The following is a 110108-nucleotide window of genomic DNA, read 5'->3' on the forward strand; positions in this document are numbered from 1 at the left end:
TGTTCATCTTCATCGAACCAACCAACCTCATTCCTCAGGATAGCTAATAATCAAGAAACCAAAATAATAATCAGAAATGGAAAGACATTTACAGCAAATTTACAGGAGAATAGCTCAGAGTTGGACACATACCTGACAGCATCATTCTTCTTACTCTTGTTGTGAGGTTTTCTCCCATGATGCTAAAGAAGTAATGTTGGATCAAATAAGCACCCACAGCGTATAGTCCAGCACCGATGTAGATGAAAACATACTCTTTTGTTTTTCTCTCCATTGAATCATAGTCTGTGTAGTAGAAGACTTCGATCATATTACTCATCACAATAGCAAATGTAGGACCAATGAAACCAGAAAGAATTGAGCCAACTGCTCCCATGAGTGAGTAAGGCCATTCCGGTGAGTTGAGCTTGAGAAGCCTGTAGAAGTAATTTTCAGGAGCACGAGTCTTTCGATCAGTCTCTGCGTTTGAAATCATCTCTATCCGACCATCAGCTCCAGTGCTGTATGAATAGCTCAGATTCCTCAAACTTCCTGATCTTAAACTGAGTGATTTCGTTGAAAGAGAATGGCTCAAACGGGTTGAACGAGTGCGACGAGTTGACGGGTTTGAGAAATCCCGAGTACCAACCATCTCTTGAAACCTGATAAGAGATGCGTAAGCACCAGATTTGGCAATGAGTTCTTCATGTGTTCCGGTTTCAACAACTTGCCCTTGCTGTATTACGGCAATCGAATCAACATTTCTGATGGTGCAGAGACGATGAGCAACAACCACGGTGGTCCTCCCTACCATAACTCTGTCTAAAGCTTCCTGAACAATGCTCTCAGAGCTAGCATCAAGAGCACTTGTAGCTTCATCTAGTAACAGAATCTTCGGGTCTTTCAACATCGCCCTAGCAATTGCAATCCTCTGTTTCTGTCCACCCGATAGTTGAACACCACGTTCTCCAACCTAAGTGTATTGACATTCAGCAAAAAAACCAGAAAGTAAGCAAAAGGCCATGAAATTATCTTAGCTATATAATCAAATATCATCAATAGATAGTGACTGATACCTGTGTGTCGTAACCTTTAGGAAGCAATGTAATGAAGCTATGTGCGTTTGCAGCAGAAGCAGCAGCTTCGACTTCAACCATTGTTGCATCAGGCTTCCCGTAGAGTATGTTCTCAAGTATAGTGGTGGCAAAGAGGGCAGGTTCTTGATTCACAAGCCCGATTTGTTCACGCAAAAACTTCAACTGAAGCGTCTTGATCTCAACACCATCCAACAAAATTTGCCCTGCTCATCAAAGAAACACACAGAGTTATGATCCAGTCACTAGCCAAAGACTCAGATTAAAAAAAAAAAAGAGAAACATTTCAATCAAATTACCGTTGTTTGGATCGTAAAATCTCTCAATGAGGGAAACAACAGTACTCTTTCCAGAGCCACTGCCACCAACAACCGCCACAGTTTTCCCAGAAGGGAAGAAAATATTGAAGTTTCTGAAGATCATAACATCAGGCCGTGAAGGGTAGCTAAACGTCACATCTTTAAACTCAATGTTCCCATGAACTTGCTCCAAGCATTTCCCATCCAACGGGTCTTGAATTATCGTCGGTCTCTGGTTAATTATCTCCAACAACTTGTAACCAGCCGCTTTACCTTTGCTAAACGCCCCAAGATTTGAGAAAGATTGTCCCAAGCTCCTAAAAACAACAACACACATAAAAAATGTCATATCCAAGTAGTACATAACAAAAACACATTTATATATTACTATGTTGTTGTTTCTTACATTCCACCAACAATGGCAGAGAATATAGCAGTAAATGCCTTTCCTCCATCGGTTTGTCCATTCCGAATAAAAACTCCGGCATACCAGAAAACCAAAGCCCATGACATACAAGCTATTCCATAAGTACATCCTAAACCCAATCCTTTAGCCATCCCAGCTTTATAACCGAGCTTAAGCGTATACTGAATAGCATCTGAATACGAACTAAGTGCCTTACTCTCTCCAACATAAGAGTAAACAGTTCGAACTTGAGCAATAGCCTGCAAAAAAAAAAACACATCATTCTCAATAAAGTTAAATGATTAAACTTAAGATTTGACCAAAGAAAAGGTTAATCAATGAAAACACTGTTTATGTCTTTAGATTGTAAAAAAAAAAAAAAAAAAAAAAAAAAAACATAATCATTCGAGAGATCAAGTACAAAGAAGCAAGCCTAAGAACAGTAGAAAAGCATTACGTCGAACAGTTGGTGGGCATTATTATTAGAGAAATGATTTTTTTTTTTAAATTTACCTGCTCGGCGATAACACCGGCGTTAGCGTAAGACTCACGGCTCTTTGAAGTGATTCCGGTGAGAGTATAAGCATATAAACCGCCGGCGAAAGCAATTCCGGGAATCACAGCAACACTCAACAAAGCTAGTTTCCATGCGGATACAAACCCAACGACTAGTCCAGCCAAAAATGTTGAGAGGTAATGTATAAAGTTTCCAACCTGACATATTCAATTAAAAAAAAAAAAAAAAAGATTTTTTCAACTACTCTGTTATTTAATCACTTCATCAACCAAAAAAACAAAAAGTGATGACAATAATAATGAAACTTGGTGACCCCAGTGCACGCTATCTCGTACTTGCTAACGTGCACCACAGAGACGGGAGAAAAAAATTAGAAACAAAATTAGATAATTACAGTAAAAAAAACATTTTCAGATTAGAAAAAGTACTATTAATATCTGAAAGTACTTACATATTAAACATGTTTATAATAATATGATAGTAAAAAAAAACTTAACTGCATAGTAATTTTTGAAAATTTCCACTATGAAAAAATTGTTTTTTATTATTTTTTAAACTATAAAACAATTAAAAATGCCTATTTCTGAAATCAAATTTTTAATGTATATATTCACAAAACTCTTGCACAAAAAAGTACTTATGTTTTGTAAAAATCTCAACAAAAAAAAAAAAAAACACATTCGTCCTTCTTATTTCCCTACCACCTGAAGGGCGCAAGATAAAACGACGGTTGCTAACATAAACCGTACCAAAGCTAGCTTTGATAAAGACTTATCAGAAAAACAAAAGGACTTGCCGGTAAAAAAAAAAACCCCCAAATACTAGATTTTGATGGCCCTCCCTCATTAGTAAAAAAAAAAACACAAAAATTGTACAAACATGTCTAGTACAATTACAGAACATCAAAATCAAAACCCAATTCAAGCAAAAAAAAAAAAAAAAACATATCTTTACCTTCTCACTAATGGCATCTTGAACAAGAAGAGTATCAGTAGAAACACTAAAGACAATGTCACCAGTTCTTGCATCAGTATCAAAGAACCCAACGTCTTGTTTCAAAACTGCTTCAAGATACTTCTTCCTTAACGCAGCTACTTGTCTTTCTCCAGAATACATCCAACATGCAATTTCTGTAAAAAAAAATTAATGGTTATTTAAAAGAATTTTTATGAAGTTGTAATAAATATGAGAGAGATGTTCATATTCTTGATCGATACAGACAAAGTAGTAGTCCATGAATCACGTGGACTTGGCTTATCCTTTAACATTTTAAAATTTTTAAAACTCCAAACATTTTTTTTATATATAATTTGATTCTCTCTAGATTGTGATTTCTATTGGGTTTTCATCGAGGCACACCAAAAAAATGTTGAGTAAAAATATGTTTACTTTCACACAGTAAATTTGGTAAAAAATATGAGAAAAAAACTCACAAATTCAACCTTTTTCATTTATTGATCTTGCTGTAATCTGACTCTGTTTCTGTGTTTATTTGAAATTTCATAAGTAAAAAAAAAAATACAACTTTATTTAAAAAATGCCTAGTTTCATACTGTTTTACAAGAATCTAAATAAATTAATTTCTTGATCTTGTCTATAATGTGATTAAATTTATGTTTTCTGGGTTTGGTAAGTGAATATGAAGCTTCAAAAAAAACAAAAAAAAGGATTGAAGTTTTATGGAACAAACCTGCGTATGAAGAGAAGCAAACGACCAAACCCAAGTAGATAAAATACAGAGAATACTGCAAAAAGATTTACCAACAAGACAGATCAGATCTTGGATCTAAATTGATAAAAACAAGAAAAAAAAAAAAAAAAAAGGTAAAAAAGATTTGTTACTTACTCTCGAGACTTCATGAACCATTTGATGTAAATCCATTTGGTTTTTACCAAATCCATTAACCATTTGACCAAAGAGTAAGAAGAAGACAGGCATGGAAGAGCCATGAACAATGGCACCAAGAGAGCCAACGAACATCAAGAGGTAATCGAATCTATCAGCGAAAGAGAAGAGTTTAAAGAATGGTAAACTCTGTTCTTTCTTCTTCTCTGCTTCCGCAGGAACAGTCTTTGCATCCGCCGTGTTATTATTAGCTTCCGACATGGTTTCAAGATCCGAGTTCTTTAAAGTATTAAGAAGGAAGAAACGAGTTGGCTCAGTGAGAAAACGAGATCATTGAGTAAGAGAAAGAGAGAAATAGAATAATGTTCTTGTTTAGAAAAGTTTCTTGAAAATCTGACAATTTTGATTTTGTGAGTTCAAGAACTCTTTTACGAGTGTCTTGTTTAGAAGTGATGAGAGAGAGAGAGAGAATGAGAGTGTGGATGGAGAAGGATGTGATTTGGTATATATAGGAAGAGAGAGAGAGAGAGAGAGAGAGAGAGAGAAGACTAGTGGTCAAAGACTTATTATAAGAAGAACATCGAGAAATGAGAGAGATTCGTATGAGCTAGCTGAGTGAGACGGTAGTTTTGATGTGTAATAATAATGTGAAATAAAATAAGATTATTGCAAGGTTTCAATAAGTTTACTTTGATTTGTTCGGTTGTGTCTTGTGTGTGGTGTATTCGTTTGTCTGTTTGGATTTTGATTTAAAGTTGTGTTCATTTAATTCCCTTTAAAAAGAGAATACAAATCAGAATCTGGTGTAATTTAAGTATTTTGCATTTTTGGAGATCTTAGGGCATTCTTAATGGGACAACTTTTTTTTGTGTTCTTAGATTAAAATAGATAGTGAAAATAATGTAAAATCAGTTGTTAAGATCATAGGTAAAAAAAATGGGGGAACTAATTTTGGTGTTCTTAGAATAAAGATTTCATAAATTTCTTTTATTTGCATGATCCAAAACAAGCCTTAAAACCACAACGACAGAGTAACAATAGTGATGATATCGATTGAACAAGGATATGATTTGAAACATTGAGTATCACAACAGCAGGCACAAGTCCAATATATAGCATTACACATCATACATACTTATGTATAAAACTATGCATCAAACAACAAACACAGTAGCACCACGGAGACATATCAACAATATTGATTAATATATAAAAGTTAAGAAGGCCGTGTGATACTTACAACTTGCAGTGCTAAGCTTGAGTGTACGGAAGCAAATGTCATACAAGGCTTCATTGTCAAGAACCATACACTCATCAGCGTTTTCAACAAGCTGGTGCACAGAGAGTGTTGCGTTGTATGGCTCCACAAAAGTGTCAACAGATATAAAGAGAGAAGCTTTAGTACCAGTTAGAACAAAAACGTGATCCAAGCTCCATCTCAACACTCAACGTAGCAAAGAAGGGCACGAACACTACATCAGCGTCAGAGCAACAATGTTACTTGCTGTGTCCTGTGATATTTGCCACTCTAGTGGATCCACTGGTACCCTGGAGAAGAGTTATAGAGTTGTAAATCATGTGGCTGAAAAAGCAAGGGTCTTGAAACCGATTATGTATATACTAGAGGACGATCATGAAACCATTGCCAATTCTGAGATTATTAAAAGTGATATGATGATGAAATATGTAAAAAGTAAAGTCGACGCACCACTGATTCACCCAAAAACAAGTAAAGAGAATCTAGCAAAATTTGTGTGTGTGCAAAACCAAAATCCACAGGGAGAAGACATGAAAATCCAAAGCAAATCAATTTCAAAATCAAATTAACATCACTGATTGCAAAAACCCTAATTCGACAAACATATGCAAAGAGCAATCACACTTTCTCACAGATCAAACGAGCCAAATAATATTCCTCAGTTACTAAACAGCAAATCACTAAAATCAGAGACCGAAGAACAGAATCCAACACAGTAAACAGAGAGAATCGATAAATATAGTCTGAGAGAACTTACGAGACATTGAGTTGGCGAAAAAGGAGACCGAGAATGGCGAGAGAGCATAAGGAATTGGAGAAGAAGAAGAGAAGCGAGAAGACGAAGAGGACAGAGAAAGAGAGGAACAAGTAAGGAATTGAGCAGAGAGGTTTAGTGGACGCCATTGATGTGTTTTAATGGCCGGAATACAAACCTTCGTCGGAGAAGATGGTGACCACGATGAGTTACCAGAAACGATTTTGATCAGAACGAGAGAAATAAAATTTTTTCTTTCTCTCCAAAACATCTCGACCAATCACAATACAGGAAACAAAGGAGAACTGGGCTTTAGATCAGTTCTATCTCAAGACCAAAATTTTTGATCTTAGCCCACTATTCTCTTTTTTATTAATAAATTTGGGTAAGAACACACCAATAGTTATGCCATTAAGGATGGCCTTAATGATTATGCAATTTTTTTATTCTGGTCAAAATAAAAAGAAGAGACATATAATTGTTGTTGAACTTGTCATTTTAAAAATATTCAAGTTAAAATTATACTCTAAATTTATTATATTAAATGTATAGTTTAATAACAATGTATTACCAATAGTTACTTAAACCACAATAGATATATTTTGCATCATCATGTTTAGACAGATTGTTAAAATTATATATATTAATTATATTAAAGTTCAATACTACTAAATAGTCACTCTAAATTTAAAATATATATTTATATGGAGGAAAAATCATAAATAAATAGGTATATCTTATCACTTTTTCTTCTAAATGACATGGATTTTGAGCTATGTTTGAACTGATATCATGTAAAAATGATCTAGATTTGGGGTTAGAATAATTTTGATGTGCTATACTGTGTATTAACTTCTATGGTTGATATAAAATGTGAACAAAAATTTCTTAATATTCTGTTGTTTTCAATTAATCTTATTATATAAAGCTTGATGTCAAAATTACTAATTAACAAGATCGTGACATGTATTAGTTATATTATTCAGATGTTGACACATGTCAATTATATAATTATTAAATTTTTTAAAAATAAAAATGTAAAAATTCAAAACCTTCCATAGAAAGGAAAGATCATTATAAGGAAATTATATATATATATATATATATATATATCTATCATAAAATTTGAAATTATAATATTGTTTACTTATTTTAATTTTAAGTTGCTAATTTTACAAGAAAAAGACTACTTTTTATATAAGATAGAAAATATGATTGTAAAAATTACACAATTAATTACTGTTTCTAAAAAATGTAAATACTCACTTTTACATAAAGAAAGAGACTGTTGAAGTAAAAGAAAATAAAATAAAAGTAGATAATCTCATATTTTTTTTACCAATCAAATAATTTATTTAAAAAGACTGATATTGTAACATATAAGATAGGAGTATGTAAGATTAATGTATTCGTTTTTGTAACTATAAAAATGTTAAAGTGAAGAGACATATAATATGTTATTTAATTTATTCATAAAGACAATTTGTTGGTAGTAGTAAAGACTAATGAGTATATTTTAACAGTAAAATATATTTGTGTGTACAAATACACTTTTAGTGGTAATATAGATAGTAGATTTGTAAATGGATATACATTACTGTATTATAGCAAAAACAAAACAACTATTTTCTATAACTAAAAGTTTATCTCTTTATTTTTATACATTGTTTTAACCTTACAAAAATAATTAAATAAATATATACATTCTTTGTTAAATATAATTTAATTTTAATAAATTTGAACTCATCTACAACTATTTTCTTTATCTGTTTACTTTTTTTTTCTATGCAAACAATAAATTAAAAGTAAATTCCTTGGTTAGTTGTCCAAGCCGGAGTGAAGGGGTTTACAAAACAAACTTCAGAGATAAGAGAACAAGAAGCACGGAGAAGACAATTCACCTTTGTATTTGATGCACACGGGATCCAAGAGATGGAAAATAGTTGGAAGGACTCCAGCGAGTTGAACTCATAGAGCAGGTTGGAGAAGGATGGCCAATCTTTAGGAGACTGCACCACAGTGAGTAACTCAACACAATCAGTATCAAAATGTTGACAAACGATCCCTACAGCACGTATCCGCTCTGTGGCCCACAACAATGCTTCTAACTCTGAATGCAGGGGGAGGGGCTCCGTCTTAGAGACTTGGCCCCCAACAACAAGGTTCGCTCCTCACCAACACAACACCACCAGTCCAATCCTGAATGCACATTGGTTGTTTTCCAAAAACCATTAATCTAACAACCAGGTGAGGAAATTTGGACCTCTGAAGACGGAGATGGAGCTGAAATGACCGCCGTAAAAGAGAGCGCCTCTTCCCAGGCTAACTTCCCAAAGCCTGAGCAATTATATCATTCGTCTCGATCTCTAAATTTTGATTTTTTTTTATGGCCTTCCAGATTGCCCATAAATTCTATGATAATTGAAGAAGTTGATCAGAATCACCCTGTTGAGAGGCAACCTTCCAGAAAACAAAATCCAAATTCGAGTACACTGACTCATATGGAAAACCCTCTGACGAGACCAGAGTCGGAGATAAATCTCAAACTTCACACGAGCGAGGACATTCCAAGAAAACATGATTGATAGTCAACCGCATAGTCGCACCATTTACACCAAAATCACATTGGACAACTCAGTGTATCAATTTATTTTTATAGATAGTTTTTACTTACTAAAAATATTTATTTTATATTCTTTGTTAAATTTAATTTTATTTTAAAAACTCTAAATCCGCACATCGGGTGGGTCCTAAAATGATTTTAGTTCTAAACCTATTGTAAAATGATTGTAAAATTGTACATGGGTTCTAATTTTAGTGAAGAGACATATAATAGGTTATTTAAGGTATTCATAAAGATAATTTGTTGGTAGTAGTAAAGACTAAAGAGTATATTTTAACAGTAAAATATATTTGTGTGTACAAATACATTTTTAGTGGTAATGTATATAGTAGATTTGTAAATGGATATACATTAGTGTATTACAGAAAAAAATAACTATTTTCTATACCTAAAAGTTTATTTCTTTACTTTTATAAATTGTTTTTACTTATGAAAAGAATTAAATATATATTCTTTTTAATTTAATTTTATTTTAATAACATTGAACTCATCTACAACTATTTTCTTTAACTAAAAGTGTATCTATTTACTTTTTTTTTAACCAAATAATAAATTAAAAAGAAATGTCTCAGTTAGTTGTCCAAACTGGAGGGAAGGAGTTTACAAAAGAAACTTCAGAGATAAGAGAATGTGAAGCACGGGCAAGACAATATGCTTCCGTATTTGATGCATGGGAAATCCAAGATATATAGAATAGTGGGAAGGACTCCAGCGAGTTAAACACTTAAACTCATCGAACATGTTGGAGAAGGACGGCCAATCTTCATAAACTGCACAATAGTGAGTAACTCAACACAATCAGTCTTGAAATGTTGACAAGCGATCACTGCAGCACATATCCACTCCATGACCGACAACAACGCTTCTAACTCCGAATGTAGGGGGAGGAGCTCCGTCTTAGACACTTGGCCCCCCAACAACAAGGTTCACTCCTCACCAACGCAACACCACCAGCCCAATCCTGAATGCACATTGGTTGTTTTCCAAGAACCATTATTCTGACAATCAGGTGAAGAAACTTGGACATCCGAAGACGGAGATGGAGCTGACATGACCGCCGTAAAAGAGATTGCCTCTTTCCAGGCTAGCTTATCGCCCAAAACCTGAGTATTATATCATTTGCCTCGATCTCTAAATCTTGATTTTTTTTATTTATTTATGACCTTCCAGATTGCCTATAAATTCTATGGTAATTGAAGAAGTTGATCAGAATCACCCTGTTGATAGACACCCTTCCAGAAAACAAAATCCAAATTTGAGTATATTGACTCATATGGAAAACCCTCTGACGAGACCGGATTTGGAGATAAATCCCAAACTTCACACGAGCGACGGCATTCAAAGAAAACATGGTTAATAGTCTTAACCACAGAATCACACATTTTATACCAAATATCACATTAGACACTTCAATGTATCTATTTACTTTTATAGATAGTTCTTTGTTAAATATAATTTTATTTTAAAAACTCTAAACATGCACATCGGACGGGTCCTAATATAATAATTTTGCCCGTCCTAATATAATAATTTTATAAATTTCAGTAATAATGATATTATCGGCAAACAAAACCTAATTTCATACGACACTCTCAAAGACATACTTTCACAGACATACAAGTATACAACTAGTCCACAACAAATAATTATACATGTATCACAAGAATCCACGTCCTAGGCTTTGACCTTATAATGGATAGATAGGTAGATTTATTCTTGATTTCTTTTATATAAGTTTATCTCCATTAATATTCATTATTCGCATTCTCTAGTAATCAAACTATATACATGTTGTGGAAACATTAAATCATGTTTGGTACGCTCCTGGATTTAATAAGTTTGGTGAGTTCAGTTAAATATTGATATAATAGAGATTTAAAAATTATGTAAGTGATTTTCTCTAGTCAAAATATTAACAATACAAATTTTAATTAGATTTGCCATTTCCAAAAAAAAAATATCATGTTATAACTTTGAATTGTATAAATCCAAGAAAGTCTTCATCAAAATGATGACTAACTTTGGTTTTGTCTAATAATTTTTAAACAACATCATGTATTTTGTATCACCACATTTAGACAACATCATATATTTTCGAATAATATTTTTAGAAAATCAAGTTAATTTTTTGATATATATATATATATATATATATATATATATATATATAACAATTTAAGAATCCAGTAAAACTTTTATCACTACTCATAATTTCTAAATAATCAAATATACATTGTATAATCACACTTATTCAATTAATAGAAATTTATCAAATCAAATAAAGAGTAAGCTAATATGTTACTTTAACACAATTTTTATTAATTAATTTTGAAATTTCTATATTATCAATTTTTTTTTTAAGGTTCAAAGAAAAAAATCTTCAAACACGTTTAATAAAATGCGTCTTAAATTCTGGCAACTTTATAAGCCTCGTGTCACATATTCTGCTGAGTAAAAAATACATTTCCATTGATTATAAAAAAAAACCTCTAAAAGGTAAAAAAAAAAATTGTTGGTGGTATAGTAATTACAAATTTACAACCAACTAAAAAGTGACTTACTGACTTAGATTCGGTTATGAATGTAAGAGCAAACCATGTGAAGTGGTTGTCTTTTTGTGTTGCTTTTGGTGTAGACCAATGCCACTTCACGGCTTCAACGATGTTTCGTTTATCCCATTATAATTATCTAATTTTATATACAGAAAAAATCTAGGGATATACACTGCAACAAACTCAAAAAAAGGAAAAAAAATATATGAACCTAGATAGAACGGTCTTGTAAGTTGTAATTATTATATAGTGTACGACGATGTGATTTAATAATCGTCAGAAGTGTGGTATTGTTGAATCTGATCGTAGAGTTTTAATTATGTATTTATTAAGATGTTGGACTGAAGATAGGGATCTATCAATATAAGTATCATGTACATAGCGATCTATCAAATACTAATATTTATAAGAAATCACAAAAGAATTCTCAATGATAAACGAATTTTTAATGTGTGGGTACAATTAGTTTTGTAATTTATATCCGTTTGATTATACAAAGTTAATGTTAATAGAAATCTCTTATAACTAATTATATATGTTATACTACTGTATAAGGAAAAATAATTGTCCACGCATGTGCTACAATATTCAATTCTTGTATGATGAGGGTATATATGTTTATAGGAATCATAGCTTAGCATGTAAGGTGATAATTGTAACTAAATCTGCCATGTTAGTGGTTGGTGCGGATGCACAATCAAACTTTGATTTATCTTGTTTTGTTTTTCTCTTGATATTATTATATACGTTTGTTTTGTCGTGTTTTGTTTGTTTCTCTTCGCATATCATTGTTTATAGGTAAAATGCTTATAGGTAAAATGCTTAACAATATTTATAAACAACGGCTAATTAAGACCAACCTCTCTTGAATTAATAAAAATAAATACTTCTTACTAAGAATTAAATTTATTTGTAGAGATCTCTTAAGAAATTTCTTTTAACCATTAAAATTATATCTTTTTTTCTATGATTGCGTCTTATATATCTACTAATATTAGGAAAAATTCAAATGCTATGCTAGCTAATATTTTCTGTACTCTAACACAATCATGCATATAAGCAGGTAATACAATTGAGTAAATTATTTTGTTATGGGTTTTAAAATGATTGGGCATAACTGAAAGCCCATTATACATAGAAGGCTTGCTTGAATAATCCAGAATAAACAAATTAAATAAGTATAGCAATGTACGTACTACGTATGCAAGTCGCTACAATGAGGAAAAAATATATACATTGGTGAATATGATCACTGTTGCTGGAAATGACCACTGGTGACGTTGTATGTTAGGTTTTGTCGTTGCTGTTGTTTTATTTGACGTCAAAGAATTATGTCTTTCACGTCACCATATCATGCAATGCAAGCAACACTTTCTCCTCATATTTAAGCAACGTTCATTGATAGTGTTTTTTTGGTCATTCAATTCCCCTGTGTCACTACGACTTACAGAAGAACATGATTTATGTATCCATAATCCTTTCTTTACACTATACTTTTTATCAAGAAGTATAGTGTAAATTTGCTTCTTCTTTGTTTCTTGGGTGAATTAATCGTAAATTTTTAACAAAAAAAAACAATCGTAAATTTGCTTCTTTAAATATACCGTTTCATGTAACCATTGATTATGTCGTTTTTTTTGTTTGTTTATGGATGACTTTTAATAATTTCTTTGCAAACTCGCTTTTAAAGTAATTAATGAAAGAGACGTTATGAACACATCATACGTATCACACCCTTCTTTCTCTATACTTCAAATATTTGAGCGTAAAGCTCTCTAACGAACCCAACTTATTTAGTAAATGATTTGATAGGTTTAATGGTTAAATATAGTTATGATATAAATTACCATTATAATAATTATTCTTAATCGTAGGTCAAACTATATGTTATTCATTTAATGATTTGTTTTTGGATTTCAAAATCCACATTATGTTTTAAAGGATTTGAATGTATTTGAAAATGTAAAATAGAAAGATTCAAATCCAAAGATAAAACATGTTATTTCAAAATCAATATGTTTTTAATTTACATTATTTATAATTCTATATGGATTTAGAAATCACAACTCTAATAACAGCCCCTTATTAGATAACCATAAATAACTAAAGTTAACCAAATATAGCAAAAAAATACAAAAAGTAACAATATTAAAACGGAAAATAGAAAGAAAAATAAAATTGGTTTGATTTTGCAAAAGAGTATTTAATATTTACAAACAAAAATCATTTGGATATATTAATTATTTAAAGTATTTGATTTTTTTGAGTGATAATTAATATTATTGAGTTATAATTTATAGTTTTAAATATTATGGAAATAAATATATACTTTGACGCGAAATAAAATAATGTGGCTAATAGTAACTATTTATATAATATATTTTAAAAATATATTATATTTATACAATTACAATTTTGATTCGTACAATATATTTTTAAAACTGAAAATTACCCGTTTTAAAAAATATATATTTCTAAGCTTTAAAATTATTTTAGTTCTAATTAAAATATAAAATATTTTGCTTTACTAAAACGAATCCAACGCCTTGTCCTTTTAAACATACAGTCAAGGTTGTTATGCCATTTCAGACAAAGCAAATGACATACATGTTAACCTACACTAGAGGCCCTCACAATTATTTATCCTAAATTCTAGGGTTGTCGAGGAAGAATATAGATGTAAATTTTTATGAGATTTGGGGAACCGTAAGTGATTTCAGTTTATGCTTCTTTCACCTCTCATCCTCTTCATTGATTTGGGTATAATCTTAAGAGAGTTTTCGAAATGAACTGAATTGAACCTCTAACCCTCGTCGTTGCATTCACTTTGAATTGAATTGTAAGAGTTTGATGCTTAGTCGAGTCTTGGATTAATTGATTTCTCAACCTGCTTCACTTATTTTATTATGATTATTAATTATCAGAACTGGACTCTTCTTTAAAAGACTCTTCATATCATTACACAAAATTGAAAGTTCTTGTAGTAATATTCGGCATTTTGAGTTTGATTTCGATGTTTAAAATATTCACTGAGCATTCAATTCATTTAGATGATTATCCATTTAATTATATTCTCAAACAATGTATAATCTGGAAAAAACTAAATTTAATTATATAGTTGTGTGTACATACTATTTGTTTTCTTCCGCTATCACTCGATTTGTTTATTTGATAACATACATCCAAAATATACATGATAAATTCAAAAAGATGTATGTCCATTGACCAACCAATTATAATATAAAAAACACTGTCTCAAATAAAATATTTTTTTAAAATAAACTCAAGCACAATTTGTATACTATATTATAATTTTTAGAAAAAATGTTAAACCATGTAGTAGCTTTCATTTTATTCGTTAAAGATATGAAGTCATTTTTTTGTTGTGTTATTAACTTCACAAGTTATGACGACAAGTCCCACCTATTTGATCAAGCAACAACCATGATGATTCTAAAATATTCCCTGGTAAGACATTCTGAGAAAATAGATCACATAATCTTTTCAGAATTGTTTTCAATCCTCATGCTAATCAATGATTAAGATAGTGTAAGTAATTGAATTTGAATGTCGAGCATATTTAACTTATGAACTGCGGTTAAATAATTATGAAGAAAATGTATTTTCAGAATTAATTGCGCTTAATAATGAAGAGAAACCATAAGCATGTGCAAGAGCTGTCCAAAATTGTTTGATGCCTAAAGCAAATAAACAATATATATATATATATATATATATATATATATATATATTTTCAAATACATGTTATAAAAACCCTATAGAATTGGAACTTATTTACAAAGAATGCTATTAACATTAAATATTTTTAAATAATAAAATAAAAAACAAAATTTTGCTTCCATATATATTTCGATTATGGCTACCTAAATCTATTTTTGGTAAGATTTCTCAACAAACAAAAAACAAATATTAAGATTAAATGCTAACAATAATCATTATATCAAAATCAAATCTTCGATTATACATCTAAACGAAAATTTGAGATAATATATAAATCGAGATAATTACTTTCCCACACTCATAGTTATTAGCATATTTCATAACAAAATCCTAAATCTTACTAATTATTCCAAAATTGTGATATTTTGAAGATATTGTATATTTCCTCACAAAGATTTTCCCTCTCACCCACCAAAAACCCTAACATTTTGTAGATGATATATATATTTTTTCTTTTTAAATAGTACCGTCAAATCACCAGTTTTTTTTCCTCTAGCTAGGTGACTTATAGCCAAGTGAATGTTGAAAAGTAGAACAAATGTCTTTTTTTTTTTTATGGGTAGGAGTCTATAGTCTATTAATTTATTTACACTATGTTTGTTCTATGTACATATTATTAAATTCATGATCACAGTCATTGATTTATATTTCTCATATATCAAAACCACATTGTTTTGTCTGAATTATTTCATCATGCTCAAAACTAAATTGTTAAACGTAGACATAAGTAAACAACTTTTATAAACGAATTTTTCTACTAACCTTTGTCTCCATATCTTACGAATATGATTATGCATTAATGAGCATTTTCTAACTTAACTCATCATCGAAAATTTTAATACTCCCGTTTCACAGACTTGCGTAGAGATTTTAAAAAATTGATCTGGCTACCTATGTCACCAAAGTACACTTATCTTTTCGGTTAATAGTCCTGAGAGAACTCCAAAGTTAAGTGTGCTTGAGCTAGAATAGTTTCAGTATGAGTGACCTTCTGAGAAATGATTGTCGGAATTGTGCGAGTGAAGACAAAACACAAAGAAAGATCATGTGGTGAATTATAGAGACGGTAAACAAGTCTTTAAAGTCTTTTCGGACATAATAAACCGACAGTCGGATATAGATGGGCTCACGGGCCTAGTAAGAGGACCTGAGGCCCACTAACCTCAATAATCCATGTACAAGGGAAACTTCCGTCTTTCTTCTTCATAAAAAACATCGGCGCTCACCACAATGAAGTGTTAGGATGAATGAATCCATTTCCCAACATGTCCTCCAACTGGTTCTTCAGCTCTGCCATCTCTACGGGATCTACCATGTAGGGTGCCTTAGACAATAGTGTAGTCCCTAGTTCCAACTAAATCCTGAAAGGATCAGGCAGAGATGGTGGTAACCCCCTGTGCTCTCAAGTCATTGGAGGACTGAGCACCACCTCATGTGCTCTCAAGTCATCCTCTATCCCTGTTGTTGTCTCCATTAGCTCCGCTCTCGTAGCGTAACTCCTCACTCTACACCAAGTCCTCATGTCATCACAAAGAGCTAACAAGAATCTCCGCACCTGAGCCGATTCCGGCTCCATCACCTTGCCTGCATACCCCACAAGCCGACTGAACTGTGCGTCCAACTCCCACTCAGTATGGTTTCACTAGTTTATCCCCAAGAATCGCCCTGCAATCTCTAGGCCTTCACCGATCTCCACCACACACCTGCATCACCCGATAGATAATGCGCTGCCAAGTCCATCCGATACTGGTCCAGACACCAAAGTGATTGGAAAATGTCCTCCATTTGCTCCCTCCACTCATCTGCCACAGTACGTTCCGTACCACCAAAAATGTATCATGTACCCACATGTCGTACCTGCACCATCATCGGAACATAATGTGCATGTAACGCCCGCGAACCAATTTGTGTATTTTTGGTGTGGGTGTCGATCGACACCCTTGGTGGCATCGATCGACACCAGGTTTTCCGGTTTGGTCGGGTTTGATTTAATTGCCGAATTGGTTCGGTTTGGTTTGATTTAAAACCCTAATCGTGTGTTAAGTGTCTGGGGACGAAAGAAGGGTTTCAGAAAGTTTCATTTGTCGCCGTTGAGTGAAAAGAAAGAGAGAAAAGAGAGAAAAACTTTTTCTGGGATTTCTGGGCTTGTTCTTGGTGATTTTGGAGAGATCTGAGGCTGTAGGAGTGTTAGCTGTTGCTGGAATCGAAGGGGAAGCTTCTGGAGGTGTTGTTTTCCACGTTTCTCAATCCAATCTTCCTGTTCTTGAGGTGAGTGCTTGACCATGGTTGATCTAAGCATGAGATCTCTCTTGTTCGAGTGTTTTCCTTGTTGTTTTGTGTTGTTTTGTGCTTGGGTTCGTTGTTTGTGTGATTTCTAGTGAATTCCGAGATGGATAGACTTGATTGGAGTCGATTTTGGGTTGATTGGAGTCGGAGTTCGTCGCTGGGTTTCGCGCAGATCGTGTCTGCAGAGGAGGCATCGATCGACACTCAGGAGCATCGGTCGACACCAATTTGATGGGCATCGGTCGACACTGTTTGGCATCGGTCGACACCTGGTTGTAGCATCGATCGACACCGTTTGGCATCGGTCGACACTAGTCTTATCCGAGACTTGTTTTTCTGGTTTGATGTATTGTTGTGTGTTGTTTGTTTTGCTTGAACTTGAGGGTCTCATCTGCTTGTGTGTATAACCCAGTAGATGGGAGGATGGCCTCACTAAGTATTTATGATAATACTTACGCATCTCAATTGTTGTTTGTGGTGTGCAGGTAAAGGAAAAGTGTGATCGTGGAATCAAGGGCTATGAGGAGGAGGATGTTCTAGAGGCTTGATTGATTGTGGTCTAGCTGTTGTTAGGTTGCTAGATTGAGTCAATGGAACATTATAGGATGTTAGCCTTTGGTTAATTCTTTATTTGGATTATGCTGTTATTGAGTTTTGGTTTATGGTTGTTGGAATTCTTTGGTTTAATGGAATTTGTTTTATTTGATTATCCGCGGTTATTGATTGATGTTAGGATGTTAGTGGGTATGGGACCACTAGTAAATTAAGGTATTAAAAAAAAAAAAAAAAAAACGGGAAGGGTTGTTTCAATTTGGTATCAGAGCCCTTACGGTTCTAGGTCTAGGGTTTATTGTGCTTTTTCTGTTGATGTTTAGGATTACATGCTATAATTGATTGTGTGATTGGCAATTGTGTGTGGCATGAAGTCCTAGATCATCCTCTTCGAGCCTGATTGTGATTCCACGGTGAGTTGTGTTTCTTGTGTATTAGAATTATTGTTTGCTTAGCCTTCTGTTCTTGGATGATACAGATGGTTAGGGGTGAGGATGCTGTTGGTCGCGGTCGTGGTCGTGGGCGTGGTCGTGGTCGGGGTCGGGGACGAGGTCAGGTTCCTGAGGCCAGTGTGAGTGTGATCCAGAGCATGGCCAGTGAGGAGGTGGCGGAGTCACAGGTTCATCCTAGTGTGTCTGGAGACCAGGCTGGTTTGGGTGACGGCAGGGCGGATGGGCCCGGTGTCGGTCACGGTGTTGCCCCGGGTGTGGGGGTTGCAGCGGGAGGTGCTCCAGGCAGGGAGGATGTCTTGATAGACTTGCTAGCTCAGGTAGCTCAGGCTTTGCAGCGACTTCCAGCAGTTGTGCCGCCAGTGGTTGGTGGGCAGGATCCAGTAGTGCCGCAAGTGGGTGGTGGACAGGTTCCAGTGGTGCAGCCTGCAGCGGGTTTGCAGGCAGGTGTGCAGCCGGGGGCCGAGGTAGTGGATGCTCAGTATGTTCGGATGATGGAGCAGCTGCGGCATGTGGGAGCAGGGTATTTCTCAGGAAGTACCGATCCGAGTGTAGCGGATGAGTGGAGAGAGCGGATGGAGGATATTTTCCTTTCGCTTAGGTGTCCCGACCGGTACAGGGTGGATCTGGCAGTGTTTTACTTGTCAGGAGATGCACGTGTGTGGTGGAGGTCGGTGACAGCACGGAGAGTGCAGAGGGGTATGTCTTGGGGAGATTTTGTGGGGGAGTTTAACTCCAAGTATTTTCCTCAGGAGGCTCTTGATCGTATGGAGGCACGGTTCTTGGGTCTGACTCAGGGGAACCGTACAGTGCGGGAGCTGGATGCAGAGTTCAGTCGGCTTGTAGGGTATGCAGGCAGGGCATGGGAGCCAGAGGCGGCTCAGGTGCGGAGGTTTTTGTTGGCTCTGCGGGATGATTTGAGGACTCGGTGTAGAGTGAGGAGTTATGCTACGAGAGCGGAGTTGGTTGAGGTTGCAGCTGGGATAGAGGATGACTTGAGGTCACAGGTGGTTGTGGTCGGTTCTTCAGTGCAGCCACAGCAGTCTCAGCCGTCTTCTGTTCCTAGCAAGGGCGGCAAGCCTGCGCAAGGGCAGAAGCGGAAGTTTGATGCTATGCAGAGGTCGAGGCACGGGGGTGCGAGATGCTTTGGGTGTGGTAGTAGGGACCACAAGGTGACTAGCTGTCCACAGAGAGGTGAGCAGCGGGCAGTGACAGAGCAGCGGGCGGTGACGGAGCCGCGGACCGATACTCGAGTGTGTTACTACTGCAGAGAGACGGGGCATATCAAGCCTCGTTGTCCCAAGTTGCAGCAGAGGGCAGTAGCAGTGTTGCAGGCTGGAGCTCAGCCAGGGGTGCAGCAGGGTGTGCAGCACGGTGTGCAGCCGGTGGGTTGGATTGAGCCGACGACTCAGGTGTACTCGACCCAGGAGCCCGGTGGCACTAGTGCAGGAGCGATCACAGGTATAACTTCTGAGATTCGAACTTAGTCAATTCAATAGTTCAGATTATATTTGTTTTTGCTTGTGGTCAAGTGTTAGGTTCTCAACACATGAGATTTGTGTAGGGACCTTGTTGGTGGGCGGGTTTAAGTCCCATGTTATGTTTGATTCTGGAGCTTCTCATAGCTTCATTACTCCGGAGTGTGCCGTGAGTGCGGGGATCAGAGGGGATTCTGGAGAGCGTTCAGGAGTTGTCAGAGTTGCTGGAGGCAAGTTTCTGAGGGTTATTGGACGAGCTGGAGGAGTTGATATTCAGATCGCAGGAGAGTCGTGGCCAGCAGATTTGCTTATCAGTCCAGTGGAGTTGTATGACGTCATTCTTGGTATGGATTGGTTGCATCGGTATAAGGTGCATTTGGATTGCTATCGGGGTAGAGTGGAGTTTGAGCGTCCAGGAGGGAAGTTGGTTTTTCAGGGTATTAGACCGACTTCAGGGAGTCTCGTGATCTCAGCCGTTCAGGCAGGGAAGATGATCGAGAAGGGCCGTGAGGCCTATCTGGTTACTATATCTATGCCAGAGTCAGTGGGGAAGTCTACGGTTAGCGGTATTCCGGTTGTGGAGGACTTTGAGGATGTGTTCCAGTCATTGCAGGGATTACCACCATCTCGGTCGGATCCTTTTACTATTGAGCTGGAACAGAGGACGATGCCGTTATCCAAGGCTCCTTACAGGATGGCTCCAGCAGAGATGGCAGAGCTGAAGAAGCAGCTGGAGGATTTGCTGGGCAAGGGTTTTATCCGTCCTAGTTGTTCACCGTGGGGAGCTCCGGTGTTGTTTGTTAAGAAGAAGGATGGGAGTTTTCGGTTGTGTATTGACTACCGGGGTTTGAACCGAGTTACTTTGAAGAACAAGTACCCTCTCCCGAGGATTGATGAGTTGTTGGATCAGTTGAGGGGTGCTACTTGGTTCTCCAAGATCGACTTGGCTTCAGGTTATCATCAGATCCCTATTCATGAGGCAGATGTGAGGAAGACAGCCTTCAGGACGAGATATGGGCACTATGAGTTTGTGGTGATGCCGTTTGGGTTGACAAACGCGCCAGCTGCGTTTATGAGATTGATGAACAGCGTGTTCCAGGAGTTTCTGGACGTGTCAGTCATCATTTTCATCGACGACATCCTAGTATATTCTAAGAGTCCTGAGGAGCATGCAGTACATCTGAGAGCAGTGTTGGAGAAGCTGCGGGAGCAGAAGTTGTTTGCTAAGCTGAGTAAGTGCAGTTTCTGGCAGCGTGAGATGGGGTTCTTGGGTCATATTGTTTCAGCTGAGGGAGTTTCAGTGGATCCAGAGAAGATTCAGTCCATCAGGGAGTGGCCGAGGCCGCAGAGTGCCACTGAGATTCGGAGTTTCCTGGGGTTAGCAGGTTACTACAGGAGGTTTGTTCGGGGTTTTGCGAGTATGGCTCAGCCGATGACTAAGCTTACAGGGAAGGATGTCCCGTTTGTGTGGTCACCAGAGTGTGAGGCAAGTTTTGCAAGTCTTAAGCAGATGTTGACTACCACGCCGGTGTTAGCATTGCCTGAGCAGGACGAGCCTTATGTTGTGTATACAGATGCTTCTAGAGTGGGGTTGGGTTGTGTACTTATGCAGCAGGGGAAGGTTATAGCTTATGCTTCGCGGCAGTTGCGGAAGCATGAAGCTAATTACCCTACTCATGATTTGGAGATGGCAGCAGTGATCTTTGCTCTTAAGATTTGGAGATCCTATCTGTATGGTGGGAAGGTACAGGTATTTACAGATCACAAGAGTCTGAAGTATATTTTTACTCAGCCTGAGCTGAATTTGAGGCAGAGGCGTTGGATGGAGTTAGTAGCAGATTATGATTTGGACATAGCTTACCATCCTGGTAAAGCTAATCTGGTTGCAGATGCCTTGAGTCGGAAGCGGGTGGCTTCGGCTCAGGAGCAGGATATGGAGGTGTTGGTAGGTGAGATCAGTGCATTGAGTTTGTGTGCTATCTCACAAGAACCTTTGGGTTTGGAGGCAGTTGATAGAGCAGATTTGTTGAGCAGAGTGAGGTTAGCTCAGGAGAGTGATGAGGGGCTGGTGAATGCCTCTAAGGCTGCGGGTGCAGAGTATCAGGTTTCTGCTAATGGTACTATCCTTGTGCATGGTCGGATCTGTGTGCCCAAGGGTGAGGATTTGAGGCAGGAGATACTGAGAGAGGCTCATTCGAGCAAGTTCTCTATTCATCCAGGGGCGACCAAGATGTACCGTGATCTCAAGCGGTATTATCACTTGGTTGGGATGAAGAAGGACGTAGCTGACTGGGTGGCGAAGTGTGATACTTGCCAGCTGGTGAAGGCGGAGCATCAGGTTCCTGGTGGTTTGTTACAGAGTATACCCATTCCAGAGTGGAAGTGGGATTTGATCACGATGGACTTCGTGGTAGGTTTACCTGTGTCGAGGACGTTTGATGCTATTTGGGTCATTGTGGACCGTTTGACTAAGTCTGCACATTTTCTGGCCATCAAGAAAACTGATGGAGCAGCGGTTTTGGCCAAGAAGTATGTGAGGGAGATAGTCAGATTGCATGGTGTGCCTGTTAGTATTGTGTCTGATAGAGATTCCAAGTTCACTTCGGTGTTCTGGAGGGCGTTTCAGGCAGAGTTGGGCACGAAGGTGCATATGAGTACAGCCTATCATCCTCAGACGGACGGTCAGTCAGAGAGGACGATCCAGATTTTGGAGGATTTATTGAGGATGTGTGTGCTGGATTGGGGTGGTCATTGGGCAGATCACTTGAGCTTGGTGGAGTTTGCTTATAACAACAGCTACCAGGCTAGTATTGGGATGGCTCCTTATGAGGCCCTGTATGGGAGGCCGTGTCGTACACCTTTATGTTGGACTCAGGTGGGGGAGAGGAGCATATTTGGTGCGGATTTTGTTCAGGAGACCTCGGAGAAGATTCGGGTTTTGAGGCTGAACATGAAGGAGGCTCAGGATCGGCAGAAGAGCTATGCTGATAAGAGGAGGAAGGATCTTGAGTTTCAGGTTGGTGATAGAGTGTACCTCAAGATGGCCATGTTGCGGGGTCCGAACAGGTTATTGACAGAGACTAAGTTGAGTCTGAGGTACATGGGACCGTTCAGAGTGGTTGAGCGGGTGGGACCAGTGGCATACCGGCTGGAGTTGCCTGAGGTTATGCGTGCGTTCCACAAGGTATTTCATGTGTCGATGCTGAGGAAGTGTCTTCACGAGGGTGATCAGTTGTTGGCTAAGATTCCTGAGGATCTTCAGCCTAACATGACTTTGGAGGCGAGACCACTGAGGGTGCTCGAGAGGAGAGTCAAGGAACTTCGGAAGAAGAAGATTCCTTTGATGAGAGTCCTGTGGGACTGTGACGGAGTAGAGGAGCAGACTTGGGAGCCCGAGGCGAGGATGAAGGCAAGGTTTAAGAAGTGGTTTGAGAAGCAGACCGCTTGAGCTTGTCTAGCCGGGTCCGAGTTGTAGTCCGTGGCTGGAGCGGGTACGGAGTATTCCAGCCCATCTCTCTTGATATTTGGTCGCTTAGGGGTGGTTGGTTGTGCGACTAAGTATCAAGATGAGGTGGTGCTCGGGATGCGGGTTGTTGGCTCCGGTTGTTGTATTTTTGGTTTTTCTGATGTAATTTCGTTGAGATTGTAACGATTATGACATTTTGAGATTAATAAGATGAGTATTTTTCTTTATGTTTGACTGTTGTTGTCATGGGAAAAGAGAAATAGCTCGGGTTTCTATTTTTGGAAAGTTTCCATAAATAGAAAGTTTCCACAAAAGGAAGGTTTCCATAAATAGGAAGTTTCTAAAATGGGAATGTTTTGTGGAAAAGTGAGGTAGATCTAGCCGGGAGATACTCGTTGGCATCAGTGTTTGTTTTTGCTCTAGGCCGTGTGGGCCCAACTCACGTGATACCGATAGCTCGATGGACTTTGTGGCCAGAGAGTGGGAGTGGTATGTTGCTTCGGATGACGATCCGAGAGCGCGCTTGAGGGTGACGACCCAAGAGCGGGATATGTGAGGCTCCCTGGATACCGTAGCTGTGAGCCGAGGCTCGGCAGTGAGCCGGTATGTCTCGAGGGTTGCGACCCGAGAGCGGGGGGAGTGTGTGTGTGTGACTTCCTGGATGCCGTAGCTTAAGGCGGTTGGCCTGATAGCGAGCCGGCATGATTCGTTGGTTGCGACCACGGACGGGGGAAGCACTGAGTTGTGAGCAGATAGTGTTATGATGCGAGTATATTGGCTAGAGGGAGACCTCGAGGGTCAGTCGGAGGTGTGCGGGCTGTTGCGACAGTGGCACGGGAAACCTTGACTGATGGTGTTTAGTCCGGTCTAGGGACGTGCGGGCCGTGATGACGGTGGCACGGAGGTCCTTGGCGGATGGACGGTATTGCGGGATTCGGGGACGAATCCATATTGGTGGGGGAGAATTGTAACGCCCGCGAACCAATTTGTGTATTTTTGGTGTGGGTGTCGATCGACACCCTTGGTGGCATCGATCGACACCAGGTTTTCCGGTTTGGTCGGGTTTGATTTAATTGCCGAATTGGTTCGGTTTGGTTTGATTTAAAACCCTAATCGTGTGTTAAGTGTCTGGGGACGAAAGAAGGGTTTCAGAAAGTTTCATTTGTCGCCGTTGAGTGAAAAGAAAGAGAGAAAAGAGAGAAAAACTTTTTCTGGGATTTCTGGGCTTGTTCTTGGTGATTTTGGAGAGATCTGAGGCTGTAGGAGTGTTAGCTGTTGCTGGAATCGAAGGGGAAGCTTCTGGAGGTGTTGTTTTCCACGTTTCTCAATCCAATCTTCTTGTTCTTGAGGTGAGTGCTTGACCATGGTTGATCTAAGCATGAGATCTCTCTTGTTTGAGTGTTTTCCTTGTTGTTTTGTGTTGTTTTGTGCTTGGGTTCGTTGTTTGTGTGATTTCTAGTGAATTCCGAGATGGATAGACTTGATTGGAGTCGATTTTGGGTTGATTGGAGTCGGAGTTCGTCGCTGGGTTTCGCGCAGATCGTGTCTGCAGAGGAGGCATCGATCGACACTCAGGAGCATCGGTCGACACCAATTTGATGGGCATCGGTCGACACTGTTTGGCATCGGTCGACACCTGGTTGTAGCATCGATCGACACCGTTTGGCATCGGTCGACACTAGTCTTATCCGAGACTTGTTTTTCTGGTTTGATGTATTGTTGTGTGTTGTTTGTTTTGCTTGAACTTGAGGGTCTCATCTGCTTGTGTGTATAACCCAGTAGATGGGAGGATGGCCTCACTAAGTATTTATGATAATACTTACGCATCTCAATTGTTGTTTGTGGTGTGCAGGTAAAGGAAAAGTGTGATCGTGGAATCAAGGGCTATGAGGAGGAGGATGTTCTAGAGGCTTGATTGATTGTGGTCTAGCTGTTGTTAGGTTGCTAGATTGAGTCAATGGAACATTATAGGATGTTAGCCTTTGGTTAATTCTTTATTTGGATTATGCTGTTATTGAGTTTTGGTTTATGGTTGTTGGAATTCTTTGGTTTAATGGAATTTGTTTTATTTGATTATCCGCGGTTATTGATTGATGTTAGGATGTTAGTGGGTATGGGACCAATAGTAAATTAAGGTATTAAAAAAAAAAAAACGGGAAGGGTTGTTTCAGTGCATCAACTACCTCAGCCCCCGGCTGCACACCTACCTACAAACCAACTACAGGCTGCACACCTGGAGCTTGCCCACCAACCACTGGTAACACTAAAGGAGCCTGTCCACCAACCATTGGCGGCACAAAAGGAGCCATCCTACCAACCGTTGGCGGTACCACAGGACCCTGCACACCAACCGCTGGCGGCCCTGCACCTGGGGCGACACCAGCATGGATGCTGAGCCCATCAGCCCCATCGATACCACCAGCAGCCAAGCTCTCAAGCCCTCTATGATGATTCTGCGACTTTGCCACCTCCTCACTTACTATACTCTCAGCTACACTCTTGCTGGCATTTTGAACCTATCCTTGACCCCGACCATGATCACACCCACGACTATAACCAACATATCTAACACCTCTAACCATCTGCACTACAAATAACAGAAGGCTAAGTTAAACAAAAATGTACTAGAACCACACAAGGAACAAAACTTACCGTGGAATCACACTAACTTGTTTCACGGGTGTTACAATACCGATCGACACCCACTGTAACATCTGCAAACCGGATTCCCAGTTTGGGATGTTCATCGATCGATGCAAGTGTGTTGTCAATCGATGCAAGGTCAGTTTTCGCGAACAAGTTTAACTTAAACATTGCATTTTGGGATTAGAAAATCCTGAAATCGTGTATATAAGGAGGAACTCGAGGGTTTGGCCGAGTTTGGCCGTTTTTAGAAAAAAAGAAATAGAGAAAGAAGTTCTTGAGTGTTCTTGAGTGTTCTTGAGAGTTTTGAGAGATTTGTGGCTGTTCTTGGGGAGATCTCTAGTTGGGATCGTTGTAGAAGCTTGCTAGGAGTGTAAATATGCTTGTTTGGGTGTCAGAATCTTCTCTGCAAAGGTGAGTGTATGACCATGGCTTATCTAAGCTTGAGATTTTCTGATTTTCTTGTTTATGTGTTATGTGGCTGATTTCTTGGCTTGTTAGAGTGTTTAACTTTCTTTACACAAAAAAAGTCTATGACCAATCAATCAAGATTGAGAAATTATAAGAAATTAATTTGACATAATTAAAGAAAGTTAAAAAAAAATTTAAGCACGACAAATAATTCAAAGATGAAAATAGAAATTGAACAAAACAATATCTAAAAATACTACAATTAAATTTAAAATACATTATTAGAAAAATAAGATGAGTTTATTAATCTTACATTTTTTGGTTTTTTGGTCAATATATTAATCTTACATATTCAAAACTGAAAATGAGAAGGTAGGAAAAAATTTTAGTTAGAAAAAATAAGGAAGGATATGTATTCTCACAACAAGTTTACTAACAGAACAATGTTGAAAGTAGTAGTTTTGAATAAATTATTTCGTTAGGTGAAAATATGAGACGATTTATGTTTATATATAAGTGAATATTTACATTTTTATAGGATTAATAACTTCAAATTAAAAATAAGTAAGATATGCTATAATTTTGCATTTTATGATATATATATATATATATATATAATTTTTTATAATTATTAAAAAATTGTTTAATTTTTATATTTTCATATTTATCTTTTTATATTATTAATATTATTTTTAGAAAATGTTTTTATTTTTTCGTAATCTTAAATCTATCCTATTAAATATTAAGTTTAACTGGATATTGTGTTATGATGATTTCTGAAACCAGCGACGAACACAATACTTAGATTAATACAACTCTACGTAGCTGTGTTACTAATCTTACTATAAAAGTATTCTAAACTTAAAAAATACCACATTGTTATTGTTGAATTTAGGCTTATCTTGGGCTTCCAACAAAAAACCAATTGGTAATTAGTGGAGTGACTATAACCTTTTATATATTAATGACAATTCTTTCATACTTCCGATGTGAGACTTGGATTGTATTCCAACAATCTCCCCTTCAAACCAAGTACCACATGTGGGATTTTAGCATGCCTCCCAAGATGATAACTCCATCTCGAACCGATCCCACTTGGACCCATAATAAACCGCTTCTTAGATACCTTACTTGGATTAACAAGAGACATGGTCATATTCACTTTTGTAGGTACACCAGAACTTTAACCTTGGGCTCTAATACCATGTTGAATTTGGGTTTATCGTGGGCTTCCAACTAAAAACCAATTGGCTGTACTGACCCTAACCTTTTATATATTAATGATAATTCTTTCAAACTTCCGATGTGAGACTTGGATTGTATTTTAACAGTTATCAAAAACTAAAACTTGTATAACATATGAAAATAATACAAAAAAATAATAAATAAAGAAGATAAAATTTTTTATTTAATTTTTAGTTATAAAAATATAGTTATGTATTGTATCACGTATTAAAACCTAGTTATTTACACATAACAAAACAATATAATATTTTTGTGACTAAATTGTTAACACGGGTTGAAGAAAGGAAAAATAGTGTGAAGATAGAGATAAACTATTTTCGGAGATTAAGATGGAGAAAAGACTGCCATATTTCGATAGAGTTTTGGTTGTCATTGACAATGAAGAAGGATACAAATCGTCACTTAGAAAATGTATATCACAAATGATGGAATGTTCGTCACTAATTGTCTCCCTACTAAGAAATACAAAGACATGATTATAAGTATTACTAAGGATCAAAACCAAATGATTTTACATGATTATGTCATTTTTTTTGGTTTGTTTATGGATGACTTTTAATAATTTCTTTGCAAACTCGCTGTAAAAGTAATTAATTACTGAAATAGATGTTATATCTTAAAATTGTGGTATATTTGGAAAGCGAGAAATGCTCACGTCTTTGAAGATGTAATGGAAAATCCACTAGATGTAATTTGGTTGGTGGAGGGAGAGGCGAACACCTGGTTATAGGCCCAGATGGAGGTTGAAGATGAGGATCATCCCAACCTTCCCCTCGTCTCTAGTTCTAGACTAAGGGGGCCCATAAGCTCACTTTCTACTTTCTTTGCAGGTTATCGGTGTTTCGTTGATGGCTCTCTGAAAACGACTGACGCTTTTGCAGGTGCAGGATGGGTATGTTCTTCCTTTTAAGATACGGTGTTAGATATGGGAGCAACCAACTTCCGACGAAGTCTGTCCCCCTTACATGCTGAAGTAGAAGCTTTCATTTGGGCTATGCAGTGCATAATCGAACACGACTACCTGGACGTGGCTTTCTATACGGACTGTTCAGACTTGGTGAAGATGGTGTCTTCTCCTCACGACTGGCCGGCTTTCACACCCTATCTTGACGATATCAAGATAGATCAAGCGGAGTTCACTTCCTTTTCCCTATCTCTAGTTCCCAAAATACGAATATAAAGGCGGATTCTTTGGCACGCCAAGCGCGACTGTCTCTGCAGCATGTTTTGTTTGTAAACACTTTACCCTCTAATTGACTCTTTTGAGCTGATTCTTTTGTTGTAAAAAAAAAAAAAAAAAAACTTACAATTGTGACAAAAAAAGAAAACGTTATAAAAACATTGTACGAATCACACCCTTCTTTCTCTTTCTGATCCTACTTCAAATCTTGGTGTAAAGTTCAGTAACGAACCCACCTTATTTAGTAATGATTTGATGGGTTTTATGGTTAAATATAGATTCGCTATATATGTTTAAGGGTTATTCTTAATTTTAATCGTAGGTCAAGCTATATAGGGCAAGCCGGTGGAGAGAGTGAGAAACTAACAGAAAACTAAAGAAAAATAATGGTTTGTATACAATTGACACGGTCGATTTAAAGGATTTAAAGAATGGTTTGTTTACAATTGACTTGGATTGTATCACAAAAGATGTATCTGTCGATTTAAAGAGTTTTTTTTTTTAAAGTGAAGAACAGTAAAAAGAAGTGTTTAGGATTGAAATGATCTAGACATGTGACTAGAAAAGGGTAAGTGTAGCTGAAGTATTAAGTTGACAGAGTCTAGATAGCGAAAGAGAGAATAAAATGTTTAGAGTTGGATGAAAAATCGATTTAAATGTTTATGCTTTTTATACATTTTGCAACATATGTTTTTCCAATTCGATATTAGCGTTAAATTACGTCACCGTCGTTTTGTTTTGTGTTTGGCTACCGTCACTGTCATTTTGTGCTCTCGCATACACAGTCACGACGACAGGTAAAAAACAATCCCGTACAAAATGGAAAACCTTTTTTTTATGAAACCTAACTTTTAGAATATAGATTATTAAACCAAAGAAGACTACTGCATTTTTTATTATAAAATCTAGATCTCAGTTCGTAATCTCGAGTGATTTTGATTTTTTGGTCGGTATTAAGAATTTTTTCTTTAGTTTCCGTTATCATGATTAACTATTATAAACAAGTACTCAAGACTACTAAATAGTGAATACTGATAGGCCAAGGGGCCAAGAGACAATAGATAAATAGTAGAATAGGTGGATTTGGTTGTTTGCAGTTTTTGCACCCCTTTTCTTGAGAAAAGCATCTCATTTTAAGTATTTTAATATCGTATAAATATTCCTATAATTATTGTTTTAACAAAAGATTCAAGATCTGGGTTGTGGCAAAAATCGGGGCATGTGATATGTGCTGAAAAAGTTGTGGTCTACTGTTTACTCGTATTATAATCATTTTTTTATTTACTTTCTAATTCGATCCATTGATATAATGCTGTGTTTTTGAAATATTTTAGAAAACTTTGTTCCAAACATAATGTTGATATCGTGGTATATACTATACGAATCTCTTCTATTCTTTTTTTAGGAAGCATGATGTTTGGTAGGGGACACAAACAATAACAACAAACAACCCTCAAACAAGTTTTACATTATTAGTAATATGTTTCTTGCAAAAAGTATTTGAAGACTTAGAATTTCTCAAAATTTGGTCTAAACTTTATGTTACCATTATTTTCGGAAGAAAATAAAACTACTTATTATAATAATCGGTTAGTATCATATGATTTTGAGATTATAATGTTTTAATAGAATTACTTTTAAGCATGTTTTGACAAAATGATTTATGCTTATGAATAATTAAAACTGATGGAGAAGTAGTTCTAAAAGTTCACATTGACTCATGGACCTACCCCTAACTACAAAAAGTTAAATTGTATGCAAACTTTTTTTAAATTCCACATAATTTAAATTATTAGGAAGATAATTTTAGTATGCTGTAAAAATATTATTTATATATATATATCTATCCATACAATAATATATATGCAAGTAAACCTTATATTTTAAGTTTGGGTTTCAGAACTGTTTTAGTTTTGTTTTTCGTCAAAAAAGAAAAAAGAAAAAAAAAGAACCTTTTTAGTTAATTATGAAAAAACCTTTCTTTACGCCGAACCTAACATGAGATTTTTAACAATCTAACAATAATTTTTTTGAAGGCATTGCCTAGTTTGATGACTTTTGAGAGTTTGTATCTTTATCGTAGACACCACTTTATTTGTTGTTAAAGGTATTAAAAACTCAGCAAAATAACTTTTGACCATATAATTCTTCTATATATACACCTCATTAGAGACCGATAATTATCACATTTCACAAATAAAACTGATTAGAATGGGAGTGAGTACATGAATTATAAAAGTTAATTCAACCAACTCATAAAACATGTTTGCAAATTATCATTGTTTGCCTTTAAATGGGTGTTGTAGGGTCCAAGATTAGTTACTTTTGCTTTGAAACAATTATAGTTAATTAGTTTGTCTTGGTGCCCTTGTCACCTTTGAAATACACTCTTTCTAATATCCAAAATTTTTAAAACTTTAATCAAACATATCTTCATTATGCAAAAAAAAAATCTTATCTTATGCTATATTTTATTCGACACTTTTCTGTAATATTAGGACCGACGACCATAATTCTTTCTTAATTAGATAGATATACTTCAAATTATATTTAACTAGATAAGGGCCCGCACATTATGCGGATTTAAAAATTGTTGAAAAAAATAAATCCTAAACCTTAAACAATTTTTAAAAAATATATAAAGAAATTTTATTTTTTAAAGTAAATATATATATAATTTAAGTTACAAATTATTTGTATTTACCTTCATACATTTATTTATATTTTTATATTTTTTATAAATTATAACAATTATTACAATAATTTAAAACTAAACTATATCCCACTAAACTTTTGCCAAATACTCATTATTACAAATATTATTATTGTCAAATTTCAAAAACGTTTTACAACTTATTCACAAAATATTTTACACGCAACAAATTCATCAAAGCAACATCTAATAAGTAACCACATACAATTTTACTCTATGTTTTACCATTAAAAATATGTTCTTACACCCAGAATTATTTTATTGTTAAAGTATGCTATTTATCACCACCTATAAAATGTCTTCTAAACAAATTAAACAAATTTTATGTTGTTTTATTTTCATTTTGGCAAAATTATAGTTCTTATAATTACTAACATTATTTTGTGACATAGTTTTTTTAACCATGAAGTTTTTTTTACTCCAAATATATTGGATGAACAACTGCTGAAAATTATCTACTCGATTACAATGATTTTATGACTAACCCAATAAAAGTTGAGAATTTGAAATTTTTTTACTATAATAGAATAAAAATAAAATTTGAGAATAATAATCATGATGGATATATAAGTCTTAGATAATTCAGATATACAAAATAAAAACTTTATATACAATCCAAAACATGACATATGGCATAATCACGTTAAGGATCAATGACCTATTTACTCTTCAGAAGTATCTAATTGTACAAAACAACTTAAAGTTATGATCTTCTCTCAAATATTCTCGAATCATAAATTCTCAACTTATTTTTATCCGAATCAAAAGTTCTCATATATTTCTCCATTTACCTGGTTTAAACTGTTTACAAACCTAATACAATAGAAAACCACATAAATCCGGTTAGAAACCAATTTTAAAATGGTTTACCGGTCCAACTTCCCAAATTTGAAACCGCTTCTCAATAATTTGATCAAGCAGCTCTTGTTTCAATACCGGAATCATCAACATTATTTAGCAAAAAAAAACTCTAAATTGTGACCAGAAACATCAACCACCGACTTATCTTCCAAACTTATAATGCTACTAACTGTAGAATAACTTTTGGAACCTCCATCAATGTCTCCATCCTCGATTAAATTAGCGGGCATTATATACTTCGATTTCATTTTATTGCATCTGATCGCTTCCATCAAAAACCCCACACGAATCAAAGACCCACGCAATAGATCGACAAAACTATATCAGAAAAAAAAATTCAAAGATCAAAGTTTTTGATATAAACATGTAATGTTATGTAGATATAATGTTATTTTCTTAATCAGCTGTCTTATTATGTTTCAAAAACAATAATTCTTTTAACATAACTTATGTTATTCTTTTTAAATTTGTTATTCACTATTTATTTATTAATAATAATATACATGCTTAGTAAATTACTCTTTTGTTTATACATGTCAAAATCATATTGAGAAAACACGTATAATATAAGTAGCGTACAATGGAAATATATTAGTTTTGCTAATTTTCCGTTTTGATTTAGAAATTTTCTTTAGATATAAACATGTAAATTTTATTTATAATTTAATGTTATTTTCTTAATTAGCTGTTTTGAAAAACAATAACTTTTGACAAGTGTTAACATCTCATTAGTATACTTGACATGTGGCTAATTTGTAAACCCAACTTTATATAATAAGATTTTTAATATCATAAAAAGATTAGTTCACACTTCAGTTCAAGTTTTTTTCCTAAGACTGCCAATCAGTTCTTCATGAACTTCGTTTTCTTCGCATGTGCATTCACAAATCTCGTTGAAGTACAATGTCTAAAATTGGCTAACCATAGAGAAGTAATTTTTTTTTTTGGGTGCAAACAAAGACATAAAATTTAATGTGTTAGGTTATATAGTATAATTATACAACCAAATATGGATGACACATTGTATATTTATTTTACCATATAGTGGTTGAGAATTTTTGTAACAGTGAAACTTTGATATGGATGGCATATAATATATTTATTTTAGTTGTTTTTTTAATATAATAAGATTACAATTATATTATGTTTTGTTTTACCAAGCTTGAAAACTGTGATTTCTGATCGTTAAAATTGACATGTGTCACGATCTGATGAATTTCTAACTTTGATATTTAATAAAATTGACACATGTCATGATCTGGTAAGTTTTTAACTTTGATCTATGATCGTTAAAATTAACACCTATCACAATCTGGTGAGTTACTAACTTTGAGAACCAAAGTTTATATAATAAGATATGTGAGATAACATATACATCATAGATCATGATAATAATTTATTGAGTTAACAATATATGTATGATCTCATTGTTTAGATGGTAATGTGCTAATTTTATTGTACTAGACAAAGTAGAACACTAAGTTATTAACAACAAAAAGGGTTTATTATTTTTAATATAAAACTTATAAGTTTGGATGATTATGATCCAATGTACATTCATATGTTGCCTTGTGAGTTGTGTGAAGCATCTTACGGATTTGTTCTTACTCGAAAACGAATGGGAAAAAAAAGAGTAGCCAAGATTGCGTTGTGCCTACTATGTTAAGTTGGAAGTCACATGCAACTTTTCCTTCTCACCCTCTAGCTAGCCTCTCTTTTTCTCGAGTCACCTCTCTTCAATCCCCTTTGTCAACTTCTTATCAGTTTATGGTTTGTTTCTATTTGAACATTACACTGATTGATTTCTGCATTACTTTTGTCGATATCCTAAACATGAGCAACATAAATTAGGACACACTTAGCTGTGAGATCACTAACAGCAGCAGGCTAAGAGAGAAAAAGCAAACTTAAGAGTATGAAACTTCTCAACCTTCGCCTTTCGAAAGTAAAAATGTTTTGAATTCTTACAGATATTTTTGTAGGTATAACTTTTTTTTTGTAGCCAAAATTTTGTTGTTACAAATTTGTGAAAATTATTAATTAATAAATATTTGGTCATAGCAAATTTTTTGCTCATAGCTAATTGTCGCAATTTGCTACAACTTAAATACTAATTGAAAAGAATTGCGACTATTTGTTACACAACACATTTGACATATGCGTAACAATTATCTTCAAGAAACCACAAAATGGTCGTCATTAATTTGTGACAGTTATTTGTCATTAACTTGTTACAAATTGAAAAAATATGTCTAATTTAGTGTGTATAGTGTTGTAGCTAATTGTTATTAAAAAGTGACAAAATAATATAAACAAAATCTTTATAATTTTAAATAAAATTTTTATTTTTCAATGTATACAAAAACATCAAGTACTCTTCTCTAATCTCTTCAGCTCTCTCTTTTAGGTTCTTGCTCAACGATCACTTCATCATCTTTGCTTGAGGTTGAATGCCTTAGTTCTTCAAGACCTTTTGTAACTTCTGCATACAGAGTAAAAAATAGAAGTTTAGTATGGTTTGCACTTTGGAGAAGATATCTAATTACTCCAAGGAAAATAACTCTGTCCACATTGTCACTGCATATACGGATCAAACCGTTTAAGTAAACAGTTTTTATTCTTTTTTTGTTTTTTTGGACAAACTGTAAACAGTTTTTATTCAATTATCAAAACTCAAGTAACAAAAAAAGAAGTGAGAATTCACTCACACGTTACGGTGATGGTGCCGTAACCACAACTCATATTGGAAACTCAAAAGAAATAAAAATCCAAAAGTAGCATCAGGGGACATCTCATGTGTTATATTAATCAATTTTAATTAGAGGAAAGTTAGACCCAACATAGAGAAGTAGAATATACAAGTTGAGTCTTATAACAAGGTTTATAGTTTACCTGAAAACAACCAACTTGTGCGTTCTCCTTGTGTTCTTCAGATGCTAAGTGAGGGTTGTGATTTGCCTTGAAGCCGCAAGACAACTTCTCTTTTTACAACATCCTCTTTTCTTGTAGTTTCTTAAAGAACTAACTGATATAGCCACAGCAAAAGCGAGCTTTATTAAACAAAATGCAGAAGTAAACATGATACTTGTAGTGAATCCAGTCTTTTCAGCAGCTCATTTTGCTCCTAATCCCCGATTAAGTTACTCCAATCAGTAACTAACTATAGAAACCAAAATCAAGAACAGAACGATGCAGAGCTTTGGTTGTGGTAATTGATTGATCACAATGGGGAGATAGATTCTCAACCATAACAAACAAAACGAATACCAAACTCACCTGCAGTGTAGGATTAGGACCATGATGTCCCTTGTTGCATCCTTAAAGTTGAGAGAAAAGAAGACCCATAGAAACCAAAAAAAAAAAAAACTTAACGACAACCATAAGAAGCTATACCATAAGACACAGTCAATCTACTTAAAACTAAGGTTATGAAAGTGTTTTTATTTTCCAGTCACTCACCAATCTCCTCTCCGGCCGGTGTGGAAATCACATAGTGTAACCCACATATCTTCTCCACCAGCAACGAATTTGTTGTCAGATTTGGGCTCAATCGATGTATTGGAGGCATGTCGTAACTCTTCACTAGTCAAAAACTGGATTTGTTAAAGATATAGAACCTTTGAGCAGAATGCAAAATAATTATTTTTTCAAGAGGAAGAGGAAGACATTATAAAAAAATCCAATTTCCTGAAACGAGAGAAGCTTACTGATTTGCATCCCAAAACTTAACAGTTGACCCATGGGCAGTTGTTATATACCGTCCATCTTGACTCACTTGAGAACTTGTGACAGGAGACTTGGTTTCTCATGTCTGCACAATTTCACCACTCCTCACTTCCCACAACCTGTTCAAGAGAAGAAACAATGAGTGTTTTTTTTTTTTTTTTTTTTTTTTCTCTAGGTAAGCAACAGTGAATGTTGTTTGATCACCGTGAAAGCCATGTTATTGTTCTAATAGAACATAGTTAGTACGACAAGAAAAATAAGCTTGAACAAAATCATTCATTTCTTAGATTAGGGAATAAATTTATTAGCTTAACTTGATTTTCTGCCTTTAGCGAAACTGGAAAGAGAAGTGAGAAAAAGAGTACCAAAGTAGAAAGTGGGAGAAGAGTGATTGGGCATGAAAATTGAGTCGGAAGAGATCTTCCAAGGACTAGTCTTCGCTTCCTCCGACGAAAGAGTCCGCGCTCTGACTGAGATATGGATTCTCTCCATCCTCCGGTAAGCTTCTCCGGCGAACAAAGAAAGACCTAGAAAAATATTCTCATAAACTATATCCCCTTTCATAACCTTACTTGTGTTATTCAACGTAAAATCATTTAAAATAATCTAAAATCTCTTGCTATTCAATTATGGATTTATAAAACTTGATTGAAATCAGTTGTTATTTAAAATATCACCTTTTGAGATAGAATTTTAAAGGATTTCATAAATTAAAAAAAAAAAATAGTTGATAAAAGATCAACTTCGGCGACGGCTCTAATCTCCGTCGATCAGCTAACTTCCTTGTTGATTTCTTCCTTCTTCTCCCATGTGTCGTTGACCTTATTCTTCCTTTTGCTCATCTTATTTTCTTAGCTTCTTCCCTCCATCTCGTAAAAGATAATCTTGGACCATTCTTCAGCCGTGGATATTTCACGGCAGCGAAGACGTTTAATTGGCGAAGGTGAGGTCTTTTCTTTGATCTCTTCGCTTCCTCTCTTCACTGTGTCTCTGTTCGGTTTGTCCCACATTGTTATCTGAGTTGTTGAACGCTGGTGTAGCAGATAAGAGCTCGACGAGTGGATAATCGAACAAAAAAAGAAGTGCGAGCAGTGTATTAGGGTGTGACACTACAAATATGAGGCAAGTGAGAAGGAGGACATAGGATCAATCCAAATGCTCGTGGTAAGCTTTCCTCGCGCCCTGTTTTTACCATTTCATATGAACGCTGATGCTAGTACTTTACTGATCTGGAAGCAAAGCATAAACCAAGTTTGGTTTGCTCAACCTCGTTATTGTAATGAATGATTTGTTCGTAGTATGTCAACAGTAGTGTAAAGCTTTTAGGCAATCGACATCTGATTACTTTTTGAAGCTGGTCGGGATCCAGTTGATTATGGCCGTCCTGCTAATGAGGTACTAATTAAATTGGTATAGATTTTGTGCTTGAAAATCTTGGTTATGAATATGTACGTTTCTTGAAAATCATGAATGTGCACTTTTGGTTTCCCTTTGATGTGTTGATCCTGAAGCTTTGGCTGCAGCTTCACAAATATTTTGGCATAGAATTTTCCTATTTTTGTGTGGTAAAATATTTTAAAATCACCCAAAGTTTACAAATAAAATAAAATCACATTTCATTTTATTTAATTTTTAAATAAAAAATTCTAAAAGACAATCTAATCTTTTAAAACTCTTCTAAATCTTTCAAAATTCTAAAATATTAAAATCCTACTAAATCCTTAAAATAGCAAGTTGAATACCCCCTCTTAATGACTTTATAAGACTCTTAATCCAATAACACTAAATTTATCAAGATTTTAGATAACTTTTACAAATCCACAACCAATAACACCAAATTTTTAAAGAGTTTTAAAAAGTCTTGATTGAATAACAATATATTTTACATAACTTTTAAAGTCATTAAAATTTTTTCTAAATCTTAAACCAATAACCCTCCCCCCCTTAAGACCATAACGACACGGCAATAGCTTAATTGAATTAAACAATAAACCTTCTCACTAAGGTAGAGGTTCTCTCACACTTGGCTACATCTCTCTTCTTTTGGCTTGAGAGCCTTCCTTACCTTTGTTCTTAGCTTCCTCTTCATCAGACAAGCTCAAACTACGAAGAGAAAATGAGAAAATAAATTAAGAATTAGGTTTTCGTTTTTTTTAACTCTTCAGTTTCTAAGTTTTTCATTATTTTAGTAAATTAAGAAAAGAAATTAATTTTTTCTTTAGTATTTTTTACTACAATCTGCTACGTTTTTTCCTGTGTGCATTTGTGCTACAACAATTTGTGTCTTTAAATTTGTAGCAAATTTGCTTCAATTTCAATTTTTCTCGGTTATTATTTATAATTTTATAGCTACCTTTAGTAAAAAATTAGCTACAAAATTTATTACTTAAACTTTTGTCAATAATTTGTAATTATTTGTTGTTAATATTTGTTATTATTTGTTTTGTAGCAAAAAGATGGAACTATATGATAAATTTAGTGTTTGTGCTTTAAATTTTTCTCCACCAACGTTCTCTATGTTGGTTTAAAGCTCCGAAGCCTAACATAAGAAACCTCATCAATTTATATGCACCAGTTCTATATTACATGGTAAAAATAAAAAATAAAAACAAAGGAACAACACTAAACATGGCTGGTTAGACCAAAAACATATTGCCACATTTAAAAAAAAAACATAATTACTGATGCTACGCATATTATTGTAACGCCGACGTTCTGGAAAATATTATTATAAAAAATAGTTTACACTCTCAATCACTTATTAATCCATTTTTTAAGTAAAAATATTTCAAAAATGTAGTTTAAATTATCTACGCATTTTTTACTAGTAGATGATGATAAATTGCAAATTCATAAAATAATATTTTTTAATGGTTTAGAGTTATAAAAAATTGTAAATCGTAAAAATGATATATTTAAAATCAAAATTTAATATGCTTTTTAACATGTGTAAAAATTCAAGAATCTCTCCAGGAATGATGGAATGTTCAGTAATTGTCTCTCTACTAAGAAAGACAAAAACATGTTTATTATTAAGGATAAAAACCAAATAATATTTTCGGATGTATATGATGTTTTCAGTACTAGATTCTCTTTGGAGCCATTGAAAAAAAATAAAGTTCAAGACCCAAAATCCAATCTACAATGCGATAATGTCGCGCTTGACAAATCAAGATCAAGACCAGGTCTATGGCATGAATCCCCTTTGTTTAGTCTTCTTTATAAAATCCATGCTTTTTGGGGGTAATGGAGTTAATAATCTTTTTTTTTTTAACTCTTTCAATTTGTCATTACGATGGTAATGAATTATAGAATTGGAAAATGCAAGAAGATTGATGTGTTTGTGGGGAAAATGCAAGCAGGTGGATGCTGAGGCAGTAAGAGTTTGTGGGGAACTTGTCAGAGTAGTACAATGCGGTGAGTATCTCATTACATTGAGGTGTTTCACTTTCTGATTTGTTATATTTCTCTTGTTTGTCTTATGTACAAAATTGAACCGTATATTTATTTTACCCATCCAAAACTCATAGATATATTTTCGTCTGTGGTTTAGAGAACTACTATGTGACAACAAAATTTTTATGGTTAAAGAACTATATCAAAGTGAAAGCAAATTAACATAAAATTGGTTTAATTTGTTCAAAGAGATATTTTATAGGTACTGATACCAAAAATTATTTTAAGGTATCAGTACCTATAAAATATCCCTTTGAACAAATTAAACCAATTTTATGTTAATTTGCTTTCACTTTGATATAGTTCTTTTAACCATTAAAATTTTGTTGTCACATAGTAGTTTTTTTAACCAATTTACATAAGAAAATTAATAGTATTTCTTTTTAAAATTTTCTTGTTATTTTTTTTTCTAAAACTAAAATCAACTAACTAAAACAAACAATATTTATCGAAAAATATTCATAAATAGAGTTAAACAAATGTGGTGAGTTAATCATAGAGTGACAAAAGCATATATACAAAACATTATGAGCGATCTACTAAATGAGGATCAACGGTCATGAAAGTACTAGTCATGATCTGAACGATGATGAAAAGACAAATGTGTTTTCCGATTTAATTGCGCTTAATAATAAAGAGGAACGGTAAGATGTGCATGACCTATCCAAAGTTATTTGACGCATAGAGTAAATAAACGATTGTTTAGGCATAACGAATTGATATATTATTTTTGTGATGGTCTGTCAAGAATTCAAATATACTTATAAAATTTAGAATAACTAATATATGGAATCGTAAAAATGTTTTTGAAAATGCATTTTTCATATATAATTTTTATGAGTTGGAGGTTGTATTTTTCATAAGCGAATGAAAAGAGACAATATACCTAGCAAAAAAAAAAGACGATTAGTTTCTAGATTTTACTAGACGACATAGTATAGTTTAAGTTGGAAGATTTTAATAATCACTACGACAATCTAAAATCATCGGATATTGCCATACGAGGGATAAAAAAATTACAATCCAAATAGAAGGAATTGTGAATCTGTGATGAAAAAAAAATCATTAAAAGAAAACGAGAACAAATGTAAATCTTTTTAATTTAATAAAATAAAAACCGTTCCAATAATAAAAGGAATACAATTTCAGAGACATACTTCCTAAAACTGATATTGAATAAAATTAATAAATAATTACTAAATAATATATTATTAAAAAATTTTGTTTATTAAAATGAGTTCCTCTAAGAAGTTGCGGAGCCTCAATACGATTTAATGGCAAAAACTTAGAGAGAATAGGTTTTTGTTTCTCTGAAATAGTGTTGACGCCTAAATTACATATTCAATAACTGTTACTAATTAACCTTTTGTCATCTCTTCAATTTTAAACTTTTTTGAAAATGCATTTGTCATATATATTTTTTTTTTTATAATGGTTAAGAATGGTCTAACGTGACTGTTCAATTCTATTCAAAAGAACATTTTTGGTCAATGCTGAAACTCTGATGTGCTCATTTGATAGATCAAACTCGAATTCTCCTATCGTAGTACAAAGTTAAACTCGGATTTACAAGTCAAACAAATATTGATAATTCACATAACAATATTAATCACAGTAACAACGAGAAATATGTTGAAAGCATTTATGTTGGTTTGTTGAGTTATGATTTGGTGTTTTATTAGTTCGTGTTTTAGGGAGCTGTGTGATATATATGGTGGTTTGGAAGATTGTAGGAACGGTTATCTGTGTGTGTGTGTAGAGTGGCTTTTTGAGTGATGGGTTTGCCAAAAGTGGGATACTTGGTTGATAGAGTTGAAGAGTGCGCAGTTTCGGTGGGTTAGGATGTTGTTCTCGGGGTTAATGGCATTGTCTTAGAGACTGAAGCTTGTGATTTATCCGAGAGCCCATTTTGATATCTGTGAAAATTTCCCACGCACTAACTGTGATGCAGATTTGCTTCCAACAGATCAAGACGTCTACGTTATCAGATGATTATGAGAATGTCAGACTTGGAGGGCCCTTTGAGCCAGCCAAACAAAACAAGTTCATCTCTCATGTTTGAATATTTCCAGTACCTCCCCTCGTGAGATGGGTCTTCAACACCGGAGATTACACATAGCCGCCGCCACAGGGAGGTAGTAGTGATCTAGTGAGACAAGTTTGTTGACAAGGAAAATCTCGATAACCACCATAGATAGAAGGTTCTGCTGTTACCATCTATAGAAACTAGAAAACAAAAGACTTGTCCCGGGTACAAACTACTCGACTGAATGGGTGGGTGTAATTAAATTGGCATGTTCCTTGTGCTTCTCTGAAACAAGATTATGACACTTGGGACGAAATTTAGAATCTACTGACTTTTGGTTTATGTCAAGACAGTAATAAAAGAGACGCCACAAGCCACGTCTTTGCAGTGAAGAAGAACCATCTTGAGTGAGTGCGTTGAGGTGCTTCTTTTGAGGTGTTGCAAGTACAGACAGAGATTCAGAACCTACGGTGAGGCAATACTCAAAAACTATTTGTTTCATCAAAGAAAACTCAGTGACATGTATATCCGTCTGTAACTTAATCAATGCACGTGCAGAAACACAGAGACCAATAGAAATGCAGAAAACAACAAATGCAGATGAAGCTCTTGGAAAAATAGAGTGTTTCTGCAAGCAAGCAAGCAAGCAAGCAACTTAGGGTGAATCAGATTAGAAGAGTCTGAGACAGATTATATGCAATGTTACATGGGGGATGTAGAAGTGCATATATGTAACTAGAAAGGACGAGCAAGAAACAAAATAATAATGAAAAAAACTATTAGAAGAAGAAAATCAATTGGAGAGAGAAGGTCAAACAAGTTTATTATAAATAGATAAGATTGCAACGGAGAGAGAGATTCATAAATAAGAGTGTTTAAACAAGACAAGACATGATATATTTCACAAAGAGACAGAAGCAGAATAGAAGACCTTGTAGCGATCTGCCATACGCTGATGAACGGTCATGATAGCATTAGACCACTCGATATTGCCCCAAATCTCGCCTCATAGTCTCTTTAAGGAGATCTCCGCACACCAAAGCTCAAGACCATGTAACCCCAACGTAACATCCCAAAAGAGCACAATGTTGGGACCAGAGTTAGTGAGTCTGGACCCCGGAAGTAAGTCTATGAGGCGAGTCTGAGCCCGGCGGCGGCAAGAAGAAAAAATGTTCTTACTTTGTTCCCACTGAGCAACACTATGCTTATCAAAGTTGACGAGATAGGAATTAGAGAGTTTCAACCTCAGAGAGTCCAAACCCTTGACCTCATGAGAAAACATCCCCTCTGGTTCATCTTCACCTTCACCTTCAGGCCAATCCAAGTCCTTTGGCTCATACCAATATACTCTTCCTTTTTTACTGACACAGTAGATCAAATTATCAATCATACACCAATCTCTACGGTTACCTATCAAATGACCACCCTTGCCTCTTCCCCATTTACCTTCACTCGGCGAGTAGTAAAAAGTCCTCTCTCTTCCATCCACAGCGTAAATCTTTTGATCCCACACCACACACACTGTCATGGATATGCCCAGGGAAAGAGACTTTGGGGAAAGAGACTTTGGGGAAAGAGACTTTGGATTCAAGCGGCAAAGACTCCCAAGTTTGAGTCTTTGGATCAAATACCTCTACCCAACTCGAGTAATCATCATCGGAGTCGGACTTAAACCCTCCCAACACGAGGCTCGGAGGGAAGACCAGGAATCGGGATCAAATCGGAGCAAGAAGATGCGTTTCTACGGCGGAGGATATACCAATGATGAAGAGGATAGATTCCTAAGCACACATAGATGTCTGTTTCGGTGCGACCCATCAAAGATCGCATCTTGTAGAGATCAGAGGAAGCTACTAGAGAGCGATACCTCTTGGAGGTGAGTGATAAAGCTGCTCGGTCTGATTTGGAGGTTAAAGCTATACAGTTGAGAGCTATATCATCTGGTAGAGACGATAAACGAAACGATGACGACGGAGACTCTTCCATCTTCCTCTTCTTCTGCGGTCGTGACTCTTCGGAATTTGACATTCACAGACTTCTAAAGGTTTGGTTTTTTTACTTTTGGGTTTCACAGATAGAGACCAAAGGAGTCTCTTTATACTGTATATTTTCCATTTTTCCTATTAGCGAAAGAAAAAAAAAAAAAAAAAAAGAAGCATTTTTTCCTAAATCTTAACACATTCTAGAACCTCTCTGTCTCTTTCAATTTCTCAAAAATTAAAACTTGTTCTTTGACGGAGCCGACGACATTGAAGGACCTCGCTATCTGAAGCTCGTTGATCATCTACGATTACAATACCACCAAAAAGGTACAACAAATTTCAATTCTTTTTTAGTGTAAAATTAAAAGTTTCAATTTTTAATTTTGAAAGTTTTCTCCTTTTTAATCTCTCAGCTCAACTTGTAAAACAAAAATGTCTTCAAAGTGGCGAGCTTTGCAACATCGCACCTTCTTTGAGACCAATCTAAGCTTACCTCTGTGTTATTGTCCCAAGTTTCACTCCGACATTCAAGAGTTGTTTCGTCGTTTAGAGAGGTACGGGAAGCTATTAGATTTTACTTAAGAGTTTCTGTTTATGGAGATTTCTTTGCCTTTACATTGGTAGCTGAAACTTGTATGGAATATGGTGGTTTGCAAGATTGTGGGCAACGATTCTGTGTCTAGAGTGGCTTTATCAGTGATGGTTTTGCCAAAAGTGGAATACTTGGTTTATATAATTGAAGATTGCGCAGTTTTGGTGGGTTATGATGTTCTTTTCGGCTTGAATGGTATTTGTCTTAGAGACTGAAGCTTGTGTTAGGCCCCTTACTGTTATGGAACAATACCAAGAGGTTTTCTCTTACTCATATTACATTTTTTCAGCAGTTTCCGGCTAAATTTAAGGGTTTAATTGAGGAGGATGCAAGTTCAATAGAGAGGTCAAGTAAACATTTTAAAACCGGTGGTGTTTTCTTAGGACCGTTATGTGGATATGTGCTGCTTTACAGGCGTGTCTCGAAGAAGCAGAGCTATGGTGTGAGTTTATGTGCTACTTTACAGGTCTGTCCTGAAGATGAAGAGCTTGGATTATTCATAGCGCAAGGTATGCTTTGCTGGAGTAGTAGTGTCATTAGATTTTACTGATATTGTTAGTAAAATCTGTTTCCCTGGGACATTTTTTCTGTGTTTTGAAGTATTTTATCGTTGAGTAGACTCTGCTTGATCTATGGCATTCTTTATGCAGTTTCTAGAGGTGTTTTTGTTTCTTCTTTTGCTTAGTTGAGTAACTGTGCTTGTGATCACAAAACTATTCTGTATGATGGGATTTTTCCCGAACTTTGTGATTTATCGAAGAGCCCATTGATAGTTATTTCAATTTCTACGCCCTAAATGTGATGTTGATTTGCTTGCAACAGATCAAGACGTCTATGTTATCAGATGATTATCATCGAATGCTAGACTTAGAATAATATGGAACAGCTTGGAGGACCCTTTGAGCCAGCCAAACAAAACAAGTTCATCTCTCATGTTTGAATATTTCCAGTACCTCGTGAGATGGGTCTTCAACCCCGGAGATTTCCCATCCCCGCCACAGGGACTTAAGAGTGATCTAGTGAGACTAGTAGACAAGTGTTTGACATGTAAATCGATAACCACCATAGAGAGAAGCTTCTTCTTGCAGTTACCATCTACAGAAACTACCAAACAAGGACTTGTCCTGGGCACAACTACTCGACTGAATGGGTAAATTTCACAATCATTTGCTTTCTTTCGAACCAAAGACCATGTCGGTAAACAAAGAGAGTGTTGAGTGTTTTTAATATCTCACACCAATGAGGGAAAGGAAAATATTTTTTTTTTCCTACATAAAGAAAAATGGAAAAAAGCTTTTTTTTTTTTCTGTATGCCCAAAAAAAAACACTTTTGATTTCCTTTTGGGTCATATATATATTTGATTCGATTTAGGGTCAACATTGTGTGTTTTGTCTCTATTTGATTTGGTTTCTAGGTTTTTGATTCGGATTTGGTGATGGCGGACTTAGGAGGTGGTGCGGAAGCAGATGACGACAGAATTATGGTGCCAACCGGTTGTATTTTGGTGTCAACCGGTTATCTTCATGACGATACATCTGATCTGTGGTATTCTGGTATTGGTATGGGAAGGCCTCAGGAGTTGGAGGATAAGGTTAGAGAGTCTAGGAAGAAGAAGGAACGTGACGTTGTAGATGATGATACTGTTAATGATCCGCAAAGTAAGAGGCGTCGTGTTAGGGCTGATACTGATGATGAAGCGGTTTATCATCCCAAGACTAAGGAGACGAGGGCTGCTTATGAGGCCATGCTTAGTCTTATTCAGTTGCAGTTGGGTGGGCCACCTCTGAATGTTGTTGTTGGTGCGGCAGATGAGATTTTGGCTCTTCTCAAGAACGAAACATTTGGAAACTCTGAGAAAGAGATGGAGATTGAGAAGTTGCTGAACTTTATTAACAATCGCTATTTGGATCAGCTTGTTTCCATTGGAAAGTTGATCACCGACTTTCAAGAGACTGGTGATTCTTCTGGTGGTGGTGGTGGTAAAGCTAATGATGATGGTTTGGGCGTGGCTGTTGAATTTGAGGAGAAGGGAGTAGATGATGAGGAGAGTGATCCTGCTGATATGGTTCAAGAGGAAGATGATGAGGAGGATGAAGAGACTACCAGAACTAGAGGTATGCGGGTTGGTGCAGGGATAAATGACGAGGATGAAGGACACTCAAATGAGGGCACAGATCTTAATGTTCATGACATTGATGCATTTTGGCTCCAGAGAAAGATATCTCATGCATATGAACAGCAGATTGATCCACAACAATGCCAGGTACTTGCAGAAGAGCTTCTTAAGATACTCGCTGAAGGGGATGATATGGATGTTGAGAAAAAGCTGCTTGTGCACCTTCAGTTTGAAAAGTTTAGCCTTGTTAAATTTCTGCTGCGGAACCGTCTTAAGGTTGTGTGGTGCACTCGTTTGGCTAGGGCAGAAGATCAGGAAAAGAGGAATCGAATTGAGGAGACGATGAGGGGGTTGGCCCCAGAGTTGACAACAATTGTGGAGCAGTTGCATGCAACAAGAGCAACAGCGAAGGAGAGGGAGGAAAACCTGCAAAAAAGTATTAATGAAGAAATCCGACATTTTAAGCATGAAACTGGTGGTGATGGAGGCAGAGGCAGGAGAGCTGTTGCTGATAGAGATTTAGAGACTGGTTGGATGAAGGGTCAGCGTCAGATGCTTGACCTGGACAGCTTGGCTTTTGACCAGGGTGGTCTCCTGATGGGGGAGAAGAAGTGTGACTTTCCCCCTGGCTCTTACATAAGTCATGGTAAGGGATATGATGAAGTTCATGTGCCATGGGTTTCTAAAAAAGTGGATAGCAATGAGAAGCTTGTGAAGATTACTGAAATGCCTGATTGGGCCCAACCAGCTTTTAAGGGAATGCGACATTTAAACAGCGTTCAGAGCAAAGTGTATGACACTGCACTTTTCAAGGCAGAGAACATTCTTCTTTGTGCTCCAACTGGTGCTGGGAAAACCAATGTTGCTATGCTTACCATACTGCAGCAACTTGAATTGAATAGGAACGAAGATGGAACTTATAACCATGGAGATGACAAAATTGTCTATGTTGCACCCATGAAAGCCCTTGTTACTGAAGTTGTAGGTAATTTGTCTAATCGTCTTAAAGATTATGGAGTTACTGTGAGAGAACTCAGTGGGGATCAGTCACTAACTGGGAGAGAAATTAAAGAGACTCAGATAATTGTTACAACACCAGAGAAATGGGATATCATCACTAGGAAGTCTGGAGATCGAACTTATACACAGCTTGTGAGACTTCTTATAATCGATGAAATTCATCTCCTTCATGATAGTCGAGGGCCTGTGCTTGAAAGCATTGTCGCTAGGACTCTTAGGCAAATTGAAACCACGAAAGAGAATATTCGGCTGGTGGGTTTATCTGCTACACTGCCAAATTATGAAGACGTGGCCTTATTTTTGCGGGTTGATCTTAAGAAAGGTTTGTTTAAATTTGACAGCAGCTACAGACCTGTGTCTCTCCATCAGCAGTATATTGGAATCACTGTGAAAAAACCCTTGCATAGGTTCCAATTGATGAATGATCTATGCTATCAGAAAGTATTGGCTGGCGCTGGAAAGCACCAGGTCCTTATTTTTGTTCATTCGAGGAAGGAAACAGCAAAAACTGCAAAAGCAATACGGGACTCTGCAATAGCGAATGATACAGTCAGCAGACTCGTGGAGGAAGATAGTGTAAGTCGTGGAGTTCTTCGGAGTCACATGGACATTGTTAAAAATCGTGACCTGCAAGACATTCTACCATACGGTTTTGCAATTCATCATGCTGGGTTAACAAGGAGTGATCGTGAGATTGTTGAGTATCTTTTTGCTCAAGGGCATGTGAAAGTCTTGGTTTCCACAGCAACTCTCGCATGGGGCGTGAATCTGCCTGCACATACCGTTATTATAAAAGGAACCCAGGTGTATAATCCTGAAAAAGGAGCGTGGATGGAGCTGAGTCCTCTAGATGTTATGCAGATGCTTGGTCGTGCTGGAAGACCTCAGTATGATCAACATGGGGAGGGTATAATTATCACTGGCCACAGTGAGCTGCAATATTATCTTTCTTTGATGAATGAGCAACTACCTATTGAAAGCCAGTTTATTTCCAGACTTGCTGATCAGCTTAATGCTGAAATAGTGCTTGGAACCGTTCAGAATGCTAGAGAGGCTTGCCATTGGCTTGGTTATACATATTTATATATCCGTATGGTTCGTAATCCAACGCTGTATGGCTTAGCACCTGATGCCCTTGCAAACGACGTAGTGTTGGAGGAGAGAAGAGCTGACTTGATACACTCGACTGCTACTATCTTGGACAAAAACAATTTGGTTAAGTATGACAGGAAAAGTGGATACTTTCAAGCTACAGACTTGGGACGCATTGCTAGCTACTATTACATAACCCATGGGACTATAGCTACATACAATGAGCATTTGAAGCCAACAATGGGTGATATAGATCTTTGTCGTCTGTTCTCACTGAGTGAGGAGTTCAAGTATGTGACTGTTCGGCAAGATGAGAAGATGGAACAGGCAAAACTTTTGGTTTGGGTCCCGATTCCAATCAAGGAAACTTTGGAGGATCCCAGTGCAAAGATAAATGTATTGCTACAGGCATATATCTCACGGTTAACGCTTGAGGGTTTTTCTTTGACATCTGACATGGTTTACATTACTCAGACTGCTGGACGTCTTCTGCGAGCTCTTTATGAAATTGTATTGAAGCGGGGATGGGCTCAACTGGCAGAGAAGGCTCTGAGCTTGTCTAAAATGGTTGATAAGCGGATGTGGAGTGTCCAGACACCCCTTCGTCAGTTTCACGGAATTCCCAATGAGACTTTGATGATGTTGGAAAAGAAGGATTTGGTGTGGGAGAGATACTGTGATCTATCGTCACAGGATTTAGGTGAGCTTTTTCGTAGACCTAAAATGGGCAGGCCGCTTTACAAGCTCATCCACCAGGTCCCAAAGTTGATTCTTTCTGCACATGTTCAGCCTATTACTCGATCTGTTCTACGGGTGGAGCTCACAGTTACACCTGATTTCCAGTGGGACGACAAAATTCATAAATATGTTGAGCCGTTTTGGATAATTGTGGATAATCCACAGAGTCCTGAATTCTTGATAGGGAAACTGGAAGAAGTCGACCCTTTTGTTAGCCAAATCAGTGAGGAAACACTGAAGGAGACACTGCGCCATGGTATTGGGTACTTGCATGAGGGTTTAAGCAGTCTAGATCAGGAGATAGTGATACAGCTCTTTGAAGCTGGCCGGATTCAGGCTTGTGTGATGAGCAGTTCATTGTGTTGGGGCACTCCATTAACTGCGCATTTGGTAGTCATAATGGGGACACAGTATTACGATGTGAGGGAAAATTCACATTCTGATTATCCCGTCTCCGATCTGCTTCAGATGATGGGGCTTGCTAGCCGACCGCTTCTTGACAATACCGGGAAGTGTGTGATCTTTTGTCACGCACCACGAAGAGAGTATTACAAGAAGTTTCTGTACGAAGCCTTACCTGTGGAAAGTCATTTCCAGTATTTCTTGCATGATAATTTCAATTCAGAAGTGGTTGCTGGGGTTATAGAGAACAAGCAAGATGCTGTGGATTATCTTACGTGGACTTTCATGTACAGGAGGCTTCTCCAGAACCCTAACTACTACAATCTCCAAGGTGTTAGCCACAAGCATTTGTCTGATCACTTAACAGAGCTGGTTGAGAATACCTTGTCTGATCTTGAAGCCAGTAAATGCATTGAGATAGAAGATGAGACGGAACTCTCTCCTCTCAACCTTGGTATGATTGCTTCATATTATTACATCAGTTGTACCACCGTTAAGCGCTTCAGTTCTCTGTTGTCTTCTAAAACCAAGATGAAGGGTCTTCTTGAGATCTTAACGTCAGCTTCGGAGTATGACTTGATCCCTATACGTCCTGGGGAAGAGGACACAGTTCGGAGACTAATCAATCACCAGAGGTTCTCTTTTGAAAACCAAAACTGCACTGACCCTCATGTGAAGGCAAACGTGCTTCTTCAAGCGCATTTCTCAAGGCAAAACATCGACGGGAACTTGGTAATGGATCAGTGTGATGTCCTTATATCTGCAACCAGACTTCTTCAAGCGATGGTTAATGTGATATCAAGCAATGGCTGGCTAAATCTTGCTCTGTTAGCTATGGAAGTAAGCCAGATGGTAACTCAAGGCATGTGGGAGCAGGACTCCATGCTTCTGCAGCTCCCTCACTTCACAGAGGACTTGGCCAAGAGGTGTCAAGAGAATCCGGGGAAAAATATTAAAACCGTTTTTGATCTTATGGAGATGGAGGACGTAGAACGCCAAGAGCTTCTCAAGATGCAAAACGCTCAGCTTCTCGACATTGCCAGATTCTGCAACCGCTTTCCAAACATCGAGCTTGCTTATGAGGTTGTGGGCAGTGAAGAGGTGACCCCAAGGAAAGTGATTACATTGCAAGTGATGCTTGAGAGAGACATGGAGGGGAGGACGGAAGTGGGACCCGTGGATTCACTCAGGTATTCCAAGAGCAAAGAAGAAGGATGGTGGCTGGTTGTGGGAGACAACAAGACAAACCAGTTGCTGGCTATCAAGCGTGTCTCATTGCAATGGAAAGCGAAGGTGAATCTGGATTTCACAGTACCGAGTGAACCAGGAGAAAAGTCATACACATTATACTTCATGTGCGACTCTTACAAGGGCTGTGACCAAGAGTACTCTTTTTTGGTTGATGTCAAAGGATCTTGCGCTGGTAATCACATGGAAGAATAATGTTATACAGGCCATATGCTGATTCTGGGGAGTGGTAACGTGTCTTCCAGATAGTCTCCATACCGTTTGGATCTCTGTACTCTCAACTTTCTGAGAATATATATTAAGGTGTAATCGTTTATCTGGTCTTAAACTATCCCTCTGTTTGACGTGTAGGGAATACTACACTTAGTCCAGTGCTACAAAAAATGTTTAGATTACTCATTCGTATATCATGCATTTAACCAAACTCGACAAAGGAGCCAAGATCAAAACTAATTTTGAGTTTATTATGACTTTGAAATTTGTCTAAATCTAGTTGGAGTTTCACTCCAAAACCTCTCTATCTCTTTCAATTTTGCGTCGATGGAGCCATCATTGTGGGAACTCCGTCCAAAGCTTGTTGACCCTCTGAATAAATAAAAAATAAATCAAAATGGTTGTCTTGCTTGTATTACTTGTTCCAGCGGTTTCTGGCTTTAGTTGAGGAGGATGTTAGTTTAATGGAGAGGATTTTGCTGGTCAAGTAAGTATTCTAAGGTAGGGACTGTTATGTGGCTACTGGCGTGAGTTTGTGAGCTGCTCTACAAGTCTGTCTCGAAGAAGAAGCGCTTGGATTGTTTATAGATCAAGGTATGCTTTGCTGGAGTAGTAGTGTCGTTAGATTTACTGATATTGATATTGTTGGTAATCTATATCCCATGGACATTTGTTCTTAGATTTGAAGTTTTTCATCTTTGAGTAGACTCTGCTTGATCGATGGGTATTCATACTGCAGTTTCTAGGGGTGTTTTTGTTTCCTCTCGTTTGCTTAGTTGAGTAACTGTGCTTTGTAATCACAAAACTATTATATATGACAAGATTTTGCCGTAAAGAGCCGATTGATAGTTATTTAATTTTCTATGCAGATTTGCTTGGAGGATAATATGGAACAGCTTGGAGGACAGACAAACAAACAAGTTCATCTCTCATGTTTGACCTTATACTAGACATTTACGCCACCGTTCAGCAAGCCAGATGATAAAGTGGGAATAAGGGAACCTTTGCTGAAAATATTCCAACTATCTTCTTCGTATAGGATCACGCTGTAAGGGTGTAGGTACGGTTCCATTAACAAAGAGGAACATGCTGAAGGCATTTTATGTTGGTTTGTTGAATTATGATTCGGTGTTTCATTTTTGGGGGCAGGCTGACTTCTTTATATGAGAGAGCACAAGACATGGTAAATTAAAACCTGAGGTATACTCATGTGTTGTCGATGGATTTGTGTGAAGCAATCTCACAGGTTTGTTCTTCCATAAAAAAAATGAATCTGAAAACAAAGACGAGGCAAAGATTGGGTTGTGTAATTGATTGTGTCTCTTATCTTTTTTAACTTGATCAAACAGAAAAGTTAATCATTCGAGCAAGTGAATGTTCGCAATGCATCATGTATAGTGGAACAAGTGAAGCTCATTGGTGCCCTTGTCTCAGATCACCAAATTATCTCTGAAACTACACCAAGAGGATAACAAAGCAAGTGGAATGTTGGCAATGAAGTATGAAGTTTTTTTGTTCTCGCTGTGTTTGGGTTGTTTTAACCACTATTTTGGAAAACTTGCTAATAAATATCTGAAACGCTATTTAAAAAAAAGAAACTTGATAATAAATTTCTGAAACGCAAACGCTTAATTTGCGTATGAAAATCCAAAGGATTTATGTTTCTTATTTATTTTGTGTAATTATTAGAAGTAATTGCTAGTTTGTCCAAAAAAAAAAAAATAGAAGTAATTGCTGTTTACGAGGTTATGCAACAATGATGAATGATACTTCTGATAAGACAAAAGAGTACGAAATTGAATGTATTTGCTGCAGAGGAAAAGTTGTATTACCATATTTACCCTTCTTCTCCGGAAGCAAAAAACCGGCTTCTTGAGCACGAAACAGAGGGTAATAAAGTCTTTTCCTAATGCTCTTGGTGCTACTCTACTCTACTACTACATCCACGTCACTGCTATAAATCGGAAATAATAACAAACGCAGGCATTTTTCCCTCTTCCTTTTTCTTCTTCTGCTTCTCTCTCTCTCTCTCTCTCTCTCTCTGTCTGTCATCAGGGAAAAAAAAAAATTCAGTTCGTCGGAAGAAAAAAAAATGCTCTCGTTTCCGTTTGCTCCGATCAAAATCTCTTGAAACAAATCCACAAGCTTCCTCTAACAATTCCTACTCCATTTTCTCGATTTCTCGCGTTTTCCGTTTGCAGATTGAAGCATAGACCTTAAATCTAGGGTTTCGAAGATGGAACTGGTGCGATGATTCTCAAACTTCCAACTTTTTTTTTTTTTTTTCCTCTTTTGCTTTGAAACGAAGATGATTTAGTACCTTTGCGCTGTGATGGATTCGTTATAGTGTTAGAAATTTCCTAATTTCGTCTTGAGTTTCTCTGAAACAGAGCTTAAAATCTTCGATTTCTCTCCATTTTACAGGAGGAATCTATGAGTTTCGATTTCACTGAGATTTTGGACTCCTACTCACACTATCCCACCGGAAAGTTATCTGTATCTCCGGTTGGTTCTCACGCCGCCGAGGTCGTCGACGAGAAGATCAGAGACAACTACGCGTTTTTGGATTCCGTTTTGCAAGACAACAAATCTGAGTTTGTTCTCCACGCGAAACGTCTCTTAGCCGGAGAAGACGCAGAGTCCGAGAGAATCGAAGCGTTGAAGCTTCTTAGCGCTTGTTGTAGTTACGATTCGATTAACTGTGCTTCTTCAATCATCAACGGAGATGTTGGATCGGTTCCGTACATCAACGATGTGAGTGACGATACAGGACTCTCGCCTCTTCACACGGCGGCTGAGTCTCACGCGCTACGGTGTGTTGAGATGCTTCTGAAACGACGTGCTCGTACTGATATGAGAAGCAAAGATGAACGCGCTTTGATTCCTCTGGAGCTGTCTCTCTCCAATGGCAGGTAGAATCCACATTTGACTTTTTTGACTCAGGTTGATAGATTTGGGAATAATGCTTTTAATCGTGTCTTTGAATCATGAAGCTTGAACATGTGTAACTCTACCATATTTGGAAAATTTTTTAAATCTGGCTTGATGATACTGTATAGTGATTATTTTGTTTCTATGTCAATTTTGCAGCATAGATGTGATATGGAATCCCACTAGTGACTCGCTTGGAGACTTGATCCTTTTGCTTGGTGACAAGGTTAAACACTCATTCCTTATACGCGTTATTTGGTTGCTAGGAGAAACTATGTTGATTATGGAATGTAAGGGAGTTAGATAGCTGTAGAAAGAAACTTTGGAGACTTTGAAAGTAAATTGTTGCCTTTATTACATATAGGACTTGACGGTAGTGAAATTACTTGCTTAGAGAAACTATGTTGTTGATTAGTGGAATATAAGAGACTTTGCAAAGCTTTTTCATGTAAAGTTGAGTCTTTTCTTATGTATATAGGACTTGACAGTTGTGAAACTGCTTGCTGAGAAGACAAAGGAAGTAGACGCTGTGGCTTTTGCATATGCCACGGCTGGTGAGATAGTTTCTTTGACTTCATTGCTGATTCTAGCACCTGAGAAGGTTAGAGAAGCAGCAATTGTAACATTACGGGATGATAATAATTCTAAGCGAAAGCCAAAGAGAAAAACGATCTATGAGGCTGTTATTCAAGAAGCACTGCGAAGTAATAGCTCCATGCAAAGTGTATGCAGCGACAAAAGAATTGTTTTGCTTAGAGAGATTGAGCTCCTTCAGCTCTTTGGTGCTGCAATTTTTGTGGATGAGCAAACCTCACCGCTTATCTCTATTGTACAGGTGAGACTTGGTCTACTTCATTACCATTATCATGTGAACTACACATGTGAATTATTGAGGGTTGTAATGTGATTCTGTAGGAAGGGGATGAAGCTGTTCTTGAACTGGTTTTAAACACCAACATCGATGTTAACGAAATAGATGCAGAAGGGAATACTGTTATTCAATGCAGCCTGAAAGGATCGTCTGTGCCACATAAGCAGCAAACCAGGTATGATTTCTCCGAATTATGTCAATTATATGGTTGCATGATGATTACTTGCCAACTTGAGAATAGGAACATTTGTGTATCCAGAATCATGCAGCTACTTATTGCACACGGTGCCCGAGTTAGCCAAAAGAACAAGTTGGGTTTATCTGCAGTACACTTTGCTGCTGCAAATGGAAATTTATCTGCACTTGAGGTATAAATTTTCTAGTCTTTCTTGCTTTTGTTTCTCATCCTAAGCTGAAACAAGATTATGAGACTTGCGATGAATTTTGATCCTACAGATGCTATTATCGGCCAACCCTGACTTGGTTCACATCAAGACAGTTATCAAAGAGACGCCACTATTCTTTGCAGTGAAGAATAATCATCTTGACTGTGTTGAGTTGCTTCTGCGATTCGGAGCAAGTACAGAGATTCATAATCTACGGTGAGGCAATACTCAAAACCATTTCTTTTACCATTAATCCTCGCTAATGAACCCCTCTGTGATCACCTGAATCTGATGTTTCATTCATCTTGTGCAGAAAGCAGAGACCAATAGAGCTGACACAGTCACAAGATATACGTTTCCTCCTAAACCCAACAAATATCAGTTGCTGTAAGAAATTGTTCTTTTATTTGGCCAAACATACAAGCATTGTTGTGCTTTTCTTCTTACATAACTGTGAAATGTGCAGTTAGCAAAGAAACGGAACTTGCACAGTCACAGCGTGCAATTTCAACAAAAGCAGATGACGAAGAAACTCTTAGATTCCTCGCAAAATCCGTGCCACCATGGCTCATAAAGTTTGTAAACTGGCTTCCAGGGTACCTCCGAGATACATCAGAGAACTGGAGAGGAGCTGGATATCCGCTCTCATCACTCAAAGGTGATTTCCGTGCTATTTTTGGGCAGGATATCGATCACAGCTCTATTGGTTTCCCCAAGCTCAGCGACTTCATCAAATCATTTCCAAAACTCTGTGAAATGAAAGTCGTCCCCATAGGTAAACTTGGAGATGCAACACATTGGGTGATGTTACCTGTCAAGTCCAAGTGCTCTCAGCTCAAAGGAAGACCTCCTGAGCCACTTATGATCAACAAGAATGACTCTGTTGCTTCTCCCAACAAACCAAAAGCCTTATCAGTTCCTCCAGGTTTTAAATTCAAACCAGAAGCACATGACTCTAAAACCTTCAAAGAAGCACCAGAACCTCAACCTCAACCTCCTACGTTGGTTGCATCTAACAACAACCGTTCTCAAATAAAACATCCAGTTCTGGAGACACTTACAAAGATCAGAAACAGCACTTCCGTATTCTTTCTTCGTGAGTTCGACTTTTATCACGTAAGCAATCAAATCCCTCTCTTTCACTCTCTCTCTCTCTCTCTCTCTCTCTCTCTCTCTCTCTCTCTCTCTCTGCTCTCTCGTGTTTTACAATATTTGTTTCTCACTTGGTGAGACATACATATTTGCAGAGCTACGAGACATGTTTAAAGGAAGGAATGTGTTTCTGGTGTAACAAGAATATGCTTCTATGGGCAAACTTCCCATGCGGACACAGACTTTGGTGCAGCTCTTGTAAACAACAGGTTACTCAATCTACTTCAGGAGAAAAGAGCCTTGAGGAAGACCATCATAGGTGTGTGATCTGTGATGCAAAAGTGGAACGTTTCGTCTTGTCTCCACCCTCTGAATCCGATCACCATGGGCTTTCAAGTGGTCTCCCTAACAACCCTGAATTAGCCACTTCGTTCCTTCAATTCCTCAGCATAAGGAAGTAATAATAATAATGTTCTCAACCTTATCTTCTAATTACTACATTTGTTTAATTAAAAACTTCTTCTAAACTCTTTTTTTGCATTACCTTGATGCAGTTCCATGAACAAGATGATGATGATACATCGGGGAATATAGGGAAAGGAACTTACCCAACAACTTCGTATGTGGTAAGTGTATTTTGCTCAATTTGTAAATAAAAATGATCATGCTGGGGTTATGAAAGCTCTGCTTAACAACATTTAAAGTACATATGGTACATTTAGAGATCCAAACCAGTTCACATATTATGGAAATCTAAAATCTTTAATGGAATCCGAGTTTGTGTTTTTTTCTTCTTCTTCAAATCCATGCACCAAAAATTGTCTTTCTTCCACAATTTACAAAATCGAATTTTATAATTCCGCATGTTATGCGAATCCTAAAAACCTAAAAATATAATAAAACACTATTCCGAAATCAAGGAAACTGTAGAGGATTATAGGGAAAACCCACCACAACAGGAAGTAAACCGTGACCTTTGTGCAACTTAAGCCAAGCACTATCATCAGATAATACTTCCTTAACCGTCCATTGATGTTAACCCATGGGACGTATTCAATTGCATCCAGAAGCAACCCCATAATCATGTGAAACCAAAAGTAATTAGGCAAATGTTCTTTTTTCACCATCCACATGAACGCTAAGCAGCAATAAACCATCAACAACTTGTTTTGCAATCTGCTTTCTGCTATTGGGCTCATCGAGTTTTCGCCGTCGTTACAAGCTCTTACTGTAAGCACAGACTTTGATAATCTTCTTCCGTCATGAAGAAAGATATGGTTCAATGATGATGACGATGATGCATAGTCCACACGTGGATTTGCTGCAAAATTAGAGAAACTCACTCTTGTTGGTTTCAAGTGTTTCTTTAGATATAGACTCTGATTCCTGCAAGTAATATAAATGCAAAACACATCAATCTATGTATGTAAACGGTAAACCCCATATCTGCTGATCTGCATATTCAATAATAACAAAAGCTATGATTTAACAAAAGAACGGAATACAACGATATAAAAAAGAAAATATAATGATAAGAGGTGAATAAAACCTAGGAGCAAGGTATGTAAGAGAGACACGGTCCGTGGTTGTCGCCATCATTGCCTTGCTGCCGGCTAGAGATTTCGAGACTTTTTGGGGTTTAGAATACAAAACGTCCTCTCCTGGTTGATCTGGTTGATCTTAACGCAGCTCTGGTTGATCTTAATTTTAGAGGAAACTCCTACACCTGGTGGAACAAAAGAACATCCTCTCCTGTGGCGAAGAAGCTAGATCGCATTTTGGTAAATGATAAGTGGACCACGGTCTTCCCTACCTCCCTGGGAGTTTTTGGTGCATCGGACTTCTCCGATCATGCTAGTTGTGGGATAATCATCAGCTCTGCAGGTCCGAGAACTAAGCAACCATTCAAGTTCTATAACTTTCTCTTGAAGAACCAGGATTTCTTGCCTTTGATCTGTTTGGAATGGTTCTCTATAAATGCTATTGGATCAGCAATGTACAGGGTGTCAAAGAAGCTGAAAGCACAGAAGAAAGTCATCAGGGATTTCAGCAGGCAAAATTACTCTGACTTGGAAAAAAGGACTCAAGAAGCTCATGAGAATTTGCTCCAAGCTCAGAATCAGTTGTTAGCCAGTCCAAGCTCATCCAACGCGGAGATTGAGAGGGAGATGCATAGACGTTGGCATATACTGTCAGTAGCGGAGGAGAGTTTTTTTCTGCAGAGATCAAGGGTTACTTGGTTAAGGGAAGGCGATCTAAACACCTCCTATTATCATAAAATGACCTCTTCCCGCCAAACAATGAAACCACATCCATTACCTACTAGATGGAAATGGAGAACGCATTGAGGGCCAACAGAACATTCTCAACCACTGTACGGAATACTTTCAAAACTTTCTGGGAAGTGAGCAGGTACCTCCTAGTTTCATGCAGGATGACATCTCAATCATTTTAACCTTCAAATGTACTGACGCTTAGAAGAATAGCCTAGACGCCCCCTTCTCTCATGAGGATATTAGAGCCGCTTTCTTCTCCCTACCCAGGAATAAAGCATGTGGTCCTGATGGTTACACATCTGAATTCTTCTGTGGTTGCTGGTCAGTAGTTGGTGCGGAAGTAACAGAAGCAGTGACATAATTTTTCAGCTCAGGAAAGCTTCTCAAGCAATGGAACGCCACAAACCTGGTTCTCATACCCAAGATCCCCAACGCCTCCACAATGTCGGATTTCAGGCCAATTTCTTGTCTTAATACAGTCTACAAGGTTATTTCCAAGTTGCTAGCTGGCCGACTCAAAGATATCTTACCTGGTATAATCAGCCACGCCCAATCAGCTTTTATGCCTGGTCGACTTTTATTGGAGAACGTTCTCCTTGCTACTGAAATCGTTCAAGGTTACAATAGGAAGAACATACCAGCAAGTGCAATGCTCAAAGTAGACTTACGGAAGGCTTTTGATTCAGTCAGATGGGATTTTGTTATGTCAACCTTGAGAGCTGTTGATATGCCTCATAGATTCATACGGTGGATACAAGAATGTATCTCTACGGCTAGCTTCTCCATCTCAGTCAATGGTCTCACAGGAGGTTTCTTTACCAACACTCAAGGCTTAAGACAGGGAGATGCTCTTTCTCCTTATCTGTTTGTGTTGACTATGGAGGTGTTCTCGGGGTTGCTTAAATCAAGGTATCAATCCGGCTATATTTCTTATCACCCAAAAACATCAGAGTTGGAGATCTCTCACTTGATGTTTGCAGACGATGTAATGATATTCTTTGATGGGAATAGCTCATCTCTGCATGGTATATATGAAACGCTGGAAGACTTTGCAGGCTGGTCAGGGTTACATATGAATAGGGAGAAGACACACCTCTATCACGCAGGCTTGAATCAAACCGAATCCGAAGCTTTGACAAGCTATGGATTCCCCGTTGGTTTTCTGCCTGTCAAGTACTTGGGTCTCCCTCTGACGAGTCGTAAGCTAAAGCTATCAGAATATGCACCCTTACTCGAGAAAATTTCAGCAAAATTCAACTCATGGGCCGCTCGAGCTTTATCTTTCGCGGGAAGAAGACTGCTGATCGCTTCCGTAATCACTGACACAGTTAATTTCTGGATGTCTACCTTCATCCTCCCGCTAGGCTGTATTAGAAAGATTGAAGCTCTATGTTCAAGTTTCCTCTGGTCAGGCAGCATCGAAAAGAAAGGCATGGTAAAAGTGGCTTGGTCACAAGTGTGCTTGCCAAAAACTGAAGGTGGTTTGGGGTTGAGGAGATTTGCGGTTTGGAACAAAACCTTGTGCCTAAGATTAATTTGGCTTCTGTTCTCTACTAGCGGATCCCTCTGGGTTGCTTGGCACAAGCATCACAACTTTAGCAACACAACGAGCTTTTGGAACCAAACCGAAAAACCAAACGACTCATGGAACTGGAAGTGTATACTGAGGTTGAGAGATTTGGCTGGGAGATTCCTTAAATGCAACATTGGCAATGGCAAGTCAGCAAGTTTCTAGTTCGATAATTGGACACCATTTGGACCGTTGATCAAGTTTATTGGCAGTAATGGACCAAGAGATTTGAGGGTTAATCTGAACGCAAAAGTTTCTGATGTGGGCAACTCTGATAGGTGGACTCTTGCAGAGCCTAGATCTGACCAAGCACTAAGGCTCCATATTCACCTAACAACAATGACCATTCCGAGTGAGGAGCAGGGGTTGGACGACTATGTCTGGAAGGTGGAAAACAATGATTGCAATGGCTTCTCAGCTCCACTGACATGGTTCGCGCTTCGACCAAGAGCTGAGGTGGTGGACTGGGCAGATCTGGTCTGGTTTAAAGGGGCAACGCCCAAACAAGCTTTCATGATGTGGATTACAAACCTTGATCGTCTACCTACCAAATCACGGCTCCATCGCTGGGGTATGCAAATAAACACAACCTGTGGTCTTTGTTCAACTCAACAGGAAACTAGAGAGCATCTGTTCTTGTCTTGTGACTATGCTAGGTTTCTGTGGCATGATGTGAGTAGAAGGTTGGAACTATCTCCTCTCATCTTCCACACTTGATCAGATCTACTCTCTTGGCTGAAGATTAAGAATAACAGGTCACCGCCTACTCTCCACAAGCTGATAGTTCAGTCTGTTATCTACGCTATCTATAAACAGAGGAACAACTTGCATCACAACCTGACACACGTGCTGCCATCGGTGCTTTTCAAAGAAATTGATCGAGAGATCAGGAATTCCATCCTCGCAAGAGCCATCAAAAAGCGTTTCCAGAAGCTTATGGAATTATGGCTGCCTCATTAGTGTTAATTGATGCTTTTAGCATGTAGTGTTGTTTTCTTGTTTTTTAACTTTTTGCCGAGAAAACAACGTATTAGGCTGTAACTAATGTAACACCAAACCTTTCATATTATATGATATTTGCAATTTAGAAAAAAAAAAAAAAAGAATACAAAACGTAGACAACTACAACTTTTTTAACGAGGTAGCTCAGATTTTAGGGCAAAAATAAATAATTTATGGGGCTTTCTTATGCATTTTTAGGCTTTCTTTAAAAGCCCTAATAATATCACAAAACAAAGCCGGTTTGCATTAAACCGATAACGAATTGGCTAAGACGGTGTCCTTCAGTAGTAATCCAGTAGGAGTGTATGATAAATTCAAAATTGATAATGGATGAGTAGTTTGCAAAAAGGAAAAAAGTACTACATATATAAAACCAAGTTATACGTGTACAAATTACAATGTATTATATGGTCTTGCTACATTACTCGTTGGACACTTCAGATCTTCCGCTACTTCGTCATTAGGACCTTAACTATTATTATCTTGTAAAGCTCTCCAAACTCTTTACTGTCAATGGGTTTTCGAGTATTATGTTCATAACTTGTTTAATTCCTTCGTTCATAAACTCTTATTCTTGATTAGCTAGAAAATGGTACGACGATGGACGAAATATACCAAATAAAGTAACCAATTAACACAAACGGAGACACTTCAAGAAAGTAAAATCTGAGTGGAGAACAAAAACTGAACCACAGGTATCATGAAGAACAAATATAGCTTTTTCAATCCCTACAACATAGTTCCTCTTCATCACTCTCTTATAACGTATTGTAAAACTCCAAAAAGGTTTTATTTTCTTCTTCTAATTCTTTGGTGCAGTTTTCTCCTTTGCCTTTTGAAGCTTCAAAACCTTCTTCACAATCTTCTGCTCTTCCACCAAGAAGGCCCTGACGATCCTGCAACAGATAAAAGTGCAAGATTAGTTGCCAATGCTCTAAAAAATCAACTTTTTAAAAGGAAATCTGTGACATACACTTACCTCTCCCTAACAGCTACTCCAGAAAGAACACCACCATATGCACGATTCACTGTCCTCTCGTTCCTTGACAACCTCGACCTTTTGTACTCAGCAGGTCTCAAATGTGGAATCTGCAGTTACATATATTGAAAGTATAAGATATCATGCTAATAACAGGCAGCTTTGTTTTGCTGATTTTGAGTTTTACGTTCTTATTAGATTAATCACAAGTGTAACCAACACTTGTAATTCAATAAGAACCAAAGACCAGATGCAAGAAATTACCAACTCATTATATACAGTACAAAGGATTTCCACAATCACAAGAGAAAAAAACAGAGAAAGCCCAATGATGCTTATCTTAAAGCAGGTTTATCAAGTTAAGATAGGAAATGACATAAATGAATATGAAGTCTAGCTCTACTAAGATGATTCACCGTGATGTAAACCTCGTTTTTCCATATCAACAGCCAAAAAGTATCAAAGTTTCCACTATATTACCAAAGCTTAGCAAACCAGAAACAAACAAGTTCGAGAATTCAACCCCTAAAGTGTCTACGTTTTGATTTGAAGTTCCGGATTTTGCCTCAATGCCAAAACAAGTTGTTATCAATATAATCCAACCAAAACTCAGACACATTGTCCACTAACATAAACATAAACCTTAACACCAAAATTTAGAAACTTTTTCCCAGATTAGCTGAGATAAGAAACTATCTAACACACATCCATAGGGACGAACCCAATTTGAAACAGATAAGAAATGAAATTGAATAGAAGGTAGAGTTCCAAAATAAAGAAAAGTTTACCCCTTATGGTCCGTATCTTAAGAGCATGCTATCAAGTCAGGTAAGAAATGGCTGAAATGGATATGAAGTGTACACTACTAAGACGAGTCTAGATCAATGGCAAAGAAGCATGAAGCTTTTCACTGTCTTATCAAAAGCTAAGACAAACACTTTTATCCCTAAAGTGTCTAAATTCCAAGTCTAGTTGCAGATTTAGTCACAAACCAATGCCAAATGTATCAGAACACAAATAGCCAAAACTCAAGACACATTTGTTCACTGCAATGTAGCTAACACAAAACATGAACCCTTTCACCAAAAATTCACAAACTTTCTTGAAACATATAATCTAAAACAGATCAGAGAACGAGATTGACTACAAAAGCTTACTCCTTGGATCCTCTTGCCAGTAACAGGGCACTTAGGTCCACTAGCTCTCTTGTTCGTTGTCTGGTAAGTCAATTTCCCACCTTTAAGCAAAACCCAAGAGTTCAAACAAAACCTTAGAGCCTCTCCCAAGTTCAATCACATTTTCAAGAATCACTACTAAGAGAGAGAGAGAGAGAGACATTAGAGAGCTTGGTACGTTACCAGGAGTCTTGACAATGCGGTGCTGGTTGGATTTGGTGGCGTAAGAGTGACGCGACCGGTAAACAAGGCGTTGAACCATTTTCGCTAAGCTTTTGAGTTAGTAAGGAGAGACGAAAATGAAACAGTAGAGGAACGGCCAAAGGAGATGAATGAGTTTGATGTGAGTTTATATATTGGGATGATCTATTAAGCCCTAGATCCAACGGATGTGGAGCTTACAAATCGACGGTTCGGATTGATCGTATTATTTATTTTCCTTTTGTTTCTCTTTTGTATTTTCTAGTTTTGAATCGAAAACATTGGTTTAACAAATTTGGTTAGGGACCACCGTAAGTGAGCTAAAAACGGTGATTTTCGCTTAAGACCCTCTTTTTAAACTAGTGGCTTCCATTAGGGTTAAAATAGAGATTTGACCGGGATAAAACATTTTCCCTTTTGACCTTTCCATTCGAGTTAAGCTTTCTTTTGTTCTTTTCTGAGATATTTGCGTTAAAGTTCTAGGGTTCTAAGGGTGAAAGTTCGTCAGTTTTTAAAGTTTGTACGAGAGTGCTGGGTGAAGTTGAATCAACGGTTAATCTAGGATCGGTATCAATTTTTCAAGAAGGAAAAGAGTTTCGCTTAAGGAAATAAGTAAATCTCGAGTTCTAGGTTTGCTTTTTCAAGTGACACAGGGGTTTTAAGTCCAAAGAAGCGATGTCATCAGCGATGGATAGGGCTTTGATGGCTATGTCCTTGGAGGAAGACGATGTTCCGTTCGAGATGCCTAATTTACCGGAGTTCTCATCTCGTGATCAAAACGCCTTGAATTTGGTTGGAAGAACCTTAAATCCGGCTTGCCAACCGATGGATCAACTTATAAGAACTATGCCCCGAAAGTGGCAAAAGCTGGGGAGGACGAGAGGTGTGGCTTTGTCAAGAGAAAGATTCCAGTTCTTCTTCACTTCCGAACATGATCTGATTGAGGTTCTAGAGAAAGGGATCCATACTTTCAACGAATGGACGATTGTAGTGGATAGATGGTATGAGAATCCTCCAGATAATTATCTGCAGTTTACGCCTATGTGGATTCAAATGTGGAATTTACCAATCAATTTCTACACCAAGAAAGCTCTTACTGTTCTGGGAGAGTTGATTGGGCAGGTTACTGAAGTGGCGTTTGATCCGGATAAGCCTCAGCTTCAAGATTTTATAAGGGTCAAGATAATCTTTGATGTGTCGAGGCCTTTAAGAAGATCAAAGATTGTCAATCTACCTAAAGAAGGTACAACAACGGTGAATTTTGAGTATGAAAGGGTTCAAAAAAGATGTTTTGAATGTCAAAGGATGACACATGAGAGGGAAACTTGTCCTATTAGGATAATGAAGACAGACGCAGAAGCTGATGCCAGGAAAGCTGGTGTTCCGGTGCAAAAGAAAGGGAAAGAGCCAGTTTTAAAATTGTCGGATCCATTATATGGAGTGTTACAAGAGGATCAAGTGGGGATAGATCCGAATTCTGGTAGACCAAAAATTGCTCCGATAGTGTTGGAGGGTATGAGACAATATCTGAGGGTCTCGTCAGAAGAAGAAAAATTACTTCGGATAGACAAAGTCAAGGCTTTAGTTAGAGAGGTGGAGAAAGATTTGTTTTCGCAAAAATCAGTCCTGAGGTTAGAACCCTTACCCATTTTTCACCAGGATGTCAATAAAGGCAAGGGAAGGATTTTTAATTATGATTCTGGAGAAAGTGAGAGTCTTAGAAGGGATGGGATTGATGTGGTCCTGGAGGACAGTAGTGCAAGAGAGGAAGATAGATCTTGGTTGGTGGAAAATGTGTCTAGTAAAGATTTGGAGGTCCCCCTGAATTTCCTAGCTTTGGCTTCACCATCTATGACTAATCCAACAGTTTTTATGGGTGCTTCTGCTAGTGCTGATTCCTCTGGGATTGTTGCATACAATCCATCGGTTTATGGAATTGGGACTAGTGGGACTGCCGGTTCCGGGATTAGCTTGTCTAAAGCGAAAGCAAAGCCGAAAGGCAGAAAAAGACCAATGAAAAATGTCAGGAAGCAAATGGGGGTACAACTGAGCATGACAGGATGCGATCTGGAGTTAACAGAGAGTAGTCAAGCAGGGTATATGGTAAAAAGAAAAGCAGATGATGAGGGTCCAAGCACTGTGAAGCAACCAAAGCTTAACCCTCAAGAGGTGGTCCCAAAGGGGGGACTGCCTAAACTCCAATGAGCATTATAAGCTGGAATTGTCAAGGCTTGGGACGGTCTCAAGACTTGGCAATTCCTCGTCTCAAGGAGATGCGTAAAAAGCATTTCCTGGAGATGTTGTTCTTGATGGAAAAAATGCATAAAAGAGATGTTTTGGTGGATCTACAGAGTTGGTTAGGGTATGATCGTGTGTATACAGTTGATCCGGTGGGAAAGTGTGGAGGTCTGGCTCTGTTTTGGAAGAGCAGTGTAAATATGGATGTTCTGTTTGTAGATAAGAATCTGCTGGATGCTCAAGTACAGTTTGGAGCTTTCAATTTCTTTGTTTCTTGTGTCTATGGAGACCCGGATAGAAAAAATAGAGCACATGGGTGGGAAAGGCTATCAAAGATAGGGGTAGGGAGGAAAGATAGATGGTGCATGTTCGGAGATTTTAATGATCTTATGCATAATGGTGAGAAGACTGGGGGTCCAAGAAGATCTGACAATGAGTTTAAACCATTCACAGATATGTTAAATGTATGTGATATGGTAGAACTATCCAGCACAGGGAATAGATGGTCTTGGGCTGGCAGAAGAGGGGATCATTGGATTCAATGCAGACTTGACAGTTGTTTTGGGAACAAGGAATTCTGTAAGCAGTTTCCCGTGTGTAATCAGGCCTTTCTTGATTTGAGGGGATCTGACCATAGACCGGTTTTGATAAAGCTGATGGCCTCACAAGATGCGTACAGAGGACAATTCAAATTTGACAAACGGTTTCTGTTTAATGAGGAGGTCAAAGTAGCCATCAGTAGGTCATGGAATAGAAACAGCGGTGATGCAAGTATAAAGGTTGCAGCTAGATTGAGAGAGTGCAGGAAAGCCCTAAGTTCCTGGAAAAAGGGTAATTCGCAGAACTCTAAGGACAAGATTACAATCCTAGAGGTGGAATTGGAGAAAGAACAATCAAAGTCTTGGCCAGGGCTTCAGAGAGTTCGATGGTTAAAAAGAGATCTAGCAAAAACATATAGAGATGAGGAGACTTACTGGAAACAGAAAAGCAGGCAGAAATGGATGAGAAGTGGGAATAGGAACACAAGGTTTTTCCATGCCTCAGTTAAAGATAATAGACAAAAAAAGAGATTAGAAAAATTGAAGGATGTCAATGGGAACTATCAAGTGTCGGAAGCAGCAAAAGGGGAAGTTGCTGCTGCATATTTCCAGAATCTTTTTACGTCGTCTAATCCTGCGAGCTTCCATGAGTGGTTTGATGGTATGGATGTGAGAGTTACGCAGGGAATGAATGAGGTTTTGATAGAAAAGGTGAATGCCCAAGAAATCAAAGATGCAGTTTTCTCCATAAACCCGGTGAAAGCTCCGGGAGCTGATGGGATGTCAGCGCTCTTCTACCAACAGTACTGGCAAACTGTAGGTCCGCAAGTAATCAAAGAGGTTCAGGACTTTTTCGAAGAGGGTGTTATGCCTACAGAGTGGAATTATACACATCTCTGCCTGATCCCCAAGACGACTCATCCAACAGAGATGGTTAATCTCAGACCCATCAGCCTATGCTCGGTTCTTTATAAGATCATCTCAAAGATAATGGTGAAAAGATTGAAACCATTCCTTCCAGAGATTGTTTCTGTGAATCAGTCTGCCTCTGTGGCAGAAAGGCTTATAACGGATAATATCTTGGTGGCTCACGAACTCGTGCACAGCTTGAAGGTTCATCCGGTTATGTCCTCTGAGTACATGGCAGTCAAATCTGATATGTCAAAGGCGTATGACAGGGTCGAGTGGAGTTACTTGAGAAGCCTGTTGTTAGCCCTAGGATTTCATCAAAAATGGGTAAAGTGGGTAATGATATGCGTCTCGAGTGTTACGTACTTAGTACTCATTAACGATAGCCCTTTTGGTTTGATCACACCTCAAAGAGGACTGAGACAGGGTGATCCTCTCTCACCTTTTTTCTTTGTGTTGTGCACTGAAGGGTTGTCCTTGTTACTGAATAAAGCTCAGGAGGAAGGGTTAATTGATGGTATGCAATTCGCGATGGAGGGACCAGTAATTCATCACCTCTTGTTCGCAGATGATAGCCTTTTTATGTGTAAAGCTTCGCAAGTCCAAAGTCTTGTCCTTCAGAAAATCCTAAAAAGATATGGTGATGCCACAGGTCAAAGGATTAATCCGACAAAATCTTCTATCACCTTTGGGAGTAAAGTACCAGAAGCAACAAAAGTCTCAGTGCAAAATGTCCTAGGAATTATGGCTGAAGGGGGTGCGGGTTCCTATCTGGGCCTACCAGAATGTTTTAGTGGCTCAAAGATTGAGATGTTGAACTATCTCAAGGATCGTGTGAAAGGCAAGTTATCTAGTTGGTACTCTCGTTGTTTATCTCAAGGTGGTAAAGAGGTACTCTTAAAATCGGTTGCCTTGTCCATGCCAGTCTTTGCGATGTCATGCTTTAAGTTGCCAATTCAAACGTGTCAAAATCTGGAAAGTGCAATGGCGGCTTATTGGTGGAGTTCGGGAGAACATGACAGGAAAATTCATTGGCAGAGTTGGGGAAGATTATGTTTGGCTAAGGACCATGGAGGAATGGGGTTTAGGGACATTCAATGTTTTAACCAGGCCTTACTAGCAAAGCAAGCTTGGAGGCTGTTGCAGGATCCTCACTGTCTGTTGTCAAGATTAATGAAGAGTAGATACTATGAGGATTCTCCCTTCCTAGATGCTAATCTTGGTAAAAGACCATCCTTTGCATGGAGAAGTATTCTGTCAGGGAGAGTATTACTAGTTCAAGGGCTAGTAAAGAGGGTTGGTAATGGTTGTTCTTTGAATGTCTGGATAGACCCGTGGATCGAAGATAATGGGCTCAGAGCTCCATGGAGAAAGAATCGATTTTTTGACGTATGCTTAAAGGTATGTCAGCTAATAGATCCTCAAACTGGGTTCTGGAACCATGAGATTTTGGAGGATCTGTTTTTACCTCAGGATATCCCTAGGATCAAGGCCATCAAACCGCTGTTTTCTCAAGATGATTTCTATATCTGGAAGCACAATAAGAGTGGGGATTTCTCGGTGAAATCAGCTTACTGGGTGGCTTTCCAAAAAAGAGTTTGATTTTGATCAGGGAAGCTTTGTTGCAACCTTCAACACTTGAGTTAAAAAAGTTAGTGTGGAAACTCCAAACAGACCCAAAAATTAAGGTTTTCATGTGGAAAGTCTTAAGTGGAGCTATTCCAGTGGCATCAGCTTTGAACGGAAGAGGTTTGAAAGTGGATGAGATGTGTCAACTTTGTGGGGAGACCGGGGAATCAATTAACCATACTCTGTTTCTCTGCAATGCGGCTCGTCAGGTTTGGGCTCTATCAGACTTCCCCTTTCCCCTCGAGAGATTCCAAAATGGTTCGGTTTTCTCCAATATGTTCCATCTCTTAGAAAATAAAGGAAACAAAAAATGGCCGGAAGAGTTAAGGAAAAGTTTTCCTTGGATATTATGGCGGATTTGGACAAATAGAAACTGCTTAAACTTTGAAGGGAAAGCGTTTAATGCGGTAGACACAGTGGAGAAGATAAGAATGGAGGTGAAGGAATGGTTTGAAGCACAGTGTGCGGAAGAAGAAGGTGTTAGAGGAAACAGACAAATTGAGGGAGAACCTCAAAGGTTTGTTGAAAATGGGAAGGGAGCTTGGAAGAAGCCACCGGATAATTGGCTTAAGTGTAATGTAGGAGTCTCGTGGTCAAGGAGAAATCTTTGCGCAGGAGGGGCTTGGGTCTTAAGAGACAAGATTGGTAAGGTAATCCTACATAGTAGACGGAATTTTGCTAGGATTATGACAAAAGAGGATGCTGGTCTAAGATGTCTGTTGTGGGCAATGGAAAGCATGTCAAGTCATAAGATAGATAAGGTTATCTTTGCTTGCTCTGATAAAATCTGGGTAAATACTGTTCTTCGACCAAGAGAGTGGCCTTCTTTTAAACCTCAAGCTGTTGCTTTGAGAAGTTCTCTACTGCCTTTTCGAAACTGGAATATGGAATGGGAAGGTAATATTGCAAACAGGGGAGCAAACCTTATTGCTCGGAGTGTTACGGATGATCTGAGAAGCCAATCGTATGTGGCCATGGGGCCTCCGAGGTGGTTATTAGGTTTATTTAATGAAGAGAGGGGTTTGTCCTCGGTTTGAGTTTGCAGGTTTGGTTCGGTGGTTTTTTGAGTGACTGGTTCATATGTTAGGCTAACGTAAACTAACATATTTTTTGTCACCCCTCAATGTGTTGATGGAGGTGTTAGGGTGGGTTCCTCTGTGGTGAGAGTTCTTTCTCTCAATGTTTGTAAACCTGTGGTTTCAACGTTTAAGTGATATAATTACAGATGACAAAAAAAAAAAACAAATTTGGTTAGGATTTTATTTGAAATCTTGTAAATTTTGGTTAGCTTTTGTTAAGAAGTTGTAATTTCGGTTCGCCTTTTAGTTACATCTAATTGTTATTTTTAAAATACATTTTTATTAGAAATCTTGACTTTGTTATAAATATTATTTGGATCTTTAAAAATTAATTCAATAAAATTGTATTTTTCTTTTTGGCTTGTTATTTCAAATTTAAAATAATAAAACCGTAATTGTACATTGTATTTTTCTTCAGTTTGATTTGTTATTTAAGGTCTAATATAATAAAATTGGTTTCATTAAAAAAAAGGATAGACTATTGGTTTAGGATTTAGAAAGAGTTTTAATGACTTTGTGTTTTTAAAAATCTTGCTGATTTTTAAAATCATAGAAAATTAGAAAGTAAAAATGAAGGATTCTATAAGAGATTGTTTAGGAAGTTATTTTAAATCTTGCTGATTTGTGTTTCCTAATCTTGTAAAATATTTCATAAAATCTTTCAAAATCTTTCTATTTGATGAAAGAGTTTTCATGACTTTTGTTATGAAGGAAATGTTATAAAATCCTAAACCAATAACACAAAATTTGAATTCATTAACAATCCATGATTCTTTTGTTTTAATTGAATAACATAAAACTTTTAATGACTTTATAAGACTCTTAATCCAATAACACTAGATTTATCAAGATTTTAGATAACTTTTTACAAATCCACAACCAATAACACCAAATTTTTAAAGAGTTTTATAAAGTCTTGATGGAATAACAACATATTTTACATAACTTTTAAAATCATTCAAATTCTTTCTAAATCCTAAACCAATAACCCCCCCTTATTTCGGTATCTCAACTTTAAGCGTTTTAAAGAAAAATCTGCAACTATGTCAAAAGGGAAGGATCATTTGCAATAATAAGATATTATTATGACTTTTGTTTAATGTTTTGGTTATCATTTGTTATCTTGGTTTGGGTATCAAAATAGATGTGTAAGAAGGAAATTTTCGTGACCAATGTTTTCAACACATTGAAAACCATGTTTGAAGTGAATAAACGGTATGGGAACGCTAATATGTTTTGATTAAGCCACTTTATTTTACCAAGTCTAAAAATCAGAAACCATTAATGAATCTAAGCACAACAAATATTTTTTTAAGAATCATAGACTACAGTCCTAGATAGAAAAATATGAAAAGTAAAAAAAAGTTATTTCTCCCAGGTCCCAGTATCGAGACGTCTTCTTTGAACCCTCCTTCCGGCGCCAGCAAGGCCCCTGATTGCCGGCGTCGGGAACTTAAATCCACCGCTTGTTTTCTTCATCTATTGTGTTTTCTTTTATTTTCGCATTGGATGTCTACTCAATCATCTCAACCCTATCTCTTGGTCCCCTTCTTCGACGGTGGAATCCCTCATATGAGTTTTGAGAAGCTCATCGGATCTATCCATCAACTAACCCCATCCCCGGATCTGTTCCCCCTGCCCAACCTGAACCCAAAGGAGCTTTCTTCTACCAGCAGGAATTCTTCTGACCGAACTGGGAGTGACTCTTGTAGCACACCCAAATCTCTTGAATCTGGTAAGCTCTCGACCGCATCTAAAGCATTCTACCTTCGTACCTCGACGCCGGCGCTGCAAACCATCTCAACTATCCCCCAAGTGAAACCCTCCAGAACTTTCATCAGTTTTTCGAGGTGGATCCAACTGGGGAAAGTCCCGCGTACGAGTGCTCCAACGAAGGCCTGTATATTCCGACGAACTGATGCGACGGTGAAAGAAAAGAGGAGTCTTGGCGACGCTAACCTAATTGCCTTGGGTGTCCCTCGTTTGGACCCTGTTTTTTGCCAAGTGGGCCTAGGCCCATTAACCTCTTCCTGTTGGACCAACCCATTAAAGTGCTATGCAATTTATACGTCCATCAAATCCAGATCCGTTCTAAATTTCCCCTTGCCTCAACTTAGCGTAACTTTGTTTTTTCTGGAATCAGTTGATAGAAGACGTCGATTGTTTTCTAGTCAAACATTGTTACTCTGTTGGTCAATACTGCTTATTAGAACCTGGTCTCTAGCTTCACCTAAATGATACTATCACGTTCATGACCCTTACTTGTAAAACCCCCAATCCCATTTATCCCCTTTTGAACCTAGGGTTTGTTCTTCAATGTCTTGATAATTTCGACTACAAGCTTTGTGTGGAATTCCTTAACCTCCATGGCCACTGGCTTCATGCGAGGGAGGACCCACCTGCTATGTTACGATGTTACATCTATCTATATCACTACACCCTTGTTGAAAACCCCATTACCATTTGTACCAAACCGCCAAAAGGATGTAAGCTCGGGCTGTTTCCTCCCTACCAAGGTGAAACTGAATACAAGCTTTGTGTGAAACTCCTTAACCTCCATGGCCATTGGCTTCATGAGAGGGAGGACTCACCTGCTATGTTACGGTTTTGCACCTTTTGCTTACGTTTCCCGAAGTTAGCTTCATCTAATGCCAAGAGTTATGAGCCCACAAGTTTGAAGATCCTTGGTTTCTTGGTTTTGATCCTTTTCATATTGGATGGCACTCTAATCCTTGTCTCCTTCATGGAGCACCCTTCTAAAAGCTTGGTCGCATATTTTGCGCATGGCGATTATGATCACAAGCTGATCAAGGAAGTCGCGAAGTTATTCTTCATGGTTGACTCCACAATGGTCTCAAAAGATTTTTCAAACTGTACCCCTTTGGAAAACTCATGTAACCATTATCCCTATCCTTCTTGTTATGTTTTAATCTTTGATTGTATGAACTTCCCTCTCTTGAAGTTTTAAGTAATGAAAGTTCTTATTTGCACAAAAAAAGAATCATAGACTACATATACAATACATGCAAATATAGTAAAACACACACATACTTTAATAAAATGTGTATATGAAATGAAAGTCATGAGAAAGACGGGAGTTTTAAAAGGTAAAATAAAGGCACGACTGACAAGTGACGACCAATCGCATATCAAAAAATTAGAAATCGTTATTTAATCACCATTGCTAGATAGTCTTAGATCCACAACTCTGTAACCTGAGGTTAGAATTGAAACAACACTGAGTAATCCAAAAGAATTCAAAATTTGTGTCAACACATAACATAGTTTTTGGATAAGGACATCAACGACGAAAATCATGATAAATTCAGAAATAAGATTGACATAATTTATTCTTACTAACTTATTATTCTTGAGGCGAAGAACGAAACTGGTAGCACTATGTCTTCTCTGCCATCGGCTCTTTTATAATTTTTCAATTAGGATTACATTACCCCCTAAAGATTTTGTATTTTTATTACTGTTTTACTTTCATTTATAACTAACCTACAGAAGCTAAGTGTGGATGAGTTTATTATGCGATTAGTAACCTCTACAGCATTTGCTGTAACTAATCATCACAAAAAATAATTTCAAAAGTGATACCAAAAAAACGATCTCAGCTCTATATCCACCACTACTTTGTACCGTTTTAACTATTTACGTATCACTAACTTGTCTTTTTTACTCATGCAAATTTTGCACCTTCTAAAACTGTGTACCTGTAAACCATTTTTTCGAAAGATTAATATAGCAATCAACCATTTAAAAGTACTGTTAGTTCCTCTTTAAGTTTTACTTCTCAATTAAAACTTTAGACGTTATACTTCTACGGTTCTACCAAACAAAAACAAGGTTTCTTCTTACAAAGACTTTTTTTTTATAAATGATATGTACTTTGTGTACTATGCAAATTCTCATATCATGTTTTCATGACGTTACCATTTCAACTAATTAACCGACAAGATAGAATTAGATGACAAACAAAAAAAGTTAGCTTTCAATTTATTTTTCCAACGGCCAAGTCTTAATACCACATTACCACCAAACCATTGCCAAACAAAGCAAACATCTGAGGAGTGAGGACTTGACCTCAAAAAGTTAACTCAATGGGGTCCAGTTCATATAGCTAGGCCCAACACTTCAATCACGAGGCCCAACAATTCAATAGTCATAATAGTAATTAACAACCTCATTAAACCAAACCAAACCGGTTATCAATTGAGGTTTGGTTAAAAAATTTATACCCGATTGCATGCACTGTCCTAATAATAAATACGTTCTGAAAAATTCTGCATTTGTTCTTATGTATCAACTGCATGTGCGCTTGCAGTGCTTTTATTTCTCTTCATTCACAAATTTAAATATTTTATCCTTTTTTTTTGGTGGAAAAATTAGTACCTAATATTTATTTTAATATTAATGTTTATGTTTTCTCACTTTTTATTTATTTTTCTAATTAAATTTAAAATATGTATTTTTACGCTGGAAACTGTGTTTGTCCCGTCCCTACATCACAAGCACCATCCATACATCACACATGCATTCCATGTTATTAAGAAGTTGTCATTTAATATAAATCATAATCGCAAATCATTTAAATTTGTATTTTTTCAAGAATATTATGCCTCTTTATATTCCACCTCCATACTTATTAGTATTATTATTATTATGATGATGATGATTCATATCTCTCTACACTTGAATGCGTTATACTCCCTCCGTTTCAAAATATAAGATGTTTTGGAGAAGTTTGTTGTTTCATAATATAAGATGCTTTCAAATTTCAATGCAACTTTTAGATTAGTTTAGTATTTTATATTATGCAGTATTGTTTCTGATTGGTTGAACTTATTAAAAGTAAAGACTTCTTAATCTGCGTGCTTTGCTTAAAACATCCTATATTTTGAAACGGAGGGAGTATCATATAGTAAAAGAAAATACCAAATCTACAATATAAGTTCAAAGTATTGATTTCTCTCATTTTTGTGGCCGTCGAATTTTCGTATTACATTAAAAAGATATTGGATTCGCAACTTGTACTAAATTATTATGGCATGGAGTGATAATTCAATGAAATGATGAAACTCGAGAGAAAAGATAACATTTTTGGAATGTAATATAAAAATATTTGAATGATATTTAATTATTTTTCTTACATTCCAAACTAGTGGTATGAAATAACATTATAGTTAAAACTTCAAAACGATAAAAACTAATAATAAAGAAATAGCAGTACAGCTAAAAATATGTATATGGTGGTGTTGTGAACTGTGATACAACGTTATTAGTTATTAGTACTAATCAAAACCATTTTGTTTTAGTTTGTTTTCGGGTTTTATGTTAAACAAATAATTAATTATACAGCCTGTTAACACAACATTTTATTATCTAACGTAAATCCGAAACTTTCCACAAAGTGAAAAATTCACACTTGTTACAATATTATCTTTCAAAATTCCTACCTATATACATAAATAGATATAGCACAACATTGACAAAAGAGAAGAAATTAAAGTAGTCCCGTGTCTCTTCTTCTTCCTTTTCTTCCGGCCTCGTGAAAACCAAATTGCATTTCATCTTTTTATTTGTTTGACATTTACACACATACACATGTTCACAGAAATAGATAATATCATAATTCATACTGTATATGGTTGTATGACTTGTGTCTATCAAACCCAAATATCTTCATTTATCTTATATGCCCAATTCTCATTCAAATATCTCTTAATCTATTTTCGATAATGACATATATATAAATATACAAACGTCCAATTAATTTCATCTACAACTCTAAATGTGGTTGTATGACTTGTGTCTATCGAATCCAAATATCTTCATTATCTTACATACCAAATCCTCATACAAATATATCTAAATCTTTTTTTTTTCACCACCTACGATAAGGACATATGTGTAACGTACAATTAATCTGATCTAAAACTGTGTTTACCAAAAACTCCATATGTGGTCCACCAACACTAATCGCGAACCTTACCCGAATAAAACATTCAACATCATGTATTCATATATCTTCATGTATTCATCTAGAGGCATATACATATATAAATGCATTGAGAAGTCGCTAACATCATGAATGACGTAGACCATCATGTAGTTTGACAAAGGCCAAAGACCCACTGGTTCAATCCAAAACAGCAATTTATTCTTTCTTTTTTTCCTTTCTATGTCTTTAAAAAAGGTTATTATTCGTTTTGATAAGAAAACCGAAACAGCAAATCATGACGCAGAGAAAATCTCTCGTTCGTCAAAAGACCCTTTCATCAATTTCTATTATTAACAAAGCCTATGCATTACACATAAATGCAATAGGCCAATAGCCACTATTCCATTCTTAAAATTATCGTTGCGATAAATCAAAAGTGAGAGAGGGAAAAATCATGTTATCATGCATGTCCCCATTATTCTTTAATTTTTTAATAACATAAACAGTAAATTATTAAACCTAATAATTTATATATATTTGTCATATACATTAGGGTTTTTGAAAGAAGCAAGCCCACATTGAATGCCACGCGGTTTTGTATGGAGGGGTAGAGACTTTTCCTTTTGCCACACAGCTGACTTTGGAGGCTTTACCTCCACTTTTGTAGTTAATGCTTTACACATTTATTCATATTTTATTTTTATTTATTGAATATACAATTTGACAGACCCAAGAGTCCAAGACCAAGAGGGGTCAGCAATTTTATCTTTATATATATATATATATAGAAGAAGAGGTGGACATAGACCTTTGTCGCCAAGCTTAACCATTAGATCCATACAAAGCTACGCGTACTAATTAGTGAACTAAGGGTAGTGACTCATTACCAACTAAGGTTGTTTCAATTTTCTTCTATTTTTCTTTGGCAAAGAGTTTATTGTGGGAAATAAAGAGAGGTAAAAGGGAGTGATTAAACAATTAATTAGTGGTTAATTAAGGGAGATCAAGATCATAATGGTGAGGCCTCCTTGTTGTGACAAAGGAGGAGTGAAGAAAGGGCCATGGACTCCTGAAGAAGATATCATTTTAGTTACTTACATCCAAGAACATGGTCCTGGTAACTGGAGAGCTGTTCCCACCAATACTGGTATGTTATCATCTTTATTTATCATCTCGCTCTGTCTCATTTCTTAAAATTTGTATGTAGATCTTATTTGCGAGATAGACAAGGAATCAGAATATTATGGATTGATCTTGGTTGATATATACGGTGTTTTCCAAATGGGTTTTGATTTCATATGTTTAAGATTGTGGAATTAGCTTATTGAAATTCATATTTTGAAATTAGGGTTTTGTTTATTGAACTTGAATTAAGATCTAATGCATGAGATCTTGTTATTATTTATATATATTAATTAATCTTAGATTTATTTCTCACTGGTTTGTTCTTGTAAACTTTCAGGGTTGCTTAGATGCAGCAAGAGTTGTAGACTTAGATGGACAAACTATTTAAGGCCAGGAATCAAAAGAGGTAACTTCACAGAACATGAAGAAAAGATGATTGTACATCTCCAAGCCCTCTTAGGAAATAGGTAAAAACTAATTAATTACCCCCTTAAAGTAACGCTTAATTTCTCTGATTTTGTCTTTTCAAATTTTTTGAAATTATTATTAAGGGCATTTAATATTTGGTGTAGATGGGCTGCAATTGCGTCATATCTTCCACAAAGGACAGACAATGACATTAAGAACTATTGGAACACTCATTTGAAGAAGAAACTTAACAAAGTCAGTCAAGATTCTCATCAAGAACTTGACCGTTCCTCGCTATCATCTTCACCGTCGTCTTCTTCAGCTAATTCCAACTCAAACATCTCAAGAGGCCAATGGGAAAGGCGACTTCAAACGGACATCCATTTGGCGAAAAAGGCTCTCTCTGAGGCTTTATCTCCTGCCGTAGCACCAATCGTCACTTCTACAGTGACAACAACATCTTCTGCTGAATCAAGACGCTCTACTTCCTCAGCTTCCGGGTTTCTTAGGACGCAAGAAACATCTACCACTTATGCCTCGAGCACCGAGAACATAGCAAAATTGCTCAAAGGGTGGGTGAAAAATTCGCCGAAGACTCATGACTCCGCGGATCAAATAACATGTACAGACTCTGAGGTAAAGGAAGTGATCAAGAGTGATGATGTGAAAGACTGTACAGGGGCCTTACAGCCATTTTCTGAGTTTGATCACTCATATCAACAGGCTGGAGTTTCACCTGATCATGAGACCAAACCAGACATAACTGGATGCAGTAACCAAAGTCAATGGTCTTTGTTTGAGAAGTGGCTGTTTGAGGATTCTGGTGGACAGATTGGTGATATTCTATTGGATGAAAACACTAATTTCTTCTGAAGAGTTTGTTTAATCAAATGGTTATAATTTTAGGATCTTCAACTCTATTATTTTTTTTTTTGGGTTTTCCGAATTAACTCGCTTAGATTATCGTGAGATAAATCATTAATAATTTTATTTATTTTCCCTCGTTACTTACAATTAACGATGGGGTTGTTTCACTAATGGCCAGTGAATTCCCAAGGGGCCTGATGTATGTCCACCCAATGATTTTAGTGTTGGTGTAAAATACTATATCTATTTTTTATTTATTAAAATGTTATTAGTGTTTGATTTTGTTTTGCTTTGTAAGTATGTTATATTTGAGATGTTCATCTAAACTAATGTATCCGTTGCAATTTAAACTTAGACCCAAACACTGACAAAATAAAGAGACTTATTGCAATGACCAATAAATAGAACTTACCCACTTGTTAGTTACTTTGAAATAATTGACAATAATATCGGGATTAATTAGTCTAAATATTGTTTTTTTTTTTTTTTTTTTTTTTTTTTTTTTTTTTTGCCATCAGTCTAAATATTGTTGTAGATATCAGTTTATGTTTTATGGGTTATAGAAAAATAATTAATAGTACTTACAACTTGCCTTTATTTTTAATTTGTTAACACACTAAGAAAAACACTACATTTATTTTAGAGTTTCAAATGGCGCCGCTCAATAAAAGAAATCTTAGATTTAAAGATAGCCTTACTATTGGTGAATTTCAAAGACCTACTAATAAAGTAAATACTAGTACTATAGAAGAAAACTAAACGAAATATTTATTGCATGAAATAAATAGGCCCGACAAGGTTTAAAGAAACTAATTGTAAAAAGGATAAATAAAAACCGAGATGGCACAATAAATATTGAAAGTGATAAAGAATTAAAGTTTGACTTTCTTTCTTGTGACCGTGTGAGTTGTGTGACATACATACATCACATAGTTTACCAAGTATGAAAAAAGGTTCACCATTAATTTAGCTTCTCCTTTGGTTATAGGAATATGACGCCAGTTAAAACTTGAATTTCAACCGAGATAATAGTGAGCTAGATACCAACCCGCACATAGCGCGGGATAAATCGATTTAAATAAAAATTATGAATAATATTATTATTTGAGATTTAAGATTTATTTGTATAAACAAAATCTGTAAGTAAAGTTTATTTTTTTTTTGTTTATTCAAGTTTACGTTTATTTTGTGTAAAAATACGTTTCACCCGTAAAATATTTAAAAGTAAAAAACAATTTCAACGTAATGGAGAAAGTTTTGATGTATTTTGTGTTTCTAAAATCAAATTTACATCTTTTATGGTTCACATGGTTATCTACATCACTATGTCATTAAATAGTTAAAGAAATATTTTTAGACTAATTGATTTAATTTAAACTAATCTTAAGTGTAAAATCGCAATGAGACAACTGTATAAAAAATGGTAAATAATCAAAAAGTGTAGTTCTGGTGAAAACTTATAGGGAAAAATAATTGTTTAGGGTTTTCAAAAAATTCAATAACATGGATACAATGTTAAGATTATTGAGTCACATGTATTTAAATAGTCCTTGGAATTTTTAAATAGGAGAAAAAGGTTTAGTTTTTCAAAAAATTAAATTGGTGAATAGTTATAAGATTGTTTGTGAAATGTTATTTATTTTTAATATTATATTGTGATAATTAATTTTAAATATACTTGAATAGTTATAGGATTTTTTAAACTGGATAATAAGTTTTGCATTTCAATAAGTTAAATAGATGAATAAGTTTAAACTGTTTGTGATGTAATTTACTTTTATAATTATTGTGATAATTTATTCAATTATTTTTTCTAAATTTAATTGAATAGTCATCTGACTCTTTCAAAATAATAGAATAACTTTAGCATTTCAAAAAAATTAAATAAATGGTTTATATTTTTCCGTGAAATGTAATTTACTTTTAATAATTAAATAGGTTATGAAAGTGATAGTTAAATTCATTTTTGGATTTTAATAGTTGATTAAATCTTTCATTTTAAAAAAGTAAAAGAAAAAAACATTGTTTCATAGTATATTTTAATGACATATTTATGTAAATAATAATGACTTAATGAGTAGTGAGAACATTTATTAGAAAGGTACAAGAGCTCTGTAAGTGTGACACATCAGATTTTTGGTGAGAATGCTTCTCTATTACTAATATATAGGGGATATAACTATTTATGCTTGTGAGTCTTGGACACATTAACCGAACTAAATGAACCGAGCTGATATTCATTTGGTTATCCGAATAAAACCAAACTCATATTAAAACTTTGGCAGAGCTTCGAATCCAAGTACTTTCTACACCGAATTAAAAATAACCAAACTAAACCCGAATTGAAATGGTAAACTAAATGAATGGATGCTAAACTTCTATATTCAAAATATCTTAAAACAAATTAATATATCCGAAAATGAACTAAATATCCAAATGCCCACACCTACTAGTGATTGCTGTTATTATTACTGGAAAATTTGAAAATAAAAGATGTTCTAATAAAAAATATTTAAAGTTAGACTTGTTCATCTATTTTTATATATTAAATTGTCACTTATGAGTGACTAGTCCTGGTATTAACATCCATTATCCACAGATATCAGTATCCGTTCCAAAAAACAGATACAGATACAAATGCTAAATTTTAATAGATAACTGATATTCATTTTTCTCAAATATTTGGTTTATATATGGATATCCGGTATTTTTGTCCAAAATACGCGGTATTTTATACAAACTACGTTATATTAAATACGTTAATTTTGTCTTTTTGTATGTTTATAGATATTCGCAGATAACCAGATTTTTTGATAAAGATAATAAACTACGGATACAAATACAATTATCCCAAAAAAATGGATATCCACTCAGTTAACATGCCTACTTGTGACTAAATTACTTTAATTAATATGTAAAACAAATTTTTTAGACCGTTTTTAGAAGAGAACAAGTAGAAAAAAAATACAAAAACGAATAAAAATGATTAAAAGAAGAATATTTTTTTCATTTTGTCAATATAATACATTGATTTTAGATCGACTACATTTATTTTAAAATTATGTGCCTACACCCAAAATAAGATGAAGTAGTCAAAGGTATTCCATGATGAGATGTTTCAATCAACCAATGTTGTAATCCTTAAGTCTCCAAATTTTGGCAATTAGCTTATTCTTCTCATCTTTGACTACGTAGATGTTGCGGGGACGCAAGTCCCTGTGCTCTATACCTATGGAATGCAAGTGAGCAATACCTTTGATGACATCCTTATAAAGTTTATAAAACATCGTTTATAAATATATCAGAAATAGTTTACCTTATAAGTTTATAAAATAAAGCAAATAGGTAATTAGGTTAATGATTGGGGCTTACCTGATATGTTGTAAACGTAAGAGTATGGTACGTTGAATATTATTCATATCTATCGGCAACGATTTGCTCGGATCCACTCCTTGTCCATCCCATTAACTTATAAACTCATTAGAATTACATGTATATCTTTTTACACATGACTAAAATCAATCATCCTCTTGGATACAACACTGATGCTACATATTGTAATGTGTTTATTTGTATCAGCTAACAACATCACTTCAATATCGTTCTCAATCATCTCATAACCATTATTATCATAGCAATATACTTGTTTTACAGAAATTGTGCTTCTCAAAATCTCCATAGAAAGGCCTCTCAAAATCTTCCTTTTTTTTTTTTTTGAATTAAAAATCTTCCCTTTTATTTTACAAAAAACACTAGATTAAGACCCGCGGTACACCACGGGGCAAAATTATTTATAACTAAAATATTTAAATTATAGCTTATATTTGTTAGTTAAATATGTTATAATTATATAATAATTGTTAAATAAACCATATAATACCGCAATATATTTTTTTTACATAATATTTATTTAATCAATTTAATTAGATTTGTCTATTCTCTGATACCGACAGTGTTAACAAAATAATGAAATGATGTTTTACCCCTATACCACTGAATTAATGATATTTTTTAATTTATATAAATATCGATAAAACCCGTCCTGCTATATAATCCCATCCCGAGATATTTTAACTCACACTATATCATCTTAATTTTTAATATTTATTGTGTATCTACGGTATAATATTTATCATATTTAACATTTTTAAAGTTTTAAATATTTTTCATATTTAACCTTTTAAAAATCTTCAAAATAAATAACTGGAATAAACCAAATAAAAGTTTTTAAAGTTTGAATGCCTGATAAATCAACATTTCTACTCATTTGTATTCAGAATCACTTTGGTCTCTTTTATAGTATGACTTTGAACCATTGCCCAATTTTTTTTGACGATGTGTGATATTGTACCCGTATTTTTTTATTCATCTGTTGAGTAATATATGTCCGTTTTTAAAATTTTGTATTATATCATATGCATAAAAAAATCACAATTTTTATTAACTAAATGTATTATAGAATAATTCAAGATAATTTAAATATAAATTCAAATAAAAATGAAAGGGAATCATATATTTATGTTTGAATGAGGTAGAAAAAAGTTCTTTATTTTTTTAAATCTTACCTATAATTAATTATAAGTTTTGGTAACTAATATTAAAGTCAATGCATTAAATGTAAAAACTTTCAAAAAATAATTTTTACACAAAAACTGCTGCAAAAATACTAGTTTAGATTATCCTTGTCTCATATGTTAATTGTTGTTACTACTAAAAGCATCATCCTTTGATAATTGCTCGTTAGCATCCTCATCAACCTTCTAAACATGTTGATTAACATCATCTAGAGGCTACAACTGATCTATTTAGAAGACAGTGGTAAAGCTTATATGAAAGGGTTATTCTAAAACCTAGTGATCAATCCATATATATTCCGATTTTTGTTTACCCAAATTTTTTTACTCATATACTGCTTTCATACTAGGAAGCATCGTCGTATACCACGAGATAATGTTTGGTATATTTATATATATAATTATAAAATAATTGACATTCATTATTTTTAATAAAATATTAAAGTTTTATTGTATTGTATTTGCAAACATTTACCATATTAATTATTAAATAAAATGACCCGACACATTTTTTTAAACAAATAAAAAAATAAAATAAAAAAATAAAAAATAAAAATAAATAATAAATAATAAATAATAAATAATAAATAATAAATAATAAATAATAAATAATAAATAATAAATAATAAATAATAAATAATAAATAATAAATAATAAAGAATAAATAATAAATAATAAATAATAAATAATAAATAATAAATAATAAATAATAAATAATAAATAATAAATAATAAATAATAAATAATAAATAATAAATAATAAATAATAAATAATAAATAATAAATAATAAATAATAAATAATAAATAATAAATAATAAATAATAAATAATAAATAATAAATAATAAATAATAAATAATAAATAATAAATAATAAATAATAAATAATAAATAATAAATAATAAATAATAAATAATAAGTAATAAATAATAAATAATAAATAATAAATAATAAATAATAAAGAAATATTAATAAATATTTATTAAATATCTAAGAAACTTAAATTACCAAAAAGCAGCAAAAAAATACCATTAATATTAAATCAAGAATTAACCAGAATCATAAACCAAGAGCTAGCAACTTAATCCATAGTTCTAACATCAACATTCCAATTATAGCAACCTAACATAAACCAAAACATAACAATTAAGTCCCTAGAACATACTCCTCTTCATACCTTGATCCAACAGTCACTTTGTCTTTACCTGCACCACAAAACAATGAGATGCATGAGTATTACTACAAATACTCAGTGAAACGATCATCCCATCTACGAGCTATCCACATAAGCCAAGAGCACAACCACAAATAAAACACAACAAACCAGACATTAAACAGAACAACCAAAGGGCTATACCACCCAAACCAACTGAGGGCACATTCACAACACGTACACATCATCACACAAAACAAGTCATACAACCCAATCGCTCAGATAAGCTCATGGTCACGCACTCACCTCAACAAGGTGATTCACGAATAACAAATAAAACCCAAAAGAGAGGTTCTCCACTTTCCAGCAACAGTCAGACACTCCTACAACCAAACAGAACAACAAACCACCCTTAAAACCGAACTGCCAGGAAAACAGAAAACAAACATCTCTAAGATGAAACTACGGAACAAAAACGAACAGTTAACTTTCCAATCTCTTCGGTGAAAAGCACCGTCTAGACGTCCGTAAGCTTGCCACAAAATCTCGTAACGATCAGATATCAGACTAACCCTAAATCAAGCCTCCAACACCCTTTGGTTTAATTCGCGATTGAAAGAACGTGTCCCACAAAACTGCCAATAACTCAGAGAGTTTAAATCCAAATCCATTTCTGTAAAAAGGAGAATCACGATGAAAGACTTGGGTATAATTCAACAAAATTTTGTTACCTTTAACAATGCTTTGATACGTCAAAACCGTTTTCTCCCAAACCCTAACGATTCTGCTTCTTTTGCTTTAAACACCAAAACCAAGTTTGCTCTCCTTCTCACAAGTGAATGAGTGCTTCTTCTCTTTTTTTCTTTCAGCAGTTCAAAAAAACAGGAGCAAGGAGGCGTCCTCTTAATAACAAATTGGATTTTTGGTTTAATTAGATTAAATCAGGTTTTAATTAAACCAAAATTAATTAAAATCCACTCCTTTAGTTTATTCAATACACCCCAAATTATAATACCAGAACACGGATGTTACAATTCTCCCCCACCAACATAGATTCATCCTCAAATCTCGAACAACCATCAGCCAAGGACTCTCGTGTAACCATCTCCATGGTCCGCACTTCTTTTGACGGATCTACGAAGGTTACCTTTAGGCGATAGACTCATGTTTCAGACATTATTTGCTATCGAATTTTGGACATTCTTTACTCCTAGATCTCAACCTTGAGGTTTTATTGGCTCTTCAATAGGCCTTAGCCTGCATTCCATAATGTTGGCTCATCGTCGGGCCTTAGTCCATATGCCATAATATATATTTGAAGTCCAATATTTGTCTCTCGGGTTACCACCCTACAGCACGTCCCCAAATTGTCATCCAAAGTCGATATACCAGTCATACCCTCAAGCCACAAAGTCTTAGAATATAATGGTACTAGGAGAACTGAAGTTCCCAAAATAGTCGTTCAGGACCAATTGTCCTTAGAGCAAACAATTCTGAACACGTCTGAGTCTCATCTCCTAATTAGATCTCCCTCCTGTGGCTTGCGTAAAACATCACAATGTCATACCAGCCACATTTTCCCTCACTGGAAAGTGGAATACCTCATGACCACACAAGAATCATCAACATGCCATAGGGGCCGCCACTAAGGCCAAACGAATGTCCTAAACAGGACCGCCACAAAGACCACACAAATATCTAAACACACCGCCACCAAGGCCAAACAAATGTCCAAAACAGGACCGCCACCAAGGCCACACAAATGTCCTCAAAAGGACCGCCACCAAGGCCATACATCCCGAAGGACCGTCACCAATGCCATACATCCCGAAAGAACGCCACAACGGCCACACATCCCGAAGGACCACCACAAAGGCCACATAAACGTCACTAAAGCCCACAAACACTAAAAATAGACAAATTATAACTCGCATAAAACTTTTCATTTTTAAGAACCTTTTTATTTATGGAAACTTTACATTTTTAGTAACTTTCCACTTTTGGAAAACCATCAAATCAATATTTTTTATCTCATAGTCAGACCCAAGAAAAATATTCATCTTATTACATTAAATGTTCATAATCGTTACAACTCCAATCTATATTAACATTTTTGCATCAGTTTTGGCAAAGAAAGCTTGGAGTTGGGATATAAAGTATTTACATTTCATGCCATTGTAATTAAGACATTTTTAAAAAATTAAAGGAAAGTTTTGAAATAAGCAAAAATCGAGTATGGAAATACATGTTTTCCTAAAATATCTGAACAAAATTAATTTCTATTTTCCTTTTTAATTACAGGCTTTAAATCATAAAATGGTAAGATAGATTACTAAATTGATAAACAATTAAAAATTCTTGATAATAAAGGTATGTAGTTAATTACGTCACTTACACTCATAACTATTAACACGTTCCATAATAATTTTTAAATCCTACAAAACATATCCGAAATGATGATATCTTTAAGATATTTTTAATTTTCTAACTAAGATTTACGGAAATCACTCATAGAAAAAATCATATTGTTTTCTTAAACCATTATAAATACTTCTCATAAGCAAACCAGTTCTTCTACGACAACGTTAAACGCCAATGAAAAGGTGATTTATATGCTACTTATTATGTCTTCTTTATTTTTTCTGTTACTATTACTTTTTCTGTTTTCATATTTTGTCCTCTCTAATATCGTTTTTTTTTCTTTTCTATGTTAGGGTGTTAGGACTTAGAATCCATGATTCTGTCAATAATTTAACCAGCGAGTAATTTTTTATTATCATGGTATATTGTCTATTTCTAGGGTACTTCTAAGTAAAGTTAAAAATATTGATTAGAAAAACTTAAAAACAAACAACTAATGTAGGTTTCAATGAGGTGTTTGATAATCAAGACGACTAAGAAAATGATCTAGGAATAACTCTGGAAATTTATGATTATTTTATTTTGGTTCTTTGCCTATTTTAATTATGGTTTGAAAAAATGCAGTCCATATTGTATTTAAAACATGCTGCATTTTTAAATTGTAGGTGACTCATTCCCAAGATATTGAAAAGGAGTACAATTTGGAAATTTTTAACCATCCAAGTTACAATCATTTGGTCTATTATTTTTAATATGTATGTTTTATGGATTGTCAAATTCGTGATTAAAGTTATTGATTTACATTATACTTTGATATAACATCCTCATTTATTGTATTTTTATGTTTTTCTAATTATTATTCCACATACTTTATAGGTTTAAAAAACAAAAATTGTCTCATGGTACAACACGGGGTAAATCCTAGAATGCAAACCTATGATGATTTACATGTTGACATTTTTAAAAGATACTCAATTCTAGATCAATAATAAATTATTATGGACGGGGTCAAATGGCGAGATAGATTTTGGTCAACTGGCAAATATAAATTTAATATATCACTAAATCGTCGTTACAATAAGGGTAATTCATCATTTCATTTGTTTGTTTTGTTAATATTAGAATATTATATATATATAATATTAAATTGATTAAATTACGATTATGTAAAAAAAATATCTCACGGTATACTACGGTCAAATCCTAAAATTAACAATCAAAATATAATTATATAAACTTAAATACTATATATATATATATATAGATAGATATAACTTAATTTTTTAAAAAATTAGTTAAAAAAAATCGTCCCGCGGTGTACCGCGGGTTAAAATCTAGTGAGAATACATAATGAAAACAAGATATACAACCACACAAAGCTAAAACAACAAACTGTAGCCCATAATAGACAAGATCAAGCCTTGACTTGCTTCTCGAACCACTTTTTGAACCTTGCCTTCATCCTCGCTTCTGGCTTCCAATTCTGCTCATCAATACATTACAGTCCCACATGACTCTCATCAAAGGAACCTTCTTTCTCCGAAGTTCCTTGACCCTCTTCTCGAGCACCTTCACTGGTCTCGCCTCCAAAGTCATGTTGGGCTGAAGATCTGCAGGAATCTTAGCAAACAAGTCATCATCCTTGTGAAGACACTTTCTCAGCATCGACACATGGAAAACCTTGTGGAATGCATACATAACATTAGAAAACTCCAGACTATATGCAACCGGCCCCACCCGCTCAACCACTCTGAACAGACCCATTTATCCTAGACTCAACTTAGTCTCTGATAATAATCTGTTCGAACTCTGCAACATGGCCATCTTGAGGTACACGCTATCTCCAACATGAAACTCAAGATCCTTCCTCCCCTTATCAGCATAACTCCTCTACCGATCCTTAGCCCCCTTCATGTTGAACTTCAGAATCCGAATATTCTATGAGGTCTCTTTAACAAAATCTACACCATATATGCTTTTCTTCCCCACCTGAGTCCAACATAATGGTGTCTGACACGAACTCCCATACAACACCTCATAAGGAGCCATCCTATTGCTCGCCTGGTAACTGTTGTTGTAAGCAAACTCTACCAAGCTCAGGTGATCCACCCAGTGACCACCCTAGTCCAACACACACATTCTCAGCAAATCCTGTAAAGTCTAGATCCTCTTCTCTGACTGTCCATCTGTCTGAGGATGATAGGCTGTACTAATATGCACCTTAGTGCCCATCTGTGCCTGAAACTCCCTCCAAAACACTGAAGTAAACTTGGAATCTTTGTCAGACACAATAATCGTAGGCACACCATGCAATCTGACTATCTCCTTCACCATTTTTCTTAATTGCCAGAAAACATGCCGACTTAGTCAACTGATCCACAATGACCCAAATTGTATCAAAAGTTCAAGACACTAGCAATCCTATCATGAAGGCCATCATGATCATGTCCCAGTTTCACTCTGAAATGGGTAAACTCTGTAACAAGCCACTCAGAACCTGATGCTCAACCTTAACTAGTTGGCAGACATCGCACCCCGCCACCCAACTAGCTATATCTTTCTTCATCCCGACCCAATTATAATACTGTTTGAGGTCACAGTACATATTATTCACTCCTATATGAATAGAGAACATGATCGCATGAGCTTCCTTCAGAATCTCCCGCCTCAACTCCTCATCATTGGATAACTCCTCACATAGAGGTATTCACCAGCCCCTCATCCTTCTCTTGAGCTACTCAAACTCTACTCAGAAGATCTGTCCGATCAGCCGCCTCCAAATCCAAAGGCTCCTGTGAAATAGCACACAACCTCAATGCACTAATTTCACCCACCTGAGTAAGCCTGGGCAAAATACCCGGATCCGAAACCCGAACCCGATCCAAAAAACCTGAGCCAAACCCATATCCAAAACAAGAGTATACCCGAATGGGTTTAGGATCTTTAAGTTTCGAATACCGAACCCGATATACGAGCAGCATCCGATCAAATCCAATACCATAACCCCTTAAGACATAACCCTATTACCGATTCCTCTTTCTTCCTTTGTTGCTTTCACCGCTTACAACCTGTTCATCTTCTTGTTGCCTAACAAACATCAAATTCAAGACTTTATAAACCATTTACCCTAATTTTCTCCCAATTTTACAAACTGGAAAACCCTAAAATCTAATCCTCTCCTCCTTTTGAGACTTCACGGCAGCAATCAAAGGTGATGCATCTGTTTAAATTTTTTTTTTAATGAAAATCTGTTCTTGTTCTTCACCCTTGTTAGATAGATGTTGGTTTTGATCTAGCTTCATGTTTTATTTGATTTTTTTTTGTGTGTTTCTTCTCTTGTCTAATTGTATTGTTGATCGATGTGTTATTGTTCTTCACTTGTGTTAGATAGATGTTGGTTTTGATTGATGCTAATGATTGATGTGTTCTTGTTCTTCACTTGTGTTAGATAGGTGTTGGTTTTGTGTTAGATAGATGTATTGTATTGTAGTGTTTAATAAACATCTGAAACTCATCTGAGATTTCATAGTTTTATTTTGCGTGTTCTAGTTTTAATGATATTTTTACTAAATTGTGTCTTATACAATTTGCAGATGGATTGGAATTTGATGACCAAGGAGAAGGGTTTCAGACTCCAGAAGCGAATCAATGGGGAAAAAAGAAACAAAAACACAAAGATGGAGATGAACAAGCTAAAACTCAGAGGATAATCACTCCAAGGTCAAGTGTATGGGCTCATTTCACTAGGCTACCAAATAGCCGTAATCTATGTACCTATCACTACTGCCACAGGGAACTCAAGTGTCCAACAAAGTCAGGGACTAAAAATTTGTGAAATTACATTGAAATCTGTAAGGAACACAAGGCGTGGCTAGAAGGTAAAGATCGAAAGTTGAGTCAACAAGTCATTGATAAGGATGGAAATATGAAAATTGCAAAAGTTCCTGATAGTGTTTTCAGAGAAGCATCCAATGAGATGCTTGTGATAAGGGAGTTGTCATTGGCTTTTATTGAAAGTATGGCTTGGAGACACTTCTGCAACAAGGTAATGTACTTTTTTTTTGCTTGTTTTCTTTTGTATGTTTCTTTCTCTACATATATCTGTATTTCATTGTAGTATATTTATATTTTATATGTATATGCATGCAGGTGAATCTATATAAACCCCACTCCAGAAGGACTGGTGACGAGGAACATTGTTGAGATGTTTGTTCAGAGGAAAGCTACTTTGAGGAAATGGTTCATTGCTAAGAAGCAAAGAGTCTCACTTACAACAAATATTTGGGTTAGTGATGTCATAGATAATGTCATATATCCTTTTTTTACTTAGTTTAAGAAGCTCATACTTGTCGGTTCACTTATCTATTCTAATTTTATCTTAATATTGATTGTTATTCACAGGTGCAAGTTATACAGTTATAGCAGCATATTACATTGATCCATATTGGCGGTTAAAGAAGCTTATAATAGGATTCAAGTATGTGACAGAACACAAAGGAAAGGCAATTGCAGCTACACTTCATGATTGCTTAGCTGACTGGGGCATAGAGAAGGTCTTCTCTGTGATAGTGGACAATGAACAGAAAATACGACTGCTTTAAGTAAGTTTAAGACTGCTTTCTCTCTCTTGTCTGATGAGTCTCTAGTGATGAAAGGAGAGTTTATGCATGTGAGATGTTGGTCATATCATTAATTTTATTGTGAGAGACGTGTTGGCTGAATTAGATGAGAATATAATTACAATCAGGAATGTTATCTCTTATTTTAGATCCGGCACAAATAGGCAATACACATTTGACTAGAAGATAGATTCTGTTAGGATGACAAAGGGTAGTTTGCCTTTGGATGTCAAGACTAGGTGGAATTAGACTTATTTGATGTTGTAGAGGGAAATTAAGTACAAGGTAACATTTGATAGGATGGAGATAAAAGACAAGCTATACAATGATCATTTCTTGGAGATGGATAATGGAAGAAAGAGAATTGGACCTCCTAGCTTGAATGATTGGCATTCTGTTGAAAGGTTAGACAAGTTTCTGGAGATTTTTTACATCTCAACATTGATTGTGTCGGCTTCTACTGGACTGAATTTTCATAATAGCTACGGGAGATAGTCAACATATCAACAAATCTTGACATGTTGTGTTCGAGTTATGATTCTGAGTTGAAGAAAAAGGCTCAGGAAATGTATAAGAAGTTTGATAAGTATTTGGATGGCATTAGCAATGTCAATAAGATGTTGATAATAGCGATTGTGTTTAATCCTAGTAAGAAGCTGCATTTTGTGAAGATTTGTTTTGCGGAGTTGTATGGCGAATAGACTCCGACAGCTAAAGAGATATATGACAAGGTTTATAATATTCTGGTTGATATGTTCAATGAGTATAGTGAAAGGTATGCGCTAAATCTCAATCTCAGCCTTCTGAGTCATCTCAGTCTCAGCCTTTGCAGTCATCTCAGTATCAAGACAAAACGGATGTGAGTGAAGCAGATAGTGCTCCTCGGTTTTTTACAATTGACAAAAGGTACAAAGCGTTGCTAAATGAGATTGGAGTTAAAGAAACAAAGGATGAGTTGACTACATATCTAAAATAGGGTGTTGAGAATCCGAATGTGATGATGGGGACTGACTATGATGTTCTTTCTTGGTGGAAACTCAACTTTAGCAAGTACCCTATTTTATCACAAACTAGAATGAGTCCCACGCGTTGCGTGAGTTTAATAATATAGAAAATTTATTATGGAGTTTAATATATTGAGATTTCTTTATATTTTTTTCTCAAATTGATTATTTTGTATTTCGTATTAGTTAGAGTAAAAATTATCTTATAACTTCTTAACAAAGTACTTGTAGCAAAATATTAGATATGTGCAATACCAAAATGTAGGAAATAATACATTTAACAAATTGGACTACAAAAAAATTGAATTTATAATTAAGTTATGTAAAGTAAAGTTTTTTTGTTTTGGAATATCAAATTTTTCTTTTGTTTATTGGCAATAGTTAAGTAAGAATTTTTTTACAAAAAAAAACTATAAAGGAATCTTAATGATAAATGTTGAGATATATATATAGTAAGTAAAACTTAATATTTGTTAAACAAAAAAAAACAATGTCTCTATTATATTTGTGTTCCTATGATGGAGATGTCCACTGTTGATAACATGATTATTTTTATTATATTTATTAAAAAAATTTGTGTTAATTTGGTTGTAGTGACTCATTAGGATGATGGAAATACTGAAAATGTTGTTATTTATTATGCAAGTTGGAAAGAGTAGCAAAGTTTTTTTTTTTTAAGGTTAGTTTTAGAAAACAGAAAAAACTATTATTTATAACAAATATATTTTGTGGAGTATTAATGTTTTTTAAAAACTTCATACGTTACAATAGTAATTGCTCACTCTTTAATTTCTTTAAGATTAATTGCTTTCATACATTTAAGATTTTGAATTTTTAGAATTAAATGTATTTATTATGGTTATTAATTCAAAAACTTGTTCTTATAAACTTCCATGTAGCATCTCGTCTTTTAACAGGTGTCTTCTAAAAAGTAAATATATTGTTACTTTTTGTAAACTGAATTTATTTATATAATCATACTTAAAAAATAAATATCAAATTGCATAAGTTAAAAAACAAAATTTAAGATACAAAAGTTTTGGTTATTTCTTCACTATTTAAAGTTAAAAATAAATATCAAATTAGATAACGCTAACATAATTTAAAGATATTAAGATAATAATAATTTTCCTTAAAAACACATTTTCTAGATTTTCTTTGTTTTTTTCTTCATCATTTGAAGTGAAAAAAAAAACCATATTATGGTAAATATTAAACCAATAATATATTTTGCTGATTCGAATTCTCGCGGATTGAACATATAAGGAGGAAGGGTGGGGAAGAGAGAACGACGAGGAAGAGGAGAAGTCGGAATTCAGAGATTCTGTCGGTTTTTCTTTGAGAAGTCGTCAAAATTCTGTGGCCCATTTACCATTTACAGCCCATTACTAATTGGCTTAAACATGAGATAAAATGTTTAAAAAATAAAACAAATGTTCAAAAGTGCCACGTGGCAGATAGATAGAACTTCTTAGAGGGTGTAACCCTACTTTATTATATTAGATGGCTCGTGATGTCTTCGCTATGCAAGTGTCATCTATAACATTTGAGAGTACTTTTAGCATAAGTGGTAGGATAATAGAACCATGTAGAAGTTTCCTAACTCCCTATATGGTTGAGATTTTGATGTGTACTGAGCAGTGGATGAAACAAAACATTGCAATTAAATCAAGAGTGCTTACGAATGCATAGTTTCTTGCAGAAGTAGAATATGAAGACCAACTTGAAAAAGGTTTGTATATCGTGTTGCTTTTTGTTATTGCCTCTCTTATACTTTATGTTAACACTCTCTTTCTTTTGTTTTCAGAGTACTATACTGAAGATCCAATACCATGAGTAAGTCACTCTCGGGTCTCAGCTACAAGGTAAATAAGTTTCTTTTCTTTTCCTGAATTGTCTCTTACTCTTTTACTCTATTTCTAATTGTCTATATGTTTCTTATTTTCATATGGATTCATCATCAAGAAGACAAGAACTATCGGCTAATTCACTTGGTGTTTTGGTGTTTCACTTGGTGTATTGGTTTTGTCGGCAAATATCTTAAGAACTTGTTTACTTTGTTATCTCTTTTAGTACTGGGTTTATGGAGTTGTTTGTTTAACAAACTTTGTTATCTATTTTGAAGTTTTGAACCTTGATCTATTTTTTGTGTTTGGTTAGTGACATTGAATTTGGTTTTAATTAATTTTGGATTGATTTCGGGTACCCGAACCGAATCGAACCCAATGGGTGTTTTTTTGAAACCCGACCCGAACCCTATCAATACCCAAATGGATCTAGGACCCCTTTACCAAAATACCTAAAAATCTGAAATATCCAATCCAAACCTGATAGGGTACCCGAATGCCCAGGCCTACACCCGAGAGTCCATATCCTGCTCCTGAGACGAAGCCACCTGGTTCCGACTCAGGGCATCTCCTACCAAGTTAGTCTTACTAAGATGGTAAGCTATCTGCAGATCATAATCTGCCACCAACTCCATCCGCCATCTAAGCCTCAAATTCAGCTTTGGCTGATTGAAAATGTACTTCAGGCTCTTATGATCTGTAAACACATGTACCTTCCCGCCATAAAGATAAGACCTCCAAATATTCAGGAAAAAACCACATCATCCATATCCAAATCATGAGTAGGATATTTATGCTCATGCTTCCGCAACTGCCGTGAAGCGTAAGCAATAACCTTCCCATGCTGCATCAACACACACCCCAAGCCAACTCTGGAAACATATGTATAGTTATGCAGATATACTTTTGGGTATGAAGATATGGCTAGTTATGCTCTGATGATTGGTATAGATGATCCATCTAGTTTTTGTGAAGCTATTAACAATCATGAAAAGGAAGAATGGATTGGTGCTATGACAGAGTAGACAGTAAGTCTGAACAAGAATCATACATGGGAGCTTACTACACTTCCAAAGGGGAAGAAGACAACTGGTTGCAAGTGTGTCTTCAAGAAGAAAACAGAGGTCTTTGAGAAGGAAATTGTGACTTTCAAGGCGAGACTAGTAGCGCAAGGGTACTCACAGAGGACAGGGGTTTATTATAACGAGATTTTCTCCCCTGTATTTTGACGCACGTCCATTCATATTGTGTTGGGGCATGTAGCTTGCTGGAATTTACATCTTGAGCAGATGGATGTGAAGACAGCGTTCTTCCATGGGAAATTGGAGGAAGAGATCTATATGGAGCAACCTGAAGGGTTTGTCAAGTTTGGAGAGGAGGCGCTTGTATGCAGACTGAAAATATCTTTGTACGGGCTGAAGCAGGCTCCTAGACAGTGGTACAAACATTTTGATTCTTACATGTTTGAGATAGAGTACCATAGATGTGAGTATGACTGTTGTGTTTATGTGAAGAACGTTGGTAATAATTCTCCCATATTTTTGCTGTTATATGTTGATGATATGCTCATTGATGGAAGCAATATGGATGATATTGTTGAGTTGAAAGGGATATTGGGAAAAGAGTTTGAGATGAATGATATTGGTGCTACAAAGAAGATTCTTGGGATGGAGATTCACAGGGATAGGAGTTCTTAGAGATTGTGGTTATCTCATAGAAGCTACATAGAAAATATACTTGAAAGGTTTGACATGATGAATGCAAAACCTGTGTCTACTCCTTTGGTGAATCATTTCAAGCTCTCAGCACGTTAGTGCCCCATGTTTGATGAAGAGATCAGAAACATGGCACAAGTTCCTTATACTAGTGCAGTTGATTGTCTGATGTATGCGATAGTTTGCACAAGACCATATTTGGCTCAAGCTGTTAGTCAAGTTAGTAAGTACATGTCTAAACCTGAGAGGGAGCACTGGAATGCAGTGAAATAGATTTTCAGGTATTTGAAGGGTACTACAGATCGCGGTCTCATGTTTGGAGGACATAAGTGCAAGACAGAAGTCGTGGGTTTCGTTGATTCAAATTATGCAGGTGATCTTGATAACATGAGGTCTACTACAAGGTATGTATTTACTCTTGCTGGAGCACCTATAAGTTGGAGGTCTTTGTTGCAGTCTGTTGTTGCAATGTCAACCACAGAAGCCGAGTACATGGCAATGGGAGAGGCAGGTAAGGAGGAATTATGGGTTAGAGGACTTGTAATGGAGTTGGGTGTTAAGCAAGGTGGAGTTCAGCTACACTGTGATAGTCAAAGTGCTTTATACCTGGAAAACAATCAACTGTATCATGGTAGTACGAAGAACATTGAGGTAAGATATCATAAGATCAGAGAGTTATCAGTTTTTTGTATGATTTTACTACAAAAGGTGCACACGTCTGAGAATACAGCTGATATGTTGACCAAGCCAATCACCATGGAGAAGTTCAAGCACTGCTTGGATTTGTTCAAGGTCTTTCATTGCTAGATGAAGACAAAAAGTTCCCCCCAAAAGCTAACAAGGAGTTGAAGTTGAAGTCAATGAGATTTTGTCGTCAAGGTGGAGTTTGTTTTTCTAAAGTGACTTGAAATCTCTGAAGACCTTTACAAAGATGTACAAGACTGTGTAAGGCATACAAGGTTTTTGCTGGGCTTTTACTGGGGTTTTGTATAGACCGACTCAAGGCAACTTAGGGTTAGGATTTGGGGAGTGTAGGGGGCGCAGCCGCCTGTACGGTGTGATAGGTTCTAGAAGATTCATAAGATCTTTTGTTCTATTGTATCAGGTTTTTTGAGGCCTATATAAAGAGACTGGAGGTTTGTAAGGTTGTTCATCAGATTAATAATATAAACCCTAGACAAAGGGTATTCGTCTCAAGAACACTCTGTTTTCCTTTTCAAATTTTTCTTATTATGTTCATCCGAATTCACAACAAACACATCCTCGAACTCTTGAACAACCCAAATACCTCCAACCATAGACTGCCCACTGATTCCAGCATAGAAATTGTAACTAAATAGGCCTCACGTCCCTTCTCGATCATCCTCCCTGCCTGCATGGCCAAGATTACGAGACTTCCTGAAGTCGGTTTCACTCCCTGAAATACAATCTTCCCTTCGGGCCACTCAAATGCTACTCTTCCTCGGTGACTATCCAGATGCACTTTATACCGATCCAACCAATCTATAACAAGAACTACCTCATACAACTCCATAGAACTGATAATCAAATCTGCTGGCATCGACTCTCCTGCAATTTGACTATCAACACCCCTTGCCTGTCCAAGAACCCTCAGAAACTCACCTCCCGCGAATCTAACAACCCTCGATCGCTCTTCGTGATCTCCTCTGATATCGGCGCCTCTCAGCGCACTCTTGGGTAATGAAGCATTGAGTTGCTCCAGAATCAAACAAGACGTGGGACTTAAACCCGTTTACCAAAAAGGTTCATACACAACCTTCATGTGCTAAGAACCTACCAACACGATTCATCTACAATGAACTCCAAGCACAATCGTCACCGATTCAACTCGTCTGAAGGCTTCTCATAAGCCTCCGCACCAAAATTAATTAAAATACACTCATTTGGTTTATTCAACACATCCTAAATTCTAATTCCGGATGTTACATTAAATAAATAAATGTTGAATTTGAAAAAAATTATAAGTATGTATATTTTATTAAAAATAACCGAATAAATAATTTTATTAAATTTAAATATATTTTATTTAATTTCATTTTTAAATAATTTCGGTTTTAAGTTATAATTTTGGATAAAATGATTAGAATCTCGATGGATGTTAGGATATTTATTAATTATTATATTTATTGATAATAATAAAAATTAGAAGTATTCGGATATCGATAGATGACCATATATAGAAAAACTACTATAAATAATTAATAAAAATCCGAAACATTGAATCAAGTTATGTATTTTAATTTTAATCTAACCCGTAAAGATAACACAAAAAATGTACTTCAACAATGTTAAAATAGAAATAGACATTATGATCTAATATGTAAACTTATATAACATATCAAATTTACTAAGCTGTATAGAGACATACCCAAAAACTGTTATTTTCCGTTTCATTACAAGTGTTGTTTTAAGAATTTCGTGAAAAGTACTAAAAAAATTCGATCTCATTAATGAACTATAGAAATAGAGATAAAATTGTGACTTTCTTTAATACAAAACGATATTTCTATGGTAGAAAAATTAAGTCATATAAAAATATTTAAATTAGATGGAATATATATAGTAACGAATATTACATGAGTTGTGAATCCTATGATTCCTTATCTTAATTAAACAATGATGAAGAACGACCGTTGAGTAGCCAAGTATTCAACATCACTAATGGAAGCTGGCGAATGAGAGTAGGGTTGTTGAGGAACACATAGTCTCTTTGCTTTTCTATTAAATCTGTATCTTATCATAAATCATAACCATCATTACTCCACTAACCACTTTGGTCTTTGTCATTAACAAACTTATAATCTTATTTTATATATATGCTATACCTCAATCCTTTATCATTTTGATTGGTTGTGTAGATATTTCAGATTTTTTGTTTTTGTCGAAGATATTTCAGATTTAATTAACTCGCTTGTTGTTATATATATATATATATATATATATTTTTCTAACTAGGACAACTGGTCCAAAATACTGAAAATTGAAATGTGCATGTTTGTTGTCCAAAAATAAAAAATAAGAAATGCGCATGTTTTGATTTGGTAAAATTTTGGATTGATCTTAATTATTGTTGGCTCATTTTCCTTTAGCTATTGACAAATAATTATATAAGTAGATAAAAAAAAAGATGCTTAGTTAATGAATATTATCATACTTACTCAATGCAGTTACATAAGTTTTAAGCAATTTTATTAGAAAACTAAAGAATGGCCTTTACATTATAATTATTTTTTGGTAATTTGGCATCGTTTTTTTTTAACAACTGAGGAGTGATCCGAGCTTTTAGCACCAAACTAATTCCCCCAGGGTTTATGTGGGTTTTGGTTCATTTGGACCATTATTGTCCACTCTTATTATTATTTTTTATTTTTAATGAATGTAAAAATATATTCAAACCAAAAAAGTCCTTTTTACAATAGATGCAGCCTTGTCCTAAATGTTATTCAAAAGAGTATAAAAAGATTGAAAATTATCAGATTAGGGATGAGAAGCGAGCCAGAGTTGAAGCCCATCTGCAAACTTCGTGGTATGCTGCTGCAAGGCAAGAAGTTTGTTTCGGATCAAGCTGTCGAGAAACTTAATGAGCTGAGCTGTTGTACTAGGAGTGCCTCCATGTCGTCGACGGTTACGCTCCAGCCAAATGGTATACACTGTGGCCTGAAGAGCAAGACGTAAGAGAAGCTGTGCCTTTGACATTTGTACCCGAGGAAAGGATCAGGAGCTGAGAGAGTTGAGTTGAGTAAAATTGAGGGCAGAGGGATCAAGCCATAGCATGCCAAACACGTGAAGTATATCCAGAATAAAAAAACAGGTGAGGAACTGTCTCCAGCGGGGCACTGCAGAACCCACAAGAAGGGTTCAGACCCCTGTTCCACTACAGCATACGATCTCCCGTAGTAAGCCTGTGACGGATCGCTAGCCATAAGAGAAAAGAGTGCTTTGGTATGGAGTATTGAAACCAAACGCTCTTGTACCAACCCACCTGCAACCCTACTCGACGGAGCTGGAGCCAAGTCTCAGAGGTGGAGAACTGAGGGTTATAGGAGGTGTCCGACCACCGCCAGAGGGCAGTGTCAGTGTGATCACATGGACCACGAGCCCAATAATTTCTAACTCAATCTGGGTCAACAAAGCAGAGCGCCGACGACGTACTGAGTGGTCCTACAGAACCGAAGCAACGATGGCCTGTGAAGTGATTCCAAGCTCAATGAAACCTCGTTCCCCAAGCAAAGGAAAGAGACAACCAAGGGAACACCAATTTTCATGCCAAAAAGAAGTGAGTGAACCATCACCAACCTCCATTTTGTGAAACTGTTTTGCCAGCGCCTTATATTTAAGAAGTTTTTTCCACATCCAAGAACCCATGGTAGTAGAATATTTTACTGACCAAAAAGAAGCCCCTCGCAACAGCTCACGCTGAATCCAATTAACCCAAAGAGACCCTGCAGCCGATACTATATGCCAAATCAATTCGAAACAGCTAACTTTGTTGACCTCAGCAAGCGACCGCAAGCCAAGACCACCTTCTTCCTTAGGCATACAAACATCCACCCACACAAGCTTATTTTGCTTGGCATCAAGCTTTGGGCCGGACCAGAGGAACGCATTGCAAAGCCGTTCTATCTCCTGGACACATGCACTCGGTAACCTGAAAGCCGAAACCCAAAAATTGGTAAGTCTCGCAATCACTGAACAAAGCAGTTGCAAGCTCCCCGCAGAAGAGAGGAACCGATGCTTCGAGGAGCCAATGCGACTACGGATCTTTTCGATGAGTTGAGCACAGTCATGGACTGTCATTCGTTGAGTGAGCAGGGGCAGCCCTAGATAGCAAACAGGCAAAGAACCAGAGGCAAAGGGGAAGCGAGTGCGACCAGTAACCCCTGCTAAAAACAGAGTTGATTTCTCCAAACTGATTGACAAGCCCGAGATTGCAGCAAAGTCCCTAAAGACCTCTAAAATTCCTTCCGTTGAAGAAGCTTTCCCATTAGAAAACACCATGATATCATCCGCAAAACAGAGGTGGGTAAGGTTTAAGCTACGACAACGAGGATGATAGCCAAACTTGCGCGCAGCCGCATCACAGTCAAGCATGACAGACAACACGTTCATACATATGAAAAAAGATAGGGAGACAACGAACATCCTTGACGCAAACCTCGCTCACTGTTGAAAAAACCCGCCAACTCCCCATTCACTTGAAGCGAGAATGTGGCTGTCGACACAGAGAGGTGGATCCAGTGAATGAACTCCTCCGGCAAACCAAGAGCAGACAATACATTTAAGAGAAATGGCCACTGCACCGAGTCAAAAGCTTTAGATATATCTATCTTCATCACACATTTGGATGACACTCTCTCCTTATGATAATCCTTCACAAGTTCTGTAGCAAGCAAAAGGTTCTCCATGAGTAACTGATCCTTAATGAATGCAGATTGGTTTGGTGCAATGAAAGCAGGCAAGATAGTCTTGAGCCGGTTCGCCAAAAACATCGAGATAATCTTATATAAGACATTACAACATGAAATTGGTCTGTAGTCCTTCATTGCACAAGCCAGCGTGGTTTTTGGTTCAAGAGCCAGGATTGTAGCGTTAACACCTTTTGGCAAAAAACCAAACGCAGAAAAAAATTGGACAGCCTTTGTGAGATCCGAACCAAGGATAGACCAAGTACTTTTGAAAAACTCCACCGTGAAACCATCTGGACCCGGAGATTTGTTTGAAGGCATAGAGAAGAGAACTTGTTTCACCTCCATTGCTGAAACCTCTTGAAGAATTCGACATTGCTGGTCCACATAACACCGAAAAGGCAACAGAACTCGTAAATCTGCAACAGAGATACCAGTGAACTCAGCCGGTTTATGCGTTAGCAAATGTGAAAAGAACCGAATCCCTTCAGCCTTAATATCATCCATAGCAGTAAGACAATTACCACTAGAGTCAACAATCTCATGAATCGAGTTCTGAGACTGTCTCTCCGCAATGGCATTGTAAAAAACTCTGTTATTCTTGTCTCCCACATTCAACCAGTGAAGTTTAGAGCGTTGCTTGAGAAATCTGTCCTCTAAACCTGCGACCCGCTCCCAACGAGCATGAGCGCTGCTTCCTCCGCTACATCCTGAGGCGTAGGATGCAAGTGAGACGCCAGTTGTTTTGCACAAAGATCCTCATAAGCAACCGTTGCTCGCCGAGAAATATCAGACAGCGTGTTGCGACTTTGCTCTCGTAAAACAGGTTTTAATTGCTTGAGCTTCTTGCTTAATAAGAACAAAGAAGAAGTAGAAAGATAGAGAGCTGGAGTATCCTGCCAATAGTCTGCAACACTCGGTAGGAACTCTGGTTGCGAGGCCATAAGATTAGTAAACTTAAACGGTCCTTTCTTCTGTTGTATTTCAGAATCAAAGTAAATCTTGCCACGAAGATGATTAGAACATCCCTCAGCCTCCACCAAATAGTAAGAGTGTGGAAAGGATTGGGACCAGTCCACATTATGAAGAACTCTGTCCAACTTCTTACAGATAAGACAATTTTCTTGATTATTGCTCCAGGTAAACAACGGACCCAAAGCTCGCAACTCCAATAAAGAGCAGTAACGTACCACGTCTTGAAAATCTTGTATCCCAGAGGTTAACAGCACTTTTATTTATTATACTCTTATGATCTAACTGAAATGAGTATTTCAGTTTTTACATACATTAGTATATATTAAGAAATTAAATAAATTATGTATTTTTTGTGTCCTTTTTTATTAAAACATCACATATTGTCTAAATCATTTATTCAATCAATTAAAGAAGATTTGCAGAATACAAAACTTCATGAGAAAAACAAAAGAAATTTAAGTTTTCTATAAGAATGGTGTGAGAATTATTTAACATAATTAATATTCTGTTTTTCAAACATCACTAAATTTGAATAAAGGGTAGTAGTAAATTTGAAGTCCGTGTGTAAGATTTTAGAGATCTTAAGAAAAGGAAAAAAAAGTATTTTAGTTAAAAATTAAAAGTAATATTTCAACCAATTACTTAAATTAAAATAAGTAAAATATGCTCATTTTTGAAAACGCCTTTTTTATGTCTCTTTTCAAAAATATCCTTTATGTTAACCTTTTTCAAAATTACTTTTTTATATATAAAATGAACTAATTACCTTTTATTTGAGTGACAGCAAGAATGTACGTCACTAAAATCGAAAAAAATTTCTGTCAAGAAACAAAAAAATTTTCTGCCAAAAATGAAATTTATACCTCATAAAAACCTTATAAAAACTTCGTAAAAGCTTTTACAAAGATTTTATAATATTTTAATAAGGTCTTTATAAGGTCTTTATAAGGTTTTTAAAAATTTTTTATAAGGTTTCTACGTATGAAAAACTTTATAAATGTTTTATAAATATTTTTAAATCGTTAAAAATTTTATAAAAACTTTGTAAATTTTTTTGATGGAAAAAGTTTTTTGAAAAATTTTTGGGGGAAAAATATGTCGAAAATTTTGTGGCGCGAAAATATTGTTTTTTCATTTTATTGACTAAAATATTTTTCAAATAGCGATAAAATGGTCATTAAAAATTAAAGCACGATAAAAATAAAAAGGATCAAAAAGGAATATTTTTGAAAAAATATGTATCAAAAAAATATTTCTAGCAAATTTTTAATTAAATATTACTAAATCATGAATTCTAAACAAATTTATGTCTTTATACGAGGTAGCTGATTTTTTTTTGGTGTATAACGAGGTAGATGATTTCTTATTCTTTTTCGGTAATAGTATGGTTTAGGCACTAAATACATAATTTCTGTCTTTATAAAAATTAGTTTAAAACGTAAAATGAAGAATGAAACTTGGGAAAGTATCGACGGACCAATCAACTATGTATGCTGCTTATGCTAAAAAAACGACTCAACTCAAATGATACGTTGGTCATATGACACCACGAACGATATAAACGTAACCGATAGTCTGCTACGTCATACATGGTTAAACTGTATTCATGTATTGTGGATTACGTACTCACAATATGCTATAGAAATTAAATATCATAAGTCGTGGAATATGACACGTCGAGAAAGTAAAACTTTTAAATACCGCAGATAAGAAGGATTTTAGCTGTATTTGCTCTTACCTATATGCATTTTTAATTGATTATCAGTTTCTGATCCCTTTTATCCTATAGTTAGGTACTTAGGTGGTCCGAGTATAAGTATATTTGTAAATTGATTAAAACGCCAAAAATGGTAAACAAAAATGATACATTTGCCAAGAAATTCATAATTATTTATGTATAAATCATCAAATTAATAAAACCACCAAAAAGGTTATGTTTGGCCTATAATTTCAATTTACTAACTTATGGCAGATATATGTGTCGTACGACTCCTAATTATCGTTAGACAGAAACAATCTAATCAAATCAGAAGAATAATTGGTTTGTACATTGTCTTTTCTTTATACATTTGTGTACGCATGCATGCATATGCATATCATACGTCTTAAAGTCCAAGTTAATCTACAAAAACTTCAATGAATGAGATATTTTTTTTTAATTGTGTCTTCTAAGTGTACAAATCGATCTCATAAATTGTAGATGTGAACTGAGATTTGTATTGAGTGCCTCTAATACTAAAACAATGAAGCAGCGGGTTACAATCAGTACAACTATACATGATTAATCTATTTTCTCATGTGCCGAACAACAATATATTGCTTGATTATGAAGCTTTATCTTTTATAATATCTCATAATATATATCAAATGCAACTGTTGTTATTTTTGATATCTAATCCTGAAGGAGAAAAAAGATCAAACGATTGATGGAAAACATGAATAAGAAAATTTGATGTCTAACCGAAAAACGAATGAATGTATGCACATGTAATTCCAAAAAAAAAAAAAAAAAAAAGAAAGAACTCAATACGTAATTGCAAAGGAGCAGAAGATCGTGAAGGATTGCGTTGTCTTCATGATGTACAAAATAGGTTTGGTAGCCCAACTTATCAGTACCACGTTGTTAGGTCCAAATGTATATACATTTATACACACTTCTATTTTTGTTTATGCATATTCATCATACAATCTAATTCTATTGATTGGTACTTAGATTACACCAAATATTTGAATTCTCGATTTTAAACCCGTACATTTTCTTGCGTATGCTATAAAGTGGGTCAAGAATATCACATAGCTGACAAAAACAGTTTTTGGTCTATGTATATTGGATCTCGACACCAAGTCCGATTCTTTTCGACAAGTATATATAATTTTCGTAACCAAATGTTTAATTATGAAATGAAATGAAAGAAGGATATAAAAAGAGGATTAAAGGGGATGAAGCCATGAAGGTTAAGGGGCCACCACAGTACATATTAGGTCTTAAAAAGACAAGCTTAGCTGTTTCCTTCCTTTTAAAACCAATCACTTTGTTTGGTCTTAAAGAAAAGCTTTCTCATCATTTTAGGGTTTTCTAGCAAAAGAAATCGAACAAAAGTTGCGTCCACAAACTTCCACACATAATTTAGTTTTGTCATAATATATGTTTACTGTCGCAAGTTGTAATTATGCATCCAATTAATTTTATTCCATTGCTTATGGTTATGATTACTAGTAAGCGCGCAATATATATATTTTGTTGGAATCTAAGAGTATATATTTTGAGAAAGTTGAATACAGCAGAAAGTTTGGGAGATCCACATACAATGTATATGGGTGATATTTTCAACTAAAGACGGATGCCTAACTCACAAAGTGGTGGCTCCATGTCTCGTGAATGTTTTGTTTTTGTATTTCTCGAGTTACGGACAATTTGGTCCGTCCATTCGGATCAAAAATTAGAACGATGATGACACTTGAAATCTCGTTCTTAAGTCAGAGTAAATTCCAAACTTACTCAATTTCATCTAACCGGTTGAGACAACTTGTTTGCACTATAGCATAATGAAAGTGTCTTATTATTCCAAAAAACAATTATAATACTTATAAACGAATTTTATATAACATGAGCCAGAAAGAAAAAGAAACTTCCACCATATTTAGAATGGCCACAAGAAAACAAAACATATAACTATAATTGGATGCATATATATATATATATATGAATGCATAGTTGTGGACGTCAAAGGAATTAAAAGTACAATACATACATATTTACATACATACATATATATACCCATTAAAACTTGGTTTTTCCAGGTAGATGAGCTTACTGGGTTTGATTGGTTGTGATGATGCATCAATATATACCATGTTCTATGGACATGTACACACACACACACACATACACATACACATACGTATGCAGTTGCAAAAAAAAAATATCTAAGGTTGGTTGTCAATTGCTATCAGAAATGCTATAAATAACTCATCTAGGGTTAGGGTTAACAGCTGAGGTCCTCTTGCAATTGTCTTGATCTTTCACTCCCTAACTATTTCCAACCGTAGAAATTAAAACTTATTTATATATTTTTCTCTTCTTCTTTAATATATATACGTTATTACAACTTTAGATTCCATAAAAAAGTCAAGAAGAAGAAGAAGGAGCTGAGAGGAAAACTGAAGGGAGAAAAGCATGAGGAAGCGTCAGGTGGTATTGAGGAGATCTTCCCCAGAAGAACCTTCTAGAAGCTCGTCGACAGCTTCATCTCTGACGGTGAGAACTGTGAGATACGGTGAGTGTCAGAAGAACCATGCCGCCGCGGTGGGAGGTTATGCCGTTGACGGCTGCCGAGAGTTCATGGCAAGCCGGGGTGAGGAAGGTACATTGGCAGCTCTAACGTGCGCTGCCTGTGGCTGCCACCGCAGTTTCCATCGAAGAGAAATCGAAACCGAGGTTATTTGTGACTGTAATTCACCTCCTTCTACTGGAAATTAGACTAGAAAAAAAATCTAGAGCTAGCTATGAGTTTGTTTGTGTCTTTGTGTGTGTTATATATACAGATGAAACTGAAAATATTATATTTGCTTCTTCTTCTTTTTTTTTTTTTTTCCCTTCTTTTATTTTAACGGCTTGTGTTTCTTTGTGAATTTAAGAAGAAACTATAAGAGATTTATAATCGGATGAGGTTGAAGCAGTGAAAGATTTATAATAATTGGATGCTTTTGGGGTTTGGGAATGTTGTTTAGGAAAAGTTTAGGGTTCTGATGTAATATATTAAGAATGTTGTTGTTGTTTTTTGTATTATATTGTTTAATTTGTTTTATGGTTGGGTCATATTATTGTCTTTTGATTATGACGAAGCATATTTCGTTTCAATTCAATGTCCACTTAAGACAGTGTATTTGTGAAAGGAATTGGTAACGAATCCAATATGTGTTATTTACAGATGAATGAATGAATGAGATTGATTGTTCCTTAACATATATGGAAGGTTCTTCTCTTGTGATAAGGTAGCTGAATATAGTAACACAATTATTGGTTTAACTCAATAACTAATTATTTATTATTTTAAAGGAAATTAAATTGTACAGATTAAATCTTCAGGAGCGAATGAAAAAGGTTTTAAAATTGATTCTTTTGAGACCACTCCTACTGCTATATATATATTTTTTTTTATGGAAATGGTGGAGTTAGGTTTCACACTATTTCCCATGATTATCTTTTTGTGAAGTGCATGATAACTCGAGGCCGAATATATTATTTAAGCTCAAAATTTCTTGAATGTGCTATGATAAAAAAAAAAAAAAAAAACAGTTCCTTCAGGGATATGTCTTCCCATCTTTTAATGTTAAAATAAAATATTATAACTTTTTAGGCTTTCAGCTTTAAACTATACTATTTTTCAAAATTTATATAACATGATATAAAGACAGGCAAATAAATTTGAATTTAATTGGGAGGCAGAGGCCCACAAATCTAATCCTTGTTGGTTGCTAACTTGATATGATGGAGAAAAATATTAGTTTTAATGGTTAGAAGAACTAATGATCATAGATAATAATGGCTTGGGATTTTCTGATGAAGTCTAATTAAATAATACTCATTAATAAAGTACATTAAATAAGTGAATAACAGAATAAGGAATGACAAATTACGAACGAAACAATTACTTACAAAACAGATTTATGTTGTTATCTGTTGAAAAGACAATATTCTTTATCAATTTTAGTTTGTTAGTAAAAATCGAAATTTAGTGAAAACAAATTAAATGAGGAAGTTAGATATCCATACGAAAAAGTTAGATACATTGGCTGGTTAAATAGATTCAAAGGACATGTGAAATGTATCATCATGAACGTACATTGTTAGGTATTTGAGTATGGAGAGAAACAATTCCTTCTGCATATATGTTAGTAACATTGTACCGAACTTGGTCAGGCCAATGTCAATTTTTATTTGCATTATTTGTTTTCATATATAGAAAAAATTAAATAGGAAGAATTTCAAAAATACCATTTTCCATAACCACTTTTTAAAAATGTCACTTCTCTAAATCTTTATTATAAATTTTTATTAAAAACCAGTTTGATTTAATTGTTCATCATCATCATTATTTAAGTTTTAATCTGTAACACCTTGATTTCAGGATACACAACGGTATATGTGGAAAGGTTTTAAAATTTGATTTAACCACTTATGTTACCAAAATACACTTATATTTTCGATCAACCGTCGTGAGAGAACTCCACATTTAAGTGTGCTTATGCTAGAGTAGTTTCATAATAGATGGCTTTTCCATTAGTGATTATCGGAACTGTGCAATTGAGAATAAACACACAGAAAAAAATCATGTGGTAATTTGTGGGTTTAATAGACAAGTCTCAAAACCTCTCAGACATAGTAAACCGACCGTTGCATGGATGAACCCACATACCAGAAATGGACATAAGACCTACTAAAACAGATAAGCTCATGGGTTGGGAATGGACATAGAGTCCACTAAAAAATAGCGGTCAAAAAGTTAAAATAACAAAATCTCCCTACAAAAGATATTCATACCTTAAAAGAATATAATAAATATGTCATAGGTCAATAAATGTTTAAAGTCAGAGATACTTTAAATTTGATTTTAAAAATTAATATATTTAAAATAATTTACTCGATGAAAAAATTGAAACCTTTTTTGTAATATTTTAATATAGATATACAAGAGTTTGCAAGTATGTAATGAGTTATGACAGATGAGAGGTTAAATGTAGAGTGTGAATATCATATGGTTAAATTGTTTATATAAGGTTTCACACCTTTAAATCTTTGCAACATTGATCATAAAACTTTATCATTTCTCTCATATATTTTCAATTATATTCAACATAAATTTAATTGTAACCATTATTTTAACAATTATATAATCACCTCAATACATAAATTAATTTAACACAAAATATTTTTGTTTTTAAAACATTTTACATAATTATAAGTATATTACACTTTTTATAATAGTAATTGTATCTCACATAATTATATTTACTTTTAAACTAAAACTTAAACAAAGCTAAATACAAAACAAAAAATTGTATTTCTATGAAATATTTAATAAAATAGAAAACTATACAACACTATAAAAATATTTAACAAGATGTGAGTGTATTTTTCACTATAATAACATCAATTAATTTGCAATATCAATTCACAATTTCAAAACTATAAAAACAACAACAATATGTGTTGTTGTTGCACGGGTCATATACATAAATTGTAAATATAAGTTAACATAATTTCATTATAAAAATTTTGATATTATTAAAACATTTTTTTTTTGAGATGTTAAATTTATTAATCAACAAAAATAAAATAATAACATTGGTTTGGTAAAGTTTGTAAGTAGATTTAAACTATAGCTATGACAGTATTGCTTAAAGATGGGAATCTAAAAGCGGTTTTATGAGTTTGGTGTACGGAGAGAAGTCCAAAGTGTCAAGAGGCCGCTGTATTTGCTTGGGGCGAGTAACATAGGCTCATTATCCGGTTGGAGACGTCTTTCTCGATCATACCAATGAGCTGTTGTACCGAATGGCAACCCGATTGATGGATGCGTTTATTTCTTTCTCTCCAAATATGGTATAACGTGGTTTGGAAGAGCAGACGGGTAAGGGCTGCATCAGTTGCTGGAGTTTTCTTACCTCGTGTAACACCGGCGAACCATTTTTTTGGTATTTTGGTGAGGGTGTTGATCGACACGACAGGAGGTGTCGATCAACATGACAGGAGGTGTCGATCGACACTGATTGTTTCTGGTTCGACCGGTTCGATTTAATTATCGATTTGAACCGGTTTGGTTTAGAGAAAACTATTAAACCGAGATATTTAAGTGTTTTGTCGACCAGAAGGGTTTTGGGAAGTTCTTTTGTCGCCGCTTTGTTGTTTTTGAGAGAAAAGGAGGAAAAAGTATGTTCTTGAGCTTTTTGGTGATTTTTGGTGAGATTATTGGTTGTTCTTAAGAGATTGGAAGCTAGGAAGGATCTAGAAGCTTGCTAGGAAGGTTGGATTCGTTGCTATTGGTCTGAATCTTCCTGCAAAAAGGTGAGTGCATGACCATGGCTTATCTAAGCTAAGATCTCTTGTTTTTATGTGATTTGGTGCTTATGTGGTTGTTTCTTTGAGTTCTCTATGGTATTTCGTCGCTGCTTTGGCTGGGTTTGGCTTCTGGGAAGGCATGGAGCGGATTGGACGCAAAATTCGGAGTTTTTGATCGAAGGAAAT

General features: G+C 35.8%; 8 protein-coding genes, 2 long non-coding RNA genes and 4 pseudogenes across 18 annotated transcripts in view; 8 read left to right on the forward strand and 6 right to left on the reverse strand.

Annotated features, from left to right (window-relative positions):
• The window catches only part of LOC104710724 (ABC transporter B family member 19), a 7633-nt gene extending 2771 nt beyond the window's left edge, over positions 1 to 4862 (reverse strand). The window contains exons 1-9 of the mRNA XM_010427365.3: positions 4142 to 4862; positions 3986 to 4040; positions 3250 to 3425; positions 2292 to 2492; positions 1779 to 2038; positions 1373 to 1689; positions 1056 to 1279; positions 133 to 952; positions 1 to 43 (exon numbers count right to left, since the gene is read on the reverse strand). The exon at positions 1 to 43 is cut by the window's left edge and continues 199 nt beyond it. Of these exons, the coding sequence (XP_010425667.1) occupies positions 1 to 43; positions 133 to 952; positions 1056 to 1279; positions 1373 to 1689; positions 1779 to 2038; positions 2292 to 2492; positions 3250 to 3425; positions 3986 to 4040; positions 4142 to 4402 (2357 nt within the window). The 5' untranslated portion in view covers positions 4403 to 4862. The remainder of the gene's footprint in view (positions 44 to 132; positions 953 to 1055; positions 1280 to 1372; positions 1690 to 1778; positions 2039 to 2291; positions 2493 to 3249; positions 3426 to 3985; positions 4041 to 4141) is intronic.
• Positions 4863 to 34662: 29800 nt separating this feature from the next.
• On the reverse strand, positions 34663 to 35769 carry LOC147937914 (uncharacterized). Its single transcript, XR_015565543.1, has 2 exons — positions 35246 to 35769; positions 34663 to 34835 (listed from the first exon to the last, which is right to left on the reverse strand). It is a non-coding gene; the product is annotated as an uncharacterized LOC147937914 (long non-coding RNA).
• A 6589-nt stretch (positions 35770 to 42358) lies between these two features.
• On the reverse strand, positions 42359 to 43589 carry LOC104715114 (putative F-box/kelch-repeat protein At3g24610; annotated as a pseudogene).
• Positions 43256 to 51176, forward strand: LOC104710726 (DExH-box ATP-dependent RNA helicase DExH12-like). 7 transcript variants are annotated; one of them, XM_087467481.1, is made up of 7 exons: positions 43264 to 43870; positions 43957 to 44097; positions 44201 to 44330; positions 44428 to 44644; positions 44958 to 45285; positions 45551 to 50797; positions 50876 to 51176. In XM_087467481.1, exons 6-7 carry the CDS (start codon positions 45572 to 45574, stop codon positions 50945 to 50947), a joined length of 5298 nt encoding a protein of 1765 aa, XP_087323607.1. In that variant the 5' UTR covers positions 43264 to 43870; positions 43957 to 44097; positions 44201 to 44330; positions 44428 to 44644; positions 44958 to 45285; positions 45551 to 45571; the 3' UTR covers positions 50948 to 51176. The 7 variants fall into 7 exon arrangements, with proteins under 7 accessions (XP_010425669.1, XP_087323607.1, XP_010425668.1 ...); XM_010427367.2 differs by having other exon boundaries at positions 43256 to 43870; positions 44425 to 44644; positions 45551 to 51176; XM_010427366.2 differs by having other exon boundaries at positions 45551 to 51176.
• Positions 51177 to 53398: 2222 nt separating this feature from the next.
• Positions 53399 to 57032, forward strand: LOC104710728 (uncharacterized). Its single transcript, XM_010427375.3, has 10 exons — positions 53399 to 53877; positions 54056 to 54122; positions 54375 to 54731; positions 54812 to 54942; positions 55027 to 55135; positions 55224 to 55369; positions 55467 to 55540; positions 55620 to 56269; positions 56401 to 56702; positions 56800 to 57032. Exons 1-10 carry the CDS (start codon positions 53399 to 53401, stop codon positions 56837 to 56839), a joined length of 2355 nt encoding a protein of 784 aa, XP_010425677.2. The 3' UTR covers positions 56840 to 57032.
• Positions 57023 to 57934, reverse strand: LOC147937915 (protein TIC 20-IV, chloroplastic-like). Its single transcript, XM_087464183.1, has 2 exons — positions 57795 to 57934; positions 57023 to 57631 (listed from the first exon to the last, which is right to left on the reverse strand). Exons 1-2 carry the CDS (start codon positions 57842 to 57844, stop codon positions 57112 to 57114), a joined length of 570 nt encoding a protein of 189 aa, XP_087320309.1. The 5' UTR covers positions 57845 to 57934; the 3' UTR covers positions 57023 to 57111.
• A 2496-nt stretch (positions 57935 to 60430) lies between these two features.
• LOC147937916 (uncharacterized) lies at positions 60431 to 61118 on the forward strand (annotated as a pseudogene). The gene has a single exon (XR_015565533.1). The product of XR_015565533.1 is annotated as an uncharacterized LOC147937916 (transcript).
• Positions 61119 to 61703: 585 nt separating this feature from the next.
• LOC104710729 (large ribosomal subunit protein eL34x) lies at positions 61704 to 63608 on the reverse strand. Its single transcript, XM_010427377.2, has 4 exons — positions 63431 to 63608; positions 63230 to 63309; positions 62073 to 62182; positions 61704 to 61989 (listed from the first exon to the last, which is right to left on the reverse strand). The coding sequence occupies exons 1-4, from the start codon at positions 63507 to 63509 to the stop codon at positions 61896 to 61898; spliced, it is 363 nt and encodes a 120-aa protein (XP_010425679.1). The 5' UTR covers positions 63510 to 63608; the 3' UTR covers positions 61704 to 61895.
• A 515-nt stretch (positions 63609 to 64123) lies between these two features.
• On the forward strand, positions 64124 to 65555 carry LOC147937917 (uncharacterized). The gene is made up of 2 exons (XM_087465355.1): positions 64124 to 65470; positions 65529 to 65555. Exons 1-2 carry the CDS (start codon positions 64124 to 64126, stop codon positions 65553 to 65555), a joined length of 1374 nt encoding a protein of 457 aa, XP_087321481.1.
• Positions 65556 to 65649: 94 nt separating this feature from the next.
• On the forward strand, positions 65650 to 66898 carry LOC147937918 (uncharacterized). The gene is made up of 2 exons (XM_087465356.1): positions 65650 to 66713; positions 66772 to 66898. Exons 1-2 carry the CDS (start codon positions 65650 to 65652, stop codon positions 66896 to 66898), a joined length of 1191 nt encoding a protein of 396 aa, XP_087321482.1.
• A 14-nt stretch (positions 66899 to 66912) lies between these two features.
• On the forward strand, positions 66913 to 69800 carry LOC147937919 (uncharacterized; annotated as a pseudogene).
• Positions 69801 to 76352: 6552 nt separating this feature from the next.
• Positions 76353 to 78472, forward strand: LOC104710730 (transcription factor MYB30). Its single transcript, XM_010427378.2, has 3 exons — positions 76353 to 76936; positions 77252 to 77381; positions 77487 to 78472. The coding sequence occupies exons 1-3, from the start codon at positions 76804 to 76806 to the stop codon at positions 78193 to 78195; spliced, it is 972 nt and encodes a 323-aa protein (XP_010425680.1). The 5' UTR covers positions 76353 to 76803; the 3' UTR covers positions 78196 to 78472.
• Positions 78473 to 83775: 5303 nt separating this feature from the next.
• On the reverse strand, positions 83776 to 84342 carry LOC147937920 (uncharacterized). The gene is made up of 2 exons (XR_015567095.1): positions 84220 to 84342; positions 83776 to 83965 (listed from the first exon to the last, which is right to left on the reverse strand). It is a non-coding gene; the product is annotated as an uncharacterized LOC147937920 (long non-coding RNA).
• Positions 84343 to 105679: 21337 nt separating this feature from the next.
• LOC104710731 (mini zinc finger protein 2 pseudogene) lies at positions 105680 to 106539 on the forward strand (annotated as a pseudogene). Its single transcript, XR_015565534.1, has 2 exons — positions 105680 to 105792; positions 105976 to 106539. The product of XR_015565534.1 is annotated as a mini zinc finger protein 2 pseudogene (transcript).
• The last annotated feature ends 3569 nt before the right edge of the window (positions 106540 to 110108 follow it).

This window comes from Camelina sativa, chromosome 9 (assembly GCF_030686135.1).
Source record: "Camelina sativa cultivar CO46 ecotype springtype chromosome 9, ASM3068613v1".
Lineage (NCBI taxonomy): Eukaryota > Viridiplantae > Streptophyta > Magnoliopsida > Brassicales > Brassicaceae > Camelina > Camelina sativa.

Bases quoted from the DNA above. Each gene is read 5' to 3' on its own strand.
- LOC147937918 (XM_087465356.1), top strand. From the start codon at position 65,650: ATGAGCATTATAAGCTGGAATTGTCAAGGCTTGGGACGGTCTCAAGAC. The intron at 66,714-66,771 runs GTTTTTCCATGC...GAAAAATTGAAG, and splicing joins AGTGGGAATAGGAACACAAG to GATGTCAATGGGAACTATCA.
- LOC147937915 (XM_087464183.1), bottom strand. From the start codon at position 57,844: ATGATGGCGACAACCACGGACCGTGTCTCTCTTACATACCTTGCTCCT. The intron at 57,632-57,794 runs GTTTTATTCACC...TATTACTTGCAG, and splicing joins CTTACATACCTTGCTCCTAG to GAATCAGAGTCTATATCTAA.
- LOC104710729 (XM_010427377.2), bottom strand. From the start codon at position 63,509: ATGGTTCAACGCCTTGTTTACCGGTCGCGTCACTCTTACGCCACCAAA. The intron at 62,183-63,229 runs GTAAGCTTTTGT...ATGTAACTGCAG, and splicing joins CTGGCAAGAGGATCCAAGGA to ATTCCACATTTGAGACCTGC. The intron at 61,990-62,072 runs GTAAGTGTATGT...TATCTGTTGCAG, and splicing joins GGAGTAGCTGTTAGGGAGAG to GATCGTCAGGGCCTTCTTGG.
- LOC104710730 (XM_010427378.2), top strand. From the start codon at position 76,804: ATGGTGAGGCCTCCTTGTTGTGACAAAGGAGGAGTGAAGAAAGGGCCA. The intron at 76,937-77,251 runs GTATGTTATCAT...GTAAACTTTCAG, and splicing joins AGCTGTTCCCACCAATACTG to GGTTGCTTAGATGCAGCAAG. The intron at 77,382-77,486 runs GTAAAAACTAAT...TATTTGGTGTAG, and splicing joins CAAGCCCTCTTAGGAAATAG to ATGGGCTGCAATTGCGTCAT.
- LOC104710726 (XM_010427367.2), top strand. From the start codon at position 45,572: ATGGCGGACTTAGGAGGTGGTGCGGAAGCAGATGACGACAGAATTATG.
- LOC147937917 (XM_087465355.1), top strand. From the start codon at position 64,124: ATGTCATCAGCGATGGATAGGGCTTTGATGGCTATGTCCTTGGAGGAA. The intron at 65,471-65,528 runs GTCAGGAAGCAA...TGGAGTTAACAG, and splicing joins GAAAAAGACCAATGAAAAAT to AGAGTAGTCAAGCAGGGTAT.
- LOC104710728 (XM_010427375.3), top strand. From the start codon at position 53,399: ATGAGTTTCGATTTCACTGAGATTTTGGACTCCTACTCACACTATCCC. The intron at 54,943-55,026 runs GTATGATTTCTC...TTGTGTATCCAG, and splicing joins CCACATAAGCAGCAAACCAG to AATCATGCAGCTACTTATTG. The intron at 55,541-55,619 runs GTAAGAAATTGT...TGAAATGTGCAG, and splicing joins CCCAACAAATATCAGTTGCT to TTAGCAAAGAAACGGAACTT.